Below are 144,179 nucleotides of genomic sequence, written 5' to 3' on the forward strand. Positions count from 1 at the left end.
GGAGGACCAATTCCAATACCAAACAACCCAGATGACCTCCTTCTTCAAAGACCGGAATTCCCCCCCCCCATACGTGATCGATGATGCCATCCACTGCATCTCCTCCACTTCTCGCTGCTTCGCCCTTGAGCCCCGCCCCTCCAATCGCCACCAGGACAGAACCCCACTGGTCCTCACCTCCCACCCCACCAAACACCATATACAGCGTATCATCCATCGTCATTTCTGCCACCTCCAAACGGACCCCATCATCAGGTATATATTTCCCTCCCCTCCCCTATCAGTGTTCCGAAAATACCACTCCCTCCGGGACTCCCTCGTCAGGTCCACATCCCCCACCAACCCAACCTCCACTCCCGGCACCCTCCCCTGCAACCCCAAGAAATGTAAAACTTGCGCCCACACCTCCCCCCTTACTTCCTTCCATGGCCCAAGGGATACTTCCATATCCGCCACAAATTCACCTGCACCTCCACACACATCATTTATTGCATCCACTGCACCCAACGTGGCCTCCTCTATATTGGGGAGACAGGCCGCCTACTTGCAGAACGTTTCAGAGAACACCTGTGGGATACCCGGACCAACCAACCCAACCACACCGTGGCTCAACACTTCAACTCCCCCTACCACTCCACCAAGGACAGGCAGGTCTTTGGACTCCTCCATCGCCAGACCATAGCAACACGACGGTTGGAGGAAGAGCATCTCATCTTCCGCCTAGGAACCCTCCAACCAGAACGGATGAACTCAGATTTCTCCAGTTTCCTCATTTCCCCTCCCACCACCTTGTCTCAGTCAAATCTTTCGAACTCAGCACCGCCTTCCTAACCTGCAATCTTCTTCCTCACCACTCCACCCCCACACCCACTCCGGCCTATCACCCTCACCTTGACTTCCTTTCACCTATCGCATTTCCAACGCCCCGCCCCCAAGTCCCTCCTCCCTACCTTTTATCTTAGCCTGCTGGACACACTTTCCTCATTCCTAAAGAAGGGCTCATGCTCGAAACGTCGATTCTCCCGTTCCTTGGATGCTGCTTGACCTGCTGCGCTTTTCTAACAATACATTTTCAGCTCTGATCTCCAGCATCTGCAGTCCTCACATTCTCCCCGGTCAATTCTACCCAGCTTCTCCCTTATGCCTTTCCAGTTGCCTTTATTCAGCTGAAATACTGTTAACTCTGGCTCTATGTTCTCTGTCAAATTGCAGAATAGATTCAACCATGTTCTGATTACTGCTTCTGAAGTTTTCCTTCACCTTAAGCTCCCTTGTCTAGCCTGCGTCATTAAATCCAGTGTCATCTGTTCCCGAGTGGGCTCTACCACACGATGATCCAAAAAGCCATCCCATAGACATTCTACAAATTCCTTTTCTTGCGATTCACTACCAACTTGCATATTGAAATCCCCCATGATCACTGTAACTTTACCTTTTCTACAGATCTTTTCTATCTCCTGGTGTATCTTGTGCCCCAGCTCCTGACTACTCTTTGGAGGCCTGTGCAAGTCTCCAGCTGTGGTTGTCTTACCTTTGTGGTTCCTCAATTCTACCATGCAGATTCTACACCATCTGACCTTACTTCCTTTCTTATTGTTGATTTAATTTAATTTCTTATTGATAATGTAAACCCACTCCCTCTGTCTTTACCATTGGATATATGTCCTTGCATATCCGGATCCCCTTTCATCCACTTCTCTGTGATGCCCATCACATCATACCTACCAATTTCAGTCTATGCCACAAGCTCATTTACCCTATTCCTTATACTTCATGCATTCAGATATAACCCTTCAATCTTGTATTAACTGTCCCTCTTCTCATTGCCATTTGTTTGTCCAGTGTGATTGAAGTTTGATTGCTTCTCTTTCCATACACTCTGTCCTATTTGCGTCTATGCTGGAGATTTTAAAAACCACTCCTGAACTCTGTGCTCTTCTCTGCTCTTTTCTAATTAAACTCTATAACCGACCCCCCACCCCACACACACACACACTCGTAATCAGTTTAAAGATCTGTCTACCTCCTTGGTTAGGATTTACGCAGACTCTGGTCCAAGCACGGTTCAGACGAAGGATGTCCAATCGGAACATGTCCTTTCTTCCTCAGTAATAAAATGTGTTTAAAGTTTGTGAGAAGATTTGTAGCTCGGGTGCTTTTTGTTCTGGTTCTGTTCGCCGAGCTGGGAATTCGTGTTGCAGACGTTTCGTCCCCTGTCTAGGTGACATCCTCAGTGCTTGGGAGCCTCCTGTGAAGCGCTTCTGTGATCTTTCCTCCGGCATTTATAGTGGTTTGAAGAAGAACACCTATGCAATGTATTCGCCAAAAACGGATACCCACACAATTTCATCAACAGATGCCTAAGGGAAAGACAACGGATAGAGGACATGCTACAACCCAAAGAACTAGCCACGTTACCATACATCAAGAGCATTTCCGAACTGACAGCCAGACTACTGCGACCACTAGGACTCATAACAGCACACAAACCAACAGCCACTCTCTTTCAACAGCTCACCAGAACAAAGGACCCGATACCCAGCATGAGCAAACCAATGTAGCATACAAAGTCCCATGCAAGGACTGCACAAAACACCACATAGGACGAACAGGAAAACAGCTAATGATCCGCATCCATGAACACCAACTAGCAACGAAACGACACGACCAGCTATCCTTAGTAGCCACACACGCAGATGGCAAGCAACACGAATTCGACTGGGACAACACTACCATTATAGGGCAAGCCAAACAGAGAACAGCCAGAGAATTCCTCGAGGCATGGCACTCATCCAAAGATTCAATCAATAAGCACATTGACCTGGACCCAATATAACGACCACTGTAACGGACATCTGGAGGTACAGAAGCTTGAAAACACTTGAGCAGCTGGTTCAGGAACAGCTTCTTCCTGACTGTTATTAGACTGATGAGTGTACTCTCTAATCTCAGATAATGCTGATCTTGTTCCTGTTGATCTCGCCTCACCCACGCCCTGTGCAGCGTAACCTGCATGGCTCTCAAACATATTTTATAGCCATTGTTCTGTACATCATTGTTTACGATGCTTTCCCTGTATATCTTGGTGCAGGGCAAAGTAAATCCTCACCTCCCTTCCCCCAGTTCCTCCAGTGCTCACTCCCAGCTGTCTCTGGTCCTCACCCCCAGAACCTCCCATTCCCCACCCCTAGCACAATGTGACCCCATCCCCAGCTCCATGTGTGCTTTGTATCTTACTATTTCTCTCACACTGTCTGTTTCCGTGCTTTCCTTTTCTCTGTCTTCTATTTCTTTCCCAGAACTTACTATCTCCCCTTCACCCTGTTCTTGTGACTGTTTCTTGTTTTGCTTCCTTTCTCTGTTTTACTGACTGTCCTTCTGTTTGCCTCGTTGTGTTTTCGCTCTCTCCTTCTACGTGTCAGTCTCTTTCTCCCTCGTTTTGATGGTGATGGCTTCTCTATTCTTTTGAAGCATGTGATGGCTCTTTGCTTGGATGTTGGCAATACAATAAACTCAATTATGTTTTGGTATCTTAGATATAATTTAAATTTATTGGTTACATTTCAATTGTTGTCAAAACAAAAACCAGAATGTAGATATCCATTTAACAACCAATTGTTACATCTAAATATTTTGGAACAGCCTTCTCCCAGTGCTCTGCACACTGGCAACTGAAAGCATTCGATTCACGTGCATTATAGTCTGACGGAAACTGCTCTTCCCAGAACCATAAGAAACTACAGAGGATTTGTGCACAGCCCATACTATCATGGAGGACAACCTTCCATCCATTTATACTTCTCATTGTCAGTGAAAGGCTGGCAACATCGAATATCTCTCCAAAACTGGTAATGATCTCCCACAACCTCTTCCAAAAGGGAGGAGATACAGAGACTTAAAAACATGGACTAGTATGCTCAGGAACACCTTCTTCCCTACCGTAATTCGACTGATGAATTGACATCTCTAACTTTTCAAATGATGTTAATCTTACTAAAGTCGCTCTTGCTTTGCACAGCTCCTGTGCAGCTGTCACCTTGTGTGCCTCACTCTGTCTAAGTGCCCTGTGAGGCTCAAGGTCTTCTCAAGAGCGATCAAAAACAGTGAAATAATGCTGGCCCAGCCAGTGATACCTATATCCCATTAATAAATATAAGAACATGACAATACTCAGGGAACACAGAGAGGTGGGATCAAATCGCTTTAAATATGATCTTAGATAGATAGAGATTTCCCTCGGTGTCTGAAAGTGAAGTGTTCCTACAAAGCCTTTCATAAGCTGTTTCGGCATAAAGTGAAGTAGCATTAATTTATGTGCGAAAAATTTACTTTTCTTGTTAAAAGTGAAAATCCTTTTCGGATTTCTTTTGGTTAGCAAAAACAGGACGTAATGGAGGTTTTTTCGGAAAGGGAAGTGGCAAAAAGCGAATTTTTGAAAAGCGGGGTATACATGTACCGGCATGGGCGTGATATTCAGGAAGATGGGAAAAGTTAAAAATAAATGAGGTGATTCTCACATTTTATTTCCATCCCAGCGAATCATCATTCCCTTTGTTTGCTCTTTTTCTTCTATCTCTCTCTTCCTCTATCGATTCACCTCACTCCTCCTGCCCTTCAAAGCAGACTTCCCTGTCACCAGCATTGTTCACACTATTTTCCAGCTGCTTTCTGTTCAGAAAAGCTTCCCAGCACTTTCTGATCTTTTATTTGCATTATTTATGCAATTTCAGATCTCCAGCATCTTTATTTGGTTTAACCTTCAAATTTGTTATTCCATGGGAAGTCGGCATCTCTGCCAATGGCAGCATTTGTTAATCATCACTAATTGCCCTGGCCGTGAGGCAATTCCACAAACCAATATAAAGTGAATCACATTGATATGGGTCTGAAGTCACACTTAACCCAGACCGGGGAGTAACATTAGATTTCTTTACCAAAGGTCATCAGTGTAACAGGAAAGATTTCAGACAAAATGTGGGTCTTCAGGTTGTTTTTCATGAAATTCACTTTTATTCCAATTCTTATAATTTGTATTTAAGTACTGCCATCAGCTGTAGTAGGACTTAAAACAAATCGCTTGAAACAATGTCTTTCGTTTAATAAGCTTTGCTCCTGAAGTACATCCAGCGACATTCAGACTCTGATACATTGTCCTAATTATAAAGTAACGTCCGAGACAAGAACAATTTTGCGATTGAAATACTTGTAGCTGGAAAAGTGACCAGAAGAGAGCTTGAAACATAAAGCCTGAATTTTACCAACGTGCAGACAATGGTTTGTTCAGCCACAGCACTGACGCAGAGATGGAGACTGGGGATTTTGTGAGCTGGTAGTGGACAGGGTTCGTGACAGAGAGAACACGAGGCATAAATCAGTTCAGGGCAAAAAGGGATCTCGAGGTTGTGCACAGTTTTGTTCTCAGATGTTTGTGAGGGAGTGGTCTGTAATTCAGATGAATGGAAACTGCAATTGAACTTGAAGATAAAGGTTTCTTTCATGGGCAAATACAGATAACAGAAATTTCAATGAAGTTCAAAATTGTTTCTGGGATTAATGAATGGACCGAAGTAGAGAACTCCAACAATAGTGAGAATAGGTTATGATTTGGAAATGCTGGTGTTGGACCGGGGTGTACAATGTTAAAAATCACACAACGCCATGTTTATAGTCCAACAGGTTTAATTGGAAGCACACTAGCTTTCGGAGCATCGCTCCTCCACCATAGGTTAGTAACACACTCTCCACCCCGCCCAATCAGCACCACTAATATCCGATAAGGTAGAAATTTCCAGCAGAGGAAAATGTTGAAAAGACCCAAGGAAAGTCTCCTCTCCATTGGTTTAATTATCCAGTCCATTATTCTCAGATTCAGATCTGTCCTCTCCACGTCTGTGCAGCTGCTGAGCTCTGTTACTGTTGGAGCTGATGCATCGGCTCCTAGGCTGGGATAGCGCACTTAGTGAAGATCCTCACCAATAGGAGAGGGAAACCCTCCAGTGACACAGTTACAATGCAGGGAAACTGACATCAATCACAGTTACTGAGTAAACAGCTCTAGCTTTCAATACAGCACATTCAGTTCACAATATATCTGGACTGGACTGGATGCTGACATCGCTGGCTATTGGTCGCATCTCCCATCACTAATTCCCCTAGGGAAGTCAGTTGTGAGGGAGAATGATGGACGTTTTCTTATCGCAGTCTAGATGACTCTGCCCTGTTGTAGGCTTGCAATGCTGTCACCATCGTACCCCGAATCTCTGCCCCTCCACAAAAAAAGAAACACAATCAGGATGTTGTTACTGTGCTGATCTCTCCTTCACGGGAACATACCCCAGCCAACATACTGTCACTGGGCACAATTGCCCTGAACATAGACAGGAAGTTTGGACTTCTCTGAATGGTCCTCTCACTGCTCTAATAAAGAAACTTTGGACTTTCCAGATAGAATATGTTTCAGTAATTAATTTATACAAATTGATAAACATCTTAATGCAGTTCTATTTGCTGTAAAGCAATAAGTCTTCACTTTTTTCCCCTCAATCCGAAACCAAAAGTGAACTTATTCATTAAGACTTATGAATTAATAAGTCAGGTTTAGCTAGTAGATAGGGCGGAATGGGGGTAGTGGCTGTGGAGACTGCATGGGGAGTACAATGATATTCCCCAGTTATTATCTCTCTTAACGTCAGATAGAATTAAATATAGTTCACTACAAGGAAAGAGCCAACGTTTGGGAGATGCGATGCTGAATGACAATGTGAACTGAACAGGATAATTTTAAATGTGATAAAGTGAACTATATTTTATATACACACCATTTAATCATTGGGAATACAGATTAACTAATGTCACCACAACTGAAGCATTAACTTTGATGTCTCTTCACAGATACAGCCAGACCTGCTGAGCTCTCCCTCCAACGTCTGTTTTTGTTTGAGATTGATCATGTTGTTCATATCTGGCAGGATGCTTACAATTAAAAACAGATGCTAATAATAAAATGTACAGGGCTACGGGGACATACAAGAGAATAATAGTAGAAATATCGCTCATTCCAAACTGGAAGAGACAATGGGCTGAGTTTTCACCACCTTTGCTGGAATAATTCGATGTTATGCATTGAAAGCTTTTGGAGATTGGGGAGAAAAGGATGTTCAATGAAGGACAAATTTGTTCCATCATCAATAATCTATCCCGATTATTTCATGAAGTTCAGCTGCCTCTAAAATGTATTTTCAAACAAAATAGGTTTCCTGAGATTTATAGAATTTTCAGAATTGTTTTTACTTCCTGTCTTAAAGATGAAACAGATTTCGGCTGTAATTCAGGTGTCACAGAAACACACCAACTCTAATAGAAACATGAAAGGACCACATTGTCCAAATATTACCAAGGTCAACATGTAGACCTGTCAGGAAACATGAAATATAGAGGTAATGGAAACATGAAATGCAAACAGAAAATGCTGGAGAAACGAAAAAGGTGAGGAAGTGTCTGCAGAGAGCAACAGAATTAACACATGTCCTATGATGTGACACTGTTCTGAAAAGTCCGATTAGAATCAAAGGGAATTTTTTGTTTGCATCTCTGCTCAGATGTTGCCAGAGCAACTGAGTTTCACTCCAGCTCTTTTGATTTCTTTCTTCTTTCTGAACTGTGACGAAGTGTCTGATCAGAATGATAGCAGCAAAGCTGTTATCTCAGTTGAATCTCGAGTAATTTGTTATGGACATTAAATGAGAAATTACAAAGTTTCTATGTTTGACAGGGCTCGAAATATCGATGACGTATTGGATTGTGAGACATTGCGATGAAAATGTTGAAACAAAACAGAAGTTGCTGTAAACGCTCAGCAGGTCTGGCAGCATCTATGTAAAGAAATCAGAGTCAGGTCCAGTGCCCCTTCCTCAGAACTGATAGTAACACGGAAAATGTTGGTTTATATGCAGAAGAGACCGGATAACTCTTAATGGAGACTGTTAGTACTGTACAATAGGGTGTGAGTAATGGAAGGCTATGTGACAACTCGGACTGGTGTATGGGTAGGGGGCGAGGACATTGGGGAGTTCAGACCCGAAAATTACTGAACTTGATTTTGAGTCTAAAGGGCTGCAGAGACGGCACATGGAAAATGAGGTGTCGTTCTTACAGCTTGCGTTGAATTTGCCTGGAACACTGCGGCAAGCCTGACACAGAGATTTGATCAGGGAACAGGATGGGCTGTTAAACTGGCAGGCAACTGAAAGCTCAGAGTCATTTGCAGCGGTCCAACTTGGGTGTTCTGTGAAGCGGTCACCCAGTCTCCCCTTCATTTCCCCAATGTAGAGGAGACCACATTGTGAGCAGTGCATGTAGTAGACCGGATTGTGGGAATTGTTGGTAAGGTGCTGCTTCACTTGGAAGGTATAGTTGGGCCCTTTGATACTGATGAGGAGGGAGGTAAATGGGAATGAGTCACACCTCCGGCATGGGAAAGTGAAGTGGACCTGTGGTGGGAGTGAATAAAGAGTAGACCAGTGTGTCCTGGAGGGAGTAATCCCTCTAGAAAGTGGACAGGGGAGGAGAGGTGAATATGTACAGGTGGGGACATCTAGCTGGAGGTGGGGGAAATGTGGGCTGATGATCCTCTACATGTGAATGCTGCTGGGATAGTAGGCAAGGACAAGGGAAACTCCGTTACGAGAGGGAAGGGGAGGGGTAGGCTAGAAGTGCAGGAGATGGGTCAGACTCAGTTGAGGACCCTGTTGACAACAGCGATGTGGAATCCCTTGATGGAGGAACAAGGTGGACATTTCAAAGGCTTCCTTGTTGAATGTAGTATCATCAGAAGCAATGGGGTGGAGACGGAGGAACTGGGGGAATGGAATTGAGTCTATGCAGGAAACCAGGTGTGAGGATGTATACTCCAGGAAAATATGGGAATCGGTGGGTTAATACTGGATATCAGTGGCTTGTCTATCCCCAGAAATGTTGAAGAAAGGAAGTAAGGAGCCAGAGATCGACCAGGTGAAAGTGATGGAGAGTTTCAAATTCCAAGCGAAATCGGTGAACTTTTCCAATTCTGGACAAGAGTGAGATGCAGCAGTGATGATATCATCTATGTATCGGACAAGGATTTGTGGATGGGTGCTGGAGTAGAACTGGAACAGGGAACGGTTGATGTCCCCCAGGAAGAAACAGGCATAACTGAGGCCCAAGTGTGTATCCGTGCACTTCATCTGTGTGGCAGGAGCAGGCTGAAGCAATGGGTCTGCCCGGGCAGTTCTGTTTGTGAATTTTTGAGAGGAGATAGAAGCGAGCTCTGCTATCAGAGGATCATCAGCTCGGGGGCAGTTAGGGGCGGGGGGTGGGGCGAGTGGGGCAGAAATCTCCAGATGAAATGTGGTCAGTTATCATAGATGATACAATGGCCTGATGTGCCATGGTAGGGTCATGGTCCAGGGGGAGATTAGAGGAGGTACCTGAGAGTGGGTGTTCAACCTTTGCAATGTCGAGGTCAGTCCACCAGACTACAGCAGCACCACCCTTGTCGGCACAGGCTGAATAACACAGTCAGGGTTGGACCTAAGCACATGGAGTGTAGGCTGTTCGGACATTGATAGTATGGATTTGGTGAGAGGAGTGCAGAGAAATTAAGGCAACCAATGTCATGTTGAGATTTCTCAATGAACCGATTTAGTTCAGATAAAGGCCAGAGGGAAGGGTCCAGGTGGAGGGAGAGTGTTGCAGCTGGGGTATATGGGACAGGGAGAGGAATCTTGCCAAAAGAAATGGGCACTGAGGAGAAGACAGCAGAAGAGCTCAACTAAATGTCATGCCTAAAATTCATTAAAGTGGGGGCACAGAGAGGTAAAGTTCAGACATTTGATTAGTACAGAACATTCAGCATCAGAGAGTGGAAGTTAAGGAGGGATGGTGAATAAACGGCAGGAGGTGGAGTTGGGGAAGGGCCTGGAGTCAGTGGGCAGGTATGGGAGGGGAGGAAGTTTCCAGAGGGTCAAGGGCATCTCTACCTTGTTGCAAATTGTGTGCCCAGTACATCTGTTTGGCACGACGAATGAGCCAGTGAATAAATTAGAATTGTGGAGTGGTGCAGTCTTTAGACAATATAATGCGACTCTGCTGGACAGAGAAAACGTTGATCTCAGTGGTACGGATATCGCACGATCAGACCTCAGAAAGTTGCTAATTGAAAATAATTGGGAAGGTAATCTTATTGTAACGTCTTGATTTCACTGGAGTGACACTCAAGCAGCAAGTTTTATTTTTCGGAGACTTTCGACCAAACTGTGAAAACATAATTTGTCTTGATGTTATTAACAAGAAAAATGTATCCATGGTTTTGGACGGCACTAGCAAGGGCAGAGTTTATTTGTCATTCCCAATAGCTCTGGGGAAAGTGTCATTGTTCAGTGAGGAAATTACCAGCGCAGAATTTCCTGCGATTGCCAGTGACCACAGTTTACGCAGGATCTCTGATGTCACGTGAGTCAAATACTACTTTAATGCAACGCAGGTTACTCTGGTCTCACCTCAACTGACATTGGAAGATCAGTTAAATAAATAAAGAACAAAAGGCCAGTACACAGCCTGTTTGAACAATGTGCTCACTCTACTCGCAATGTTTAAGGTAAAACTGATGCATGGATTTCTTACTGTGAGGAGAGGTTATTTCTATTTGTGATGAGGCTATTTGGTGAAGCGCTGTGACAGAGAGACAGAAAGACACTCCACTCTGTACCATGGGGAACAAAACCACCCTAATCACGGTGCATCGGACAGTGACAGAAACACACTATTGTCTGTTCCTATTGGACATTGATCATCTCAATCTCATCATTCACTGATGATCAATAGCAGCACAGAAGCCAGCGGCTCCCATCATCCCAGTTGGAAAGCAAAAAGGGGAAGGAATGGCCAGAGAAAGTGGGAGTAACTGGGGAATTGGGGCAACTTACAGAGGGTTGGCAGAAGAAGAGTGTGAGGGGAGATCATCAGTGGAAGAGTATGTAGCAGCAGAAGGTATGTGCAAGGGAAGTAGGAGTGTAAGAAAAGAGTAGGACGGAGGAGGAAGAAAGGCAGATGAAGTTTTAGTGACAGGGAAGAGCTTGCTTTTGAGGTAGTGAGATTGGATGAGAAACCATCACTGTACAAGAAAATCGGGATCTGGATTCCATTCAAAATTAAGAAAGGATTTCTTGTACTTTCTCTTCTATCACTTGATCCTTGTTCAGGTTGGACATGTACTATATATTTCTACATCTCCATCAAGTGCAGACGACATGCTTCTTTCTCCCCTACGTGGTGTTTCAATATTTTTGATTTTTTTACGGTATATATTTGCTTCCAATTAAAGGTGGATATGAGAATATGATTTGATCTTCTGCAGTTTGCCCATAATATAGAATTTATTTGAATATGTATCCTCATCACAACTCGCTGATTAAAACAAACAATAATGAGTGCATGTCCATCCTGCAGATGAAAAATTTCTTCAGCTCTAGCTATTGCAGGGAATGTTACAAAGAACAATGCCACACAAAATGCTAATGTTCCACCGCAAGATACCAAACCCTAGTTTACCCTAAATTATTTACAATGTTTATAAACAAAATATGCAGAGGGGCAGAGTGTAAAAGGTGTATTCAACTCTGTGTCGAAAATGCTATTTGTGGATCCCTCATAAAATGTGTTAACTACATCACTCATAAATACACCAAAATAGGAAAAGCAAGAGACTGGAATTTTCCAATCATCTTCTGAATAACATCTGAAGAAGAGGAAGGAAATTACAGTTTGTTTGTGATATTCAGAAATGACGATTGTGAGAATGTGGAAGGTGGGGAGCAGTGAAATGATGATCAATGTTGTGGATGACACAAAGATGGGCGGGGTGGATCACAGTCAGGAGGAAAGGGTTAGGCTATAGGAGGATATAAACAGATTATTCAGATAGTCAGATCAATGGCCTGATTAAATTTAACACCGATAATTTGGAAGATGCAAGTCAGAAGTAACAAGACAAGTGAGTACTCAAAAGTGAGTATGAAAGAGGAGGGCTAAATTTGCTCGTTTTTTCTTTGCAGCAGGGAAGGTTGAGGAGGGAATATGTTACAGGTGTACAAGAACAAATAGGGTATGGAGAGAATGAACAGACAGCAGCTGTTTTCCTTAGTCAAAGGAACAAAAACAAAGGGACATACTTTTAAAGTGAACGTCAGGGGATTGATAGAAGATTTGTGGAATGTGTTTCGAACTGAGAGGATGGTATGAATCTGGAATGCGTTGTCTAGATGGGTGGTTGAGGCAGGTAACCTCACAAACGTTTAAAATGTCTTTGGATATGCACTTGCTGGCACAGACGTGATAGGCCTGTTTTTCACTGCATGATTCTTTGCAGTGGCAGCCATGAGCATCTGGTATATTCTGAAAAAAAATAACAATGGCAGTTGCTGCTTTGTTCCTTTGACTGTACTCAGTAAGTGACTATATTACAAACCAGCATCATTTCATACAACTTCTGCACTCACTCAACCAAAGGCAGCCCAACCATCTCTTTGACCATCCAGTATAATTCGTATGCTCAGTGCACGCATTGTCCCACAACACCACTGACACTATTCTAGCTGCATGCACCCATTATTAAAGCTACAGCCATAACATGAAGACAGCTTTTCCTCCATTATAATACAGACCTCTAGCAATAACGATGTTATTTATCTGAAGCATAATAAATTGTTTCCCCGGTATTCACTTTCACAAGCAGCAAGTTTTCCCGTGTTTTGCTGCCAGTTGTTTATCATGGAATTCCCCACCCCAATCTCTTTCCTCTTTAACATTTTCTTGTGCACTGTCACCCTGATATCACGCACCTCACTCCCTCACATTCCCCACACTCTCCATCCTTATTTGTTAATCTCTGAAAAACATGCACCTCATCTCGATAATTTATTCCAATTCACAACTCGCTGTTTTGATTCCTACTCTCGGTATGGTCATTAGACTGGCCGTGCCTGGTGTTCTATTCACCTCGACCTTCTGATCAGTTCCTGATCTGCTGCTTTGGTTCTCACTCTCCTGGTTTATATAAATCCATCTGAGTTGCACTAGCATACCTCCCGACAAGGACGTTGGAGCTCGTCCAGTTAAGATACAATCTGTCTTTTTTGTACAGATCCCCACCTGTCCTGGAAGAGATCTCAATGATCCAACAATCTGGAACTCTCACCCCTGACCTAGATTTTTAACATGTTAAGCTGTATTGTCTTCCTCATCCTTCCCTATTTTCCACATGGCACGGGGAGTAATCCAGAGATTACAGAGGATTGTTTCTCTCTCTCTCTCTGTCTCTCTCACGTTCTCTCGCTCTCTCCCTCCCTCTCCCTCTCTCCCTCTCTCTCTCTCGCACCCCCCACACACACATTCAGAAGACAGACAGACAGACACAACATTACTTTGCAGATGAAGACAAATAACCCTAAAATAATCGGAATAATAATGGGAATGAACGATTTAGTTAAAGGGAGGATGAGAGAAATTGCGCTTCTTCTGGATGTCAGTTTGCTCGCTGAGCTGGAGAGTTCATTTTCAGATGCTTCATCACTGTACGAGGGAACATTATCAGTGAGCCTCTGGTGAAGTGCTGGTATTATGTCCCACTTGCTATTTGTGTGTTTAGGTTTCCTTGAGTCAGTGATGTAATTTCCAGTATTGGTGATTTGATGTCCGGTTCTTTTTTCTCAGAGAGTATTAGATGGAATCAAAATCGATGTGTTTGTTGATAGAGTTCAGGTTGGAATGCTCTGCTTCGAAGAATTCTCGTGCGTGTCTCTGCTTGGCTTGTCCTAGATGGATGTGCAGACGCAGTCGAAATGGTGTACTTTCTCATCTGTATGTAAGTATACTAGTGATAGTGTCTTTTTTCTGGATAGCTTTTGTTCATGTATCCAGATGGCCAGTTTTCTGCCTGTTTTCCGATGTAGTGCTTGTTACAGTCCTTGCAAGGCTTATTTTTCCTGGAGGAGATCAGACAAATATGTGAACTTATTGCCGTGCTCAAACGTATGAAAAGATTTAAAACAGGAATACTCCGTTTCCGTTAGTTGGCATTAGAGCATCATGGAGTTCTAATTTCAACATTATCAGCAAAAGTGCCAGGAGTGAGATAAAGAAAATCATCTTTATTGAGAAAGTTGTAAGGATTTGAAATGGACTGCCTGGGAGAGTTGTGGATGAGCCAGACCTCAGTGATAGGCAAGTTGTTGGAGGGAATCCTGAAGGACAGGATGTACATGTATTTGGAAAAGCAAGGACTGATGCGGGATAGTAAACATGGCTTGGGAAACCATGTCCCACGAACTTGACTGAGTTTTTTGAAGAAGTAACAAAGAAGATTGATGAGGGAAGAACAGTAGATGTGATCGATATGGACTTCAGTAAGAGGTTCGACAAGGTTCCCCATGGTAGACTGGTTATCTCTCATGGAATACAGGGAGAAGTAGCCATTTGGGTACGGAACTGGCTCAAAGGTAGAAGACAGAGGGTAGTGATGGAGGGTTGTTTTTCAGATTGGAGAACTCTGGCAGTGGAGTGCCACAAGGATCGGTGCTGGGCCATCTACTTTTTGTCATTTACATAAATGATTTGGATGCGAGCATACGAGGTACAGTTAGTAAGTTTGCAGAGGACAGCAAAGTTGAAGGTGTATTGGACAGCGAAGAGGGTTTCCTCAGATTACAACAGGACCTGGACCAGATAGGCCAATGGGCTGTGAAGTGGCAGATGGACTTTAATTCAGATAAATGTGAGGTGTTGCATTTTGGGAAAGCAAATCTTAGCAGGACATGTACACTTAATGGTAAGGTCCTAGGGAGTGTTGTTGAACAAAGAGACCTTGGAGTGGAGGTTCACAGCTCCTTGAAAGTGGAGTCGCAGGTAGATAGGATAGTGAAGAATGCGTTTGGTATGCTTTCCTTTATTGGTCAGAGTAATGATTACAGAAGTTGGGAGGTCATGTTGCGGCTTTACAGGATATTGGTGAGGTCACTCTTAGAATGTTGCGTGCAATTCTGGTCTCTTTCCTATTGGAAAGATGTTGTGAAACTTGAAAGAGTTCACAAAAGATTTACAAGGATGTTGCCATGGTTGGAGTATCTGAGCTACAGGGAGAGGCTGGGGCTGTTTTCCCTGGAACGTCGGAGGCTGAGGAGTAACCTTTTAGAGATTTACAAAATTATGAGGGACATGGATAGGTTAATTAGACAAAGTCTTTTCTCTTGGTTCAGGAAGTCCAGAACTAGGGGACATAGATTTAGGGTGAGTGAGGAAAGATATAAAAGAGAACTAAGGGACAACATTTTCACACAAATGGAATGGAATGAGATGCCAGAGGATGTGGTGGAAGCTGGTACAATTGCAACATTTAAGAGCCATTTGGATGGGTATATGAATAGAAAGAGGTTGAAGGGATATGGGCCGGGTGTTGGCAAGTGGGACCAGATTGGGTTGGGATAACTTGTCGGCATGGACAGGTTGGACCGAATGGTCTGTTTCCATGCTGTACCTCTCTATGACTTTAACTGGGTATGTATTTGGAAATGTGAATTGAACAGGCTGCAGAATTAGGGCTGGCCAATGAGAGGGGCTTGGGATACATTCCTGGAGCTGACGCACACACAGTGGCCAATGGCCTCCTCCTGTACTTACAAGTTTTGCACTCTATTATGTGTCTGATGTGAATAAAAGTCAGTATCCGATTATTTCCCATTGTAAATGCTTGCAAATATCTGATTATTTAGTGCAGCATAAGGATTTAAAATGCAAGTATTGCAAAGCCAGCATCATTTTATAGTCTAATTATTGCTCAGAACATGAATATTTTAAATGTTGTATTACAATTACTAAAACAAATCTGTCATTGCTTTGGCACAAACCTCTTTGAAAAGGTCTGACTTTTCACTCACACGATAATATGTCCATCACTTTTGATAACTGTCCACATTTCATATTAAATAACATTCTTTCTAAAAATTAAAAGTTTTCAAATTATTGTTCACTAAAATTTGATAGCACAGATCATTTATTTAGTTTAATATTCACAGTGTATGTTGAATTATAGCTATTTCTAATTCGCTGGCAAATAGCTGAAGCTTGTACATTTCAGTGAGAAATTGAACTGATTGATTATATATAAATATATAAGAACACTAATTCTATTTGATTGTCCAATCGTTTGCTCACCCTGAACATGTAATCATTCAGAAGCCAACCACTTTCAAAATGTTGGAATCACCATGAATTCTGACATTGTGTACGTAATTCTGATCGCCAAAAAAGTTACATCCATGTTGTTTGTTCGATACAAAATAAAATGTGCATTCTTTATTTCTGTGTTAGAAAATCTGGACAGAGATTATATTTTTGTTCCATAAATATAGAATCAACCTAATTCGTTTCAGAGATTATAGTTCAGTCGAATAATCATAGTTGATATCTTATTTTTGCGCAATTCATGAAACATAGCAAACATCTGATTAATACATGGGTCACCCAACAGATTGTATCTGAAGAAAACAGCAGCAAATGACAAATCAAGAATTACGTTAATAACTGAACTTGGCGGAGCCTGCGTGGTGTTGGACACAAAACAGATTGCACTGGCATTCAGGTAAATGTAACAATGAACAACATAACTGGAAGTGTTGGGCTAACGCCCCTCCCCAGCTTCCGAATCTCACTCAGATCACTCCCTCACACATTCAACAATTGAAAAGAATCCAGAGGCTGGGTGAAACATAAAACACAGAACAGTACAGCATAGTGCAGACGCCTTCGAGCCTTGACGACCTGTTGTATATTTATCCTACTTGCAGATTAGATTAACTGACATACCCTTCATTGTACTATCATTCATGTGCCTATCCAATTGTCACTTAAATATCCGAAATGCAGCTGACTCCACTAACGCTGCTGGCAGTGCATTCCAAGCACCCACTACTCCCTTTGTAAAGAAACTACATCTGACCTCTCCTCAAACCTTTTTCCATTCATTTTAAACGTATGCCCGCACGAGGTAGCCATTTCCACCCTGCGAGAAAGTTTCTGGCGACCAATTCTGCCTGTATTTCTCATCATCTTATACACCTCTATGAAGTCAGCTCCCATTCTTTATTGCTCCAAAGGGGAAGCCCTAGCGCCATCAACACTTCTTTGTAAGACATGCCTTCCAGTCTAGGCAGCATCCTGGTAAATCTCCCCGGCACCCTCTCCAAAGCCTCAACATTTTTGCAGTAATGAGGCGACTAGAACTGAACACAATATTCTAAATGTAGTCCCACCAGAGAATTTTGGCACTGCAGCATAACCTTGAGGTTCTTAAACTCAATCCCTGGCTAATGAATACACCATACCTCTTAATAACCTGATCAGCTTGGATGAAACATTGAGCGTTCTATGATATGGACCACACGATCCCTATGGTTCTCCAGTCTGCCAATAATCCTGCTTTTAAACATGTATTCTGCATTCGAATTCGAACTTTAAAAATTAATCGCTTTACACTTATCCAAGTTGAACTCCATCTTCCATTTACCAGCCCAGTTCTGCATCCTGTCAATGTCCAATTACAACCTACGACAGCCCTCCACACTATCCATAACGCCAACATTTTTATTACATTGTAAAACTTACTAAAGCACCCTTTCACTTTATCATCCAAGTCATTTGTTAAAATCACAAAGAACAGCAGTCCCAGAACCTATTCCTGAAGAATGCCACTGGTCACCAAGCTCCAGGTTGAATACTTTCCATGTTCTACCACCATCAGTCTTCTACAGGTCAGACAATTTTGTATCCACACACACAGATTTCCCTGTTTCCCTTTACCCCATGCCTCCTTACTTTCTGAATGAGCCGATCTTACAGTAATTTATCAAACACCTTGCTAAAACCCATGTACATCACATCCACTGCTCTACCTTCATCAATGTGTTTGATCCCATCCTGAAAGAATTCAATGAGTTGTGTGAGGCATGATTGCCCCTCAAAACGCCATGCTGACTATCTCTAATCAAACTATCATTTTCCAAGTAATCATAAATTCTGTCTCTCAGAATCCTCTCCAATACTTTTCCCAATACAGGAGTAAAACTGTAGGATTATCCGTATTGACATTCCTGAACAAGGGAATAACTTTTTCTACCCTCCAATCATCAGGCAATACTTCAGTGGGCAGTTGGGATGCAAGGATCATCGACAAGGGCGCAACAAACTCTTACCTCACTTCCTCTGGTAACCTCGGGTGCTTCCTGTCTGGTCCAGGGAACTTATCTATCCTCATGTTTGTACTTCAATCAGTCTGTCCTTCACCTAACTTTGTCTACTCTCCGTCCAAACAACTGATTGGTTGCTTTCCATTTCAGGGCTATTTACAGCGCTGCCCTCTTGAGCAAGTACAGTTCCAAATGTCCCATGAATCATGGCATGGAAAAAAAATGTGAATACACAATTGTCTTCCTGATGAACGGCCTGTGCTCAAAGTTTTCACTCTCTTGCTCATCGGATGCTGCCTGACTTGTTGCGCTTTACCAGCACCATACTTTTCGACTCTGATCTCCAGCATCTGCAGTCCTCACTTTTGACATTACTGAGGACTGACCCCTCTGCACACTGAGCAGGGAATTAAACTACAGGAATTCGTTGCATTTGGATCTGAGTGTTCAGTTCTTAGTTGATGGAAAGGCAGCTTGATAACAAACAGTAAATGACTGAAGAACTGCGAGGTACAGAGTATTCCAGGTGCTATCTTCCAGGATGGATGTCATTTACCTTAATGCTGGGAATATTATCGGACCGAGAGATGTGATAAGGGAATGAGGTGACATGGGGGAGTGTGACATTTTTGCCATCACAGAGATGTGTTTGAGGGAGCTCAGGGCTGACAACTCAATATTATGGGGTACAAGAACTATGGGAGCACACAAGAGGGGTAAAAGAGAAGATGGTGCTGCCTTATTAATTATGGAGTTAATCACTGCAGTTAGCTCAGATCATATATTGGAAGGGTATTCAAATGACGCTTTGTGGGTTGAGGTTAGGAGCAAAACAATGACAGACACATTGCTGGGGATACATCTTCGATTCCCAGATAAAAGAAAATACAGCAGCAGATGCATAAAAAATTCACCGACGTGTGTAAAAAACAATAATGGGATCATTATGTTCAGACATTTCAATTCCAAACGTTCATTAGGGCAGTGATTTTTTTTTTAAGGAGGGGAAAGATGACTTGACATTATTCCTGAGAGCTCCTTATATCAACATGTAGCAGATACAACAATGCACGGAACAGTGCCGGGCCTCACTGTGGGGAACGAAGCCAGTCAGGTGCTGCAGGCAGGATTGGGAGAGCATTACATGACCAGTGACCGTGACCCAAAGACCAAAAGAAAAAGGTTTGAAAAATAAAAATAATTTAGATGAGGGAGGCAGAATTTATCAAAACGAAGACAGGGTCTGGCCACAGTACAGTTACTTCTGGGTGAAACTGTAACATAACAGCGTGTAGGTGGGGGTGGTGGGGATCACTGCTCACAATGGAATTGATGAAAGTGCCACTGCAACATGTTACTTCAAAGATGAAATGTAGGAAAACAAGCCCGGAGAACTTTGGATATCTACAAATATTAAAAATGGAATTAAAAATGAAAGAGATGCTTAAAACAGGCAGAAAGTGAACAGGTCAATGAAGGTCCAAGAAAAGTAGAGAACGTGTAGGGCTAAACTCAAGAAAGTAAGTAGAAGAGCAAACAGGGGGTGGGGGTGGAGCGGTGATAAAATATTAGTGGACAATATTTTCAAGAATCCAAAGACATTTTATCGATTTATTAAGGGTAAGGGGGAACAAGAGAAAGAATAGGGAGTATTAGGATCCGAGGAGGCAACTTGTGCATAGAGCCAGAGAATATGTCAAAGGCGTACTACATATTGGTCTTCACTTTTGGAGGAGCGGTTACTGTATTCAATGTCTGTTCCGCACAGTGTGACCTTAAGCAAACTGACACAGAAGCTGAGGAAGAATTGCAAGTTGAAATATGATAAAAAATGGGCAAATCCCTTTATCCAGATGAACTGTATCTTGGAACATTGTGGAAGATGAGAGAGCCTCTTAAACCTTGCGTTGTTTTTTTTGTTTTGCCTCTGGCTACAAAGGTGGTATGATCGAACATGACAACATCTAATGTTGGTTCAACTTCCACACAGAATGCTCGAAAAAAATGCCATGGGATTAAAGACCACCAAGTCTCACATCAGTGGGAGGGAAACAATTGTAGAAAATTGAGATAGCTGTTGAGGAATGATCACTAAATATCTTCAAGGCTGAGATGGACAGACTTTTAAACAAGGGTTACAGGGAAAATGCAGGAAAAATGAAATTGAAGGTTATCAGAATAAATGTACCCTAATTGAAAGGAAAACCAGAGTCAGCGAGCGGATGGGCATCATGTCTCTCGTATATCTAATGGTAAACCTTTTCTAAAAGCCTGTATTCACTGGAACAACATCTCTCCCTGCAGAATAGGACACAGTTTGGAAAGCAATCAATAGATCCAAAGAATTCATAAATGCAGTACTAACAGACAGAAAAAAAACCAGAGGACTGTGACAAAATGGACTGGCTGTCGGGGTGAATATTTGTGTCAGCGCAGTCACCATTACTAGGAGGAAGACCTCAGCAATACACCCTCCAAGTCCAAGTATGGGCCGGGTGTGAAGGAGTGCTTAAGTCCCAAAGAATACACCACTGCAGTGTCTCCCTCCTGCCCTAACCAAAACTAAATATGGAGTGGTCTATTGACGTGCTGTTAGTAGCACAGTACGTAGCAATGCTTAAGTTCCAGAGGCTTCAGTGAGCAACAGCTCAGCAAAAGGTACAGGTAAGCTCAGGTAAAGTCTTTAAATGCTAGTTTGACAACAGTCGACATGGCAATTGCACGTTCCTCCTGAAGGATGTGGGAGCTCAGGGAGATTTCCACTGTCCCTGATGACTATACGTGTTGGCAGTGCACCCAGCTGCAGCTCCTGGGAGACCGTGTTCGGGACCTGGAGTTGGCTGCTCTCCGGATGATCCAGATACAGAGCACTTCAGAGATAAGAGCTTCAGTGAGGTGGTCACACCCAAGTTCCTCCCATAGCCATGTTTCTTTAGTGACTGTCATATCCCAGTCCCATGTAAAGATCCACGTCCTGAGTTCATCAGCCTTACCTATCAGCCGTGTTGCTTTTAAATAAATGCAATTTAATCCAACAGGCGTTACTTGTTTCCTGTCGTGTTCCAGGCAGAGTAGCTGGACTACAACCAGAATGGCGAAGGGAGTAGGCAGAGAGTGCAGGAATCCCCTGTGGCCATTCCTCTCGAAAACAAGTATGCCATTTTGAATACTGATTTTGTGGTGCTGGGGGATAGTTGTCAGGAAATGACTGTTCAGGGGAAAGCAGCAGTAGCCAGCTTAGTTGCATTCCGACTGATTCTGGGGAGCAATGGGAAAGGATAAAGGTAAACAGGGTCTTAGACTTAGGAGATACTATGACTTCAATTGGCAAACCAGGCTGGTGTGTTGCCTCTCAGGTGTCAGGGTCCAGAATGTCTGAGTGTCTGCTGAACGTTCTCATGGCGGGGGGAGGTATGGAAGGTGGATCTGGGGAGCTGGGGTCAGTTGCTAGAAGTCATTGTGCACGTTGGCGCAAATGACAAAGGTAGACATAGGAATGTGGTCCTACAGAGTGATTACTGAGAGCTCGAAGAAAAGTTAAAAACCAGCACCCTTGACACTGGTAATCAACTGATAGATTGTAGTGTCATGAACTAGTGAACGTTAGAATAGGAGGATATGACAGATAAATATGTGACTAAACAATTGGTGCGGGGGGAATCATATTTCTAGATCGTTCAGAGCTTTTCTGTGACAGAGTTGACCTGTTCAAGAGGGACTGGTGGCACATGCACTGGACGGGGGACTAATTTCTTCGCAGCAAGTTTTGCTCGTGCTTCAAGGGAGTGTTTAAATGAGATTGGCAGGAGGTGGTATCCTCAAGAGCAGGGAGGCAAGTGTGAGGGTGGAAGGAGATACAGTATTCAGAAATAGTACGTTGAAGAGACAGATCAGGCTGGAACGCGATAGGGAGCAAGGAATGCTTTTTGATTAAATTGCATTTATTTCAATGCGAAAGGGCTGACAGATAAGGCAAATGAATTCAGGGTGTGGATAGCAAGTCGGCGCTGGATAGTCTATCTCTGACAGAAACATGGCTGAGGGATGGATAGGACTGACAGCTTAATGTACCAGGGTTAAATCCATTAGAAGGGACAGAGATGTTGAAAGAGGGAGGGGAGTTGCATTTCTAATCAAGGGGAGTATCACAGCAGTGATCAGAGATAAAATAACTGATGAATCATACAGTGAGGCTTTGTGGGTTGAACTAAGAAATAAGAAGCGGATGGTTACATTATTGGGGTGGTACTATAGACCCCCTAATACTCAACAGGAATTACAGGAACAAAAATATCTAGAGAGATTAGGGAGACTTGCAGGAACATTCGGGTTGTCATAATCGGGGTTTTAATTTTTATAACACAGACTGGAACTGCCAGAGCATTGAGGGATTTAATTGGATGGAATCAATTAAATGAATCAGGAAAGTTTCCTCAATCAGTATATAGAGAGTCCTAATCGGGAGGGGGCAAAATTTGACTTACTATTACGAAATATGTCAGTACAGGTGAGTGTGGTGACAGTAGATGTGGACTTTGGGACCAGTAACCATAGTTCTGTTAATTTTAAAATAGTTATTGAGAGTGAAAAAAAAATTGGTCTACAGATTTAATTCTAAATTGGGGCAAGGTTAATTTTGATGGACTGAGACAGGAGTTTGCAGTGGATGATTGGAGTAGTCTGTTTGTAAGCAAAGGGGCCTCCAGAAAGTGGGAGTTTAAGATCTATATGTTCCTGTGAGGGTGAAAGGACAGTTGACAGGAATAAGGAACCCTGGATAGCAAGAAATGTTTAGGCTTTGCCCAAACCAAATGTGGAGGCGTGGCTCAGGTAGAGGCAGCTTAGATCACGGAAATCCCTGGAGGTGAACAAGGGATGTCGGTGTTTACTGAAGAAGGAAATCAGGAGGGCGAAAAGGGGGTATGAGATAACCTTGACTGAGAAGATCAGGGTGAATCCAAAGAGGCACTTTAAGTATATTAAAGGAAAAACATTAACTAGAGAGAGAATAGGACCCCTCAAAGACCAAAGTGGACATGTATGTGTAGTACCATAAGAGATAGGCAATGTTCAAAATAAATATTTCTCCTCTATATTTACAGTGGAGAAAGACATGAATACATGGGAATTTGGGGAAATTAGTGGTGATATCTTAGGCGCAGTTCATATCACAGTAGAGGAGGTAATGGTTGTACTAGAATCTTTGAAGTTGGAGAAATCTCATGGTCCTTACCATGTATATCCAAGAACACTGCAAGGGGCTAAAGAAGAATTTACGGGGGCCCTGGCTGATAATTCTGATCATCAGTTACCACAGGTGATGTCCCAGAAGACTAAAGGATAGCAAATGTTGTGCCCTTATTCAAGAAGGACTGCAAAATAAAGCCTGAGAAATACAGACCAGTCAGTTTAACATCTGTGGTAGATAAAATGCTTGAGAAGATTCTGAGGGATAAGATGTACATGCATTCGGAAAACAGCGTTTGATTAGGAATAGTAAGCATAGCTTTTTGAGTGGAAGTTTGAGTGGAATTTGTTAAAGTTCTTTGATGAGGTGACCAGGAGGTTTGACTAGGCTGGGCCACACCAAAGGTGTGGTGCTGGAAAAGCACAGCAGGTCAGGCAGCATTCGAGGGGCAGGCAAATCCGCATTTTGGACATAAGCCTGTCATCAGGAATGTCCAAGGCATCGATACTCCTGCTTCTTGGATGCTGCCTGACCAGCTGCGCATTTCTAGTACCACACTTTGTAACTCTGATCTCCAACATCTGCAGTGCTCACTTTCTCCAAGGGTGGGAGACCAGGTCTATAGGGATTTCAGTTACACCAGAACAGGATGAGGCTTTTCAGCCCCTGGAGTATGATATACAGTTACAGGAAGAGGCCAATCAGCCCTCAAGTCAATAGAACTAGACCCAGTTTAAATCATGCAGCAACAGCATCAGAACATTCAGCAACTTGAAGTCAGTAACACAGGAAATGGAAGAGGCAACAAAGTGACTGGACGATGGAGTACACTGCAATAACACCAGGCTATATAGCCGGTCAAGCCTGCTCTTCCCTTCAATAAGGTCAGGGCTGATTTCTCCCGGCATTAATTTCTCTTCCGTGCCCAATTCTTTGTAGCCCACAACTCTCTGATGTGTCAAGATCCATTAACACCATTCTGCTCCTCTAAACATTTCAGAGATGTAGCTGTCTGGGATAGAAAGGCCCGAACATTCACTACCCTCTGAGAGAAGGAAACAGTCCCCGCAGATTTACCTTGACCTTTGATAGGATCAAAAGTTGTGAGCACAGTATCAGAGTGACTGACCCTGACATCACGGCAGGGCGTGACTGACAAAGGTGTCAAGGAGACTGAATAACATTGAACCTCATGGGAATCAGTTGTAAATGCCCAAGTGGTTGGGTCATTTAGGACACCATGCGGCTGGTGCAAATCAATCCTTTCAGTCTCTATATATCTATGTGGGCGATCCTCAGGGAGGGAGAATTGAGATAGGAGGTGATTGGGAGGTCAGATCAGCCCTTACAGGCCCAGCTCAGATGCTCAGCAAAGCATTCCCCTTAGTTTACATTTGGTCTCCCTGAAATAGAGAAGAACACATCAGGAGCAACAGATACAGTAAAGTAGGTTGGCTCCCATCACCTGTCACATCATCCACAATGACCAATCCCTTCGCTAATTTTGATTCGTGCCACAATCCCCGCCAATCCCCACTGGCAACTGACCCTGCAGATGAAAACAATGCATCACCTGCTGGCACACCACCTCCCTCAGCTCATCCAAGGCCCCAAACAGTCCTTCGACGTGAAACAGAGGCCACCTGCCTCTCCATCAACCTAGTTTACTGCATCAGGTGCACCTGATGTGGTCTTTACTACATCTGGGGAGAGAAACGTAAACTAAGGGCTCAATTCACCGAGTCTCACAGCCGGGCCCACAGCGGCCGACCTGAGCTCCCAGTCACTACCCATTTCAATTCCCCTTCCCAATTCCTTTCCAACATGACCATTCTTGGCCTCCTCTGTTGCCACAGTGAGTCAGACTGCAAATTGGATGAACAACATCTTACCTTCTGCCTGGTTAGCCTACAACCTGGGGACTCAATATTGAGTTCTCCAATTTGAAATACCCTTCCCAGCCATGGCCCTACTCCCTTTCCAACCCCGCCTTCTCCCTTCCATTCCACCAATGACCCCGCCTTCTAGCTCCCAACTGGATTCATCCCTCCCATCGACCAAGCAAGTTGCACTCACCACTTGTGTCTACTTATCTCCTACCTCACCATCCTGCTCCTCTCCCCACCCCAACCACTCCCTTCACTCTTTATCTGCAGTTCCCCCTACCCCCACTCGCAGTCCTGAAGAACGGGTATATTTGAAATGTTGACTTCTCCACCTCCTGATGTTGCCTGGCTTGCTGTTTCTTCCAGCCTCCTGTTTGTCTCTTATTACACAGGAAGATAAGGAATCTTGTCAGCATAACACGCAGGTAAGCAGCTACCACGGGTCACCCAATAATGGACCTCTTCCCTGGGACGAGGAAGAGGACATTCAGCCACCCGAGACGTTGACACACGAACAGAAGAGGCCATTCCGCCCCTCCAAACTGTTACACTGAAATGGAGGATGTCATTGATGCTGCAACACTACAAACTAATGAAGCAGAGAATGCATGGACATACTGCTCCATGTAGTGCCTCCTGGCTCCATTGCTAATGTTTCACGCGTGTTACATTAACATGACTTGCTGATGGTCAGAAGGCACGGCGGATGGTTTGTGGCACATCTCAAGGAGGCATCTTCCATCTCCGAGAAGACAAGGCTAGTCTTCTGTATGGAGGTCAGAGGCTTTTGAGAATGACCAACCCTGTCAGAGTGTGTCTGCTGAGACGTTTGTGAACAACATGATGCTCAGTGCAGAGTCTCACTCCATCCGTGTATTGAGACGGAGAGAGGTTGTTCAGAACCTGGAGCTGTCTCTCAATAAACATGGGGCTCCATGGAGACATGTAAACTATCACAGAGTCATAGAGTTCAACAGGCCCTTTAGCCCAAACTGGTCCATTCAGACTAACATGTCCATCCATGCTAACTCCATTTTCCTGTACTTGGCCCATTACCTTCTTAACATTCCCTATCATATATTTGTCTAAATGTGAAAACATTTCTTGCGAGAAACATATAATATTTCACGATATCAATGTTAAGTTTTGAAAATAATGAATGTTGGTCCAGAACGATCAAGTTTTATTGCAATCACTATTTTATTATTTTGTCGCATTACAGATTAAACACTCATTTCCTTCACACTCTCATCGTGGTACCTTCATCGCAGGGATTAGTCTGGTGTATCGCCTTCAGTCAGTCTCATTGCAGCAAGGAGGTCATTCCTCGTAAAGGAGAGAAAATCTGTTCACAGCGCCCTAAGTACTGTCTCAATATCACTTTACAACTTCAGTAAGGTGTCTTCACACTTATACTTCTATCAATTTTCATTGAAGGACACCACACATTTACTGGGCTGATTACTTACTGCTCCGTATGAATTCTGTCAGTGGCTCATGGCCAAGGACATCCACCTCCTTTTCACCAAGAACACTTCCCATCATCTCGCCTTCTCATAAATACAAACTGGGAAGGATGGTATGCTTTGCCAAATAATTTTATTGCCTTGCAAAACATTATGCTTAAGCACAGCCACGCCAACAGCAACACCACTATTGCCATTGGAGATGGTTGGAGATGCAGAGGAGGTGATGGCCTAGCTATATTATCTCTGGAATATTAACCCAGGGACCCAGGTGATGACCCAGACCCCTGATTCGAATCCCACCATCGCAAATGTTGGAATTTGGATTCAATAAAATATTAGGAGATTGAGAATCAAATGAAACAATGAAAGCATTGTGTTTGTCCTACCTGGCACATTGATGCACTTCAGGGAAGGAAATCTACCATCTTCTCCCGGTCGGACTTACATGTGACTCCAGACCCACCGCACTGTGGTTAACACACAGTTGTAGTTTGAAATGGCCCAGCCAGCCGCTCAGTTATATCACTCACTACAAATTCTCAAATAAATGAAACCGGGCGGACCTCAGCACTGACTACTTACAGCTCACAGACTGCAGTGTGTCAGGAAGGCATCTTACCAACACCTTCTCAAGGACAATGAGGAAAGGGAATTATATACTGGCCCAGCATGCCATTACTGAATAAAAGAAGATGATCACACTCAAGGAAGAGAGACAAAGGGACATAACTCACTTTAAACCGGGACTTTGATGTACGTTTTACATGGGCATGAATTTCCGTAATATGGAAACAGACGATTTGATTAGATTACTTACAATTTTGAAACTGGCCCTTCGGCCCAACAAATTCCCACCGACCCCCAACCCACCCATACCCCTTACCTAACACTACGGGCAATTAAGCATGGCCAATTCACCTGACCTGCACATCTTTTGGACTGTGGGAGGAAACCGCAGCACCCGGAGGAAACCCGCACAGGCAGACGGGGAACATGCAACCTCCACACAGTCAGTCACCTGAGGCGGTGAATTGAACCCCGGTCTCTGGCGCTATGAGGCAGTAGTGCTAACCACTGTGCCACTGTGCCACCATGCCGCCCACGAAAGAAGGAAATTAAATAAGATTAGTCTGGACTTTTATTTGCATTCCAGCTGATCATCAGCAATCCCTCTGTTTGTTTCTTTCTCCCTACCTCTCTCTTTCTCTATCTATTCAACTCACTCCTTCTCCCTTTCACAACAGCCATCCCTGTCATCAACATCAAACACACTATTTCCCAGCTACATTCAGTTCTGGTGGATGGTGATTGGACGCGAAACGTCACTTCTATTTTTCTCTCGACCTGAGGCTGCTTAATCTGTTCAGTTTCTCTGGCACTTACTCGTTCCTTTTGTTTCTGATCAGTAGCAGCATTCTTATTTTCACTCTACCTTTCATTGAATGTCTGCATCACTGACAGGGCAGCATTTGTGGACCTCACTAAATGCCTTTTAGTGTGAGGCCATTCCTTAAGGTATTGGGTCTGACGTCAGTCTTAATGCAGATCAGGCAATAATGCGAGATTTCTTCACCAAAGGACAACAGTGAAATAGATAAACTTATTGACAAAGTGCTGCTGGTATTATATTAGTAAAATTCACTTTTATTTCCAGTTCCTGTCATTTGAATTTAAGTTCTGTCATCATCTGTGATAGGATTTGAAGCAGTGTCCATATGAATTACGTGGCCAGCGACATTACTACTCTGACACAGTGTCCCTGTCATGAATTTGTTTTACAGACAAGAACAAGGTTTTGATGGAAACATTTGGAACGGAAAGAGCGATTAGAAGAGAACAGGAAACATAAAGTCTGACTTTTACCAAGGTATACGTAATGGTTTATTTAGCACCCGCACTGACGTCAATATGGGGTCTGGCGATACGATGGAGCTGATAGTGGGTAGTTTTTGTGATGGAGAGAATACCAAGACATAAGTCAATTCGGGGAAAATAGGTACTTCGGGATTGTGAACAGTCTTGTTGTCAGTTGTTTCTAAGGGCGGTGGTGTGGGCGGTTCTGACATTTGTGGGTAATGAATGGATTTGCATTTGAAACTGAAGACAATAGTTTGAATATTTACTAAATATAGATAACAGAAATAGCACTGAAGTTCACCATGGGATTAACAAATCGATAGTGATGGGGAGACTTACCAGGAACACCAACAATAGCGAGCATGGGATAGTAACCAGCCTGAATAATCTGCAGTACACCTAATATCCGATATGGTAATATGTACCAATACCAGGAAAGATACATAAGGCCTGAAGATAAACTCCTGTCCATTGTTGCAGCATTCCAGTCTATTTTCCTTATATTCTGAACCATTGGTGCGACATTCCAGTCTGCTGTTCTCAGATTCTGGTCCATTGTTGGCATGTTCCAGTCTGACGCTCTCAGATTCTGATCCACTGTTGAAACATTCCAGTCTACTGTTCTCAGATTCTGGCCCATTGTTGGAACAATGTCCCTGTCGCTGCAACTACTGATCCTTGTCAGTGTTGCTGGTGATGCATCTGCAGCAACAATGGGGTAAAGCATTGGAAGAAGTCCAGAACAAATAGAAGAGTAAAACCATCCAGTGACATAATTAGGATCCATGGAGACTGACATTAATCACAGTCACTGAACAAACAGATCCAGATAACTCCTTTTGAAATGTGACTTTCAGTTCAAAATAACAACTGGATTGAACTGAATGTTGACATCGCTGGTTAATTGTCACAACTCCCATCACCAATTGCTCTCGTGAAGTTAGTTGTGAGGGAGAATTATGAACGTTTTCTTATCGCAGGCTAGATGATTCTGCTGTATTATTCATTTACAATACTGTAACCACCTGAACGCTCCACCATGACCATCCACAAAAAAAATCACAATCTAGATGTGGTTTCCATGCTGGTCTCTCCTCGACGAGAACAGGCGCCAAGCAACAGGTTCTCAGTGGATATATTTGCCCTGACCATACACAGAAAGTGTGGATCTGTCTGGACATTCCACTCGTGACAATGCTGAATCGTCAACACAGAACATGATTGAGCACTGTTGTATGTAAACTAACAAACACCTTAATACATTATATTGGCTTCAAAGCAGTGAGACTTACAGTTTTGGAATTCAGTCCAAAGAGAAATGTGTCATGTTCTCACAAAGCCAGTCCTTTGACAGGGTTATGTTGTCCTTGATTTTTTAAAGAGGGTCTACACGACCCAAGATTTCAATGTGTGAGAATTTCGAATGGTTCGTTGGGGTCCTTTTCTTTATACCTAACAGATAATGCCTCATCCAGAAGCCTTTCAACTCTTTAAAAAGTAGCCTGTATAATAAAGAGAACCTGTCCAGCTCCCTGGCTGGACAGTTTGGATCAGTTCGGGGGTTTGTTGAGTCAGGGTCACTGGACGTTCTCTGCCTCCTTCTGCCCTTCTGACATTATAACCTGTAAACAGTTGTGTCAATTTTACCCTTGGTGCTAAGGGGTTCTGTTTATTGGGATTGTTGCAAGTATATTGGAACAGCATCCTTAAATTGGGATAGCCTATCAGATTCGCATAAGATACGTTATTTATATATTCTATTTTCAGTTTCTTATATTACATTTGGTAATTTGGCAAATAAATGTCATTTGTTTAAAACCCGGCAGTCTGGCCAGCTCATTCACTCTGGGAATATCAGCTATACACTAATGTTCAAAAAACAGCAAATTTACGGTCCAGGCTGCCTGCTTAAAATGTTTTGAGGGGTCGAGTCTGGTCCATAACAGATTAGGGGGCCTTTGCGGAATTTAGAAAGCGAGTGGCAGGTGTCATTGTCTTTTATTTCGTGTGTTGATTTGGTGAGTAAACAGAGCGTCAGATAACGGTTCCTGCAGGAACCAAGCTAGTTTTGGAGTTGGAGAAAATGACCTTGGGGGTGTTACAAAATGCACACAAGTCCAAGCCGCAGGAATTAGTAGACAAAGGGAGTTGAAGCTACCTCCTAATATAAGGAAAGATGAGATGATTACAGCACTAGCTCAGCATTCTAATTTGCTGCAAACTCCATCATGATCTGTGGAGATGACTAAACTTAATCGCAAATGTAGCAGCTTGAGTTAGAAGCAGAGATGAAGCAATTTGAGCTACGACTAAAATCTGGAAAGGAAGAAAGATAACGAATAGGTTTAACAGAGGAAAGAGAAAAAAATAATAAATAGCTTCAGCAGGAGAGAAAGAAAAAGAGGGAGCATTTGAGCTTCAGAGATGGACACTTAGAATGGGAAGTCAGCGTTAAAAGATGAGGATGAAGGCTGAAGGTAAGCTTAGCGAGGAACAGACTGAGGATAGGCAATCTCATTGTAGTCCAAAGCCTGGTGAGAAACGTGTTTCAGTATATTCACAGCTTGCCTAAATTTGATGAGTAAGAAAGTGGCTAAAGAATTTCAGTGGCCAGTGACCATGTAGGATTTGTTCACCCAAAAAAAACTTGTAGGCAGTGCTAGTGAGGTTTGCGCAACACTATCAGAGGAGGTATCTGGGGAGTATGAGGTGGGGAAAATGTACATTTGAGCGTGTGCCAAAAGTCTGCAGACAACGTTTCAGGAATTTAAGGAAGGATCCTGGTAGAACCCATATTGAGGTTGAAAAGATCAAACAAAGTAATTTTGATAGATGGATATGAGTTTTAAAAAGAGAGCAAACATACGATGCTCTGAGAGAGACAATTACTTTGAAGGAGTTTAAGCATTCACATAGTGCACACTCATTTGGAAGATCATAGAATTATAAAGCCAAAACTGGCAGCTGAAGTGGCTGATGATTATGACTAGTGATTACGATTATAAAACTTTTTTTGGCTTCCAGAACCAATTTCAGTCCATGATGGATAGTAATTGTGCCAAAGAGAAATCCCCACGTAGAAAGGCAGATATAGATCTCGGTGAAGCACTTACCATAGGGTAAAAAGGAAATACATGAAGGAGGCAAAGAAGATAAAAAGCTCTGGTGTTTTCATTGCAACAAATTAGGACAAATGAAATCACTGTTTTGGTGGGTTCAGAAAAAAAAAACACAGATGCAGCAAAAAAGATAAGTCTGGGAGTTTTGTTGGAGTGGTAACAGAAAGCACAGTGGAAGCTAGGAAGCTGCATCAGAGTGTACAAGCTGATTGGAGGTTTGTTAAGGAGGAAGTGCCAGATCTGCTTAGAAAATATACCTGCAAAGGGAAATTTTACTCACATAGGGCAGGTAGAGAGGGTGCAATATTAAGAGACACAGGATCCTCTGTGAAAAGATAGGAGATATGTACTCCTGAAGAACTATTTCCAGGAAATGTACTGCTAGAGGGAATTCACCATGAGACAAAAGGTGCAAAAGTATGTAAAGTGTGCATAGCGTGTCCAGATAAGTGTGGGGAAATTGTGGCAGGGGTACTGGACAAACTCTCAGCTCCAGGAATAAAATTTGTCCTTGCAGAAAATATACCTGATTCAGTGGTTGGATTACTGCCACTCTCGTTGTAAAGCCAGTGGATATGCAGACAACTGAATCAATGTAGGAATCATATCCTGGAAACATTCCTGATTATGGGTAATGAAGTCCCAATATCACCAGTTGAAACAGAAAATATCAAAAACGTAAAGATAAGGAAGCTTAAGTGGCATGAGCAGATACTTTGTTCCATCAGAAAGTTGAGAAAAAACAGGAGCAAATAGGTGATCGTGTAACTATTTTTTGCTCAGTTTAACTAACTGAGTCACAGCAGAAAGATAAAAGTTTAAAGCAGTTGCATCGAAAGCATATACGTTAGGAATTTTGAATGTATCCCTGAGTGTTATTACCTTAAGTATGATGTCCAAATGAGGAAATGGAGACGAACTATTTTCAAGGAGTTGAGAAATGGGAAGAGATTCATCAAATCATATTGCCAATGGGTTACAGAAAGGAGGTGATGCGAATGGTGTATAAGTTACCACCTGGAAGTCAGTTAGGAGTTATGAAACAAACAGACTGAATACAGAAACACTTTACTGGCCTGGACCGCAACAGCATGCAGTTGAATTTTGCCAGACGCGTCATACATGTCATGTAATTGGAAAAACTCAAGCAATAATAAAATCTGCACCTTTCTTAACTATTCCGGCATTTGAGGAACCTTTTACAGGAGTCTTAATTGATTGGCTAGGTTCCCGAACGCAAACAAAAAAGTGGCCATCAGTATTTGTTAACACTAATGGATGCATCGACTAGATTTCCAGAGGCCATCCCAAGGTGCAGTATCACAGATAAAAGAATTGGAAAGGAATTACTCTTTTATAAAAAAAAATGATACGGACTACCAATGAAGATACAGTGGGATCAAGGTTCAAACTTTACATCTAATTTATCACGATAATGTTTTAGGATTAAGCAATTCAAATCTACTGCATACCATTCAAAATTGCAAGAAGCGCTAAAAATGTGACATTAAACATTAAAGACCATGTTGAGGGTTTATAATCCAGGGATTATCCAGATGATTAAGGTTAGGGAATTCCATTTGCACTTTTTGTGATCAGGAATGCCCAAAATTAACAGAGCAAATTCATTCCATTGGAATTATGTTTTGGGCATTAAGTGAGAGGACCATTAAAATTGATTAAGGAGAAAATAGCAAATCAGAGTTCAAAGGCCACACATTTGGACTAGGTCTCAAAACTTAAGGGACGATTAATAGCGCTGGGGAGTTGGCTAGACAGCATTTAAAAGTATTGCAATATGCAATAAAATAGGAAGCGGACGGGAAATGCTTTTAAAAAGTGCAATTTTGCGATCGGGGATAAGGTATTACTATTTCTTCCAGTTGTAGGTGAACCTTGAATAGCAAGGTTTATTAGACCTTACCAAATACAACGGATATTGAGTGAGGGTAACTACTTTATAGAGACTGCAGAAAGAAAGAAATCTCCCAGCGTATGTCATTTGAATATGCTCAAAAGGTACTTTGACAGGTAAGGAAAGCCAGAGAATAAGGTGTTAATGATTACGGCACAGAAGAAAATAAACAATTTCAGAAGATTCTGAATCGGACATTACTTAAATTAAAGTGGACAATGAGGTAGTTGTCTAAAATTGGGATAAATGATTGAGTTACCTTTCTGAGAAAAATCGAAATAACCAGAAAGAGTTATTACTATCACATGGGGAGATATGCAGATATGAACTTGGAAGTACTCACCTAATTGTGTATAATGTAGCTATAAGAGTTGCTGTTACAATTAACCAACATCCGTACAGGCATAATCCTCTAAAATTGGCACAGGTTCAGAAAGAGATTGAATACATGCTCTAAGATGACATAATCAACATGTGTTACAGTGAATGGAAATCACCCATAGTCATGGTGCCAAAGGCAAATGGTACCCACGATTATGCGTGGACTAACGTAACGTCAATGCAGTTAAAAACATTGATGCATACCCAGTTCCACGGTTGGAAGACTGTGTTGAAAATGTGGGACAAGCAACTTACATTTGGTATGAAAAATGTGCCACATTTCAGGGACTAACCAATAATTTGCCGGATTATCCAACCTGTGGTTTACATTTATGACCTTGTGATTTTTAGTGACTCATGGAAGGAACAATTATATCATCTATCACACTTGTTTGATGGACTTCGGAAGGCAGGCTTGGTGGTAAACCGAGCAAAAAGTGAATTTTCCAAAGCAAAAGTCACCTTCCTTTGCCATGCTATTGGACATAGATAAACGGCACCATGCGATTTAAAAGTGAAGGTGATTGGGGAATTTCCCATACTGTTGACAAAAGAAACAATTTCTGGGACGAAGTGGATTTTTTCGAATGTTTGTGCCTCATTTTCGCAGTGTGACTGCTTCACTCACTGAATTGCTAAAGAAAGGCAAGAAGTTTCAGTGGACAGAGGACTGTCAGAAGGCATTTGACAGAATTTGAATTATGTGTTAACCACTGCCTCACGATCAGACACACCGGAATATGCAAAACAATTCAAGGTGGATTTAAATGCGAATGATGTGGATTTCGGTGCTGGGCTCCTGCAGGAAGACGACAAGCAGACACAAAGACTTATTGGGTATTTCTCCAAGAAGTTGAATGTTCATTAGTAGAAACATTCAACAGTTGAGAAAGAGACTGTGAGCTTTGTGTTTGCACGACAACATTTCAGTGTTTACGTTACCAGCAACATATCAGAGACAACCATTTGCACTGATCATAACCCAATGAAGGCTTTTTGGAGAAATTTAAGGACAAAAATGCGAGACTGTTTAGCTCAGACCTGTTGTTAAAGCCATTCAACTTGAAAATTGTGCACGTGGAGATCTTGAACACATGAATATGAATGCATTGTTGAGACTTGAGGGACAAATGGAGGCACGCAGTGATGGAAGTACCACACACTGAATCTGGATGTAGTTGTGCCTGTTCGCATGTTGATTGTAAACAAATGTATATGCGCATTTTAGAGTATGAACCACTATTTCTGGTGGTTTTGAAATCTGAAGCCACCTTTGGATATTGAAGATTCGGTTTTATATTGGGGGAGTTGTCACACAGGGGGTCTCTTTATAAGGTTATGTTGTCCTTGATTTTTTTTCAGAGAGGTTCTAAACCTTCCAATGTTCCAACATGTCTCAATATTGAATGCTTCATTGGGGTCCTTTGTTTGTAACCTAACCGATAATGCATCGGACAGAGGGCTTTCAAGCCTTAAAAATAAACTGGTGCAAACAAGGGGATGTGGCCAGCTCTCCAGCTGCACAGGTCAGCTCAGTTCGAGAGTTAGTTGAGTCAGGTTCAGTGTTGAAACTAGACGCTCTCCCCCTCCTTCAGCCCTCTGACTTTGTAACCTATAAGCTTTTTTGGGTAATTTTTACGCTTTATGCTCAGGGGTTTGTTTATTAGGATTATTGCAAGTAATTTGGATCAGCATCATTAATTGGTCTTAGCCTGTTAGTTTTGGAGAGGATGTATTATTCAGGTACGTTATTTTCGGTTCGTTGTATTTAATTCCTTATTTTTGCAAATACATTCTGTTTGTTTAAAAGTCGGCAGTCAGACCAACTAATTCACTCTGGGAATATCCACTGTACACTTACCTTCAACAAATGGCAACATTACGGACTGGGCTACGTGCTTAAGAATGTTTTGAGTGGTCGGGCCTGGTCCTTCACAATGTACAATAACCTTGTCTATTAAAAGTCATGAATTAATGAGTAAGGGATGGAATGAATATGATATTGGCTATGAGACAGAAAGGGCTGCGGCCAGTGGCTGAGGAGACCTGAAGGGAGTGCAGCAATATCTCCCAGTCACTAGCATTCAGCCATCACTGTTTCTGACAAATGGAATGAAATGCAATGCAGAGCAAGATAACAGATAACCCCTGGTATATGGAATGTTGAACAACAATGCGAATGGAATAGGGCTATTTTAAATGTGAAGCACATAGTTATATTTTATATATCGACTGTTTAATCACAGGTTATACGGGTTGTTAAGATTGTTTACATCTGGACGGGATAGTCAGAAATAAAAACAGACAGAGATAACAAAATGTATTTCGTTATAGTGAGTTACAGCAGAGTAAGAGTGAGAATACAGCTCATACTGAGCTGGTACAGAGATGATGGGCTGCAGGACAACCACCTTTATTGTACTTATTCAGAGAAATATATTGAAAATGTTCAGAAACTGAGGAGAAAAGTTTAGTCATAAAACGCACAGAAAATATCATAATTAATGAACTATTCCTATTTTTGCATCAAGTGTAGCGGTCTCTAAAAGGCCTTTTCAATCAAAATCACTTTGATGAGATCCACGCATTTATTTTCAGAACTTACAGAAGAAACAGACTCCAGTGCAATATATGTGTCATTGGCACAAGTGATGGGAACAGGAATGGAGCATATTGCCCAAATATAATCGGGTTCAACATCCAGAGCAATCAAGAAAAAGGAAAATATTAAAGATAGTGGAAATCTGAAATACAAATGCAATATGAAGGAGGAATGCAACAGATGATGCAGAATCTGAGCAGAGAAACAGAGTTAACATATCGAGTCTTATATGAACCTATTCTGAACAAGTTATGTTAGACTCAAAAAGAATTAATTCCATTTTTCTCTGCTTCGATACTGCCAAAGCTGTGGGGTTTCTCTTCAGAACTTTCAATTGGTGCCATGACAGGAGACAGAGAGTAATGGGGGGTGGTTGCTTTTCCGACTGAAGGCTTATGCCCAGCAGTGTTCCACAGAGGTTGGTTCTGGGTTTTCATTGTCTGTCATTTATGTAAATTATTTGAGAATATCGAAGGCATGGTTCGTAAGTTTGTGGATGACACCAAAACTGGTGGCATCGTGGACAGTGAAGAAGGTTTTCTAAGAATACAAAAGGATCTTGAGCAAATGGCTCAAGAGATTGACAAATAGCAGATAAAGCCCCACACCCTTTATATTGACTAAAAGATAAAATTGAGTAAAGTTGTCTATATCTAAAGTAAGGTTTTCTTTGATTCTTGAATAAAAGCTCAATAACTGTAGTTGTCCATTGTTCCTTAATTTTACCAGCATTACCCTTCACTCTAACAGGGACATAATGACTCTCAATTCCCGACGTCACACTGTTGAATGCCTCCCACTTGTCAGACATCGTTTTACCTGCTAACAGTCTACTCCAATTAAACTTGTTCTATGCCATTAAAATGTATGGTACTCCAATTAAAGCGAACATTAATGAAAGGTTTATTATTTTCCATAACCATTATGAAACTAATAGAGTTATGATTGCAAAACCCAAAACATTCCCTCACGTTTACTTCAGTCACTTGCCCTGCCTATTGCACAAAAGAAGGCCTAGTTTACCTCTTTCTCTGTTAGAATCATCCGCATATTGATGAAGAAAATTTTCATGAACACATTTGACAAATTCTTCACCATCCAATTCGTTAACACTGTGGTAGTCCCAATCAATATTTAGAAAATTAAAACCCCCCATTATTACAACCTTATTACGCTTAAATATATCCGAGATCGCCCTACACGTTTGTTTCTCGATTTCTTTCTTGTTGTTGGAGAGCATATGGTACAATACAATCAAAGTGCTCTTTCCTTTCTTATTTTTTCATTCAACGAATGTATTTTCACTGGACGATTTGTCACAAATAAGCATTTAGTGCAATCTGTTCAAAGTGAACTTTATTTTCTTATTTTTAATACTATATGCATATATTAACTGGGTATTTTTTTCAGAAATATCTTCCCCAGTTACAGCAATAATTTGTTCCTTAATCAAAAATGGCAGCCCTCCCCTTCCCTGCCCCCTGCATGTCTGTTTCCATCATTTCTATGACCCTTCACACCTGGAACATTGAATTGCCCTTCATGAACATCATTCCAGCGAAAGTGAGGACTGCAGATGCTGGACATTAGAGTGGAGAGTGTGATGGTGGAAAAGCATAGCAGGTCAGGCAGCATCCGAGGAGGAGGAAAATCGATGTTTCAAGCAAAAGCCTTTCATCAGCCCATTCCTGATGAGGGGTTTTTGCCTAAAACGTTGACTTTCCTGCTCCACACATGTTGCTTGGCCTACTGTGCTTTCCCAGAACTACACTCTCGACTTGAACATCTCTCAACCAATTATCTGTACTACTTATGATGTCCCAATCCCATGTTCTTAAACATGCCTTGAGTTCCTCAGCCTTTCCTGTAAGACCCCTTACATTGAAATAAATGCAATTTCGTGCTTCAGAATTACTATACACTCTTGACTCTCTCGTTTTCATTTTCTAATTGACATGTGCTCCTCACATTCATAAACTACTCTAACCATCCTGCCATTTGTACTGCTACTTGGAATATCCCCTTGCCGTCTCTATGAATATAAAGTTTCCCTACATAGAATGAGCAAATCTCCCTGCTAAGATATTCTTTGTTTTCCAGTTTAGATTTGACCAATCTTTTCTGAACAGATTCAAATAGATTGAAATTTCCCAAAAATCTAAATCCCTCAATAGCAGCATAGCTCTTCAGCCGTTGATTTTTCTCCTTTAACCCTTTGTTGCTTCCCAGTTGAATATGGCATTGGGAGTAAACAAGAAAGTATTGCTTTAACGATTTTATTTTTGATACTCTACCTCACGTCTTAAGTTCACTCTGTACTATTTTAATCTTTCCCTAAAAAATGCCATTCCTGCCATTATCTACAATAATGTTTGGCTATTCAATCTCACCTTTAACAACGTGCTTGAAATGTTTCAAAACGTTCTTAATCCTCGCACAGGGAAAGCAAAAAACCCTCCTAAATTAATGGTCACTGCCCCAGACTCTCCTGTTGATGCCTCGATAGAAAAGTCCACAGAAGCAATAATTCTACTAACTCTTCTCAAACGCTGCTGAACATAAGAATCATTCCAATTGTCCAATATTGATTCCTGTTCCATTTTCCTCAGAGAGACAATTCCCTTCAGCTGTTCTAAAAGCAGGGAAGCATTTTGATAGAGGAATAGCCACCGGAGACATTTGGACTACCTTCTTATCTTTTCTGTCAGACACCCAGCTATCTAACTGATTTGTTGGACAACATTGTTTTCTAAATCTTCTAGCCATCTCTCTCTGTACCTTATATGTGACCTTAATTACATTATGCATAAAGGCAGGATTGTTTTTGACAACTTATATCGATGTTACCTTTCATTACCTACAGACAATAACGTTTAAAAAAATGGAAATTTAATTGAATCTTTATCCTCATTACTCGAATTCTTTTAAACAAACTTGTTAATCTGTGTTAATCGTACAGACGGAAAGTTCCTTCAGCTCTGACTATTGCGGGAATGATACAAAGAATATTACCCAGGTCCACGTAAAACCCAAATGTTGCAGGGAAAGCCACTGAAACCTAATCCAATATTAATTACATACAAGCCTTATGAACAAATCATAGAGAAGGGCATAATATAAAAGGCGAATGTCCAAAATAAAATTCGTGGCTCCCTCATAAAAAACCTCAAATGCATTACACTGTAAATTCACAAAAATAGGAATAACAAGAGAACGGGAAGAAAATCAAGGCTAAGTAGTGAACTTCATAAATGATGATGATGAGAGTGGGAGGGATGGAGTTTGGGGGGAATGATAAATAACGTTGTGGATGACACAATGATGAGCTGATGGTTCACAGTGAGGAGGAAGGTGTGAGGTTACAGGACGGTCTAAACCAACTATTCAGGTGGACAGATCAATCGCTGATGAAAAATGTAACACATATATATGTGATACATTTCTGAAGTATTAAGACAAGAGAGTACTCAAACTGAAGACAGGCTTGATTTATTTGATTTTACTTTTAAGCAAAGAAGGTTGAGAGTTGCTCCTGGTGGCGGTGTTAAACAGCATGAGGGGTATGCACAGGGTGATCAGACGGCAGCCTTTCCCCTTACTCGTAGGCTCAATAAAAAGGAGACACACTTATAAAGTGAAAGTGGTCTCACCATTAATCTGTAAACTGTTGAAAAACTTTCCTATTTCTAAATGTATTTGGTTTTAAAATATTTCAAGATTTATATTGTATTCTGAAAAATGTGATATTGAAGCAGAGGTTTGTTTTGTGATCCAGATTCCCCATTCCTCGTGCCTCTGTTTCGCAATCTGTTCATTGAAATAATACAATTTTTCCATTCAACTCTCCAACATGCTCAAACACAGACTCAGTTTCTCAACTATGATCCAAAGACCAATATTTGCCCGTTCCCCTGACCTCGTTAAAGACTTATATCTTCTTCACATCTTCCTTTTCTAATCTTTTCAAAGTTTGTATTCTTTTATAATAGTTCAAAATATTTTTCGTAAGATATACAGTATGACACTTTCCAACAGTGTTGATAATGTAATATCTTTACTCAATATGTAAATATAAAGTTGCAACAATGCTAAAGTGTTTTTCACTCACATCCCAGACTGAAGTTGCAGCAAATAGTCATTGACATCTCAAAAGAATTGCCAAGTATTTACTTCTGATCGGAATGGTAATTTGTGTCTTTATTATGAAATGGACATGCTAATTATGGACTGCAACATTTTGATGTGGTTTACTCCAGACAATTAAACATCAGGAATAAAGCGCAGAGATAGGCCAGCTGGTTGCCAAGGCCTGCTGTGGGAATCAACAAAACCTTACTGTTGTCTTTTCTCCAGATTGATGTCTTGTTCCTGACACACAGAGCAACCCACACCTCCCTTGACCAAAACCCACGAGTCATTCACCCCAGCCACCAACCATAAATAAAATTTAAAGAACTGCAGATGGAGCAACACAAGAACATAGAAATTAGGAGTGACGGAAGGAAATTCAACTTTGTACTTAACCACATTAAACACCATCTGCCAGATTTAACAATCTGCCACAATTTTTACTTTTCATCTGTAAACTCTTTATTTCCGTATTACAGCCTGTTTGCCATCTCGTTTAGTACCATCTGTGAATTTAGTTGCTCCACTCTGTCTCTCCTTCCAAGTCATTTGGATTGATTGTAAACAGTTGAGGTCTGAGAACTGAAACCTGCTGCACCTCAGTAGTTTTAGTTCGGCAAAGAAAGACCAGTTATCCCGATGCTCTGTGTTCTGTCAGTAAGCCAATCTTTTTTCCAATTCAATATTCTACCCTTAACCCCCCGGGACCTAACCTGCTAGATCAGTCCTTTATGCAGCACCTTGTCAAATCCCTTCTGAAGTTTAGATGGACAGCAGTTGCTGTATCCCAATTATCCACATTGTTTGTTATGTTCTCAAAGAACACCAGCAGGTATATCAAGCACAACCTGCCCATCATGAAACCGTGCTGACAGTGGTGAACTGATCTTTGTTTTTCCAAATGTTCAGTTATTTCCTACGTTATGGTTGACTGAAGAAACTTCCTCACTACAGAGTTAAAACTCACTTGTCTAAAGTTTGTCATTTTTTCCTATCTCTTGTTTTGAATACGAGCGTCACATTATTAATTTTCCAATAGTTCCGCACAGTTCCAGAATCAAAGGATTTTTTGAATATCGTAACTAACACATTAGGTACCTCGGCTGTTACCGCCTTTAATATAAGAGACTGCAGGCCAAGAGCCTGACCTCCCTCTAATCCCATCAATGTATTTAATACCTTTTTCCCTCAGCATCGTACTTCCAGCACAATCCTTTGCAGTTGTTGTAAGTTTTGGGAAGAAATTATCTTCCACTGTGAAAGCAAGAAGTGTTGGCTTTACCTCTGCCCCTTCTGAGTTCCCCATTACTACCCCACCGTTTTCATTCTCTAAAAGTCCAACAACTGCGTTCAGCTTTCTTTGACTTTTTGCCTACACAGAGAAGTATTCTTTATCAATTCTTATGTTTTTAACTCATTTTCCTTCGTAGCCATTTTGATTTTATTTTTAACGAAAGTTTGCGAACAATTAAAGCGTTTTTCTTTATTCCATTCATGGGAAGATGGCGTCGCTGGTTAGACAGCACTCATTGTCCTTCCCTAATTGCCCAGAGGGCAGTTAAGCAACAAGCAAATTTGTGTGGGTTTGAAGTCACATGCAGATCAGATCAGGTAAGGATGGTGGCTTCCAGTCCAAGAGGACATTCGTGAAACATATGGATAATTCAAACAATAAGCAATAGATTCACTATTATCAATACACTCTTAATTCTAGGTTCATATTGAATTTAAACTCCACCATCTGCAATGGCGGCATTTGAACGTGAGTCCTCAGAACATTGTCTGAAGCAGCAGTCGGTGATCATGCCACCAGGCCATCACCTTTATGTTAGTATCGACTTCCTTGTTAAGACATGGATCACTTTTCACCTTTTTAAAATTCCTCTTCCACTCAGGATTACACTTTAACTAAGGAGTTTGGACTATCTCCCGAAGTAGGTTGCCACTGTTCTTCAAATGTGCCGACCTTTTATGTTTTTTGCCAAGTCCATTCAGGCCAAGCCCTTCCTCATGCCAGTAAAATTATCATTGTCCAACACTAAACCTCACATCTGTGACTCTTTCTTCACTGTTTCAGTCTGAATGTAAAACTGCATCATTTTGTGGTCACTCTTTCTGAGGTGATCCTGCACTACAGTATGACTTATCACTCCTTCTTCATTATATTATAGCAAAGCCAGTTCTCTGTTTGGTTCCTCGAGGTGTTACTCGAAGAAATAATCCCTCATACATTCGATGAATCATTTTTTGAAGCTCCCCTTGCCAATTGATTAAGCTAGTCAAATTTAGGAGACTCTAACCCAACCACACCCAGAGGACTCTAACCCCAATTCCTGTACTGCTGACAGAAAGTTTAACCATTTGTGATTTGGTTTGAATGCACATTTGTTTGTTGGTGACTGAGTGGTTGTGCTTTATTCCCTGGAGCTTGAGATCCGAGACTGTTTTGAATCTGATTTCTATTATGAAAATTTAACATGATTTATTTTAAAGTTAAGGATATTACAGTGATTACGAAATAAAATGTTAACTCCTGTTCTTTTACAGGTCATGGCTGCCTCACTATCAGTTTCTAACTAATCTCTTTTATGCTTATATATCAGTGATGTGTGGAGGGCAATTGACGTTTCAGTTCAACATTTGATTGTAATTTTAAAAATCCAATGGTTCATATCTGTGTCCTTGGAGCCGGCCATTATTCATGCATTAGATGTTTTTTTTAAACTAGAATAGACAAATCCTTTTAAGACACCTCCGATTATTTCACGACCTATGGTATTGCAGTTGAGCAATGACTGGTTAAGACTACTTAAGAAAACTAATTTTAGGATTAAATTAAGGGAATAAAACCGGGTAATTATAGTGGATTTCAAAGTTGGGAGCTCTATGCATTTTACATTTAAAGTATTAAATACTGAATAAATGAATTTATAATATATAAATATATATTATGAGTAAGGTTCCAAAATGTATAGTTAGGGACAGGCTTTAAAGTTAGACAAGCATAAATTGATGAATTGGTATTTGAAGTTATAGGGAGCAAACAAACATCTGGCAACGTAACATGAGAAGCAGAAACAAAAGGCAAAAACAATGGTAGCCCACGGTTGATGAGTTAATAAAAAAAAAGTCAAAACTAAAAGGAGAAAGAAACTGGAATGGTGGTGGGCAGCATGTTGAAAATAAAGGGAGGAGATGTTAAGGTGTTTGGTGGACAGGGACGGGGATCGAGGTGGAAATCCCGACAGGTGGGATGTTATTACTGTGGAAAAGCAGGTCACTTTAAGCAGGAGTGTCCGGATCTGAAAAGGGAAGAGAGGGTGATATTGCTTATGAATTTCGATGAAGAATATGGGTGTCAAGGGTTCCTGCCCCCTGGGGCCCACCAGGAACACTTGATAAAGTTAAAGGTGCGACTTTATAATAAGGACGTCGTTTTCCTAGTCGATATGGGACAGCAAGGTCATCCTTAAATTTTAAGCCCAAGGGAGGAGGAACGAAAGAGTTAATTGGAAATGGCGACAGTTTTGTGATGAGAGGCACAAAGAATCAGTTTTGCGTTCATGACAAAATACTGCCACAAAATTGGGGTTTGAATTAACTGCAAATGGTGCTATGAAATCTGGCGAGGTTCTTCAAAATGAATGTGCTCGAGCAAAGAAATTACAGAAACAGAATGAGAAGTCACAAGTGACTGGTAAACAAACAGAACTGCGCAATTGCAGTTTTTTAAAAAATGTTTTGGTCACTTGTTGCATTTCCAACTTGAATTACAGATAATAATTATTTTATTTATATAATATACATAATTATTAATTAATATTTATAATAAATTGATTGTGCTAGCCTGAATCAATATTAATTGGCAGGATCCCATCACACATTCTCAGTAACCTGTCATATAGATTCACGGTTAATTTGAAAATGACTGCATTAATTGATTGTTAATTAAAGAATGGAAAACTACATTACTGGCCGATGAGGTAACTGACGAAGCTGCCCTGAACCCACGAGAAGCAATGATCTATTCGCTAATAACTACTGTCGCAGGTCCTTGGAAAGTACCAATATTCACTGAAAGAGAGGAAAAAGAATTGAAAGATTTAAGGGGTGTAAAAACAGCTGAGGGACATTGGATGTTACCTGATGGAAGGGAAATGTCAAACAAAATGATGATGCGAGAAATGATGGCTGTCTGACATCAGGGGATCCACTGGTGAGTGCAAGCAATATGTGATTTATTCTGAAGGAAATATGGATACAATGGGATACATACGATAGCAAAACAGATACTTGAAGAATGCATAACACGTAAAAAAGTAAACAAGAAAGTGTTAAGGAGACAAGTCCCAGGAGGGAGAGAACCTGGGCTGAGACCATTCCAGAGCATCCAAGTAGATTATACCGAATTACCCCGAGTGGGAAGACTGAGATATATGTTGATAATAGTCGATCATTTATCCGCATGGGTGGAGGCATATCCTCTGGCCACTGCCAAACCAAAAAACTAAAGATTTGTTCTTAAATACGTATATACTGGGTTTGTCCTCCTCTTTGTCTTTCCTCAGGAAACAGGATTTATTGGCACAGACTCCGCCCCTTGAATTCGCTGTTCATCCAATTCGATCGAGAGATACTGTCTTAGTAAATTCATGGACAGAGACTAGATTGCAACCAGACTGGAAAGGGCCATACCAGGCTCTTTTGACTACCGAAATGGCGATAAGGACGGGAGAGAAAGTCTGGACTCAATACACTTGGATCAAAGGGCCAGTGGAATCTCCAATTGAGGAAGACATCTGGACAGCCGAATCAACGCAAGAACCGCTAAACCCAAGCTAAAGAGACTTTGAGTAACTGATTATACAGTGGCGACGCGAGCGAAGGATTGTATATTAAGTCTTTTGGTGCTTCAGCATGATTTTTGAGAATGCTGGGGAAGCTTCGAGTTATGATACTCGCTCTCTTAGTATTGGGATTTTGTCAAACATCATTTTCATATGGGTTATTAATGGTTCCTGAGTCTGATAATCCACAAGTAATAGACGCCGATGCATGTAGCTTAGATAATTGTGGGGATGTAGATAATCAAAGACAGTGCCACAGCTCAGAGAGACATCATAAGTCCTATGGAGATGGCCTTGGGGATGATACTTGGTATAATGGTCTTGTCACAGTACACCGGGCCCCCTTCCGACCAGCTTTCTATTGTCCCGATAAAGACTGTATCTCAATATATATCCAACAATAAAGAAAACCACATGGCACGGAGGAAATCACGGGAGGGGGGTGTGGCACATATCAGATACAATTAAATGAATCATGTGGGGTAGAAATGACATCAAACGGGAATGACTTCTTTGGCTGTTGTTTTTGATTTAGTGTAGGAAAGGGAAAACGGGTAGAACTACTGGATAATGAGATACAACCTTACACCCCTCCTGATGACCGTAAAGTAGTTAAAATTATAGAGGTAAAGGACTTGAAACAGACCATCGAAATAGAAACTGGGTACAGGAATGCAAATGCCTGGGTTGAATGGGTGAAGTATACTTAAAAAGTCTGAATGAGTGCAATTGCTATGTATGTGCCTCCGGTAGACCAGTGGCTCAGGTGGTTCCCATTCTGCTTCAGTGGAAGCGAGACAGGAAGGGCATGAAATGTATGATAGCCCTGCATCAGGGTAAGACTGCGTGGAATGATAGGAACTGCACCTCCCTATCTCTGATGGTCCCTTCACTGGAGATGAAAGACTTAAAAGCCTACCCCCGCCCCCCGCCAATTCTTCAGCCGCAGTCGGAAATCACACATCGTATGTGCATAGATGAGGTACAAATTGGTCTTGAGATTTGGGGAAGCTGAAATTGTGTACAGAGATTAATAATTTCACCGATACAGACAAGGGAGGGAACTAGTCAGCACTAAAGGTTCTCCGAGCGGATCTGTGGTGTTACTGTGGAGACCCACCCTCCCTCCGGATTGGAGAGGGATAAGTGCAATTGTACAATTGGCAATTCCATGTAGCCTGGCATTTGAGAAGGAAAAGATACTAGGGTAAAAGAGAAGGAGGAAGTGAGGACTGCAGATGCTGGAGATCAGAGCTGAAAATATGTTGCTGGAAAAGCGCAGCAGGTCAGGCAGCATCCAAGGAGCAGAAGAATCGACGTTTCGGGCATAAGCCCTTCTTCAGGAATGAGGGCTTATGCCCGAAACGTCGATTCTCCTGTTCATTGGATGCTGCCTGACCTGCTGCGCTTTTCCAGCAACCCATTTTCAGCGAAAAGAGGAGTAAGAGATCACTGTTAGATTCTTCTTTCGATGACAGGATTTATCTCAATTCTATAGGAGTCCCGGGGGGGAGGGGGGTACCTGATTTTCAAGGCTCGCAACCAGATTGCAGTAGGCTTAGAGTCAACTCTCTTTTGGTGGGTAACAGTTAACAAAAATGTAGATTGTACAATTTACATTTTCTATTTTCAACAGCGATTTATAAATTATACAAGAGATGTTGTTAAAGGAATATCAGAACAGCTTGATGCGACAAGTAGGATGGCATGGGGAAACAGAATGGCCCTTGATATGATTCTAGTTGAAAAGGTGTGTGTGTGATGTTAGGAGGAAGCTGTTGTACCTTCATTGCTAATAACACTGCACCTGATGGTTCAATTAACCGGGCCTTAAGAGGATTGACTACCTTAGCAGAGGAACTGGCTGATAGTTCAGGAGAAGACACATCTCTCACGGGATGGCTTGAATCATGGTTTGGAAAACGGAAGGGGGTGGTGGTTTCCATCCATTCGTCCCTGATAGTCGTAGCCGGGGTATTCGTAACTATTGGCTGTTGCGCTGTATACAAGGACTCGCCTAAAGACTGATTGAGACAGTCTTAATGAAACAGATGCCCCTAAAAGTGAATCAGGCAGAAGGTCGTTTTTCTATTAAATAATGAGGGGATGAGTGAGACCAAGATGGATGAAGTCTCATGAATGATTCTTGTGATTTTGGGGGGCGATGCTCAAAGGAAAAATTATAGAAACAACAATTGCATGTAAAAACAAAAAAGGGGAATTGTGAGGAGTAATTATAAATGTTGTTATCTGCAACGATCACAAGGCTGAATCATGAAAGTGGAATAGGGGTGCAGATTAAGCGAGATATGCTTGTATAAACAGTTATAAGCATCTGTTTCGAGCTTCTGCAAAAACAGAAAAGACACAATAACGAGTTCATAAGGCTCAGTATGGGCAAAGAATGGAAGGAAATGTTGCTTTAGCGAAGAAGGAAGCAGATGGCAGTCAAGGAGGATATATAACAATAGACCACAGAGGGATGTGGTGAAACAGCCAAGCAGGACATGCATTTTTGTCACGAACAAGGCTAGATGAAGCAAGAGATAAACAGCCATGTTTAGAGAAGTGGGAGATGTAATCAGGGGAGAAGGAATGGAATAAACGGGGGAGGAGTAAAAGAGGAATGAATTGTATAAGAAGTTGCGAACTTGTTAAACTCGGTGTGCCTACTTATAGGCACCACTCTTGCAAGAGTATAATGAACGATACTGTTGCTTCAGATCTTGAATCGGACTGAAATTATTGAAGTCAGTGGGTTCTATTTCCCACACAACCATGGAGATCCTGCTTTTAAACTCAGGCCTCGCTTCCTAAACATTCTTTGCTGGACATTTCATGACTCTTACGGATGTCATTCGTATCAATGTGTACCATGACAGCTGGCTGTTCACCCTCCCCCTTCAGTATGCCCTGAACATGCTCGGAGACATCCCTGATCCTCGCATCAATCGCCCTTTGTATGAAGAATTCATAGAATCATAGAATGACTGGGGTGGGAAAACAGGCCATTTCACACAGCACGTCCACGCTGATCCTCTGAAGTGTAACGCACTCTGACCCATTCCTCTACTCCGTTACTCTGCATTTGCCCCTGACTAATACACCTAACTGGTACATAACTGAACATTATTGGCAAGAAGTAAACAATTTAGACCCATTCTGTTACTCTATGTTGAATCTGCTTTCTCACAACAGATACTTCCAGAAATACTGAGCATTTCCAGCAACTTCGGGTTTCGTCACCAAAGATATGTGCATATTGATAAAAACATACCCCACACAGACTTGAAGCAAAGCTGAATTTAAACGTTCAGGAGAAAACTAAATATTTGGTCATTCAATGATCCCAGTAAATTTTAATTGAATTACTCATGTGCTGTTCGTGAACGTCATTTGTTCACTTTCCCAATCCTGAACAAAGGAGATTTTTGCATTTTTTTAATGTCAGAAAGCTCGAAAAAGTTGCACATTTACTTCTTCATATGGGAATGAGATTGCTTCTCATTCTTTCATCTCAGTTCAATTATAGAGGATTATTCACAAAACAGACACAATGTATTACTTTTTCGAAGAATACCAGTAACATTGTGGGAAATTGGCATCATAACGGGAATGAAGGATTTAGACAACCGAAGGATGAGAGAAAACGGGAATTCTTTTGATGAGAAAAGACTATTCTGCGAAATTAGGTGATCAAATTTATGGAAAACTATGTAGGGCTGACAAACGATATTGTTATGAAGGTGTAGAGGTTCTGAAAAAGTTAAAATGTAACATTTGTCTGTGAAACAAATCGTGAGTCTGAGTTGATATGGTACAAAAACAAATTCAAATTCGGCCAGTCAGTTTAACTATGCCCCAACACTCTGAAATCCATGGAGTTTGAAATATAATCTAATTGATGACAACAAAGTCAATGAAATAATCCAATGTTTTGAGGTGTAAAACCAGACAATGTGAACATTTAGGGAGAGAACTGCCAAGGGCATCCACAAAGATAGACTGCTAGGTGAAGAGCTTTCTGAAAGCTACCTGTCTGTAAGACGTTTGCACAGCCGAACATCGAAGCCAACAGAGATAAAAATCTACAGAGAAAAATCGACAATGGAAAATTGACAAAGCTGACTGGTTTTGAAATGTGATCATATTTTAAAATCTTAATCATGGTGTTTTGTTTTATCAGACCAGAATTGGAGAGGGGGAAGGAAAAGATAGTTTTAACGAAATGAGTTCTAAATAGTTGTTCATTTTAATACTCTCTGTTGAACTTAAATAACAAAATTGTTAATTTTACTTTAAATAGTGACCTCTGTAAATGAATATTTGCCTCTCGAAATTTAACAGATTCCAGCATGAGGTGCACTTTTTTCTCTGTGGCTGGTTCAGATTAGGAGAGGGGTTTCCCCTGTGTCATTACCAGTTTGAGTCCTTTTATCTGCGATTTGAACAAGTTTAGACAGATCCAGTCTGAGATTTGGGCAGAGTTAAATGGGTTTGGGGTTTGAAAATGCACAGTAGATTTAAATATTTACAGGTTATTATCCGAGAGCTTTAAATAACAAGTCGGTGAGACGCTTTGTTTAATTTCGGTGACTTGTGGTTGGTTAAATTTAAAGTGAGAGAAATGGCTCTTTAAAAATGTTAAAGAGGTTCTGGCATTTGAAGATGATTCTCACTTTTGCCCATTGCATTGAGAAGGAAAAATAAAGGCCAAACGTTTAGAATTAGCAAAGAATTTAGATTTGGGTTTAACCAAGAACAAGAGTAAAGCTGAAATTGTTAGGAAAGTAGTCAAACACTAAGGTGTGTCAGAGAAACAGACAAGTGCAGGAGATTGAGAAAAAAAACTTAAATTACAATTGATGAAAATGCAGTTTAAAGATAAACAAAGGGAGAGAGAAAGAGAGAGAAGAAAGAGAAAGCAAGAGGGAAGAGAGGGAGAGTAATAAAAAAGAGAGGAGAAAGTTCACCGTCACACAAAGACATACCTCCCACTGTACAGTAACCATCACGGCCCGACATACCTCCCACTGTGTATTAATCATCACGGCCCGACATATTTCCCACTGTACAGTAACCATCACACCCCGACATACCTCCCACCGCACAGTAACCATCAGGGCGTGACATACCTCCCACTGTACAGTAACCATCACGGCCCGACATACCTCCCACTGTACAGTAACCACCACGGCCAGACATAACTCCCACTGTACCGTAACTAACACGCCCCAAAACATACCTCCCACTGTACAGTAACCATCACGGCCCGACATACCTCCCACTGTACAGTAACCATCACACCCCGACATAACTCCTACTGTACAGTAACCATCACGGTCCGACAAACCTCCCACTGTACAGTAACCATCACGGCCCGACAAACCTCCCACTGTACAGTAACCATCACACCCCGACACACCTCCCACTGTACATTAACCATCACACCCGGACATACCTCCCACTGCACAGTAACCATGACGGCGTGACATACCTCCCACTGTACAGTAACCATCATGGCGCGACATACCTCCCACTGTACAGTAACCATCACGGCCCGACATACCTCCCACTGTACAGTAACCACCACGGCACGACATACCTCCCACTGTACCGTAACCAACACGCCCCAAAACATACCTCCCACTGTACAGCAAACATCACGGCACAACATACCTCCCACTGTACAGTGACCATCACGGCCTGACATACCTCCCACTGTACAGTCACGATCACACCCCGACATACCTCCCACTGTACAGTAACCATCACACCCCGACATACCTCCCACTGTACAGTATCGATCACACCCCGACATACCTCCCACTGTACAGTAACCATCACACCCCGACATACCTCCCACTGTACAGCAACCATTACACCGCGACAAACCTCCCACTGTACAGTAACCAACACACCCCGACATACCTCCCACTGTACAGTAACCATCACGGCCCGACATACCTCCCACTGCACAGTAACCATCACGGCGTGACATACCTCCTACTGTACAGTAACCATCATGGCGCGACATACCTCCCACTGTACAGTAAACATCACGGAACGACATACCTCCCAATGTACAGTGACCATCACGGCCCGACATACCTCCCACTGTACAGCAACCATTACACCGCGACAAACCTCCCACTGTACAGTAACCATAACACCCCGACATACCTCCTACTGTACAGTAACCATCACGATCCAGACATACCTCCCACTGTACAGTAACCATCACGGCTCGACATAGCTCCCACTGTACAGTAACCATCACACCCCGACACACCTCCCACTGTACATTAACCATCACACCCGGACATACCTCCCACTGCACAGGAAGCATCACGGCGTGACATACCTCCCACTGTACAGTAACCATCCTGGCGCGACATACCTCCCACTGTACAGTGAACATCACGGCACGACATACCTCCCACTGTACCGTAACCAACACGCCCCAAAACATACCTCCCACTGTACAGTAAACATCACGGCACAACATACCTCCCACTGTACAGTGACGATCACGGCCCGACATACCTCCCACTGTACAGTAACGATCACACCCCGACATACCTCCCACTGTACAGTAACCATCACACCCCGACATACCTCCCACTGTACAGCAACCATTACACCGCGACAAACCTCCCACTGTACAGTAACCAACACACCCCGACATACCTCCCACTGTACAGCAACCATTACACCGCGACAAACCTCCCACTGTACAGTAACCATAACACCCCGACATACCTCCTACTGTACAGTAACCATCACGATCCAGACATACCTCCCACTGTACAGTAACCATCACGGCTCGACATAGCTCCCACTGTACAGTAACCATCACACCCCGACACACCTCCCACTGTACATTAACCATCACACCCGGACATACCTCCCACTGCACAGGAAGCATCACGGCGTGACATACCTCCCACTGTACAGTAACCATCATGGCGCGACATACCTCCCACTGTACAGTAAACATCACGGCACGACATACCTCCCACTGTACCGTAACCAACACGCACCAAATCATACCTCCCACTGTACAGTAAACATCACGGCACAACATACCTCCCATTGTACAGTAACCATCACGGACCGACATACCTCCCACTGTACAGGAACCATCACACCCCGACATACCTCCCACTGTACAGTAACCATCACGGTCCGACATACGTCCCACTGAGCAGTAACCATTACACCGCGACAAACCTCCCACTGTACAGTAACCATTACGGCCCGACATACCTCCCACTGTACAGTAACCATCACGGCCCGACACTCTTCCCACTGTACAGTAAACATCACACCCCGACATACCTCCCACTGTTCAGTAAAAGTCACGGCCCGACATACCTCCCACTGTACAGTAACCATCACACCCCGACATACCTCCCACTGTACAGTAAACATCATGGCCTGACATACCTCCCACTGTACAGTAACCAACACGGCCCGACATACCTCCCACTGTATAGTAACCAACACGGCCCGACATACGTCCTACTGTACAGTAACCATCACACCCCGACATACATCCCACTGTACAGTAACCAACACGGCCCGACATACCTCCCACTGTACAGTAACCATCACGGCCTGAGATACCTCGCACTATTCAGTAAACATCACACCCCGACATACCTCCCACTGTACAGTAACCATCACGGCCTGAGATACCTCGCACTATTCAGTAAACATCACACCCCGACATACCTCCCACTGTACAGTAAACATCACGGCACGACATACCTCCCACTGTACCGTAACCAACACGCCCCAAAACATACCTCCCACTGTACAGTAAACATCACCGCACAACATACCTCCCACTGTACAGTGACGATCACGGCCCGACATACCTCCCACTGTACAGTAACGATCACACCCCGACATACCTCCCACTGTACAGTAACCATCACACCCCGACATACCTCCCACTGTACAGCAACCATTACACCGCGACAAACCTCCCACTGTACAGTAACCAACACACCCCGACATACCTCCCACTGTACAGTAACCATCACGGCCCGACATACCTCCCACTGTACAGTAACCATAACACCCCGACATACCTCCTACTGTACAGTAACCTTCACGATCCAGACATACCTCCCACTGTACCGTAACCATCACGGCTCGACATAGCTCCCACTGTACAGTAACCATCACGGCACGACATACCTCCCACTGTACAGTAACCATCATGGCCCGACATACCTCCCACTGTACCGTAACCAACACGCACCAAATCATACCTCCCACTGTACAGTAAACATCACGGCACAACATACCTCCCATTGTACAGTAACCATCACGGACCGACATACCTCCCACTGTACAGGAACCATCACACCCCGACATACCTCCCACTGTACAGTAACCATCACGGTCCGACATACGTCCCACTGAGCAGTAACCATTACACCGCGACAAACCTCCCACTGTACAGTAACCATTACGGCCCGACATACCTCCCACTGTACAGTAACCATCACGGCCCGACACTCTTCCCACTGTACAGTAAACATCACACCCCGACATACCTCCCACTGTTCAGTAAAAGTCACGGCCCGACATACCTCCCACTGTACAGTAACCATCACACCCCGACATACCTCCCACTGTACAGTAAACATCATGGCCTGACATACCTCCCACTGTACAGTAACCAACACGGCCCGACATACCTCCCACTGTATAGTAACCAACACGGCCCGACATACGTCCTACTGTACAGTAACCATCACACCCCGACATACATCCCACTGTACAGTAACCAACACGGCCCGACATACCTCCCACTGTACAGTAACCATCACGGCCTGAGATACCTCGCACTATTCAGTAAACATCACACCCCGACATACCTCCCACTGTACAGTAACCATCACGGCCTGAGATACCTCGCACTATTCAGTAAACATCACACCCCGACATACCTCCCACTGTACAGTAAACATCACGGCACGACATACCTCCCACTGTACCGTAACCAACACGCCCCAAAACATACCTCCCACTGCACAGTAAACATCACGGCACAACATACCTCCCACTGTACAGTGACGATCACGGCCCGACATACCTCCCACTGTACAGTAACGATCACACCCCGACATACCTCCCACTGTACAGTAACCATCACACCCCGACATACCTCCCACTGTACAGCAACCATTACACCGCGACAAACCTCCCACTGTACAGTAACCAACACACCCCGACATACCTCCCACAGTACAGTAACCATCACGGCCCGACATACCTCCCACTGTACAGTAACCATAACACCCCGACATACCTCCTACTGTACAGTAACCTTCACGATCCAGACATACCTCCCACTGTACAGTAACCATCACGGCTCGACATAGCTCCCACTGTACAGTAACCATCACGGCACGACATACCTCCCACTGTACAGTAACCATCATGGCCCGACATACCTCCCACTGTACCGTAACCAACACGCACCAAATCATACCTCCCACTGTACAGTAAACATCACGGCACAACATACCTCCCATTGTACAGTAACCATCACGGACCGACATACCTCCCACTGTACAGGAACCATCACACCCCGACATACCTCCCACTGTACAGTAACCATCACGGTCCGACATACGTCCCACTGAGCAGTAACCATTACACCGCGACAAACCTCCCACTGTACAGTAACCATTACGGCCCGACATACCTCCCACTGTACAGTAACCATCACGGCCCGACACTCTTCCCACTGTACAGTAAACATCACACCCCGACATACCTCCCACTGTTCAGTAAAAGTCACGGCCCGACATACCTCCCACTGTACAGTAACCATCACACCCCGACATACCTCCCACTGTACAGTAAACATCATGGCCTGACATACCTCCCACTGTACAGTAACCAACACGGCCCGACATACCTCCCACTGTATAGTAACCAACACGGCCCGACATACGTCCTACTGTACAGTAACCATCTCACCCCGACATACATCCCACTGTACAGTAACCAACACGGCCCGACATACCTCCCACTGTAAAGTAACCATCACGGCCTGAGATACCTCGCACTATTCAGTAAACATCACACCCCGACATACCTCCCACTGTACAGTAATGATCACACCCCGACATACCTCCTACTGTACAGTAACCATCACACCCCGACATACCTCCTACTGTACAGTAACCATCACACCCCGACATACCTCCCACTGTATAGCAACTATCACGGCCCGACATAGCTCCCACTCTACAGTAACCATCACACCCCGATATGCCTCCCACTGTACAGTAACCATCACGGCGCGACATTCCTCCCACTGTACAGTAACCACCACGGACCGACAAACTTCCCATTGTACAATAACTATCACACCCCGATATATCTCCTACTGTATAGTAACCATCATGGCCCGACAAACCTCCCACTGTACAATAACCATCACACCTCGACATACCTCCCACTGTTCAGTAAACGTTACGGCCCGACATACCTCCCACTGTACATTAACCGTCACACCCCGACATACCTCCCACTGTACAGTAACCATCACGGCACGACATACCTCCCACTGTACAGTAACCATCACACCCGGACATACCTCCCACTGTACAGTAACCATCACACCCCGACATACCTCCACACCCCGACATACCTCCCACTGAACAGCAACCATCCCGGCCCGACATAGCTCCCACTGTTCAGTAACCATCATGGCCCGACATAACTCCCAATGTAAAGTAACCATCACACTCCGACATACCTCCCACTGTACAGTAACCATCACTGCCCGATATATCTCCCACTGTACAGTAACCAACACGGCGAGACATTTCTCCCACTGTACAGAAACCAACACGGACCGACAAACCTCCCATTGTACAGTAACCATCACGGCCCGACATACCTCCCAATGTACAGTAACCATCACGGCGCGACATTCCTCCCACTGTACAGAAACCAACACGGACCGACATACCCCCCACTGTACAGTAACCACCACACACCGACATACCTCCCACTGTACAGTAACCATCACGGCCCCGACATACCTCCCACTGTACAGTAACCATCACGGCCCGACATACCTCCCACTGTACAGTAACCATCACGGCCCGACATACCTCCCACTGTACAGTAACCATCACGGCCCGACATACCTCCCACTGTACAGTAACCATCACGGCCCGACATACCCCCCACTGTACAGTAACCATCACACCCCGACATACCTCCCACTTTACAGTAACCATCACGGCGCGACATTCCACCCACTGTACAGAAACCAACACGGACCGACAAACCTCCCACTGTACAGTAACCATCACGGCCCGACATACCCCCCACTGCACAGTAACCATCACATCCCGACATACCTCCCACTGTACACTAACCATCACAGCCCGACATGCCTCCCACTGTACAGAAACCATCACACCCCGACATACCTCCACTGTACAGTAACCATCACAGCCAGACATACCTCCCACTGTACAGTAACCATCACAGCCCGACATACCTCCCACTGTACAGTAACCATCACACCCCGACAGACGTGCCCCTGTTCAGTAACCATCACACCCCGACATCCCTCCCACTGTACAGTAACCAGCACGGCCCGACATACCTCCCACTGTACAATAACCATCACACCCGGACATACCCCCCACTGTACACTAACCATCACGGCCCGGCATACCTCCCACTGTACAGTAACCAACACGGCCCAACATACATCCCACTTTACATTAACCGTCACACAACGACATACCTCCCACTGTACAGTAAACATTACACACCGACATGCCTCCAACTGTACAGTAACCATCACGGCGTGACATTCCTCCCACTGTACAGTAACAATCATGGCGCGACATACCTCCCACTGCACAGTAAACATCACACCCCGACATACCACCCACTGTACAGTAACCATCACGGCCCGACATACCTTCCACTGTACAGTATCAACACGGCCCGACATACCTCCCACTGTACAGTAACTACCACGGCCAGACATACCTCCCACTGTACCGTAAACAACACGCCCCAAAACATACCTCCCACTGCACAGTAACCATCACGGCCCGACATACCTGCCACTGTTCAGTAACCGTCACGGCCCGACATACCTCCCACTGTACAATAACCATCACACCCCGACAAACCTCACACTGTACAGTAACCATCATGGCCCGACATACCTCCCACTGTACAGTAACCATCACACCACGACAAACCTCCCACTGTATAGTAACCATCATGGCCCGACATACCTCCCACTGTACAGTAAACAACACGGCGTGACATGTCGCCCATTGTACAGTAACCATCATGGCGCGACATACCTCCCATTGTACAGTAAACATCACGGCACGACATACCTCCGACTGTACAGTAACCAACATGGCCCGACATAACTCCCACTGTACCGTAAACAACAAGCTCCAAAACATACCTCCCAATGTACAGTAAACATCACGGCACGACATACCTCCCTCTGTACAGTAACCAACACGGCCCGACATACCTCCCAATGTACAGTAACCGTCACACCCCGACATACCTCCCACTGTTCAGTAACCGTCACGGCCCGACATACCTCCCACTGTACAGTAACCATGACACCCCGACATACCTCAAACTGTTCAGTAAGCATCACGGCCCGACATATCTCCCACTGTACAGTGACCATATCACCCCGACACACCTCCCACTGTACATTAACCCTCACACCCCGGCATACCTCCAATGTACATTAACCGTCACACCCCGACATACCTCCCACTGGACAGTAAACATCACAGCACGACATACTTCCCACTGTACAGTAACCATCACGGCGCGACATTCCTCCCACTGTACAGTAAACATCACAGCACGACATACTTCCCACTGTACAGTAACCATCACGGCGCGACATTCCTCCCACTGTACAGTAAGCATCATGGCCCGACATACCTCCCACTGTACAGTAACCATTACACCCCGACATACCTCCCACTGTACAGTAACCATCATGGCGTGACATACCTCCCACTGTAAAGTAACCATCATACCCCGACATACCTCCCACTGTACAGTAACCATCACAGCCCGATATACCTCCCAAAATACAGTAACCATCACGGCGCGACATTCCTCCCACTGTACAGTAACCACCATGGACCGACAAACCTCCCATTGTACAGTAACTATCACGGCCCGACTTACCTCCCACTATACTGTAATCATCACGGCTCGACATACCTCCCACTGTACAATAACCATCACAGCCCGACATACCTCCCACTGTATAGTAACCATCACGGCCGGACATACCTCCCACTGTACAGTAACCATCACACCTCGACATACCTCCCACTGTTCAGTAAGCGTCACGGCCCAACATACCTCCCACAGTACAGTAACCATCACACCCCGACATACCTCCCACTGTACAGTAACCATCACGGCCGGACATAACTCCCACTGGACATTACCCAAAAAGGCCCGACATACCTCCCACTGTACAGAAATCAACATGGCCCGACATACCTCCCACTGTACAGTAACCATCACGGCCCGACATATCTCCCACTGTACCGTGACCATCACACCCCGACATACCTCCCACTGTACATTCACCGTCACACCCCGACATACCTCCCACTGTACAGTAACCATCAGGGCCCGACATACCTCCCACTGTACAGTAACCATCAGGGCCCGACATACCTCCCACTGTACAGTAACCATCACGGCGCGACATACCTCCCACTGTACAGTAAACATCACGGTCCGACATACCTCCCACTGTACAGTAACAATCACACCCTGACATACCTCCCACTGTACAGTAACCATCACAGCCCGACATACCTCCCACTGTACAGTAACCATCACGGCCCGACATGCCTCCCACTATACAGTAACCATCACACACCGACATACCTCCCACTGAACAGCAACCGTCACGGCCCGACATACCTCCCACTGTACAATAACCATTACACCCCGACATACCTCCCACTTACAGTAACCATCAAGGCGCGACATTCCTCCCACTGTACAGAAACCATCACGGCCCGACATACCTCCCACTGTACAGCAACCATTACACCGCGACAAACCTACCACTGTACAGTTACCAACACACCCCGACATACCTCCCACTGTACAGTAACCATCATGGCCCGACATACCGCCCTCTTCACAGTAACCATCACACCCCGACATACCTCCTACTGTACAGTAACCATCACGATCCCGACATACCTCCCACTGTACAGTAACCATCACGGCCCGACATACCTCCCACTGTACAGTAACCACCACGGCCCGACATACCTCCCACTGTACAGTAACCACCACGGCCCGACATACCTCCCACTGTACAGTAACCAACACGGCCCGACATACCTCCTACTTATACAGTAACCAACACGGCCCGACATATCTCCCACTGTACAGTGACGATCACAACCCGACATACATCCCACTGTACATTAACCGTCACACCCGGACATACCTCCCACTGCACAGTAACCATCACGGCGCGACATACCTCCCACTGTACAGTAAACATCACGGCACGACATACCTCCCACTGTACAGTAACCATCATGGCCCGACATACCTCCCACTGTACCGTAACCAACACGCACCAAATCATACCTCCCACTGTATAGTAAACATCACGGCCCGACATACCTCCTACTGTACAGTAACCAACACGGCCCGACATACCTCCTACTTATACAGTAACCATCACGGGCCGACATATCTCCCACTGTACAGTAACCATCACGGCCCGACATACCTCCCACTGTACAGTAACCATCACACCCCGACATACCTCCTACCGTACAGTAACCATCACACCCCGACATTCCTCCCACTGTACAGCAACAATTACACCGCGACAAACCTCCTACTGTACAGTAATCATTACGGCCCGACATACCTCCAACTGTACAGTAACCATCACGGCCCGACATTCTTCCCACTGTACAGTAACCTCATGGCGTGACATACCTCCCACTATAAAGTAACCATCACACCCGGACATACCTCCCACTGTACAGTAACTTTCACAGCCCGATATACCTCCCTCTGTACAGTAACCATCACACCCCAACATACCTCCCACTGTACAGTAATCATCACACCCCGACATACCTCCCACTGTACAGAAACCATCACACCCCGACATTCCTCCCACTGTACAGCAACCATTACACCGCGACAAACCTCCCACTGTACAGTAACCATTACGGCCCGACATACCTCCCACTGTACAGTAACCATCACGGCCCGACATTATTCCCACTGTACAGTAACCTCATGGCGTGACATACCTCCCACTATAAAGTAACCATCACACCCGGACATACCTCCCACTGTACAGTAACCATCACAGCCCGATATACCTCCCTCTGTACAGTAAACATCACACCCCGACATACCTCCCACTGTTCAGTAACCGTCACGGCCCGACATACCTCGCACTGTACAGTAACCATCACACCCCGACATACCTCTCACTGTACAGTAACCATCATGGACTGACATACCTCCCACTGTACAGTCACCAACACGGCCCGGCATGCCTCCCACTGTATAGTAACCAACACGGCCCGACATACGTCCCAAAGTACAGTAACCATCACACCCCGACATACCAACCACTGTACATTAACAGTCACACCCCGACATACCTCCCACTGTACAGTAACCATCACGGCGTGACATACCTCCCACTGTACAGTAACCATCACGGCCCGACATACCTCGCACTGTACAGTAACCATCACACCCCGACATACCTCCCACTGTACAGTAACGATCACACCCCGACATACCCCCTACTGTACAATAACCATCACACCCCGACATACCTCCCACTGTATCGCAACTATCACGGCCCGACATAGCTCCCACTGTACAGTAACCATCACGGCCCGGCATTCCTCCCACTGTACAGTAACCATCATGGCGTTACATACCTCCCACTGTAAAGTAACCATCACACCCCGATATACCTCCCACTGTACAGTAACCATCAAGGCGCGACATTCCTCCCACTGTACAGTAACCACCACACCCCGACATACCTCCCACTGTACAGTAACCAACACGGACCGACAAACATCCCATTGTACAGTAACTATCACGGCTCGACTTAACTCCCACTATACCGTAATCATCACGGCCCAACATACCTCCCACTGTACAATAACCATCACACCCCGACATATCTCCCACTGTATAGTAACCATCACGGCCGGACATACCTCCCACTGTACAGTAACCATCATGGCCCGACAAACCTCCCACTGTACAGTAACCATCACACCTCGACATACCTCCCACTGTTCAGTAACCGTCACGGCCCGACATACCTCCCACTGTACAGTAACCATCACGGCCCGACATACCTCCCACTGTACATTAACCGTCACACCCCGACATACCTCACACTGTACAGTAACCATCACGGCCCGACATACCTCCCACGGTACAGTAACCATCACACCCCGACATACCTCCCACTGTAAAGTAACCATCACACCCCGACATAGCTCCCACTGTACAGTAACCATCACGGCCCGACATACCTCCCAATGTAAAGTTACCATCACACCCCGACATACCTCCCACTGTACAGTAACCATCATGGCCCGATATATCTCCCACTGTACATTAACCATCACGGCCCGACATACCTCCCATTGTAAAGTAACCATCACACCCCGACATACCTCCCACTGTACAGTAACCATCATGGCCCGATATATCTCCCAATGTACATTAACCATCACGGCCCGACATACCTCCCACTGTACAGTAACCATCACGGCACCGACATACCTCCCACTGTACAGTAACCATCACACCCGACAGACGTGCCCCTGTTCAGTAACCATCACACCCCGACGTACCTCCCACTGTACAGTAACCATCACAGCCCGATATGCCTCCCACTGTACAGTAACCATCACACCCCGACAGACGTGCCCCTGTTCAGTAACCATCACACCCCGACATACCTCCCAATGTTCAGTAACCATCACGTCCCGACATACATCCCACTGTACAGTAACCATCACGGCCCGACTTACCTCTCACTGTACAGTAACCATCACACCCCGACATCCCTCCCACTGTACAGTAACCGTCACGGCCCGACATACCTCCCACTGTACAGTAACCATCACACCCCGACATCCCTCCCACTGTACAGTTACCATCACACCCCGACATACATCCCACTGTACAGTAACCATCACGGCCCGACATACCTCCCACTGTACAGTAACCATCACACCCCGACATACCTCCCACTGTACACTAACCATCACAGCCCGACATGCCTCCCACTGTACAGTAACCATCATACCCCGACATACATCCCACTGTACAGTAGCCATCACGGCCCGACATACCTCCCACTGTACAGTACCCATCACACCCCGACATACCTCCCACTGTACAATAACCATCACGGCCCGACATACCTCCCACTGTACAGTAACCAACACGGCCCGACATACCTCCCACTGTACAGTAACTACCACGGCCCGACATACCTCCCACTGTACAGTAACTACCACGGCCCGACATACCTCACACTGTACAATAACCATCACACCCCGACAAACCTCCCACTGTACAGTAACCATCATGGCCCGACATACCTCCCACTGTACAGTAACCATCAGGGCCCGACATACCTCCCACTGTACAGTAACCATCACACACCGACATACCTCCCACTGAACATTAACCGTCACACCCCGACATACCTCCCACTGTATAGTAAACATCACGGGCCGACATACCTCCCACTGTACAGTAACCATCACGGCGTGACATACCGCCCATTGTACAGTAACCATCATGGCGCGACATACCTCCCACTGTACAGTAAACATCACGGCACGACATACCACCGACTGTACAGTAACCATCATGGCCCGACATACCTCCCTCTGTACAGTAACCAACACGGCCCGACATACCTCCCACTGTACAGTAACCATCACGGCCCGACATACCCCCCACTGTACAGTAACCATCACGGCCCCGACATTCCTGCCACTGTACAGTAACCAACACGGACCCACAAACCTCCCATTGTACAGTAACTATCACGGCCCGACTTACCTCCCACTGTACAGTAACCATCACGGCCCGACATACCTCCCACTGTACAATAACCATCACAGCCCGACATACCTCACACTGTACACTTACCATTGCACCCCGACATACCTCCCAATGTACAGTAACAATCATGGCGTGACATACCTCCCACTGTAAAGTAACCATCACACCCCGACATACCACCCACTGTACAGTAACCATCACAGCCCGATATACCTCCCACTGTACAGTAACCATCACGGCGCGACATTCCTCCCACTGCACAGTAACCAACACGGACCGACATACCTCCCACTGTACAGTAACCATCACATCCTGACATACCTCCCACTGTACAGTAACCATTACACCCCGACATACCTCCCACTGTACAGTAACCATCATGGCGTGACATACCTCCCACTGTAAAGTAACCATCACACCCCGACATACCTCCCACTGTACAGTAACAATCACGGCCCGACATATCTCCCACTGTACCGTGACCATCACACCCCGACATACCTCCCACTGTACATTAACCGTCACACCCCGACATACCTCCCACTGTACAGTAACCATCAGGGCCCGACATACCTCCCACTGTACAGTAACCATCAGGGCCCGACATACCTCCCACTGTAGAGTAACCATCACGGCGCGACATACCTCCCACTGTACAGTAACCATCACGGCCCGACATACCTCCCACTGTACAGCAACCATCACAGCCCGACATACCTCCCACTGTACAGTAACCATCACGGCCCGACATACCTCCCACTGTACAGTAGCCATCACACCCCGACATACCTCCCACTGAACAACAACCATCACGGCCCGACATACATCCCACTGTACAGTAACCATCACGGCCCGACATGCCTCCCATTGTAAAGTAACCATCACACCCCGAAATACCTCCCACTTACAGTAACCATCACGGCGCGACATTCCTCCCACTGTACAGAAACCAACACGGACCGACAAACCTCCCATTGTACAGTAACCATCACGGCCCGACTTACCTCCCACTGTACAGTAACCATCACGGCCCGACATACCTCCCACTGTACAGTAAACATCACACCCCGACAGACGTGCCCCTGTTCAGTAACCATCACACCCCGACATACCTCCCAAAGTATAGTAACCATCACGGCCCGACATAACTCCCACTGTACAGTAACCATCATCGCCCGACATAGCTCCCACTGTACAGGAACCATCACGGCCTGACATACCTCCAACTGTATAGTAACCACCACGGCCAGACATACCTCCCACTGTACAGTAACCAACACGGCCCGACATACCTCCCACTGTACATTAACCGTCACACAACGACATACCTCCCACTGTACAGTAACCATCACACCCCGACATACCTCCCACTGTACAGTAACCATCACGGCCCGACATACCTCCCACTGTACAGTAACAATCATGGCGCGACATACCTCCCACTGCACAGTAAACATCACGGCCCGACATACCTCCCACTGTACAGTAACCATCACGGCCCGACATACCTTCCACTGTACAGTATCAACACGGCCCGACATACTTTCCACTGTACAGTAACTTCCACGGCCAAACATACCTCCCAGTGTACCGTAAACAACACGCCCCAAAACATACCTCCCACTGCACAGTAACCATCACGGCCCGACATACCTCCCACTGTACAATAACCATCACGGCCCGACATATCTCCCACTGTACAGTGACCATCACACACCGTCATACCTCCCACTGAACATTAACCGTCACACCCCGACATACCTCCCATTGTACAGTAACCATCACGGCACGACATACCTCCCACTGTACCGTAAACAACAGGCCCCAAAACATAACTCCCACTGTACAGTGAACATCACGGGACAACATACCTCCCACTGTACAGTAAAAATCACGGCGCGACATACCTCCGACTGTACAGTAACCATCATGGCCCGACATACCTCCCACTGTACCGTAAACAACAGACCCCAAAACATACCTCCCACTGTACAGTAAACATCACGGCACGACATACCTCCCACTGTACAGTAAACATCACGGTGCGACATACCTCCCACTGTACAGTAAACATCACGGCACGACATACCTCCGACTGTACAGTAACCATCATGGCCCGACATATCTCCCACTGTACCGTAAACAACAGGTCCCAAAACATACCTCCCACTGTACAGTAAACATCACGGCACGACATACCTCCCTCTGTATAGTAACCAACACGGCGCGACATTCCTCCCACTGCACAGTAACCAACACGGACCGACAAATCTCCCATTGTACAGTAACCATCACGGCCCGACATACTTCCCACTGTACAATAACCATCACAGCCCGACATATCTCCCACTGTATAGTAACCATCACGGCCGAACATACCTCCCACTGTACAGTAACCATCTTGGCGTGACATACCTCCCACTGTAAAGTAACCATCACACCCCGACATACCTCCCACTGTACAGTTACCATCACGGCCCGACCTATCTCCCACTGTACCGTGACCATCACACCCCGACATACCTCCCACTGTACATTAACCGTCACACCCCGACATACCTCCCACTGTACAGTAACCATCAGGGCCCGACATACCTCCCACTGTACAGTAAACATCACACCCCGAAAGACGTGCCCCTGTTCAGTAACCATCACACCCCGACATACCTCCCAAAGTATAGTAACCATCACGGCCCAACATACCTCCCACTGTACAGTAACCATCATCGCCCGACATACCTCCCACTGTACAGGAACCATCACGGCCAGACATACCTCCCACTGTATAGTAACCACCACGGCCCGACATACCTCCCACGGTACATTAACCGTCACACAACGACATACCTCCCACTGTACAGTAACCATCACGGCCCGACATACCTCCCACTGTACAGTAACAATCATGGCGCGACATACCTCCCACTGCACAGTAAACATCACGGCCCGACATACCTCCCACTGTACAGTAACCATCACGGCCCGACATACCTTCCACTGTACAGTAACTACCACGGCCAGACACACCTCCCAGTGTACCGTAAACAACACGCCCCAAAACTTACCTCCCACTGCACAGTAACCATCACGGCCCGACATACCTCCCACTGTACAATAACCATCACACCCCGACAAACCTCCCACTGTACAGTAACCATCACGGCCCGACATATCTCCCACTGTACAGTGACCATCACACACCGACATACCTCCCACTGAACATTAACCGTCACACCCCGACATACCTCCCATTGTACAGTAACCATCACGGCACGACATACCTCCCACTGTACCGTAAACAACAGGCCCCAAAACATACCTCCCACTGTACAGTAAACATCACGGCACGACATACCTCCCACTGTACAGTAAACATCACGGCGCGACATACCTCCGACTGTACAGTAACCATCATGGCCCGACAGACCTCCCACTGTACCGTAAACAACAGGCCCCAAAACATACCTCCCACTGTACAGTAACCATCACGGCACGACATACCTCCCACTGTACAGTAAACATCACGGTGCGACATACCTCCCACTGTACAGTAAACATTTCGGCACGACATACCTCAGACTGTACAGTAACCATCACGGCCCGACATACCTCCCACTGTACCGTAAACAACAGGTCCCAAAACATACCTCCCACTGTACAGTAAACATCACGGCACGACATACCTCCCTCTGTACAGTAACAAACACGGCCCGACATACCTCCCACTGTACAGTAACCGTCACACCCCGACATACTTCCCACTGTTCAGTAACTGTCACGGCCCCACATACCTCCCACTGTACAGTAACCATGACAACCCGACATACCTCCCACTGTACAGTAACCATCATGGCCCGAGATACCACCCACTATACAGTAACCAACACGGCCTGACATACCTCCCACTGTACAAAAACCAACACGGACTGACATACCTCAAACTGTTCAGTAACCATCACGGCCCGACATATCTCCCACTGTACAGTGACCATCACACCCCGACACACCTCCCACTGTGCATCAACCCTCACACCCCGACATACCTCCTACTGTACAGTAACCATCACACCCCGACACACCTCCCACTGTATAGCAACTATCACGGCCCGACATAGCTCCCACTGTACAGTAACCATCACGGCCCGACATTCCTCCCACTGTACAGTAACCATCACGTCCGGACATTCCTCCCACTGTACAGTAACTATCACACCCCGACATACCTCCCACTGTACAGTAACCATTACACCCCGACATAACTCCCATTGTACAGTAAGCATCACGGCCCGACATACCTCCTACAGTAAAGTAACCATCACAGCCCGACATACCTCCCACTGTACAGTAACCATCACGGCCTGAGATACCTCGCACTATTCAGTAAACATCACACCCCGACATACCTCCCACTGTACAGTAATGATCACACCCCGACATACCTCCTACTGTACAGTAACCATCACACCCCGACATACCTCCTACTGTACAGTAACCATCACACCCCGACATACCTCCCACTGTATAGCAACTATCACGGCCCGACATAGCTCCCACTCTACAGTAACCATCACACCCCGATATGCCTCCCACTGTACAGTAACCATCACGGCGCGACATTCCTCCCACTGTACAGTAACCACCACGGACCGACAAACTTCCCATTGTACAATAACTATCACACCCCGATATATCTCCTACTGTATAGTAACCATCATGGCCCGACAAACCTCCCACTGTACAATAACCATCACACCTCGACATACCTCCCACTGTTCAGTAAACGTTACGGCCCGACATACCTCCCACTGTACATTAACCGTCACACCCCGACATACCTCCCACTGTACAGTAACCATCACGGCACGACATACCTCCCACTGTACAGTAACCATCACACCCGGACATACCTCCCACTGTACAGTAACCATCACACCCCGACATACCTCCACACCCCGACATACCTCCCACTGAACAGCAACCATCCCGGCCCGACATAGCTCCCACTGTTCAGTAACCATCATGGCCCGACATAACTCCCAATGTAAAGTAACCATCACACTCCGACATACCTCCCACTGTACAGTAACCATCACTGCCCGATATATCTCCCACTGTACAGTAACCAACACGGCGAGACATTTCTCCCACTGTACAGAAACCAACACGGACCGACAAACCTCCCATTGTACAGTAACCATCACGGCCCGACATACCTCCCAATGTACAGTAACCATCACGGCCCGACATACCTCCCACTGTACAGTAACCATCACGGCCCGACATACCTCCCACTGTACAGTAACCATCACGGCCCGACAAACCTCCCATTGTACAGTAACCATCACGGCCCGACATACCTCCCACTGTACAGTAACCATCACGGCCCGACATACCTCCCACTGTACAGTAACCATCACGGCCCGACATACCTACCACTGTACAGTAACCATCACGGCCCGACATACCTCCCACTGTACAGTAACCATCACGGCCCGACATACCTCCCACTGTACAGTAACCATCACGGCCCGACATACCTCCCACTGTACAATAACCATCACGGCCCCGACATACCTCCCACTGTACAGTAACCATCACGGCCCGACATACCCCCCACTGTACAGTAACCATCACACCCCGACATACCTCCCACTTTACAGTAACCATCACGGCGCGACATTCCACCCACTGTACAGAAACCAACACGGACCGACAAACCTCCCACTGTACAGTAACCATCACGGCGCGACATTCCACCCACTGTACAGAAACCAACACGGACCGACAAACCTCCCACTGTACAGTAACCATCACGGCCCGACATACCCCCCACTGCACAGTAACCATCACATCCCGACATACCTCCCACTGTACACTAACCATCACAGCCCGACATGCCTCCCACTGTACAGAAACCATCACACCCCGACATACCTCCACTGTACAGTAACCATCACAGCCAGACATACCTCCCACTGTACAGTAACCATCACAGCCCGACATACCTCCCACTGTACAGTAACCATCACACCCCGACAGACGTGCCCCTGTTCAGTAACCATCACACCCCGACATCCCTCCCACTGTACAGTAACCAGCACGGCCCGACATACCTCCCACTGTACAATAAGCATCACACCCGGACATACCCCCCACTGTACACTAACCATCACGGCCCGGCATACCTCCCACTGTACAGTAACCAACACGGCCCAACATACATCCCACTTTACATTAACCGTCACACAACGACATACCTCCCACTGTACAGTAAACATTACACACCGACATGCCTCCAACTGTACAGTAACCATCACGGCGTGACATTCCTCCCACTGTACAGTAACAATCATGGCGCGACATACCTCCCACTGCACAGTAAACATCACACCCCGACATACCACCCACTGTACAGTAACCATCACGGCCCGACATACCTTCCACTGTACAGTATCAACACGGCCCGACATACCTCCCACTGTACAGTAACTACCACGGCCAGACATACCTCCCACTGTACCGTAAACAACACGCCCCAAAACATACCTCCCACTGCACAGTAACCATCACGGCCCGACATACCTGCCACTGTTCAGTAACCGTCACGGCCCGACATACCTCCCACTGTACAATAACCATCACACCCCGACAAACCTCACACTGTACAGTAACCATCATGGCCCGACATACCTCCCACTGTACAGTAACCATCACACCACGACAAACCTCCCACTGTATAGTAACCATCATGGCCCGACATACCTCCCACTGTACAGTAAACAACAAGGCGTGACATGTCGCCCATTGTACAGTAACCATCATGGCGCGACATACCTCCCATTGTACAGTAAACATCACGGCACGACATACCTCCGACTGTACAGTAACCAACATGGCCCGACATAACTCCCACTGTACCGTAAACAACAAGCTCCAAAACATACCTCCCAATGTACAGTAAACATCACGGCACGACATACCTCCCTCTGTACAGTAACCAACACGGCCCGACATACCTCCCAATGTACAGTAACCGTCACACCCCGACATACCTCCCACTGTTCAGTAACCGTCACGGCCCGACATACCTCCCACTGTACAGTAACCATGACACCCCGACATACCTCAAACTGTTCAGTAAGCATCACGGCCCGACATATCTCCCACTGTACAGTGACCATATCACCCCGACACACCTCCCACTGTACATTAACCCTCACACCCCGGCATACCTCCAATGTACATTAACCGTCACACCCCGACATACCTCCCACTGGACAGTAAACATCACAGCACGACATACTTCCCACTGTACAGTAACCATCACGGCGCGACATTCCTCCCACTGTACAGTAAACATCACAGCACGACATACTTCCCACTGTACAGTAACCATCACGGCGCGACATTCCTCCCACTGTACAGTAAGCATCATGGCCCGACATACCTCCCACTGTACAGTAACCATTACACCCCGACATACCTCCCACTGTACAGTAACCATCATGGCGTGACATACCTCCCACTGTAAAGTAACCATCATACCCCGACATACCTCCCACTGTACAGTAACCATCACAGCCCGATATACCTCCCAAAATACAGTAACCATCACGGCGCGACATTCCTCCCACTGTACAGTAACCACCATGGACCGACAAACCTCCCATTGTACAGTAACTATCACGGCCCGACTTACCTCCCACTATACTGTAATCATCACGGCTCGACATACCTCCCACTGTACAATAACCATCACAGCCCGACATACCTCCCACTGTATAGTAACCATCACGGCCGGACATACCTCCCACTGTACAGTAACCATCACACCTCGACATACCTCCCACTGTTCAGTAAGCGTCACGGCCCAACATACCTCCCACAGTACAGTAACCATCACACCCCGACATACCTCCCACTGTACAGTAACCATCACGGCCGGACATAACTCCCACTGGACATTACCCAAAAAGGCCCGACATACCTCCCACTGTACAGAAATCAACATGGCCCGACATACCTCCCACTGTACAGTAACCATCACGGCCCGACATATCTCCCACTGTACCGTGACCATCACACCCCGACATACCTCCCACTGTACATTCACCGTCACACCCCGACATACCTCCCACTGTACAGTAACCATCAGGGCCCGACATACCTCCCACTGTACAGTAACCATCAGGGCCCGACATACCTCCCACTGTACAGTAACCATCACGGCGCGACATACCTCCCACTGTACAGTAAACATCACGGTCCGACATACCTCCCACTGTACAGTAACAATCACACCCTGACATACCTCCCACTGTACAGTAACCATCACAGCCCGACATACCTCCCACTGTACAGTAACCATCACGGCCCGACATGCCTCCCACTATACAGTAACCATCACACACCGACATACCTCCCACTGAACAGCAACCGTCACGGCCCGACATACCTCCCACTGTACAATAACCATTACACCCCGACATACCTCCCACTTACAGTAACCATCAAGGCGCGACATTCCTCCCACTGTACAGAAACCATCACGGCCCGACATACCTCCCACTGTACAGCAACCATTACACCGCGACAAACCTACCACTGTACAGTTACCAACACACCCCGACATACCTCCCACTGTACAGTAACCATCATGGCCCGACATACCGCCCTCTTCACAGTAACCATCACACCCCGACATACCTCCTACTGTACAGTAACCATCACGATCCCGACATACCTCCCACTGTACAGTAACCATCACGGCCCGACATACCTCCCACTGTACAGTAACCACCACGGCCCGACATACCTCCCACTGTACAGTAACCACCACGGCCCGACATACCTCCCACTGTACAGTAACCAACACGGCCCGACATACCTCCTACTTATACAGTAACCAACACGGCCCGACATATCTCCCACTGTACAGTGACGATCACAACCCGACATACATCCCACTGTACATTAACCGTCACACCCGGACATACCTCCCACTGCACAGTAACCATCACGGCGCGACATACCTCCCACTGTACAGTAAACATCACGGCACGACATACCTCCCACTGTACAGTAACCATCATGGCCCGACATACCTCCCACTGTACCGTAACCAACACGCACCAAATCATACCTCCCACTGTATAGTAAACATCACGGCCCGACATACCTCCTACTGTACAGTAACCAACACGGCCCGACATACCTCCTACTTATACAGTAACCATCACGGGCCGACATATCTCCCACTGTACAGTAACCATCACGGCCCGACATACCTCCCACTGTACAGTAACCATCACACCCCGACATACCTCCTACCGTACAGTAACCATCACACCCCGACATTCCTCCCACTGTACAGCAACAATTACACCGCGACAAACCTCCTACTGTACAGTAATCATTACGGCCCGACATACCTCCAACTGTACAGTAACCATCACGGCCCGACATTCTTCCCACTGTACAGTAACCTCATGGCGTGACATACCTCCCACTATAAAGTAACCATCACACCCGGACATACCTCCCACTGTACAGTAACTTTCACAGCCCGATATACCTCCCTCTGTACAGTAACCATCACACCCCAACATACCTCCCACTGTACAGTAATCATCACACCCCGACATACCTCCCACTGTACAGAAACCATCACACCCCGACATTCCTCCCACTGTACAGCAACCATTACACCGCGACAAACCTCCCACTGTACAGTAACCATTACGGCCCGACATACCTCCCACTGTACAGTAACCATCACGGCCCGACATTATTCCCACTGTACAGTAACCTCATGGCGTGACATACCTCCCACTATAAAGTAACCATCACACCCGGACATACCTCCCACTGTACAGTAACCATCACAGCCCGATATACCTCCCTCTGTACAGTAAACATCACACCCCGACATACCTCCCACTGTTCAGTAACCGTCACGGCCCGACATACCTCGCACTGTACAGTAACCATCACACCCCGACATACCTCTCACTGTACAGTAACCATCATGGACTGACATACCTCCCACTGTACAGTCACCAACACGGCCCGGCATGCCTCCCACTGTATAGTAACCAACACGGCCCGACATACGTCCCAAAGTACAGTAACCATCACACCCCGACATACCAACCACTGTACATTAACAGTCACACCCCGACATACCTCCCACTGTACAGTAACCATCACGGCGTGACATACCTCCCACTGTACAGTAACCATCACGGCCCGACATACCTCGCACTGTACAGTAACCATCACACCCCGACATACCTCCCACTGTACAGTAACGATCACACCCCGACATACCCCCTACTGTACAATAACCATCACACCCCGACATACCTCCCACTGTATCGCAACTATCACGGCCCGACATAGCTCCCACTGTACAGTAACCATCACGGCCCGGCATTCCTCCCACTGTACAGTAACCATCATGGCGTTACATACCTCCCACTGTAAAGTAACCATCACACCCCGATATACCTCCCACTGTACAGTAACCATCAAGGCGCGACATTCCTCCCACTGTACAGTAACCACCACACCCCGACATACCTCCCACTGTACAGTAACCAACACGGACCGACAAACATCCCATTGTACAGTAACTATCACGGCTCGACTTAACTCCCACTATACCGTAATCATCACGGCCCAACATACCTCCCACTGTACAATAACCATCACACCCCGACATATCTCCCACTGTATAGTAACCATCACGGCCGGACATACCTCCCACTGTACAGTAACCATCATGGCCCGACAAACCTCCCACTGTACAGTAACCATCACACCTCGACATACCTCCCACTGTTCAGTAACCGTCACGGCCCGACATACCTCCCACTGTACAGTAACCATCACGGCCCGACATACCTCCCACTGTACATTAACCGTCACACCCCGACATACCTCACACTGTACAGTAACCATCACGGCCCGACATACCTCCCACGGTACAGTAACCATCACACCCCGACATACCTCCCACTGTAAAGTAACCATCACACCCCGACATAGCTCCCACTGTACAGTAACCATCACGGCCCGACATACCTCCCAATGTAAAGTTACCATCACACCCCGACATACCTCCCACTGTACAGTAACCATCATGGCCCGATATATCTCCCACTGTACATTAACCATCACGGCCCGACATACCTCCCATTGTAAAGTAACCATCACACCCCGACATACCTCCCACTGTACAGTAACCATCATGGCCCGATATATCTCCCAATGTACATTAACCATCACGGCCCGACATACCTCCCACTGTACAGTAACCATCACGGCACCGACATACCTCCCACTGTACAGTAACCATCACACCCGACAGACGTGCCCCTGTTCAGTAACCATCACACCCCGACGTACCTCCCACTGTACAGTAACCATCACAGCCCGATATGCCTCCCACTGTACAGTAACCATCACACCCCGACAGACGTGCCCCTGTTCAGTAACCATCACACCCCGACATACCTCCCAATGTTCAGTAACCATCACGTCCCGACATACATCCCACTGTACAGTAACCATCACGGCCCGACTTACCTCTCACTGTACAGTAACCATCACACCCCGACATCCCTCCCACTGTACAGTAACCGTCACGGCCCGACATACCTCCCACTGTACAGTAACCATCACACCCCGACATCCCTCCCACTGTACAGTTACCATCACACCCCGACATACATCCCACTGTACAGTAACCATCACGGCCCGACATACCTCCCACTGTACAGTAACCATCACACCCCGACATACCTCCCACTGTACACTAACCATCACAGCCCGACATGCCTCCCACTGTACAGTAACCATCATACCCCGACATACATCCCACTGTACAGTAGCCATCACGGCCCGACATACCTCCCACTGTACAGTACCCATCACACCCCGACATACCTCCCACTGTACAATAACCATCACGGCCCGACATACCTCCCACTGTACAGTAACCAACACGGCCCGACATACCTCCCACTGTACAGTAACTACCACGGCCCGACATACCTCCCACTGTACAGTAACTACCACGGCCCGACATACCTCACACTGTACAATAACCATCACACCCCGACAAACCTCCCACTGTACAGTAACCATCATGGCCCGACATACCTCCCACTGTACAGTAACCATCAGGGCCCGACATACCTCCCACTGTACAGTAACCATCACACACCGACATACCTCCCACTGAACATTAACCGTCACACCCCGACATACCTCCCACTGTATAGTAAACATCACGGGCCGACATACCTCCCACTGTACAGTAACCATCACGGCGTGACATACCGCCCATTGTACAGTAACCATCATGGCGCGACATACCTCCCACTGTACAGTAAACATCACGGCACGACATACCACCGACTGTACAGTAACCATCATGGCCCGACATACCTCCCTCTGTACAGTAACCAACACGGCCCGACATACCTCCCACTGTACAGTAACCGTCACACCCCGACATACCTCCCACTGTACAGTAACCATCACGGCCCCGACATTCCTGCCACTGTACAGTAACCATCACACCCCGACATACCTCCCACTGTACACTAACCATCACAGCCCGACATGCCTCCCACTGTACAGTAACCATCACACCCCGACATACCTCCCACTGTACACTAACCATCACAGCCCGACATGCCTCCCACTGTACAGTAACCATCATACCCCGACATACATCCCACTGTACAGTAGCCATCACGGCCCGACATACCTCCCACTGTACAGTACCCATCACACCCCGACATACCTCCCACTGTACAATAACCATCACGGCCCGACATACCTCCCACTGTACAGTAACCAACACGGCCCGACATACCTCCCACTGTACAGTAACTACCACGGCCCGACATACCTCCCACTGTACAGTAACTACCACGGCCCGACATACCTCACACTGTACAATAACCATCACACCCCGACAAACCTCCCACTGTACAGTAACCATCATGGCCCGACATACCTCCCACTGTACAGTAACCATCAGGGCCCGACATACCTCCCACTGTACAGTAACCATCACACACCGACATACCTCCCACTGAACATTAACCGTCACACCCCGACATACCTCCCACTGTATAGTAAACATCACGGGCCGACATACCTCCCACTGTACAGTAACCATCACGGCGTGACATACCGCCCATTGTACAGTAACCATCATGGCGCGACATACCTCCCACTGTACAGTAAACATCACGGCACGACATACCACCGACTGTACAGTAACCATCATGGCCCGACATACCTCCCTCTGTACAGTAACCAACACGGCCCGACATACCTCCCACTGTACAGTAACCATCACGGCCCGACATACCCCCCACTGTACAGTAACCATCACGGCCCCGACATTCCTGCCACTGTACAGTAACCAACACGGACCCACAAACCTCCCATTGTACAGTAACTATCACGGCCCGACTTACCTCCCACTGTACAGTAACCATCACGGCCCGACATACCTCCCACTGTACAATAACCATCACAGCCCGACATACCTCACACTGTACACTTACCATTGCACCCCGACATACCTCCCAATGTACAGTAACAATCATGGCGTGACATACCTCCCACTGTAAAGTAACCATCACACCCCGACATACCACCCACTGTACAGTAACCATCACAGCCCGATATACCTCCCACTGTACAGTAACCATCACGGCGCGACATTCCTCCCACTGCACAGTAACCAACACGGACCGACATACCTCCCACTGTACAGTAACCATCACATCCTGACATACCTCCCACTGTACAGTAACCATTACACCCCGACATACCTCCCACTGTACAGTAACCATCATGGCGTGACATACCTCCCACTGTAAAGTAACCATCACACCCCGACATACCTCCCACTGTACAGTAACAATCACGGCCCGACATATCTCCCACTGTACCGTGACCATCACACCCCGACATACCTCCCACTGTACATTAACCGTCACACCCCGACATACCTCCCACTGTACAGTAACCATCAGGGCCCGACATACCTCCCACTGTACAGTAACCATCAGGGCCCGACATACCTCCCACTGTAGAGTAACCATCACGGCGCGACATACCTCCCACTGTACAGTAACCATCACGGCCCGACATACCTCCCACTGTACAGCAACCATCACAGCCCGACATACCTCCCACTGTACAGTAACCATCACGGCCCGACATACCTCCCACTGTACAGTAGCCATCACACCCCGACATACCTCCCACTGAACAACAACCATCACGGCCCGACATACATCCCACTGTACAGTAACCATCACGGCCCGACATGCCTCCCATTGTAAAGTAACCATCACACCCCGAAATACCTCCCACTTACAGTAACCATCACGGCGCGACATTCCTCCCACTGTACAGAAACCAACACGGACCGACAAACCTCCCATTGTACAGTAACCATCACGGCCCGACTTACCTCCCACTGTACAGTAACCATCACGGCCCGACATACCTCCCACTGTACAGTAAACATCACACCCCGACAGACGTGCCCCTGTTCAGTAACCATCACACCCCGACATACCTCCCAAAGTATAGTAACCATCACGGCCCGACATAACTCCCACTGTACAGTAACCATCATCGCCCGACATAGCTCCCACTGTACAGGAACCATCACGGCCTGACATACCTCCAACTGTATAGTAACCACCACGGCCAGACATACCTCCCACTGTACAGTAACCAACACGGCCCGACATACCTCCCACTGTACATTAACCGTCACACAACGACATACCTCCCACTGTACAGTAACCATCACACCCCGACATACCTCCCACTGTACAGTAACCATCACGGCCCGACATACCTCCCACTGTACAGTAACAATCATGGCGCGACATACCTCCCACTGCACAGTAAACATCACGGCCCGACATACCTCCCACTGTACAGTAACCATCACGGCCCGACATACCTTCCACTGTACAGTATCAACACGGCCCGACATACTTTCCACTGTACAGTAACTTCCACGGCCAAACATACCTCCCAGTGTACCGTAAACAACACGCCCCAAAACATACCTCCCACTGCACAGTAACCATCACGGCCCGACATACCTCCCACTGTACAATAACCATCACGGCCCGACATATCTCCCACTGTACAGTGACCATCACACACCGTCATACCTCCCACTGAACATTAACCGTCACACCCCGACATACCTCCCATTGTACAGTAACCATCACGGCACGACATACCTCCCACTGTACCGTAAACAACAGGCCCCAAAACATAACTCCCACTGTACAGTGAACATCACGGGACAACATACCTCCCACTGTACAGTAAAAATCACGGCGCGACATACCTCCGACTGTACAGTAACCATCATGGCCCGACATACCTCCCACTGTACCGTAAACAACAGACCCCAAAACATACCTCCCACTGTACAGTAAACATCACGGCACGACATACCTCCCACTGTACAGTAAACATCACGGTGCGACATACCTCCCACTGTACAGTAAACATCACGGCACGACATACCTCCGACTGTACAGTAACCATCATGGCCCGACATATCTCCCACTGTACCGTAAACAACAGGTCCCAAAACATACCTCCCACTGTACAGTAAACATCACGGCACGACATACCTCCCTCTGTATAGTAACCAACACGGCGCGACATTCCTCCCACTGCACAGTAACCAACACGGACCGACAAATCTCCCATTGTACAGTAACCATCACGGCCCGACATACTTCCCACTGTACAATAACCATCACAGCCCGACATATCTCCCACTGTATAGTAACCATCACGGCCGAACATACCTCCCACTGTACAGTAACCATCACAGCCCGACATACCTCCCACTGAACAGTAACCATTACACCCCAACATACCTCCCACTGTACAGTAACCATCTTGGCGTGACATACCTCCCACTGTAAAGTAACCATCACACCCCGACATACCTCCCACTGTACAGTTACCATCACGGCCCGACCTATCTCCCACTGTACCGTGACCATCACACCCCGACATACCTCCCACTGTACATTAACCGTCACACCCCGACATACCTCCCACTGTACAGTAACCATCAGGGCCCGACATACCTCCCACTGTACAGTAAACATCACACCCCGAAAGACGTGCCCCTGTTCAGTAACCATCACACCCCGACATACCTCCCAAAGTATAGTAACCATCACGGCCCAACATACCTCCCACTGTACAGTAACCATCATCGCCCGACATACCTCCCACTGTACAGGAACCATCACGGCCAGACATACCTCCCACTGTATAGTAACCACCACGGCCCGACATACCTCCCACGGTACATTAACCGTCACACAACGACATACCTCCCACTGTACAGTAACCATCACGGCCCGACATACCTCCCACTGTACAGTAACAATCATGGCGCGACATACCTCCCACTGCACAGTAAACATCACGGCCCGACATACCTCCCACTGTACAGTAACCATCACGGCCCGACATACCTTCCACTGTACAGTAACTACCACGGCCAGACACACCTCCCAGTGTACCGTAAACAACACGCCCCAAAACTTACCTCCCACTGCACAGTAACCATCACGGCCCGACATACCTCCCACTGTACAATAACCATCACACCCCGACAAACCTCCCACTGTACAGTAACCATCACGGCCCGACATATCTCCCACTGTACAGTGACCATCACACACCGACATACCTCCCACTGAACATTAACCGTCACACCCCGACATACCTCCCATTGTACAGTAACCATCACGGCACGACATACCTCCCACTGTACCGTAAACAACAGGCCCCAAAACATACCTCCCACTGTACAGTAAACATCACGGCACGACATACCTCCCACTGTACAGTAAACATCACGGCGCGACATACCTCCGACTGTACAGTAACCATCATGGCCCGACAGACCTCCCACTGTACCGTAAACAACAGGCCCCAAAACATACCTCCCACTGTACAGTAACCATCACGGCACGACATACCTCCCACTGTACAGTAAACATCACGGTGCGACATACCTCCCACTGTACAGTAAACATTTCGGCACGACATACCTCAGACTGTACAGTAACCATCACGGCCCGACATACCTCCCACTGTACCGTAAACAACAGGTCCCAAAACATACCTCCCACTGTACAGTAAACATCACGGCACGACATACCTCCCTCTGTACAGTAACAAACACGGCCCGACATACCTCCCACTGTACAGTAACCGTCACACCCCGACATACTTCCCACTGTTCAGTAACTGTCACGGCCCCACATACCTCCCACTGTACAGTAACCATGACAACCCGACATACCTCCCACTGTACAGTAACCATCATGGCCCGAGATACCACCCACTATACAGTAACCAACACGGCCTGACATACCTCCCACTGTACAGAAACCAACACGGACTGACATACCTCAAACTGTTCAGTAACCATCACGGCCCGACATATCTCCCACTGTACAGTGACCATCACACCCCGACACACCTCCCACTGTGCATCAACCCTCACACCCCGACATACCTCCTACTGTACAGTAACCATCACACCCCGACACACCTCCCACTGTATAGCAACTATCACGGCCCGACATAGCTCCCACTGTACAGTAACCATCACGGCCCGACATTCCTCCCACTGTACAGTAACCATCACGTCCGGACATTCCTCCCACTGTACAGTAACTATCACACCCCGACATACCTCCCACTGTACAGTAACCATTACACCCCGACATAACTCCCATTGTACAGTAAGCATCACGGCCCGACATACCTCCTACAGTAAAGTAACCATCACAGCCCGACATACCTCCCACTGTACAGTAACCATCACGGCCCGACTTACCTCCCACTGTACAATCACGATCACAGCCCGACATACCTCCCACTGTACAGTAATCACCACAGCCCGACATACCTCCCACAGTACAGTAACCATCACGGGGTGACATACCACACACTGGACAGGAACCATCACGGCCTGACATACCTCCCACTGTACAGTAAACATCACGGCCCGACATTCCTCCCACTGTACAGTAACCATCACACCCCGACATACCTCCCACTGTACAGTAATCACCACGGCCAGACATACCTCCCACTGTACAGTAAACATCACGGCCCGACATACCTCCCACTGTACAATAACCATCACAGCCCGACATATCTCCCAATGTATAGTAACCATCACGGCCGGACATACCTCCCACTGTACAGTAACCATCACAGCCCGACATACCTCCCACTGTACAGTAACCATCACACCCCGACTTACCTCCCACTGTACAGTAACCATCACGGCCCGACATATCTCCCACTGTACCGTGACCATCACAACCCGACATACCTCCCACTGTACATTAACCGTCACACCCCGACATACCTCCCACTGTACAGTAACCATCAGGGCCCGACATACCTCCCACTGTACAGTAACCATCCGGGCCCGACATACCTCCCACTGTACAGTAACCATCACGGCGCGACATACCTCCCACTGTACAGTAAACATCACGGCCCGACATACCTCCCACTGTACAGTAACCATCACAGCGCGACATACCTCCCACTGTACAGTAACCATCACGGCCCGACATACCTCCCACTGTACAGTAACCATCACACCCCGACATACCTCCCACTGAACAGCAACCATCACGGCCCGACATACATCCCACTGTACAGTAACCATCACGGCCCGACATACCTCCCAATGTAAAGTAACCATCACACCCCGACATACCTCCCACTTACAGTAACCATCACGGCGCGACATTCCTCCCACTGTACAGAAACCAACACGGACCGACATACCTCCCACTGTACAGTAACCATCACGGCCCGACATACCTCCCACTGTACAGTAACCATCACACCCCGACATACATCCCACTGAACAGCAACCATCACGGCCCGACATACATCCCACTGTACAGTAACCATCACGGCCCGACATACCTCCCAATGTAAAGTAACCATCACACCCCGACATACCTCCCACTTACAGTAACCATCACGGCGCGACATTCCTCCCACTGTACAGAAACCAACACGGACCGACAAACCTCCCATTGTACAGTAACCATCACGGCGCGACATTCCTCCCACTGTACAGAAACCAACACGGACCGACAAACCTCCCATTGTACAGTAACCATCACGGCCCGACATACCTACCAATGTAAAGTAACCATCACACCCCGACATACCTCCCAAAGTATAGTAACCATCACGGCCCGACATACCTCCCACTGTACAGTAACCATCATGGCGCGACATTCCTCCCACTGTACAGGAACCATCACGGCCTGACGTACCTCCCACTGTATAGTAACCAACACGCCCCGACATACCTCCCACTGTACATTAACCGTCACACAACGATATACCTCCCACTGTACAGTAACCATCACGGCCCGACATACCTCCCACTGTACAGTAACAATCATGGCGCGACATACCTCCCACTGCACAGTAAACATCACGGCCCGACATACCTCCCACTGTACAGTAACCATCACGGCCCGACATACCTTCCACTGTACAGTAAACATCACGGCGCGACATACCTCCCACTGCACAGTAAACATCACGGCCCGACATACCTCCCACTGTACAGTAACCATCACGGCCCGACATACCTTCCACTGTACAGTAACCATCACGGCGCGACATACCTCCCACTGTACAGTAACCATCATGGCCCGACAGACCTCCCACTGTACCGTAAACAACAGGCCCCAAAACATACCTCCCACTGTACAGTAAACATCACGGCACGACATACCTCCCACTGTACAGTAAACATCACGGTGCGACATACCTCCCACTGTACAGTAAACATCACGGCAAGACATACCTCCCACTGTACAGTAACCATCACGGCCCGACATATCTCCCACTGTACAGTGACCATCACACCCCGACACACCTCCCACTGTGCATCAACCCTCACACCCCGACATACCTCCTACTGTACAGTAACCATCACACCCCGACACACCTCCCACTGTATAGCAACTATCACGGCCCGACATTCCTCCCACTGTACAGTAACCATCACGTCCGGACATTCCTCCCACTGTACAGTAGCTATCACACCCCGACATACCTCCCACTGCACAGTAACCATTACACACCGACATAACTCCCATTGTACAGTAAGCATCACGGCCCGACATACCTCCTACAGTAAAGTAACCATCACAGCCCGACATACCTCCCACTGTACAGTAACCATCACGGCCCGACTTACCTCCCACTGTACAATCACCATCACAGCCCGACATACCTCCCACTGTACAGTAATCATCACAGCCCGACATACCTCCCACTGTACAGTAACCATCACACCCCGACATACCTCCCACTGTACAGTAACCATCTCACCCCGACATACTTCCCACTGTACCGTAACCATCATGACCTGGCATAGCTCCCACTGTACAGTAACCATCACGGCCCGACATTCCTCCCACTGTACAGTAAGCATCATGGCCCGACATACCTCCCACTGTACAGTAACCATTACACCCCGACATACCTCCCGCTGTACAGTTGCCAACACACCCCGACATACCTCCTACTGTACAGTAACCATCACACCCCGACACACCTCCCACTGTATAGCAACTATCACGGCCCGACATAGCTCCCACTGTACAGTAACCATCACGGCCCGACATTCCTCCCACTGTACATTAACCATCACGTCCGGACATTCCTCCCACTGTACAGTAACCATCACACCCCGACATACCTCCCACTGTACAGTAACCATCACGGTCCGACATACCTCCCACTGTACAGTAACCATTACACCCCGACAGACCTCACACTGTACAGTAACCAACACACCCCGACATACCTCCTACTGTACAGTAACCATCACAACCCGACACACCTCCCACTGTATAGCAACTATCACGGCCCGACAAAGCTCCCACTGTACAGTAACCATCACGGCCCGACATTCCTCCCACTGTACAGTAACCACACGTCCGGACATTCCTCCCACTGTACAGTAACCATCACAACCCGACGTACCTCCCACTGTACAGTAACCATTACACCCCGACATAACTCCCATTGTACAGTTACCATCACGGCCCGATATACCTCCTACAGTAAAGTAACCATCACAGCCCGACATACCTCCCACTGTACAGTAACCATCACGGCCCGACTTACCTCCCACTGTACAATCACCATCACAGCCCGACATACCTCCCACTGTACAGTAACCATCACAGCCCGACATACCTCCCACTGTACAGTAACCATCACGGGGTGACATACCTCCCACTGTACAGGAACCATCACGGCCTGACATACCTCCCACTGTCCAGTAACCATCACGGCCCGACATACCTCCCACTGTACAGTAAACATCACGGCCCGACATTCCTCCCACTGTACAGTAACCATCACACACCGACATACCTCCCACCGTACAGTAATCACCACGGCCAGACATACCTCCCACTGTACCGTAACCAACACGGCCCGACATACCTCCCACTGTACAGTAAACATCACGGCCCGACATACCTCCCACTGTACAGTAATCACCACGGTCAGACAAACCCCCCACTGTAGAGTAACCATCACTCCCCGACATACCTCCCACTGTACAGTAACCATCACGGCCCGATAAACCTCCCACTGTACAGTTACCATCATGGCCCGACATACCTCCCACTGTACAGTAACCAACACGGCCCGACTTAACTCCTACTGTACAGTAACCAACACGGCACGACATACCTCCCACTGTACAGTAACCATCACGGACAGACATACCTCCCTCTGTACCTTAACCAACACGCCCCAAAACATACCTCGCACTGTAAAGTAACCATCACGGCGTGACATACCTCGCACTGTACAGTAAACATCTCGGCCCGACATACCTCGCACTGTACAGTAACCATCACAGCCCGACATACCTCCCACTGTACAGTAACCATTACAGCCCGACATAACTCCCACTGTACAGTAACCATCACGGGGTGACATACCTTCCACTGTACAGTAACCATCACGGCGTGACATTCCTCCCACTGGACAGTAACCATCACACCCCGACAGACCTGCCCCTGTGCAGTAACCATCACGGCCCGTCAAACCTCCCACTGTACACTAACCGTCACACACCGACATACCTCACACTGTACAGTAACCATCACACCCCGACATACCTCCCACTGTTCAGTAACCGTCACGGCCCGACATATCTCCCACTGTTTAGCAACCATCATGAACCGACATAACTCCCACTGTACAGTAACCAACACGGCCCGACTTACCGTCCACTGTACAGTAACCAACACGGCCCGACATACCTCCCACTGTACAGTAACCAACACGGCCCGATATAACTCCCACTGTAGAGTAACCATCCCGGGCCGACATATCTCCCACTGTACAGTGACCATCACGGCCCTACATAACTCCCACTGTACAGTGACCATCACACCCCGACATACCTCCCACTGTACAGTAACCATCGCGGTGTGACATACCTTCGACTGTACAGAAACTATCACGGAGCGACATACATCCCACTGTACAGTAACCATCACACCCCGACATACCCCCCACTGTACAGTAACCATCACACCCCGACATACCTCCCACTGTACAGTAACCATCACACCCCGACATATCTCCCACTGTGCAGTAACCATCACACCACGACAGACCTGCCCCTGTGCAGTAACCATCACACCCCGACATACCTCCCACTGTACAGTAACCATCACAGCCCGACATACCTCCCACTGTACAGTAACCATCACGGCCCGACGTAACTCCCACTGTACAGGAGTCATCACGGCCTGACATACCACCCACTGTACGGTAACCATCACGGCCCGACATACCACACGCAGTACAGTAAGCATCACGGCCGACATACCTCCCACTGTACAGTAACCGATGCACACCGACATACCTCCCACTGTACAGTGACCATCATGGCCCGACATACCTCCCACTGTACACTAACCAACACGGACCGACATACCTACCACTGTACAGTAACCATCGCGGCGCGACATACCTCCCACTGTACAGTAACCATCACACCCCGACATACCTTCCACTGTACAGTAACCATCATGGCCCGACATACCTCCCACTGTACAGTAACCATCACAGCCTGACATACCTCCCACTGTACAGTAACCATCATGGCCCGACATACCTCCCACTGTGCAGTAACCATCATGGCCCGACATTCCTCCCACTGTACAGTAACCATCACACCCCGACATACATCCCACTGTACAGTAACGATCACACCCCGACTTACCTCCCACTCTACATTAACCGTCACACCCGACATACCTCCCACTGTACAGTAAACATCACGGCCCGACATACCTCGCACTGTACAGTAACCATCACACCCCGACATACCTCCCACTGTACAGTAACGATCACAGCCCGACTTACCTCCCACTCTACATGAACCGTCACACCCGACATACCTCCCACTGTACAGTAAACATCACGGCCCGACATACCTCCCACTGTACAGTAACGATCACACCCCGACATACCTCCCACTGTACAGTAACGATCACAACCCTAAATCCCCCCCACTGTACAGCAACAATCACGGCCCGACATACCTCCCACTGTACAGTAACCATCACGGCCCGACATACCTCCCACTGTACAGTAAACATCACGGCCCGACATACTTCGCACTGTACAGTAACCATCAAACCCTGACATACCTCCCACTGTACAGTAACCATCACACCCCGACATACCTCACACTGTACATAACGATCACACCCCGACATACCTCCCACTGTACAGTAACCATCACACCCCGACATACCCCCCACTGTACAGCAACCATCACGGCCCGACATACCTCCCACTGTACAGTAACCAAAACGGCCCGACATAACTCCCACTGTACAGTGACCATCACGGCCCTACATAACTCCCACTGCACAGTGACCATTACACCCCGACATACCTTCCACTGTACATTAACCGTCACACCCCGACATACCTCCCACTGTACAGTAACCATCACACCCCGACAGACCTGCCCCTGTGCAGAAACCATCACACCCCGACATACCTCCAACTGTACAGCGACCATCACACACCGACATACCTCCCACTGTACTGTAACCATCACAGCCCGACATACCTCCCACTGTACAGGAGTCATCACGGCATGACATACCACCCACTGTACATTAACCATAACGGCCCGACATACCTCCCACTGTACAGTAACCATCACACCCCGACATAACCCCCACTGAACAGTAACCATCACGGCCCAACATACCTCCCACTGTACAGTAACCATAACGGCCCGACTTACCTCCCACTGTACAGTAACCATCACACACCGACATACCTCCCACTGTACAGTAACCATTACACCCCGACATACCTCCCACTGTACAGTAACCATCACTGCCCGACATACCTCCCACTGTACAGTAACCACACACCCCGACATACCTCCCACTGTACAGTAACCATCACGGCCCGACATTCCTCACACTATACAGTAACCATCACGGCCGGACATTCCTCCCACTGTACAGTAACCATCACACCCCGACAGACCTCCCACTGTACTGTAACCATCACACCCCCAAATCCCTCCCACTGAACAGTAACCATCACACCCCGACAGACCTGCCACTGTACAGTAAACATCAAACCCCGACATCCCTCCCACTGTACAGTAACCATCACGGACCGAAATACCTCCCACTGTACAGGAACCATCACGGCCTGACATACCTCCCACTGTATAGTAACCATCACGGTCCGACATACCTCACGCTGGATAGTAACCATCACGGGGTGACATGCCTTCCACTGTAAAGTAACCATCACACCCCGACATACCTCCCACTGTACAGTAACTGTCACGGACCGTCATGCCTCCCACTGTACAGTAACCATCACAGGCGGACATCCCTCCCACTGTACAGTAACCATCACGGCCCGATATACCTCCCACTATACAGTAACCATCAGGGCCCAACATACCTCCCACTATACAGTAACCATCACAGGCGGACATCCCTCCCACTGTACAGTAATCATCACGGCCCGACATACCTCCCACTGTACAGTAACCAACACGGCCCAACATATCTCACGTTGTACGGTAACCATCACGGCCGACATACCTCCCACAGTACAGTAACCGTCACACCCGACATACCTCCCACTGTACAGTAACCACCACGGCCCGACATACCTCCCACTGTACAGTAACGATCACACACCGACTTACCTCCCACTCTACATTAACCGTCACACTCGACCTAGCTCCCACTGTACAGTAAACATCTCGGCCCGACATACCTCGCACTGTACAGTAACCATCACAGCCCGACATACCTCCCACTGTACAGTAACAATTACAGCCCGACATAACTCCCACTGTACAGTAACCATCACGGGGTGACATACCTTCCACTGTACAGTAACCGTCACGGCGTGACATACCTCCCACTGTACAGTAACCATCACACCCCGACAGACCTGCCCCTGTGCAGTAACCATCACACCCGGACATTCCTCCCACTGTACAGTAACCATCACGGCGTGACATTCCTCCCACTGGACAGTAACCATCACGGCCCGACATACCTCCCACTGTACAGTAACCATAACGGCCCGTCAAACCTCCAACTGTACACTAACCGTCACACCCCGACATACCTCACACTGTACAGTAACCATCCCACCCCGACATACTTCCCACTGTTCAGTAACCGTCACGGCCCGACATATCTCCCACTGTTTAGCAACCATCATGAACCGACATAACTCCCACTGTACAGTAACCAACACGGCCCGACTTAACTCCCACTGAACGGTAACCAACACGGCCTGACATACCTCCCACTGTACAGTAACCAAAACGGCCCGACATACCTCCCACTGTACAGTAACCATCCCGGCCCGACATATCTCCCACTGTACAGTGACCATCACGGCCCTACATAACTCCCACTGTACAGTGACCATCACACCCCGACATACCTCCGACTGTACATTAACCGTCACACCCCGACATACCTCCTACTGTACAGTAACCATCGCGGTGTGACATACCTTCCACTGGACAGTAACCATCACGGAGCGACATACATCCCACTGCACAGTAACCATCACACCCCGACATGCCCCCCACTGTACAGTAATCATCACACCCCGAATTACCTCCCACTGTACAGTAACCATCACACAACGACAGACCTGCCCCTGTGCAGTAACGATCACACCCCGACATACCTCCCACTGTACAGTAACCAACACAGCCCGACATACCTCCCACTGTACAGTAACCATCACGGCCCGACATACCTCCCACTGTACAGGAGTCATCACGGCCTGACATACCACACACTGTACAGTAACCGATGCACCCCGACATACCTACCACTGTTCAGTAACCGTCACGGCCCGACATACCTCCCACTGTACAGTAACCATCACACCCCGACATACCTCCCACTGTACAGTAACCATCATGGCCCGACATACCTCCCACTGTACAGTAACCATCACAGCCTGACATACCTCCCACTGTACAGTAACCATCATGGCCCGACATACCTCCCACTGTGCAGTAACCATCATGGCCCGACATTCCTCCCACTGTACAGTAAACATCACACCCCGACATACCTCCCACTGTACAGTAATGATCACACCCCGACTTACCTCCCACTCTACATTAACCGTCACACCCGACATACCTCCCACTGTACAGTAAACATCACGGCCCGACATACCTCGCACTGTACAGTAACCATCACACCCCGACATACCTCCCACTGTACAGTAACGATCACACCCCGACTTACCTCCCACTCTACATTAACCGTCACACCCGACATACCTCCCGCTGTACAGTAAACATCACGGCCCGACATACCTCCCACTGTACAGTAACGATCACACCCCGACATACCCCCCACTGTACAGCAACCATCACGGCCCGACATACCTCCCACTGTACAGTAATCATCACGGCCCGACATACCTCCCAATGTACAGTAAACATCACGGCCCGACATACCTCGCACTCTACAGTAACCATCACACCCTGACATACCTCCCTCTGTACAGTAACCATCACACCCCGACATACCTCACACTGTACAGTAACGATCACACCCCGACATACCTCCCACTGTACAGTAACCATCACACCCTGACATACCTCCCTCTGTACAGTAACCATCATGGCCCAACATACCTCCCACTGTACAGTAACCAAAACGGCCCGACATACCTCCCACTGTACAGTAACCATCACGGCCCGACATTCCTCACACTATAGAGTAACCATCACGGCCGGACATTCCTCCCACTGTACAGTAACCATCACACCCCGACAGACCTGCCCATGTGCAGTTACCATCACACCCCGACATCCCTCCCACTGTACTGTAACCATCACACCCCCAAATCCCTCCCACTGTACAGTAACCATCACGGACCGAAATACCTCCCACTGTACAGGAACCATCACGGCCTGACATACCTCCCACTGTATAGTAACCATCACGGTCCGACATACCTCACGCTGGATAGTAACCATCACGGGGTGACATGCCTTCCACTGTAAAGTAACCATCACACCCCGACATACCTCCCACTGTACAGTAACTGTCACGGACCGTCATGCCTCCCACTGTACAGTAACCATCACGGGGTGACATGCCTTCCACTGTAAAGTAACCATCACACCCCGACATACCTCCCACTGTACAGTAACTGTCACGGACCGTCATGCCTCCCACTGTACAGTAACCATCACAGGCGGACATCCCTCCCACTGTACAGTAACCATCACGGCCCGATATACCTCCCACTATACAGTAACCATCAGGGCCCAACATACCTCCCACTGTACAGTAACCATCACAGGCGGACATCCCTCCCACTGTACAGTAATCATCACGGCCCGACATACCTCCCACAGTACAGTAACCAACACGGCCCAACATATCTCACGCTGAACAGTAACCATCACGGCCCGACATACCTCCAACTGTACAGTAACCATCACGGCCGACGTACCTCCCACTGTACAGTAACCGTCACACCCGACATACCTCCCATTGTACAGTAACCACCACGGCCCGACATACCTCCCACTGTACAGTAACCATCACGGCACGACATACCTCCCACTGTACAGTAACGATCACACCCCGACATACCTCCCACATTACAGGGACCATCACGGCCCGACATCCCTCCAACTAGACATTAACCGTCAAACCCGACATACCTCCCACTGTACAGTAACCATCAAAGCCCGACATACCTCCCACTGTACAGTAACCATCAAAGCCCGACATACCTCCCACTGTACAGTAAACATTACTGCCCGACATACCTCCCACTGTACAGTAACCAACACGGCCCGACATACCTCCCACATTGCAGTAACCATCACGGCCCGACATATCTCCCACTGTACAGTGACCATCACACCACGACGTACCTCCCACTGTACATTAACCGTCACACCCCGACATACCTCCCACTGTACAGTAACCATCACGGTGTGACATACCTTCCACTGTACAGTAACGATCACGGCACGACATACCTCCCACTGTACAGTAATCATCACGGTGTGACATACCTTCCACTGTACAGTAACGATCACGGCACGACATACCTCCCACTGTACAGTAATCATCACGGTCCGTCAAACCTCCCATTGTACACTAACCGTCACACCCCGACATACCTCCCACTGTACAGTAACGATCACACCCCGACATACCTCCCACTGTACAGTAACCATCACTGCCGGACATACCTCCCACTGTACAGTAACCATCACAGCCCGACATACCTCCCAGTGTACAGTAACCATCACGGGGTGACATATCTTCCAATGTACAGTAACCATCACGGAGCGACATACCTCCCACTGTACAGTAACCATCACGGCCCGACATACCTCCCACTGTAGAGTAACTGTCACGGACTGTCATACCTCCAACTGTACAGTAACCATCACGGCCCGACAAACCTCCCACTGTCCAGTAACCATCACACCCCGACAGACCTGCCCCTGTGCAGTAACCATCACACCCCTACATACCTGCCACTGTACAGTAACCATCAGGGACCGACATACCTCCCACTGTACAGTAACCAACACGGCCCGACATACCTCACGCTGTACAGTCACCATCACGGCCCGACATACCTCCAACTGTATAGTAACCATCACGGCCGACATACCTCCCACTGTACAGTAACCGTCACACCCCGACATACCTGCCACTGTACAGTAACCGTCAAGGCTCGACATACCTCCCACTGTACAGTAACCATCACACCCCGACATAACCCCCACTGTACAGTAACCATCACACCCAGACATACCTCCCATTGTACAGTAACCATCACACCCGACATACCTCCCACTGTACAGTAACCATCACACACCGACATACCTCCCACTGTACTGTAACCATTACACCCCGACATACCTCCCACTGTACAGTAACGATCACACACCGACTTACCTCCCACTCTACATTAACGGTCACACTCGATATAGCTCCCACTGTACAGTAACCATCACGGCCCGACATTCCTCACACTGTACAGTAACCATCACGGCCGGTCATTCCTCCCACTGTACAGTAACTAGCACGTCCCGACATACCTCCCACTGTACAGTAACCATCACGGCCCGACATATCTCCCACTGTACAGTGACCATCACACCACGACATACCTCCCACTGTACATTCACCGTCACACCCCGACATACCTCCCACTGTACAGTACCCATCACGGCCTGACATACCTCCCACTGTATAGTGACCATCACGGTCCGACATACCTCACGCTGGATAGTAACCATCACGGGGTGACATGCCTTCCACTGTAAAGTAACCATCACACCCCGACATACCTCCCACTGTACAGTAACTGTCACGGACCGTCATGCCTCCCACTGTAGAGTAACCATCACAGGCGGATATCCCTCCCACTGTACAGTAACCATCAGGGCGCAACATACCTCCCACTGTACAGTAACCATCACAGGCGGACATCCCTCCCACTGTACAGTAACCATCACGGCCCGACATACCTCCCACTGTACAGTAACCAACACGGCCCGACATATCTCACGCTGTACAGTAACCATCACGGCCCGACATACCTCCAACTGTACAGTAACCATCACGGCCGACATACCTCCCACTGTACAGTAACTGTCACACCCGACATACCTTCCACTGTACAGTCACCAACACGGCCCGGCATACCTCCCACTGTACAGTAACCATCACGGCACGACATAACTCCCACTGTACAGTAACGATCACACCCCGACATACCTCCCACATTACAGGGACCATCACGGCCCGACATACCTCCAACTGTACATTAACCGTCACACCCGATATAATTCCCACTGTACAGTAAACATCTCGGCCCGACATACCTCGCACTGTACAGTAACCATCACAGCCCGACATACCTCCCACTGTACAGTAAACATTACTGCCCGACATACCTCCCACTATACAGTAACTAACACGGCCCGACATACCTCCCACTGTACAGTAACCATCACGGCCCGACATTTCTCCCACTGTACAGTGACCATCACACCACGACATACCTCCCACTGTACATTAACCGTCACACCCCGTCATACCTCCCACAGTACAGTACCCATCACGGTGTGACATACCTTCCACTGTACAGTAACCATCACGGCACGACATACCTCCCACTGTACAGTAATCATCACGGCCCGTCAAACCTCCCATTGTACACTAACCGTCACACCCCGTCATACCTCCCACTGTAGAGTAACCATCACGGCCCGACTAACCTCCCACTGTACAGTAACGATCACACCCCGACAGACCTGCCCCTGTGCAGTAACCATCACACCCCTACATACCTCACGCTGTACAGTCACCATCACGGCCCGACATACCTCCAACTGTATAGTAACCATCACGGCCGACATACCTCCTACTGTACAGTAACCGTCACACCCCGACATACCTCCCACTGTTCAGTAACCGTCAAGGCCCGACATACCTCCCACTGTACAGTAACCATCACACCCCCACATACCTCCCACTGTACAGTAACCATCATGGCCCGACATACCTCCCACTGTACAGTAACCATCACAGCCTGACATACCACACACTGTACAGTAACCGATGCACCCCGACATACCTACCACTGTTCAGTAACCGTCACGGCCCGACATACCTCCCACTGTACAGTAACCATCACACCCCGACATACCTCCCACTGTACAGTAACCATCATGGCCCGACATACCTCCCACTGTACAGTAACCATCACAGCCTGACATACCTCCCACTGTACAGTAACCATCATGGCCCGACATACCTCCCACTGTGCAGTAACCATCATGGCCCGACATTCCTCCCACTGTACATTAAACATCACACCCCGACATACCTCCCACTGTACAGTAATGATCACACCCCGACTTACCTCCCACTCTACATTAACCGTCACACCCGACATACCTCCCACTGTACAGTAAACATCACGGCCCGACATACCTCGCACTGTACAGTAACCATCACACCCCGACATACCTCCCACTGTACAGTAACGATCACACCCCGACTTACCTCCCACTCTACATTAACCGTCACACCCGACATACCTCCCGCTGTACAGTAAACATCACGGCCCGACATACCTCCCACTGTATAGTAACGATCACACCCCGACATACCCCCCACTGTACAGCAACCATCACGGCCCGACATACCTCCCACTGTACAGTAATCATCACGGCCCGACATACCTCCCAATGTACAGTAAACATCACGGCCCGACATACCTCGCACTCTACAGTAACCATCACACCCTGACATACCTCCCTCTGTACAGTAACCATCACACCCCGACATACCTCACACTGTACAGTAACGATCACACCCCGACATACCTCCCACTGTACAGTAACCATCACACCCTGACATACCTCCCTCTGTACAGTAACCATCACGGCCCAACATACCTCCCACTGTACAGTAACCAAAACGGCCCGACATACCTCCCACTGTACAGTAACCATCACGGCCCGACATTCCTCACACTATAGAGTAACCATCACGGCTGGACATTCCTCCCACTGTACAGTAACCATCACACCCCGACAGACCTGCCCATGTGCAGTTACCATCACACCCCGACATCCCTCCCACTGTACTGTAACCATCACACCCCCAAATCCCTCCCACTGTACAGTAACCATCACGGACCGAAATACCTCCCACTGTACAGGAACCATCACGGCCTGACATACCTCCCACTGTATAGTAACCATCACAGTCCGACATACCTCACGCTGGATAGTAACCATCACGGGGTGACATGCCTTCCACTGTAAAGTAACCATCACACCCCGACATACCTCCCACTGTACAGTAACTGTCACGGACCGTCATGCCTCCCACTGTACAGTAACCATCACGGGGTGACATGCCTTCCACTGTAAAGTAACCATCACACCCCGACATACCTCCCACTGTACAGTAACTGTCACGGACCGTCATGCCTCCCACTGTACAGTAACCATCACAGGCGGACATCCCTCCCACTGTACAGTAACCATCACGGCCCGATATACCTCCCACTATACAGTAACCATCAGGGCCCAACATACCTCCCACTGTACAGTAACCATCACAGGCGGACATCCCTCCCACTGTACAGTAATCATCACGGCCCGACATACCTCCCACAGTACAGTAACCAACACGGCCCAACATATCTCACGCTGAACAGTAACCATCACGGCCCGACATACCTCCAACTGTACAGTAACCATCACGGCCGACATACCTCCCACTGTACAGTAACCGTCACACCCGACATACCTCCCACTGTACAGTAACCACCACGGCCCGACATACCTCCCACTGTACAGTAACCATCACGGCACGACATACCTCCCACTGTACAGTAACGATCACACCCCGACATACCTCCCACATTACAGGGACCATCACGGCCCGACATACCTCCAACTGTACATTAACCGTCACACCCGATATAATTCCCACTGTACAGTAAACATCTCGGCCCGACATACCTCGCACTGTACAGTAACCATCACAGCCCGACATACCTCCCACTGTACAGTAAACATTACTGCCCGACATACCTCCCACTATACAGTAACTAACACGGCCCGACATACCTCCCACTGTACAGTAACCATCACGGCCCGACATTTCTCCCACTGTACAGTGACCATCACACCACGACATACCTCCCACTGTACATTAACCGTCACACCCCGTCATACCTCCCACTGTACAGTACCCATCACGGTGTGACATACCTTCCACTGTACAGTAACCATCACGGCACGACATACCTCCCACTGTACAGTAATCATCACGGCCCGTCAAACCTCCCATTGTACACTAACCGTCACACCCCGTCATACCTCCCACTGTAGAGTAACCATCACGGCCCGACTAACCTCCCACTGTACAGTAACGATCACACCCCGACAGACCTGCCCCTGTGCAGTAACCATCACACCCCTACATACCTCACGCTGTACAGTCACCATCACGGCCCGACATACCTCCAACTGTATAGTAACCATCACGGCCGACATACCTCCTACTGTACAGTAACCGTCACACCCCGACATACCTCCCACTGTTCAGTAACCGTCAAGGCCCGACATACCTCCCACTGTACAGTAACCATCACACCCCCACATACCTCCCACTGTACAGTAACCATCATGGCCCGACATACCTCCCACTGTACAGTAACCATCACAGCCTGACATACCACACACTGTACAGTAACCGATGCACCCCGACATACCTACCACTGTTCAGTAACCGTCACGGCCCGACATACCTCCCACTGTACAGTAACCATCACACCCCGACATACCTCCCACTGTACAGTAACCATCATGGCCCGACATACCTCCCACTGTACAGTAACCATCACAGCCTGACATACCTCCCACTGTACAGTAACCATCATGGCCCGACATACCTCCCACTGTGCAGTAACCATCATGGCCCGACATTCCTCCCACTGTACATTAAACATCACACCCCGACATACCTCCCACTGTACAGTAATGATCACACCCCGACTTACCTCCCACTCTACATTAACCGTCACACCCGACATACCTCCCACTGTACAGTAAACATCACGGCCCGACATACCTCGCACTGTACAGTAACCATCACACCCCGACATACCTCCCACTGTACAGTAACGATCACACCCCGACTTACCTCCCACTCTACATTAACCGTCACACCCGACATACCTCCCGCTGTACAGTAAACATCACGGCCCGACATACCTCCCACTGTACAGTAACGATCACACCCCGACATACCCCCCACTGTACAGCAACCATCACGGCCCGACATACCTCCCACTGTACAGTAACCAAAACGGCCCGACATACCTCGCACTCTACAGTAACCATCACACCCTGACATACCTCCCTCTGTACAGTAACCATCACACCCCGACATACCTCACACTGTACAGTAACGATCACACCCCGACATACCTCCCACTGTACAGTAACCATCACACCCTGACATACCTCCCTCTGTACAGTAACCATCACGGCCCAACATACCTCCCACTGTACAGTAACCAAAACGGCCCGACATACCTCCCACTGTACAGTAACCATCACGGCCCGACATTCCTCACACTATAGAGTAACCATCACGGCCGGACATTCCTCCCACTGTACAGTAACCATCACACCCCGACAGACCTGCCAATGTGCAGTTACCATCACACCCCGACATCCCTCCCACTGTACTGTAACCATCACACCCCCAAATCCCTCCCACTGTACAGTAACCATCACGGACCGAAATACCTCCCACTGTACAGGAACCATCACGGCCTGACATACCTCCCACTGTATAGTAACCATCACAGTCCGACATACCTCACGCTGGATAGTAACCATCACGGGGTGACATGCCTTCCACTGTAAAGTAACCATCACACCCCGACATACCTCCCACTGTACAGTAACTGTCACGGACCGTCATGCCTCCCACTGTACAGTAACCATCACGGGGTGACATGCCTTCCACTGTAAAGTAACCATCACACCCCGACATACCTCCCACTGTACAGTAACTGTCACGGACCGTCATGCCTCCCACTGTACAGTAACCATCACAGGCGGACATCCCTCCCACTGTACAGTAACCATCACGGCCCGATATACCTCCCACTATACAGTAACCATCAGGGCCCAACATACCTCCCACTGTACAGTAACCATCACAGGCGGACATCCCTCCCACTGTACAGTAATCATCACGGCCCGACATACCTCCCACAGTACAGTAACCAACACGGCCCAACATATCTCACGCTGAACAGTAACCATCACGGCCCGACATACCTCCAACTGTACAGTAACCATCACGGCCGACATACCTCCCACTGTACAGTAACCGTCACACCCGACATACCTCCCACTGTACAGTAACCACCACGGCCCGACATACCTCCCACTGTACAGTAACCATCACGGCACGACATACCTCCCACTGTACAGTAACGATCACACCCCGACATACCTCCCACATTACAGGGACCATCACGGCCCGACATCCCTCCAACTAGACATTAACCGTCAAACCCGACATACCTCCCACTGTACAGTAAACATCTCGGCCCGACATACCTCGCACTGTACAGTAACCATCAAAGCCCGACATACCTCCCACTGTACAGTAAACATTACTGCCCGACATACCTCCCACTGTACAGTAACCAACACGGCCCGACATACCTCCCACATTGCAGTAACCATCACGGCCCGACATATCTCCCACTGTACAGTGACCATCACACCACGACGTACCTCCCACTGTACATTAACCGTCACACCCCGACATACCTCCCACTGTACAGTAACCATCACGGTGTGACATACCTTCCACTGTACAGTAACGATCACGGCACGACATACCTCCCACTGTACAGTAATCATCACGGTGTGACATACCTTCCACTGTACAGTAACGATCACGGCACGACATACCTCCCACTGTACAGTAATCATCACGGTCCGTCAAACCTCCCATTGTACACTAACCGTCACACCCCGACATACCTCCCACTGTACAGTAACGATCACACCCCGACATACCTCCCACGGTACAGTAACCATCACTGCCGGACATACCTCCCACTGTACAGTAACCATCACAGCCCGACATACCTCCCACTGTACAGTAACCATCACGGGGTGACATATCTTCCAATGTACAGTAACCATCACGGAGCGACATACCTCCCACTGTACAGTAACCATCACGGCCCGACATACCTCCCACTGTAGAGTAACTGTCACGGACTGTCATACTTCCCACTGTACAGTAACCATCACGGCCCGACAAACCTCCCACTGTCCAGTAACCATCACACCCCGACAGACCTGCCCCTGTGCAGTAACCATCACACCCCTACATACCTGCCACTGCACAGTAACCATCAGGGACCGACATACCTCCCACTGTACAGTAACCAACACGGCCCGACATACCTCACGCTGTACAGTCACCATCACGGCCCGACATACCTCCAACTGTATAGTAACCATCACACCCCGACATACCTCCCACTGTACAGTAACCATCACGGTCCGACATACCTCCCACTGTACAGTAACCATTACACCCCGACAGACCTCACACTGTACAGTAACCAACACACCCCGACATACCTCCTACTGTACAGTAACCATCACAACCCGACACACCTCCCACTGTATAGCAACTATCACGGCCCGACAAAGCTCCCACTGTACAGTAACCATCACGGCCCGACATTCCTCCCACTGTACAGTAACCACACGTCCGGACATTCCTCCCACTGTACAGTAACCATCACACCCCGACGTACCTCCCACTGTACAGTAACCATTACACCCCGACATAACTCCCATTGTACAGTTACCATCACGGCCCGATATACCTCCTACAGTAAAGTAACCATCACAGCCCGACATACCTCCCACTGTACAGTAACCATCACGGCCCGACTTACCTCCCACTGTACAATCACCATCACAGCCCGACATACCTCCCACTGTACAGTAACCATCACAGCCCGACATACCTCCCACTGTACAGTAACCGTCACGGGGTGACATACCTCCCACTGTACAGGAACCATCACGGCCTGACATACCTCCCACTGTCCAGTAACCATCACGGCCCGACATACCTCCCACTGTACAGTAAACATCACGGCCCGACATTCCTCCCACTGTACAGTAACCATCACACACCGACATACCTCCCACGGTACAGTAATCACCACGGCCAGACATACCTCCCACTGTACCGTAACCAACACGGCCCGACATACCTCCCACTGTACAGTAAACATCACGGCCCGACATACCTCCCACTGTACAGTAATCACCACGGTCAGACAAACCCCCCACTGTAGAGTAACCATCACTCCCCGACATACCTCCCACTGTACAGTAACCATCACGGCCCGATAAACCTCCCACTGTACAGTTACCATCATGGCCCGACATACCTCCCACTGTACAGTAACCAACACGGCCCGACTTAACTCCTACTGTACAGTAACCAACACGGCACGACATACCTCCCACTGTACAGTAACCATCACGGACAGACATACCTCCCTCTGTACCTTAACCAAGACGCCCCAAAACATACCTCGCACTGTAAAGTAACCATCACGGCGTGACATACCTCGCACTGTACAGTAAACATCTCGGCCCGACATACCTCGCACTGTACAGTAACCATCACAGCCCGACATACCTCCCACTGTACAGTAACCATTACAGCCCGACATAACTCCCACTGTACAGTAACCATCACGGGGTGACATACCTTCCACTGTACAGTAACCATCACGGCGTGACATTCCTCCCACTGGACAGTAACCATCACACCCCGACAGACCTGCCCCTGTGCAGTAACCATCACGGCCCGTCAAACCTCCCACTGTACACTAACCGTCACACCCCGACATACCTCACACTGTACAGTAACCATCACACCCCGACATACCTCCCACTGTTCAGTAACCGTCACGGCCCGACATATCTCCCACTGTTTAGCAACCATCATGAACCGACATAACTCCCACTGTACAGTAACCAACACGGCCCGACTTACCGCCCACTGTACAGTAACCAACACGGCCCGACATACCTCCGACTGTACAGTAACCAACACGGCCCGATATAACTCCCACTGTAGAGTAACCATCCCGGGCCGACATATCTCCCACTGTACAGTGACCATCACGGCTCTACATAACTCCCACTGTACAGTGACCATCACACCCCGACATACCTCCCACTGTACAGTAACCATCGCGGTGTGACATACCTTCGACTGTACAGAAACTATCACGGAGCGACATACATCCCACTGTACAGTAACCATCACACCCCGACATACCCCCCACTGTACAGTAACCATCACACCCCGACATACCTCCCACTGTACAGTAACCATCACACCCCGACATATCTCCCACTGTGCAGTAACCATCACACCACGACAGACCTGCCCCTGTGCAGTAACCATCACACCCCGACATACCTCCCACTGTACAGTAACCATCACAGCCCGACATACCTCCCACTGTACAGTAACCATCACGGCCCGACGTAACTCCCACTGTACAGGAGTCATCACGGCCTGACATACCACCCACTGTACGGTAACCATCACGGCCCGACATACCACACGCTGTACAGTAAGCATCACGGCCGACATACCTCCCACTGTACAGTAACCGATGCACACCGACATACCTCCCACTGTTCAGTAACCGTCACGGCCCGACATACCTCCCACTGTACAGTAACCATCACACCCCGACATACCTCCCACTGTACAGTGACCATCATGGCCCGACATACCTCCCACTGTACACTAACCAACACGGACCGACATACCTACCACTGTACAGTAACCATCGCGGCGCGACATACCTCCCACTGTACAGTAACCATCACACCCCGACATACCTTCCACTGTACAGTAACCATCATGGCCCGACATACCTCCCACTGTACAGTAACCATCACAGCCTGACATACCTCCCACTGTACAGTAACCATCATGGCCCGACATACCTCCCACTGTGCAGTAACCATCATGGCCCGACATTCCTCCCACTGTACAGTAACCATCACACCCCGACATACCTCCCACTGTACAGTAACCATCACACCCCGACTTACCTCCCACTCTACATTTACCGTCACACCCGACATACCTCCCACTGTACAGTAAACATCACGGCCCGACATACCTCGCACTGTACAGTAACCATCACACCCCGACATACCTCCCACTGTACAGTAACGATCACAGCCCGACTTACCTCCCACTCTACATTAACCGTCACACCCGACATACCTCCCACTGTACAGTAAACATCACGGCCCGACATACCTCCCACTGTACAGTAACGATCACACCCCGACATACCTCCCACTGTACAGTAACGATCACAACCCTAAATCCCCCCCACTGTACAGCAACAATCACGGCCCGACATACCTCCCACTGTACAGTAACCATCACGGCCCGACATACCTCCCACTGTACAGTAAACATCACGGCCCGACATACTTCGCACTGTACAGTAACCATCAAACCCTGACATACCTCCCACTGTACAGTAACCATCACACCCCGACATACCTCACACTGTACATAACGATCACACCCCGACATACCTCCCACTGTACAGTAACCATCACACCCCGACATACCCCCCACTGTACAGCAACCATCACGGCCCGACATACCTCCCACTGTACAGTAACCAAAACGGCCCGACATAACTCCCACTGTACAGTGACCATCACGGCCCTACATAACTCCCACTGCACAGTGACCATTACACCCCGACATACCTCCCACTGTACATTAACCGTCACACCCCGACATACCTCCCACTGTACAGTAACCATCACACCCCGACAGACCTGCCCCTGTGCAGTAACCATCACACCCCGACATACCTCCAACTGTACAGCGACCATCACACACCGACATACCTCCCACTGTACTGTAACCATCACAGCCCGACATACCTCCCACTGTACAGGAGTCATCACGGCATGACATACCACCCACTGTACATTAACCATAACGGCCCGACATACCTCCCACTGTACAGTAACCATCACACCCCGACATAACCCCCACTGAACAGTAACCATCACGGCCCAACATACCTCCCACTGTACAGTAACCATAACGGCCCGACTTACCTCCCACTGTACAGTAACCATCACACACCGACATACCTCCCACTGTACAGTAACCATTACACCCCGACATACCTCCCACTGTACAGTAACCATCACTGCCCGACATACCTCCCACTGTACAGTAACCACACACCCCGACATACCTCCCACTGTACAGTAACCATCACGGCCCGACATGCCTCACACTATACAGTAACCATCACGGCCGGACATTCCTCCCACTGTACAGTAACCATCACACCCCGACAGACCTGCCCATGTGCAGTGACCATCACACCCCGACATCCCTCCCACTGTACTGTAACCATCACACCCCCAAATCCCTCCCACTGAACAGTAACCATCACACCCCGACAGACCTGCCACTGTACAGTAAACATCAAACCCCGACATCCCTCCCACTGTACAGTAACCATCACGGACCGAAATACCTCCCACTGTACAGGAACCATCACGGCCTGACATACCTCCCACTGTATAGTAACCATCACGGTCCGACATACCTCACGCTGGATAGTAACCATCACGGGGTGACATGCCTTCCACTGTAAAGTAACCATCACACCCCGACATACCTCCCACTGTACAGTAACTGTCACGGACCGTCATGCCTCCCACTGTACAGTAACCATCACAGGCGGACATCCCTCCCACTGTACAGTAACCATCACGGCCCGATATACCTCCCACTATACAGTAACCATCAGGGCCCAACATACCTCCCACTGTACAGTAACCATCACAGGCGGACATCCCTCCCACTGTACAGTAATCATCACGGCCCGACATACCTCCCACTGTACAGTAACCAACACGGCCCAACATATCTCACGTTGTACGGTAACCATCACGGCCGACATACCTCCCACTGTACAGTAACCGTCACACCCGACATACCTCCCACTGTACAGTAACCACCACGGCCCGACATACCTCCCACTGTACAGTAACGATCACACACCGACTTACCTCCCACTCTACATTAACCGTCACACTCGACCTAGCTCCCACTGTACAGTAAACATCTCGGCCCGACATACCTCGCACTGTACAGTAACCATCACAGCCCGACATACCTCCCACTGTACAGTAACAATTACAGCCCGACATAACTCCCACTGTACAGTAACCATCACGGGGTGACATACCTTCCACTGTACAGTAACCGTCACGGCGTGACATACCTCCCACTGTACAGTAACCATCACACCCCGACATACCTCCCACTGTACAGTAACCATCACACCCGGACATTCCTCCCACTGTACAGTAACCATCACGGCGTGACATTCCTCCCACTGGACAGTAACCATCACGACCCGACATACCTCCCACTGTACAGTAACCATCACGGCCCGTCAAACCTCCAACTGTACACTAACCGTCACACCCCGACATACCTCACACTGTACAGTAACCATCCCACCCCGACATACTTCCCACTGTTCAGTAACCGTCACGGCCCGACATATCTCCCACTGTTTAGCAACCATCATGAACCGACATAACTCCCACTGTACAGTAACCAACACGGCCCGACTTAACTCCCACTGAACAGTAACCAACACGGCCTGACATACCTCCCACTGTACAGTAACCAAAACGGCCCGACATACCTCCCACTGTACAGTAACCATCCCGGCCCGACATATCTCCCACTGTACAGTGACCATCACGGCCCTACATAACTCCCACTGTACAGTGACCATCACACCCCGACATACCTCCGACTGTACATTAACCGTCACTCCCCGACATACCTCCTACTGTACAGTAACCATCGCGGTGTGACATACCTTCCACTGGACAGTAACCATCACGGAGCGACATACATCCCACTGCACAGTAACCATCACACCCCGACATGCCCCCCACTGTACAGTAATCATCACACCCCGACATACCTCCCACTGTACAGTAACCATCACACCCCGACATACCTCCCACTGTACAGTAACCATCACACAACGACAGACCTGCCCCTGTGCAGTAACGATCACACCCCGACATACCTCCCACTGTACAGTAACCAACACAGCCCGACATACCTCCCACTGTACAGTAACCATCACGGCCCGACATACCTCCCACTGTACAGGAGTCATCACGGCCTGACATACCATACACTGTACAGTAACCGATGCACCCCGACATACCTACCACTGTTCAGTAACCGTCACGGCCCGACATACCTCCCACTGTACAGTAACCATCACACCCCGACATACCTCCCACTGTACAGTAACCATCATGGCCCGACATACCTCCCACTGTACAGTAACCATCACAGCCTGACATACCTCCCACTGTACAGTAACCATCATGGCCCGACATACCTCCCACTGTGCAGTAACCATCATGGCCCGACATTCCTCCCACTGTACAGTAAACATCACACCCCGACATACCTCCCACTGTACAGTAATGATCACACCCCGACTTACCTCCCACTCTACATTAACCGTCACACCCGACATACCTCCCACTGTACAGTAAACATCACGGCCCGACATACCTCGCACTGTACAGTAACCATCACACCCCGACATACCTCCCACTGTACAGTAACGATCACACCCCGACTTACCTCCCACTCTACATTAACCGTCACACCCGACATACCTCCCGCTGTACAGTAAACATCACGGCCCGACATACCTCCCACTGTACAGTAACGATCACACCCCGACATACCCCCCACTGTACAGCAACCATCACGGCCCGACATACCTCCCACTGTACAGTAATCATCACGGCCCGACATACCTCCCAATGTACAGTAAACATCACGGCCCGACATACCTTGCACTCTACAGTAACCATCACACCCTGACATACCTCCCTCTGTACAGTAACCATCACACCCCGACATACCTCACACTGTACAGTAACGATCACACCCCGACATACCTCCCACTGTACAGTAACCATCACACCCTGACATACCTCCCTCTGTACAGTAACCATCACGGCCCAACATACCTCCCACTGTACAGTAACCAAAACGGCCCGACATACCTCCCACTGTACAGTAACCATCACGGCCCGACATTCCTCACACTATAGAGTAACCATCACGGCCGGACATTCCTCCCACTGTACAGTAACCATCACACCCCGACAGACCTGCCCATGTGCAGTTACCATCACACCCCGACATCCCTCCCACTGTACTGTAACCATCACACCCCCAAATCCCTCCCACTGAACAGTAACCATCACACCCCGACAGACCTGCCACTGTACAGTAAACACCAAACCCCGACATCCCTCCCACTGTACAGTAACCATCACGGACCGAAATACCTCCCACTGTACAGGAACCATCACGGCCTGACATACCTCCCACTGTATAGTAACCATCACGGTCCGACATACCTCACGCTGGATAGTAACCATCACGGGGTGACATGCCTTCCACTGTAAAGTAACCATCACACCCCGACATACCTCCCACTGTACAGTAACTGTCACGGACCGTCATGCCTCCCACTGTACAGTAACCATCACGGGGTGACATGCCTTCCACTGTAAAGTAACCATCACACCCCGACATACCTCCCACTGTACAGTAACTGTCACGGACCGTCATGCCTCCCACTGTACAGTAACCATCACAGGCGGACATCCCTCCCACTGTACAGTAACCATCACGGCCCGATATACCTCCCACTATACAGTAACCATCAGGGCCCAACATACCTCCCACTGTACAGTAACCATCACAGGCGGACATCCCTCCCACTGTACAGTAATCATCACGGCCCGACATACCTCCCACAGTACAGTAACCAACACGGCCCAACATATCTCACGCTGAACAGTAACCATCACGGCCCGACATACCTCCAACTGTACAGTAACCATCACGGCCGACATACCTCCCACTGTACAGTAACCGTCACACCCGACATACCTCCCACTGTACAGTAACCACCACGGCCCGACATACCTCCCACTGTACAGTAACCATCACGGCACGACATACCTCCCACTGTACAGTAACGATCACACCCCGACATACCTCCCACATTACAGGGACCATCACGGCCCGACATCCCTCCAACTAGACATTAACCGTCAAACCCGACATACCTCCCACTGTACAGTAAACATCTCGGCCCGACATACCTCGCACTGTACAGTAACCATCAAAGCCCGACATACCTCCCACTGTACAGTAAACATTACTGCCCGACATACCTCCCACTGTACAGTAACCAACACGGCCCGACATACCTCCCACATTGCAGTAACCATCACGGCCCGACATATCTCCCACTGTACAGTGACCATCACACCACGACGTACCTCCCACTGTACATTAACCGTCACACCCCGACATACCTCCCACTGTACAGTAACCATCACGGTGTGACATACCTTCCACTGTACAGTAACGATCACGGCACGACATACCTCCCACTGTACAGTAATCATCACGGTGTGACATACCTTCCACTGTACAGTAACGATCACGGCACGACATACCTCCCACTGTACAGTAATCATCACGGTCCGTCAAACCTCCCATTGTACACTAACCGTCACACCCCGACATACCTCCCACTGTACAGTAACGATCACACCCCGACATACCTCCCACTGTACAGTAACCATCACTGCCGGACATACCTCCCACTGTACAGTAACCATCACAGCCCGACATACCTCCCACTGTACAGTAACCATCACGGGGTGACATATCTTCCAATGTACAGTAACCATCACGGAGCGACATACCTCCCACTGTACAGTAACCATCACGGCCCGACATACCTCCCACTGTAGAGTAACTGTCACGGACTGTCATACCTCCCACTGTACAGTAACCATCACGGCCCGACAAACCTCCCACTGTCCAGTAACCATCACACCCCGACAGACCTGCCCCTGTGCAGTAACCATCACACCCCTACATACCTGCCACTGTACAGTAACCATCAGGGACCGACATACCTCCCACTGTACAGTAACCAACACGGCCCAACATACCTCACGCTGTACAGTCACCATCACGGACAGACATACCTCCAACTGTATAGTAACCATCACGGCCGACATACCTCCCACTGTATAGTAACCGTCACACCCCGACATACCTGCCACTGTACAGTAACCGTCAAGGCTCGACATACCTCCCACTGTACAGTAACCATCACACCCCGACATAACCCCCACTGTACAGTAACCATCACACCCAGACATACCTCCCATTGTACAGTAACCATCACACCCGACATACCTCCCACTGTACAGTAACCATCACACACCGACATACCTCCCACTGTACTGTAACCATTACACCCCGACATACCTCCCACTGTACAGTAACGATCACACACCGACTTACCTCCCACTCTACATTAACGGTCACACTCGATATAGCTCCCACTGTACAGTAACCATCACGGCCCGACATTCCTCACACTGTACAGTAACCATCACGGCCGGTCATTCCTCCCACTGCACAGTAACTAGCACGTCCCGACATACCTCCCACTGTACAGTAACCATCACGGCCCGACATATCTCCCACTGTACAGTGACCATCACACCACGACATACCTCCCACTGTACATTCACCGTCACACCCCGACATACCTCCCACTGTACAGTACCCATCACGGCCTGACATACCTCCCACTGTATAGTGACCATCACGGTCCGACATACCTCACGCTGGATAGTAACCATCACGGGGTGACATGCCTTACACTGTAAAGTAACCATCACACCCCGACATACCTCCCACTGTACAGTAACTGTCACGGACCGTCATGCCTCCCACTGTAGAGTAACCATCACAGGCGGATATCCCTCCCACTGTACAGTAACCATCAGGGCGCAACATACCTCCCACTGTACAGTAACCATCACAGGCGGACATCCCTCCCACTGTACAGTAACCATCACGGCCCGACATACCTCCCACTGTACAGTAACCAACACGGCCCGACATATCTCACGCTGTACAGTAACCATCACGGCCCGACATACCTCCAACTGTACAGTAACCATCACGGCCGACATACCTCCCACTGTACAGTAACTGTCACACCCGACATACCTTCCACTGTACAGTCACCAACACGGCCCGGCATACCTCCCACTGTACAGTAACCATCACGGCACGACATAACTCCCACTGTACAGTAACGATCACACCCCGACATACCTCCCACATTACAGGGACCATCACGGCCCGACATACCTCCAACTGTACATTAACCGTCACACCCGATATAATTCCCACTGTACAGTAAACATCTCGGCCCGAAATACCTCGCACTGTACAGTAACCATCACAGCCCGACATACCTCCCACTGTACAGTAAACATTACTGCCCGACATACCTCCCACTATACAGTAACTAACACGGCCCGACATACCTCCCACTGTACAGTAACCATCACGGCCCGACATTTCTCCCACTGTACAGTGACCATCACACCACGACATACCTCCCACTGTACATTAACCGTCACACCCCGTCATACCTCCCACTGTACAGTACCCATCACGGTGTGACATACCTTCCACTGTACAGTAACCATCACGGCACGACATACCTCCCACTGTACAGTAACGATCACACCCCGACAGACCTGCCCCTGTGCAGTAACCATCACACCCCTACATACCTCACGCTGTACAGTCACCATCACGGCCCGACATACCGCCAACTGTATAGTAACCATCACGGCCGACATACCTCCTACTGTACAGTAACCGTCACACCCCGACATACCTCCCACTGTTCAGTAACCGTCAAGGCCCGACATACCTCCCACTGTACAGTAACCATCACACCCCGACATACCTCCCACTGTACAGTAACCATCATGGCCCGACATACCTCCCACTGTACAGTAACCATCACAGCCTGACATACCACACACTGTACAGTAACCGATGCACCCCGACATACCTACCACTGTTCAGTAACCGTCACGGCCCGACATACCTCCCACTGTACAGTAACCATCACACCCCGACATACCTCCCACTGTACAGTAACCATCATGGCCCGACATACCTCCCACTGTACAGTAACCATCACAGCCTGACATACCTCCCACTGTACAGTAACCATCATGGCCCGACATACCTCCCACTGTGCAGTAACCATCATGGCCCGACATTCCTCCCACTGTACAGTAAACATCACACCCCGACATACCTCCCACTGTACAGTAATGATCACACCCCGACTTACCTCCCACTCTACATTAACCGTCACACCCGACATACCTCCCACTGTACAGTAAACATCACGGCCCGACATACCTCGCACTGTACAGTAACCATCACACCCCGACATACCTCCCACTGTACAGTAACGATCACACCCCGACTTACCTCCCACTCTACATTAACCGTCACACCCGACATACCTCCCGCTGTACAGTAAACATCACGGCCCGACATACCTCCCACTGTACAGTAACGATCACACCCCGACATACCCCCCACTGTACAGCAACCATCACGGCCCGACATACCTCCCACTGTACAGTAATCATCACGGCCCGACATACCTCCCAATGTACAGTAAACATCACGGCCCGACATACCTCGCACTCTACAGTAACCATCACACCCTGACATACCTCCCTCTGTACAGTAACCATCACACCCCGACATACCTCACACTGTACAGTAACGATCACACCCCGAGATACCTCCCACTGTACAGTAACCATCACACCCTGACATACCTCCCTCTGTACAGTAACCATCACGGCCCAACATACCTCCCACTGTACAGTAACCAAAACGGCCCGACATACCTCCCACTGTACAGTAACCATCACGGCCCGACATTCCTCACACTATAGAGTAACCATCACGGCCGGACATTCCTCCCACTGTACAGTAACCATCACACCCCGACAGACCTGCCCATGTGCAGTTACCATCACACCCCGACATCCCTCCCACTGTACTGTAACCATCACACCCCCAAATCCCTCCCACTGTACAGTAACCATCACGGACCGAAATACCTCCCACTGTACAGGAACCATCACGGCCTGACATACCTCCCACTGTATAGTAACCATCACGGTCCGACATACCTCACGCTGGATAGTAACCATCACGGGGTGACATGCCTTCCACTGTAAAGTAACCATCACACCCCGACATACCTCCCACTGTACAGTAACTGTCACGGACCGTCATGCCTCCCACTGTACAGTAACCATCACGGGGTGACATGCCTTCCACTGTAAAGTAACCATCACACCCCGACATACCTCCCACTGTACAGTAACTGTCACGGACCGTCATGCCTCCCACTGTACAGTAACCATCACAGGCGGACATCCCTCCCACTGTACAGTAACCATCACGGCCCGATATACCTCCCACTATACAGTAACCATCAGGGCCCAACATACCTCCCACTGTACAGTAACCATCACAGGCGGACATCCCTCCCACTGTACAGTAATCATCACGGCCCGACATACCTCCCACAGTACAGTAACCAACACGGCCCAACATATCTCACGCTGAACAGTAACCATCACGGCCCGACATACCTCCAACTGTACAGTAACCATCACGGCCGACATACCTCCCACTGTACAGTAACCGTCACACCCGACATACCTCCCACTGTACAGTAACCACCACGGCCCGACATACCTCCCACTGTACAGTAACCATCACGGCACGACATACCTCCCACTGTACAGTAACGATCACACCCCGACATACCTCCCACATTACAGGGACCATCAAGGCCCGACATCCCTCCAACTAGACATTAACCGTCAAACCCGACATACCTCCCACTGTACAGTAAACATCTCGGCCCGACATACCTCGCACTGTACAGTAACCATCAAAGCCCGACATACCTCCCACTGTACAGTAAACATTACTGCCCGACATACCTCCCACTGTACAGTAACCAACACGGCCCGACATACCTCCCACATTGCAGTAACCATCACGGCCCGACATATCTCCCACTGTACAGTGACCATCACACCACGACGTACCTCCCACTGTACATTAACCGTCACACCCCGACATACCTCCCACTGTACAGTAACCATCACGGTGTGACATACCTTCCACTGTACAGTAACGATCACGGCACGACATACCTCCCACTGTACAGTAATCATCACGGTGTGACATACCTTCCACTGTACAGTAACGATCACGGCACGACATACCTCCCACTGTACAGTAATCATCACGGTCCGTCAAACCTCCCATTGTACACTAACCGTCACACCCCGACATACCTCCCACTGTACAGTAACGATCACACCCCGACATACCTCCCACGGTACAGTAACCATCACTGCCGGACATACCTCCCACTGTACAGTAACCATCACAGCCCGACATACCTCCCAGTGTACAGTAACCATCACGGGGTGACATATCTTCCAATGTACAGTAACCATCACGGAGCGACATACCTCCCACTGTACAGTAACCATCACGGCCCGACATACCTCCCACTGTAGAGTAACTGTCACGGACTGTCATACCTCACGCTGTACAGTCACCATCACGGCCCGACATACCTCCAACTGTATAGTAACCATCACGGCCGACATACCTCCCACTGTACAGTAACCGTCACACCCCGACATACCTCCCACTGTACAGTAACCGTCAAGGCTCGACATACCTCCCACTGTACAGTAACCATCACACCCCGACATAACCCCCACTGTACAGTAACCATCACACCCAGACATACCTCCCATTGTACAGTAACCATCACACCCGACATACCTCCCACTGTACAGTAACCATCACACACCGACATACCTCCCACTGTACTGTAACCATTACACCCCGACATACCTCCCACTGTACAGTAACGATCACACACCGACTTACCTCCCACTCTACATTAACGGTCACACTCGATATAGCTCCCACTGTACAGTAACCATCACGGCCCGACATTCCTCACACTGTACAGTAACCATCACGGCCGGTCATTCCTCCCACTGTACAGTAACTAGCACGTCCCGACATACCTCCCACTGTACAGTAACCATCACGGCCCGACATATCTCCCACTGTACAGTGACCATCACACCACGACATACCTCCCACTGTACATTCACCGTCACACCCCGACATACCTCCCACTGTACAGTACCCATCACGGCCGGACATACCTCCCACTGTATAGTGACCATCACGGTCCGACATACCTCACGCTGGATAGTAACCATCACGGGGTGACATGCCTTCCACTGTAAAGTAACCATCACACCCCGACATACCTCCCACTGTACAGTAACTGTCACGGACCGTCATGCCTCCCACTGTAGAGTAACCATCACAGGCGGATATCCCTCCCACTGTACAGTAACTATCAGGGCGCAACATACCTCCCACTGTACAGTAACCATCACAGGCGGACATCCCTCCCACTGTACAGTAACCATCACGGCCCGACATACCTCCCACTGTACAGTAACCAACACGGCCCGACATATCTCACGCTGTACAGTAACCATCACGGCCCGACATACCTCCAACTGTACAGTAACTGTCACACCCGACATACCTTCCACTGTACAGTCACCAACACGGCCCGGCATACCTCCCACTGTACAGTAACCATCACGGCACGACATACCTCCCACTGTACAGTAACTGTCACACCCGACATACCTTCCACTGTACAGTCACCAACACGGCCCGGCATACCTCCCACTGTACAGTAACCATCACGGCACGACATAACTCCCACTGTACAGTAACGATCACACCCCGACATACCTCCCACATTACAGGGACCATCACGGCCCGACATACCTCCAACTGTACATTAACCGTCACACCCGATATAATTCCCACTGTACAGTAAACATCTCGGCCCGACATACCTCGCACTGTACAGTAACCATCACAGCCCGACATACCTCCCACTGTACAGTAAACATTACTGCCCGACATACCTCCCACTATACAGTAACTAACACGGCCCGACATACCTCCCACTGTACAGTAACCATCACGGCCCGACATTTCTCCCACTGTACAGTGACCATCACACCACGACATACCTCCCACTGTACATTAACCGTCACACCCCGTCATACCTCCCACTGTACAGTACCCATCACGGTGTGACATACCTTCCACTGTACAGTAGCCATCACGGCACGACATACCTCCCACTGTACAGTAATCATCACGGCCCGTCAAACCTCCCATTGTACACTAACCGTCACACCCCGTCATACCTCCCACTGTAGAGTAACCATCACGGCCCGACTAACCTCCCACTGTACAGTAACGATCACACCCCGACAGACCTGCCCCTGTGCAGTAACCATCACACCCCTACATACCTCACGCTGTACAGTCACCATCACGGTCCGACATACCTCCAACTGTATAGTAACCATCACGGCCCGACGTACCCCCCACTGTACAGTAACCGTCACACCCCGACATACCTCCCACTGTTCAGTAACCGTCAAGGCCCGACATACCTCCCACTGTACAGTAACCATCACACCCCGACATAACCCCCATTGTACAGTAACCATCACACCCCGACATACCTCCCATTGTACAGTAACCATCACACCCGACATACCTCCCACTGTACAGTAACCATCATGGCCGGACATACCTCCCACTGTACAGTAACGATCACACACCGACTTACCTCCCACTCTACATTAACCGTCACACTCGACCTAGCTCCCACTGTACAGTAAACATCTCGGCCCGACATACCTCGCAATGTACAGTAACCATCACAGCCCGACATACCTCCCACTGTTCAGTAACCGTGAAGGCCCGACATATCTCCCACTGTTTAGCAACCATCATGAACCGACATAACTCCCACTGTACAGTAACCAACACGGCCCGACTTAACTCCCACTGAACAGTAACCAACACGGCCTGACATACCTCCCACTGTACAGTAACCATCACACCCCGACAGACCTGCCCCTGTGCAGTAACCATCACACCCGGACATTCCTCCCACTGTACAGTAACCATCACGGCGTGACATTCCTCCCACTGGACAGTAACCATCACGGCCCGACATACCTCCCACTGTACAGTAAGCATCACGGCCCGTCAAACCTCCCACTGTACACTAACCGTCACACCCCGACATACCTCCCACTGTACAGTAACCATCCCACCCCGACATACCTCCCACTGTTCAGTAACCGTCACGGCCCGACATATCTCCCACTGTTTAGCAACCATCATGAACCGACATAACTCCCACTGTACAGTAACCAACACGGCCCGACTTAACTCCCACTGAACAGTAACCAACACGGCCTGACATACCTCCCACTGTACAGTAACCAAAACGGCCCGACATACCTCCCACTGTACAGTAACCATCCCGGCCCGACATATCTCCCACTGTACAGTGACCATCACGGCCCTACATAACTCCCACTGTACAGTGACCATCACACCCCGACATACCTCATACTGTACATTAACCGTCACACCCCGACATACCTCCTACTGTACAGTAACCATCGCGGTGTGACATACCTTCCACTGGACAGTAACCATCACGGAGCGACATACATCCCACTGCACAGTAACCATCACACCCCGACATGCCCCCAACTGTACAGTAACCATCACACCCCGACATACCACCCACTGTACAGTAACCATCACACACCGACAGACCTGCCCCTGTGCAGTAACGATCACACCCCGACATACCTCCCACTGTACAGTAACCAACACAGCCCGACATACCTCCCACTGTACAGTAACCATCACGGCCCGACATACCTCCCACTGTACAGGAGTCATCACGGCCTGACATACCACCCACTGTACAGTAACCATCACACCCCGACATACCACCCACTGTACAGTAACCATCACACCCCGACATACCTCCCACTGTACAGTAACCATCACACACCGACAGACCTGCCCCTGTGCAGTAACGATCACACCCCGACATACCTACCACTGTACAGTAACCATCATGGCCCGACATACCTCCCACTGTACACTAACCAACAAGGACCGACATACCTACCACTGTACAGTAACCATCATGGCCCGACATACCTCCCACTGTGCAGTAACCATCATGGCCCGACATTCCTCCCACTGTACAGTAAACATCACACCCCGACATACCTCCCACTGTACAGTAACCATCATGGCCCGACATACCTCCCACTGTACAGTAACCATCACACCCCGACATACCTCCCACTGTACAGTAATGATCATACCCCGACTTACCTCCCACTCTACATTAACCGTCACACCCGACATACCTCCCACTGTACAGTAAACATCACGGCCCGACATACCTCGCACTGTACAGTAACCACACCCCGACATACCTCCCACTGTACAGTAACGATCACACCCAGACTTACCTCCCACTCTACATTAACCGTCACACCCGACATACCTCCCGCTGTACAGTAAACATCATGGCCCGACATACCTCCCACTGTACAGTAACGATCACACCCCGACCTACCTCCCACTGTACAGCAACCATCAAGGCCCGACATACCTCCCACTGTACAGTAAACATCACGGCCCGACATACCTCCCACTGTACAGTGACCATCACGGCCCTAAATAACTACCACTGCACAGTGACCATTACACCCCGACATACCTCCCACTGTACAGTAACCATCGCGGTGTGACATACATTCCACTATACAGTAACCATCACGGAGCGACATACATCCCACTGTACAGTAACCATCACACCCCGACTTTCCCCCCACTGCACAGTAACCATCACACCCCGACATACCTCCCACTGCACAGTAACCATCACACCCCGACATACCTCCCACTGTACAGTAACCATCACACCCCGACATACCTCCCACTGTACAGTAACGATCACACCCCGACTTACCTCCCACTCTACATTAACCGTCACACCCGACATACCTCCCGCTGTACAGTAAACATCACGGCCCGACATACCTCCCACTGTACAGTAACGATCACACCCCGACCTACCTCCCACTGTACAGCAACCATCAAGGCCCGACATACCTCCCACTGTTCAGTAAACATCACGGCCCGACATACCTCGCACTGTACAGTAACCATCACACCCTGACATACCTCCCTCTGTGCAGTAACCATCACACCCCGACATACCTCACACTGTACAGTAACGATCACACCCCGACATACCTCCCACTGTACAGTAACCATCACACCCCGACATACCCCCCAATGTACAGCAACCATCACGGCCCAACATTCCTTCCACTGTACAGTAACCAAAACGGGCCGACATACCTCCCACTGTACAGTGACCATCACGGCCCTATATAACTACCACTGCACAGTGACCATGACACTCCGACATACCTCCCACTGTACATTAACCGTCACACCCCGACATACCTCCCACTGTACAGTAACCATCGCGGTGTGACATACATTCCACTATACAGTAACCATCACGGAGCGACATACATCCCACTGTACAGTAACCATCACACCCCGACATTCCCCCCACTGCACAGTAAACATCACACCCCGACATACCTTCCACTGTACAGTAACCATCACGGAGCGACATACATCCCACTGTACAGTAACCATCACACCCGACATACCTCCCACTGTACAGTAACCATCATGGCTGGACATACCTCCCACTGTACAGTAACGATCACACACCGACTTACCTCCCACTCTACATTAACCGTCACACTCGACCTAGCTCCCACTGTACAGTAAACATCTCGTCCCGACATACCTCGCACTGTACAGTAACCATCACATCCCGACATACCTCCCACTGTACAGTAACAATTACAGCCCGACCTAACTCCCACTGTACAGTAACCATCACGGGGTGACATACCTTCCACTGTACAGTAACCGTCACGGCGTGACATACCTCCCACTGTACAGTAACCATCACACCCCGACAGACCTGCCCCTGTGCAGTAACCATCACACCCGGACATTCCTCCCACTGTACAGTAACCATCACGGCGTGACATTCCTCCCACTGGACAGTAACCATCACGGCCCGACATACCTCCCACTATACAGTAACCATCACGGCCCGTCAAACCTCCCACTGTACACTAACCGTCACACCCCGACATACCTCCCACTGTTCAGTAACCGTCACGGCCCGACATATCTCCCACTGTTTAGCAACCATCATGAACCGACATAACTCCCACTGTACAGTAACCAACACGGCCCGACTTAACTCCCACTGAACAGTAACCAACACGGCCTGACATACCTCCCACTGTACAGTAACCAAAACGGCCCGACATATCTCCCACTGTACAGTAACCATCCCGGCCCGACATATCTCCCACTGTACAGTGACCATCACGGCCCTACATAACTCCCACTGTACAGTGACCATCACACCCCGACATACCTCCGACTGTACATTAACCGTCACACCCCGACATACCTCCTACTGTACAGTAACCATCGCGGTGTGACATACCTTCCACTGGACAGTAACCATCACGGAGCGACATACATCCCACTGCACAGTAACCATCACACCCCGACATGCCCCCCCACTGTACAGTAACCATCACACCCCGACATACCTCCCACTGTACAGTAACCATCACACCCCGACATGCCTCCCACTGTACAGTAACCATCACACAACGACAGACCTGCCCCTGTGCAGTAACGATCACACCCCGACATACCTCCCTCTGTACAGTAACCATCACACCCCGACATACCTCACACTGTACAGTAACGATCACACCCCGACATACCTCCCACTGTACAGTAACCATCACACCCCGACATAACCCCCAATGTACAGCAACCATCACGGCCCAACATTCCTCCCACTGTACAGTAACCAAAACGGCCCGACATACCTCCCACTGTACAGTGACCATCACGGCCCTAAATAACTACCACTGCACAGTGACCATTACACCCCGACATACCTCCCACTGTACAGTAACCATCGCGGTGTGACATACATTCCACTATACAGTAACCATCACGGAGCGACATACATCCCACTGTACAGTAACCATCACACCCCGACTTTCCCCCCACTGCACAGTAACCATCACACCCCGACATACCTCCCACTGCACAGTAACCATCACACCCCGACATACCTCCCACTGTACAGTAACCATCACACCCCGACATACCTCCCACTGTACAGTAACGATCACACCCCGACTTACCTCCCACTCTACATTAACCGTCACACCCGACATACCTCCCACTGTACAGTAAACATCACGGCCCGACATACCTCCCACTGTACAGCAACGATCACACCCCGACATACCTCCCACTGTACAGTAACGATCACACCCCGACCTACCCCCCACTGTACAGCAACCATCACGGCCCGACATACCTCCCACTGTACAGTAACCATCACGGCCCGACATACCTCCCACTGTACAGTAAACATCACGGACCGACATACCTCGCACTGTACAGTAACCATCACATCCCGTTATACCTCCCTCTGTACAGTAACCATCACACCCCGACATACCTCACACTGTACAGTAACGATCACTCCCCGACATACCTCCCACTGTACAGTAACCATCACAGCCCGACATACCCCCCCCCGGACAGCAACCATCACGGGGTGACATACCTTCCAATGTACAGTAACCATCACGGAGCGACATACCTCCCACTGTACAGTAACCATCACGGCCCGACATACCTCCCACTGTACAGTAACTGTCACGGACCGTCATACCTCCCACTGTACAGTAACCATCACGGCCCGACAAACCTCCCACTGTCCAGTAACCATCACACCCCGACAGACCTGCCCCTGTGCAGTAACCATCACACCCCTACATACCTGCCACTGTACAGTAACCATCAGGGACCGACATACCTCCCACTGTACAGTAACCAACACGGCCCGACATACCTCACACTGTACAGTCACCATCACGGCCCGACATACCTCCAACTGTATAGTAACCATCACGGCCGACATACCTCCCACTGTACAGTAACCGTCACACCCCGACATACCTCCCACTGTTCAGTAACCGTCAAGGCCCGACATACCTCCCACTGTACAGTAACCATCACACCCCGACATAACCCCCACTGTACAGTAACCATCACAGCACGACATACCTCCCATTGTACAGTAACCATCACACCCGACATACCTCCCACTGTACAGTAACCATCACACACCGACATACCTCCCACTGTACTGTAACCATTACACCCCGACATACCTCCCACTGTACAGTAACGATCACACACCGACTTACCTCCCACTCTACATTAACGGTCACACTCGACATAACTCCCACTGTACAGTAACCATCACGGCCCGACATTCCTCACACTGTACAGTAACCATCACGGCCGGTCATTCCTCCCACTGCACAGTAACTAGCACGTCCCGACATACCTCCCACTGTACAGTAACCATCACGGCCCGACATATCTCCCACTGTACAGTGACCATCACACCACGACATACCTCCCACTGTACATTCACCGTCACACCCCGACATACCTCCCACTGTACAGTACCCATCACGGCCTGACATACCTCCCACTGTATAGTGACCATCACGGTCCGACATACCTCACGCTGGATAGTAACCATCACGGGGTGACATGCCTTCCACTGTAAAGTAACCATCACACCCCGACATACCTCCCACTGTACAGTAACTGTCACGGACCGTCATGCCTCCCACGGTAGAGTAACCATCACAGGCGGATATCCCTCCCACTGTACAGTAACCATCACCGCCCGATATACCTCCCACTATAAAGTAACCATCAGGGCCCAACATACCTCCCACTGTACAGTAACCATCACAGGCGGATATCCCTCCCACTGTACAGTAACCATCACGGCCCGACATACCTCCCACTGTACAGTAACCAACACGGCCCGACATATCTCACGCTGTACAGTAACCATCACGACCCGACATACCTCCAACTGTACAGTAACCATCACGGCCGACATACCTCCCACTGTACAGTAACTGTCACACCCGACATACCTTCCACTGTACAGTCACCAACAAGGCCCGGCATACCTCCCACTGTACAGTAACCATCACGGCACGACATAACTCCCACCGTACAGTAATGATCACACCCCGACATACCTCCCACATTACAGGGACCATCACGGCCCGACATACCTCCAACTGTACATTAACCGTCACACCCGATATACCTCCCACTGTACAGTAAACATCTCGGCCCGACATACCTCGCACTGTACAGTAACCATCACAGCCCGACATACCTCCCACTGTACAGTAAACATTACTGCCCGACATACCTCCCACTATACAGTAACTAACACGGCCCGACATACCTCCCACTGTACAGTAACCATCACGTCCCGACATATCTCCCACTGTACAGTAACCATCACACCACGACATACCTCCCACTGTACATTAACCGTCACACCCCGTCATACCTCCCACTGTACAGTACCTATCACGGTGTGACATACCTTCCACTGTACAGTAACCATCACGGCACGACATACCTCCCACCGTACAGTAATCATCACGGCCCGTCAAACCTCCCATTGTACACTAACCGTCACACCCCGTCATACCTCCCACTGTAGAGTAACCATCACGGCCCGACTAACCTCCCACTGTACAGTAACGATCACACCCCGACAGACCTGCCCCTGTGCAGTAACCATCACACCCCTACATACCTGCCACTTTACAGTAACCATCAGGGACCGACATACCTCCCACTGTACAGTAACCAACATGGCCCGACATACCTCACGCTGTACAGTCACCATCACGGCCCGACATACCTCCAACTGTATAGTAACCATCACGGCCGACATACCTCCCACTGTACAGTAACCGTCACACCCCGACATACCTCCCACTGTTCAGTAACCGTCAAGGCCCGACATACCTCCCACTGTACAGTAACCATCACACCCCGACATAACCCCCACTGTACAGTAACCATCACACCCCGACATACCTCCCATTGTACAGTAACCATCACACCCGACATACCTCCCACTGTACAGTAACGATCACACACCGACTTACCTCCCACTCTACATTAACCGTCACACTCGACCTAGCTCCCACTGTACAGTAAACATCTCGGCCCGACATACCTCGCACTGTACAGTAACCATCACAGCCCGACATACCTCCCACTGTACAGTAACAATTACAGCCCGACATAACTCCCACTGTACAGTAACCATCACGGGGTGACATACCTCCCACTGTACAGTAACCATCACACCCCGACAGACCTGCCCCTGTGCAGTAACCATCACACCCGGACATTCCTCCCACAGTACAGTAACCATCACGGCGTGACATTCCTCCCACTGGACAGTAACCATCACGGCCCGAGATACCTCCCACTGTACAGTAACCATCACGGCCCGTCAAACCTCCCACTGTACACTAACCGTCACACCCCGACATACCTCCCACTGTACAGTAACCATCCCACCCCGACATACCTCCCACTGTTCAGTAACCGTCACGGCCCGACATATCTCCCACTGTTTAGCAACCATCATGAACCGACATAACTCCCACTGTACAGTAACCAACACGGCCCGACTTAACTCCCACTGAACAGTAACCAACACGGCCTGACATACCTCCCACTGTACAGTAACCAAAACGGCCCGACATACCTCCCACTGTACAGTAACCATCCCGGCCCGACATATCTCCCACTGTACAGTAACGATCACACACCGACTTACCTCCCACTCTACATTAACCGTCACACTCGACCTAGCTCCCACTGTACAGTAAACATCTCGGCCCGACATACCTCGCACTGTACAGTAACCATCACAGCCCGACATACCTCCCACTGTACAGTAACAATTACAGCCCGACATAACTCCCACTGTACAGTAACCATCACGGGGTGACATACCTCCCACTGTACAGTAACCATCACACCCCGACAGACCTGCCCCTGTGCAGTAACCATCACACCCGGACATTCCTCCCACAGTACAGTAACCATCACGGCGTGACATTCCTCCCACTGGACAGTAACCATCACGGCCCGAGATACCTCCCACTGTACAGTAACCATCACGGCCCGTCAAACCTCCCACTGTACACTAACCGTCACACCCCGACATACCTCCCACTGTACAGTAACCATCCCACCCCGACATACCTCCCACTGTTCAGTAACCGTCACGGCCCGACATATCTCCCACTGTTTAGCAACCATCATGAACCGACATAACTCCCACTGTACAGTAACCAACACGGCCCGACTTAACTCCCACTGAACAGTAACCAACACGGCCTGACATACCTCCCACTGTACAGTAACCAAAACGGCCCGACATACCTCCCACTGTACAGTAACCATCCCGGCCCGACATATCTCCCACTGTACAGTGACCATCACGGCCCTACATAACTCCCACTGTACAGTGACCATCACACCCCGACATACCTCCGACTGTACATTAACCGTCACACCCCGACATACCTCCTACTGTACAGTAACCATCGCGGTGTGACATACCTTTCACTGGACAGTAACCATCACGGAGCGACATACATCCCACTGCACAGTAACCATCACACCCCGACATGCCCCCCACTGTACAGTAACCATCACACCCCGACATACCACCCACTGTACAGTAACCATCACACCCCGACATACCTCCCACTGTACAGTAACCATCACACAACGACAGACCTGCCCCTGTGCAGTAACGATCACACCCCGACATACCTCCCACTGTACAGTAACCAACACAGCCCGACATACCTCCCACTGTACAGTAACCATCACGGCCCGACATACCTCCCACTGTACAGGAGTCATCACGGCCTGACATACCACCCACTGTACAGTAACCATCACACCCCGACATACCACCCACTGTACAGTAACCATCACACCCCGACATACCTCCCACTGTACAGTAACCATCACACACCGACAGACCTGCCCCTGTGCAGTAACGATCACACCCCGAGATACCTACCACTGTTCAGTAACCGTCACGGCCCGACATACCTCCCACTGTACAGTAACCATCACACCCCGACATACCTCCCACTGTACAGTAACCATCATGGCCCGACATACCTCCCACTGTACACTAACCAAGAAGGACCGACATACCTACCACTGTACAGTAACCATCGCGGCGCGACATACCTCCCACTGTACAGTAACCATCATGGCCCGACATACCTCCCACTGTACAGTAACCATCACAGCCTGACATACCTCCCACTGTACAGTAACCATCATGGCCCGACATACCTCCCACTGTGCAGTAACCATCATGGCCCGACATTCCTCCCACTGTACAGTAAACATCACACCCCAACATACCTCCCACTGTACAGTAATGATCACACCCCGACTTACCTCCCACTCTACATTAACCGTCACACCCGACATACCTCCCACTGTACAGTAAACATCACGGCCCGACATACCTCGCACTGTACAGTAACCACACCCCGACATATCTCCCACTGTACAGTAACGATCACACCCCGACTTACCTCCCACTCTACATTAACCGTCACACCCGACATACCTCCCGCTGTACAGTAAACATCACGGCCCGACATACCTCCCACTGTACAGTAACGATCGCACCCCGACCTACCTCCCACTGTACAGTAACGATCACACCCCGACATACCCCCCACTGTACAGCAACCATCACGGCCCGACATACCTCCCACTGTACAGTAACCATCACGGCCCGACATACCTCCCAATGTACAGTAAACATCACGGCCCGACATACCTCGCACTGTACAGTAACCATCACTCCCTGACATACCTCCCTCTGTACAGTAACCATCACACCCCGACATAACCCCCACTGTACAGTAACCATCACACCCCGACATACCTCCCATTGTACAGTAACCATCACACCCGACATACCTCCCACTGTACAGTAACGATCACACACCGACTTACCTCCCACTCTACATTAACCGTCACACTCGACCTAGCTCCCACTGTACAGTAAACATCTCGGCCCGACATACCTCGCACTGTACAGTAACCATCACAGCCCGACATACCTCCCACTGTACAGTAACAATTACAGCCCGACATAACTCCCACTGTACAGTAACCATCACGGGGTGACATACCTCCCACTGTACAGTAACCATCACACCCCGACAGACCTGCCCCTGTGCAGTAACCATCACACCCGGACATTCCTCCCACAGTACAGTAACCATCACGGCGTGACATTCCTCCCACTGGACAGTAACCATCACGGCCCGAGATACCTCCCACTGTACAGTAACCATCACGGCCCGTCAAACCTCCCACTGTACACTAACCGTCACACCCCGACATACCTCCCACTGTACAGTAACCATCCCACCCCGACATACCTCCCACTGTTCAGTAACCGTCACGGCCCGACATATCTCCCACTGTTTAGCAACCATCATGAACCGACATAACTCCCACTGTACAGTAACCAACACGGCCCGACTTAACTACCACTGAACAGTAACCAACACGGCCTGACATACCTCCCACTGTACAGTAACCAAAACGGCCCGACATACCTCCCACTGTACAGTAACCATCCCGGCCCGACATATCTCCCACTGTACAGTGACCATCACGGCCCTACATAACTCCCACTGTACAGTGACCATCACACCCCGACATACCTCCGACTGTACATTAACCGTCACACCCCGACATACCTCCTACTGTACAGTAACCATCGCGGTGTGACATACCTTTCACTGGACAGTAACCATCACGGAGCGACATACATCCCACTGCACAGTAACCATCACACCCCGACATGCCCCCCACTGTACAGTAACCATCACACCCCGACATACCACCCACTGTACAGTAACCATCACACCCCGACATACCTCCCACTGTACAGTAACCATCACACAACGACAGACCTGCCCCTGTGCAGTAACGATCACACCCCGACATACCTCCCACTGTACAGTAACCAACACAGCCCGACATACCTCCCACTGTACAGTAACCATCACGGCCCGACATACCTCCCACTGTACAGGAGTCATCACGGCCTGACATACCACCCACTGTACAGTAACCATCACACCCCGACATACCACCCACTGTACAGTAACCATCACACCCCGACATACCTCCCACTGTACAGTAACCATCACACACCGACAGACCTGCCCCTGTGCAGTAACGATCACACCCCGAGATACCTACCACTGTTCAGTAACCGTCACGGCCCGACATACCTCCCACTGTACAGTAACCATCACACCCCGACATACCTCCCACTGTACAGTAACCATCATGGCCCGACATACCTCCCACTGTACACTAACCAAGAAGGACCGACATACCTACCACTGTACAGTAACCATCGCGGCGCGACATACCTCCCACTGTACAGTAACCATCATGGCCCGACATACCTCCCACTGTACAGTAACCATCACAGCCTGACATACCTCCCACTGTACAGTAACCATCATGGCCCGACATACCTCCCACTGTGCAGTAACCATCATGGCCCGACATTCCTCCCACTGTACAGTAAACATCACACCCCGACATACCTCCCACTGTACAGTAATGATCACACCCCGACTTACCTCCCACTCTACATTAACCGTCACACCCGACATACCTCCCACTGTACAGTAAACATCACGGCCCGACATACCTCGCACTGTACAGTAACCACACCCCGACATATCTCCCACTGTACAGTAACGATCACACCCCGACTTACCTCCCACTCTACATTAACCGTCACACCCGACATACCTCCCGCTGTATAGTAAACATCACGGCCCGACATACCTCCCACTGTACAGTAACGATCGCACCCCGACCTACCTCCCACTGTACAGTAACGATCACACCCCGACATACCCCCCACTGTACAGCAACCATCACGACCCGACATACCTCCCACTGTACAGTAACCATCACGGCCCGACATACCTCCCAATGTACAGTAAACATCACGGCCCGACATACCTCGCACTGTACAGTAACCATCACTCCCTGACATACCTCCCTCTGTACAGTAACCATCACACCCCGACATACCTCACACTGTACAGTAACGATCACACCCCGACATACCTCCCACTGTACAGTAACCATCACAGCCCGACATACCCCCCACTGTACAGCAACCATCACGGCCCGACATACCTCCCACTGCACAGTGACCATTACACCCCGACATACCTCCCACTGTACATGAACCGTCACACCCCGACATACCTCCCACTGTACAGTAACCATCGCGTTGTGACATACCTTCCACTGTACAGTAACCATCACGGAGCGACATACATCCCACTGTACAGTAACCATCACACCCCGACATTCCCCCCACTGCACAGTAACCATCACACCCCGACATAGCTCCCACTGTACAGTAACCATCACACCCCGACATACCTCCCACTGTACAGTAACCATCACACCCCGACAGACCTGCCCCGTGCAGTAACCATCACACCCCGACATACCTCCCACTGTACAGTAACCATCACAGCCCGACATACCTCCCACTGTACGGTAACCATCACGGCCTGACATACCTCCCACTCTACAGGAGACATCGCGGCATGACATACCACCCACTGTACAGTAACCATCACGGCCCGACATACCACACGCTGTACAGTAACCATCACACCCCGACATACCTCCCAGTGTACAGTAACCATCACGGCCCAACATACCTCCCACTGTACAGTAACCATCACGGCCCGACATACCTCCCACTGTACAGTAACCATCACACACCGACATACCTCCCACTGTACAGTAACCATCACGGCTCAACATACCTCCCACTGTACAGTAACCAACACGGCCCGACATACCTCACGCTGTACAGTAACCATCGTGGCCCGACATACCTCCAACTGTACAGTAACCATCGCAGCCAACATACCTCCCACTGTACAGTAACCGATGCACCCCGACATACCTCCCACTGTACAGTAACCATTACGGCAGAACATACCTCCGACTGTACAGTGACCAACACGGCCCGACATACCTCACGTTGTACAGTAACCATCATGGCCCGACATACCTCCCACTGTACAGTAACCATCATGGCCCGACATACCTCCCACTGTACAGTAACCAACACGGACCGACATACCTACCACTGTACAGTAACCATCATGGCGCGACATACCTCCCACTGTACAGTAACGATCACACCCCGACTTACCTCCCACTCTACATTAACCGTCACACCCGACATACCTCCCACTGTACAGTAAACATCACGGCCCGACATACCTCGCACTGTACAGTAACCATCACACCCTGACATACCTCCCACTGTACATTAACGATCAAACCTCGACATACCCCCCACTGTACAGCAACCATCACGGCCCGACATACCTCCCACTGTACAGTAACCATCACGGCCCGAAATACCTACCACTGTACAGTAAACATCACAGCCCGATATACCTCCCACTGTACAGTAACAATCAAGGCCCGACATACCTCCCACTGTACAGTAAACATCACGGCCCGACATACCTCGCACTGTACAGTTACCATCACGGACCGACATACGTCCCACTGTACAGTAACCATCAAGGCCCGACATACCTCCCACTGTACAGTAAACATCACGGCCCGACATACCTCGCACTGTACAGTAACCATCACGGACCGACATACCTCCCACTGTACAGTAACCATCACACACCGACATACCTCCCACTGTACAGTAACGATCACATCCCGACATACCTCGCACTGTACAGTAACCATCACACCCCGACATACCTCCCACTCTACAGTAACCATCACGGCCCGACATACCTCCCACTGTACATTAACCATCACGGCCAGACATACCTCCCACTGTACAGTAACCATCACGGCCCGACATACGTCCCACTGTACAGCAACCATCACGGCCCGACATACGTCCCACTGTACAGCAACCATCACGGCCCGACATTCCTCCCACTGTACAGTAACCATCACGGCCCGACATTCCTCCCACTGTACAGTAACCATCACACCCCGACATACCTCCCACTGTACAGCAACCATCACGGCCCGACATACCTCCCACTGTACAGTTACCATCACGGCCCGACATTCCTCCCACTGTACAGTAACCATCACGGCCCGACATACCTCCCATTGTACAGTAACCATCACAGCCCGACATACCTCCCACTGTATAGTAACCATCACGCCCGGACATACCTCCCACTGTACAGTAACCATCACGCCCGGACATACCTCCAACTGTGCAGTAACCATCACACCCCGACATACCTCCCACTGTACAGTTACTGTCACGGACCGTCATACCTCCCACTGTACAGTAACCATCACGGCCCGACATACCTCCCACTGCACAGTAACCATCACACCCCGACAGACCTGCCCCTGTGCAGTAACCATCACACCCCGACATACCTCCCACTGTACAGTAACCATGACAACACGACATCCCTCCCTCTGTACAGTAACCATCAGGGACCGACATACCTCCACTGTACAGGAACCATCACGGCCTGACATACCTCCCACTGAACAGTAACCATCACTGCCCGACATACCTCAAGCTGTACAGTAACCATCACATCCCGACATACCTCCCATTGTACAGTAAGCATCACGGCCTGACATACGTCCCTCTGTACAATAACCATCACGGACCGACATACCTCACAATATACAATAACCATCACAGCCCGATATACCTCCCACTGTACAGTATCCATCACGGCCCGAGGTTCCTCCCACTGTACAGTAACCATCACGGCCCGACATACCTCCCACTGTACAGTAACCATCACGGCACGACGTTCCTCCCACTGTACAGTAACCATCACTGTCCGACATACCTCCGACTGTACAGTAACCATCACACCCTGACATACCTCCCACTTTACAGTAACCATCACGGCCCGACATACCTCACACTGTACAGTAACCATCACAGCCCGAATTAACTCCCACTGTGCAGTTACCGTGACGGCCCGAAATACCTCCCACTGTACAATAACCATCACGGCCCAACATACTTCCCACTGTACAGTCACCATCACACCCCGACATACCTGCCATTGTGCAGTAACCATCACGGCCAGACATACCTCCCACCGTACCGTTACCAAAACGGCCCGACATACCTCCCGCTGTACAGTAACCATCACGGCCCGACATATCTCCCACTGTACAGCAACCATCACACCCCGACATACCTCCCACTGTACAGTAACCAACACGGCCCGACATACTTCCAACTGTACAGTAAACATCACGGCCCAACATACCTCCCACTGTACAGTTACCATCACGGCCCGATATATCTCCCACTGTACAGAGACCATCACGCCCCGACATAGCTCCCACTGTACATTAACCGTCACACAACGACATACATCCCACTGTACAGTAACCATCACGGCCCGACATACCTCCCACTGTACAGTAACCATCACGGCCCGACATACCTCCCACTGTACAGTAACTATCACACCCCGACATACCTCGCACTGTAAAGTAACCATCACACCCCGACATACCTGCCATTGTGCAGTAACCATCACGGCCAGACATACCTCCCACCGTACCGTTACCAAAACGGCCCGACATACCTCCCGCTGTACAGTAACCATCACGGCCCGACATATCTCCCACTGTACAGCAACCATCACACCCCGACATACCTCCCACTGTACAGTAACCAACACGGCCCGACATACTTCCAACTGTACAGTAAACATCACGGCCCAACATACCTCCCACTGTACAGTTACCATCACGGCCCGATATATCTCCCACTGTACAGAGACCATCACGCCCCGACATAGCTCCCACTGTACATTAACCGTCACACAACGACATACATCCCACTGTACAGTAACCATCACGGCCCGACATACCTCCCACTGTACAGTAACCATCACGGCCCGACATACCTCCCACTGTACAGTAACTATCACACCCCGACATACCTCGCACTGTAAAGTAACCATCACACCCCGACGTACCTCCCACTGTACAGTAACCATCACGGCCCGACATACCTCCCACTGTCCAGTAACCATCACGGCCCGACATACCTCCCACTGTACAGTAACCATCACGGCCCGACATACCTCCCAAAGTACAGCAACCATCACGGCCCGACATACGTCCCACTGTACAGCAACCATCACGGCCCGACATTCCTCCCACTGTACAGTAACCATCACGGCCCGACATTCCTCCCACTGTACAGTAACCATCACATCCCGACATACCTCCCACTGTACAGTAACCATCACACCCCGACATACCTCCCACTGTACAGCAACCATCACGGCCCGACATACCTCCCACTGTACAGTAACCATCACGGCCCGACATACCTCCCACTGTACAGTAACCATCACGGCCCGTCATACCTCCCAGTGTACAGCAACCATCACGTCCCGACGTACATCACACTGTACAGTTACTGTCACGGACCATCATACCTCCCACTGCACAGTAACCATCACGGCCCGACATACCTCCCACTGTACAGTAACCATCACACCCCGACATACCTCCCACAGTACAGTAACCGTCACACCCCGACAGACCTGCCCCTGTGCAGTAACCATCACACCCCGACATACCTCCCACTGTACAGTAACCATCACAACACGACATCCCTCCCACTGTACAGTGACCATCAGGGACCGACATACCTCCCACTTAACAGTAACCATCACGGCCCGACATACCTCACGATGTACAGTAACCATCACGGCCCGACATACCTCCCACTGTACAGTAACCATCACAACACGACATACCTCCCACTGTACAGGAACCATCACGGCCTGACATACCTCCCACTGAACAATAACCATCACGGCCCGACATACCTCACTCTGTACAGTATCCATCACATCCCGACATACCTCCCATTGTACAGTAAGCATCACGGCCTGACATACGTCCCACTGTACAATAACCATCACGGACCGACATACCTCACAATATACAATAACCATCACAGCCCGATATACCTCCCACTGTACAGTAACCATCACGGGCCTACATAACTACCACTGCACAGTGACCATTACACTCCGACATACCTCCCACTGTACATTAACCGTCACACCCCGACATACCTCCCACTGTACAGTAACCATCGCGGTGTGACATACATTCCACTATACAGTAACCATCACGGAGCGACATACATCCCACTGTACAGTAACCATCACACCCCGACATTCCCCCCACTGCACAGTAACCATCACAACCCGACATACCTCCCACTGCACAGTAACCATCACACCCCGACATACCTCCCACTGTACAGTAACCATCACACCCCGACATACCTCCCACTGTACAGTAACGATCACACCCCAACTTAACTCCCACTCTACATTAACCGAAACACCCGACATACCTCCCACTGTACAGTAAACATCACGGCCCGACATACCTCCCACTGTACAGTAACGATCACACCCCGACATACCTCCCACTGTACAGTAACGATCACACCCCGACCTACCCCCCACTGTACAGTAACCATCACGGCCCGACATACCTCCCACTGTACAGTAAACATCACGGCCCGACATACCTCGCACTGTACAGTAACCATCACATCCCGACATACCTCCCTCTGTACAGTAACCATCACACCCCGACATACCTCACACTGTACAGTAACGATCACACCCCGACATACCTCCCACTGTACAGTAACCATCACAGCCCGACATACCCCCCACTGTACAGCAACCATCACGGCCCGACATACCTCCCACTGCACAGTGACCATTACACCCCGACATACCTCCCACTGTACATGAACCGTCACACACCGACATACCTCCCACTGTACAGTAACCATCGCGGTGTGACATACCTTCCACTGTACAGTAACCATCACGGAGCGACATACATCCCACTGTACAGTAACCATCACAGCCCGACATACCTCCCACTGTACGGTAACCATCACGGCCTGACATACCTCCCACTCTACAGGAGACATCGCGGCATGACATACCACCCACTGTACAGTAACCATCACGGCCCGACATACCACACGCTGTACAGTAACCATCACACCCCGACATACCTCCCAGTGTACAGTAACCATCACGGCCCAACATACCTCCCACTGTACAGTAACCATCACGGCCCGACATACCTCCCACTGTACAGTAACCATCACACACCGACATACCTCCCACTGTACAGTAACCATCACGGCTCAACATACCTCCCACTGTACAGTAACCAACACGGCCCGACATACCTCACGCTGTACAGTAACCATCGTGGCCCGACATACCTCCAACTGTACAGTAACCATCGCAGCCAACATACCTCCCACTGTACAGTAACCGATGCACCCCGACATACCTCCCACTGTACAGTAACCATTACGGCAGAACATACCTCCGACTGTACAGTGACCAACACGGCCCGACATACCTCACGTTGTACAGTAACCATCATGGCCCGACATACCTCCCACTGTACAGTAACCATCATGGCCCGACATACCTCCCACTGTACAGTAACCAACACGGACCGACATACCTACCACTGTACAGTAACCATCATGGCGCGACATACCTCCCACTGTACAGTAACGATCACACCCCGACTTACCTCCCACTCTACATTAACCGTCACACCCGACATACCTCCCACTGTACAGTAAACATCACGGCCCGACATACCTCGCACTGTACAGTAACCATCACACCCTGACATACCTCCCACTGTACATTAACGATCAAACCTCGACATACCCCCCACTGTACAGCAACCATCACGGCCCGACATACCTCCCACTGTACAGTAACCATCACGGCCCGAAATACCTACCACTGTACAGTAAACATCACAGCCCGATATACCTTCCACTGTACAGTAACCATCACGGCCCGACATACCTCACACTGTACAGTAACGATCACACCCCGACAAACCTCCCACTGTACAGTAACAAACACACCACGACATACCCCCCACTGTACAGCAACCATCACGGCCCGACATACCTCGCACTGTACAGTTACCATCACGGACCGACATACGTCCCACTGTACAGTAACCATCAAGGCCCGACATACCTCCCACTGTACAGTAAACATCACGGCCCGACATACCTCGCACTGTACAGTAACCATCACGGACCGACATACCTCCCACTGTACAGTAACCATCACACACCGACATACCTCCCACTGTACAGTAACGATCACATCCCGACATACCTCGCACTGTACAGTAACCATCACACCCCGACATACCTCCCACTCTACAGTAACCATCACGGCCCGACATACCTCCCACTGTACATTAACCATCACGGCCAGACATACCTCCCACTGTACAGTAACCATCACGGCCCGACATACGTCCCACTGTACAGCAACCATCACGGCCCGACATACGTCCCACTGTACAGCAACCATCACGGCCCGACATTCCTCCCACTGTACAGTAACCATCACGGCCCGACATTCCTCCCACTGTACAGTAACCATCACACCCCGACATACCTCCCACTGTACAGCAACCATCACGGCCCGACATACCTCCCACTGTACAGTTACCATCACGGCCCGACATTCCTCCCACTGTACAGTAACCATCACGGCCCGACATACCTCCCATTGTACAGTAACCATCACAGCCCGACATACCTCCCACTGTATAGTAACCATCACGCCCGGACTTACCTCCCACTGTACAGTAACCATCACGCCCGGACATACCTCCAACTGTGCAGTAACCATCACACCCCGACATACCTCCCACTGTACAGTTACTGTCACGGACCGTCATACCTCCCACTGTACAGTAACCATCACGGCCCGACATATTTCCCACTGCACAGTAACCATCACACCCCGACAGACCTGCCCCTGTGCAGTAACCATCACACCCCGACATACCTCCCACTGTACAGTAACCATGACAACACGACATCCCTCCCTCTGTACAGTAACCATCACTGTCCGACATACCTCCGACTGTACAGTAACCATCACACCCTGACATACCTCCCACTTTACAGTAACCATCACGGCCCGACATACCTCACACTGTACAGTAACCATCACAGCCCGAGGTTCCTCCCACTGTACAGTAACCATCACGGCCCGACATACCTCCCACTGTACAGTAACCATCACGGCACGACGTTCCTCCCACTGTACAGTAACCATCACTGTCCGACATACCTCCGACTGTACAGTAACCATCACACCCTGACATACCTCCCACTTTACAGTAACCATCACGGCCCGACATACCTCACACTGTACAGTAACCATCACAGCCCGAATTAACTCCCACTGTGCAGTTACCGTGACGGCCCGAAATACCTCCCACTGTACAATAACCATCACGGCCCAACATACTTCCCACTGTACAGTCACCATCACACCCCGACATACCTGCCATTGTGCAGTAACCATCACGGCCAGACATACCTCCCACCGTACCGTTACCAAAACGGCCCGACATACCTCCCGCTGTACAGTAACCATCACGGCCCGACATATCTCCCACTGTACAGCAACCATCACACCCCGACATACCTCCCACTGTACAGTAACCAACACGGCCCGACATACTTCCAACTGTACAGTAAACATCACGGCCCAACATACCTCCCACTGTACAGTTACCATCACGGCCCGATATATCTCCCACTGTACAGAGACCATCACGCCCCGACATAGCTCCCACTGTACATTAACCGTCACACAACGACATACATCCCACTGTACAGTAACCATCACGGCCCGACATACCTCCCACTGTACAGTAACCATCACGGCCCGACATACCTCCCACTGTACAGTAACTATCACACCCCGACATACCTCGCACCTTAAAGTAACCATCACACCCCGACGTACCTCCCACTGTACAGTAACCATCACGGCCCGACATACCTCCCAATGTCCAGTAACCATCACGGCCCGACATACCTCCCACTGTACAGTAACCATCACGGCCCGACATACCTCCCAAAGTACAGCAACCATCACGGCCCGACATACGTCCCACTGTACAGCAACCATCACGGCCCGACATTCCTCCCACTGTACAGTAACCATCACGGCCCGACATTCCTCCCACTGTACAGTAACCATCACATCCCGACATACCTCCCACTGTACAGTAACCATCACACCCCGACATACCTCCCACTGTACAGCAACCATCACGGCCCGACATACCTCCCACTGTACAGTAACCATCACGGCCCGACATACCTCCCACTGTACAGTAACCATCACGGCCCGTCATACCTCCCAGTGTACAGCAACCATCACGTCCCGACGTACATCACACTGTACAGTTACTGTCACGGACCGTTATACCTCCCACTGCACAGTAACCATCACGGCCCGACATACCTCCCACTGTACAGTAACCATCACACCCCGACATACCTCCCACAGTACAGTAACCGTCACACCCCGACAGACCTGCCCATGTGCAGTAACCATCACACCCCGACATACCTCCCACTGTACAGTAACCATCACAACACGACATCCCTCCCACTGTACAGTAACCATCAGGGACCGACATACCTCCCACTTAACAGTAACCATCACGGCCCGACATACCTCACGATGTACAGTAACCATCACGGCCCGACATACCTCCCACTGTACAGTAACCATCACAACACGACATACCTCCCACTGTACAGGAACCATCACGGCCTGACATACCTCCCACTGAACAATAACCATCACGGCCCGACATACCTCACTCTGTACAGTATCCATCACATCCCGACATACCTCCCATTGTACAGTAAGCATCACGGCCTGACATACGTCCCACTGTACAATAACCATCACGGACCGACATACCTCACAATATACAATAACCATCACAGCCCGATATACCTCCCACTGTACAGTAACCATCACGGGCCTACATAACTACCACTGCACAGTGACCATTACACTCCGACATACCTCCCACTGTACATTAACCGTCACACCCCGACATACCTCCCACTGTACAGTAACCATCGCGGTGTGACATACATTCCACTATACAGTAACCATCACGGAGCGACATACATCCCACTGTACAGTAACCATCACACCCCGACATTCCCCCCACTGCACAGTAACCATCACAACCCGACATACCTCCCACTGCACAGTAACCATCACACCCCGACATACCTCCCACTGTACAGTAACCATCACACCCCGACATACCTCCCACTGTACAGTAACGATCACACTCCAACTTACCTCCCACTCTACATTAACCGAAACACCCGACATACCTCCCACTGTACAGTAAACATCACGGCCCGACATACCTCCCACTGTACAGTAACGATCACACCCCGACATACCTCCCACTGTACAGTAACGATCACACCCCGACCTACCCCCCACTGTACAGTAACCATCACGGCCCGACATACCTCCCACTGTACAGTAAACATCACGGCCCGACATACCTCGCACTGTACAGTAACCATCACATCCCGACATACCTCCCTCTGTACAGTAACCATCACACCCCGACATACCTCACACTGTACAGTAACGATCACAGCCCGACATACCCCCCACTGTACAGCAACCATCACGGCCCGACATACCTCCCACTGCACAGTGACCATTACACCCCGACATACCTCCCACTGTACATGAACCGTCACACACCGACATACCTCCCACTGTACAGTAACCATCGCGGTGTGACATACCTTCCACTGTACAGTAACCATCACGGAGCGACATACATCCCACTGTACAGTAACCATCACACCCCGACATTCCCCCCACTGCACAGTAACCATCACACCCCGACATAGCTCCCACTGTACAGTAACCATCACACCCCGACATACCTCCCACTGTACAGTAACCATCACAGCCCGACATACCTCCCACTGTACGGTAACCATCACGGCCTGACATACCTCCCACTCTACAGGAGACATCGCGGCATGACATACCACCCACTGTACAGTAACCATCACGGCCCGACATACCACACGCTGTACAGTAACCATCACACCCCGACATACCTCCCAGTGTACAGTAACCATCACGGCCCAACATACCTCCCACTGTACAGTAACCATCACGGCCCGACATACCTCCCACTGTACAGTAACCATCACACACCGACATACCTCCCACTGTACAGTAACCATCATGGCTCAACATACCTCCCACTGTACAGTAACCAACACGGCCCGACATACCTCACGCTGTACAGTAACCATCATGGCCCGACATACCTCCAACTGTACAGTAACCATCGCAGCCAACATACCTCCCACTGTACAGTAACCGATGCACCCCGACATACCTCCCATTGTACAGTAACCATTACGGCAGAACATACCTCCGACTGTACAGTGACCAACACGGCCCGACATACCTCACGCTGTACAGTAACCATCATGGCCCGACATACCTCCCACTGTACAGTAACCATCATGGCCCGACATACCTCCCACTGTACAGTAACCAACACGGACCGACATACCTACCACTGTACAGTAACCATCATGGCGCGACATACCTCCCACTGTACAGTAACGATCACACCCCGACTTACCTCCCACTCTACATTAACCGTCACACCCGACATACCTCCCACTGTACAGTAAACATCACGGCCCGACATACCTCGCACTGTACAGTAACCATCACACCCTGACATACCTCCCACTGTACATTAACGATCAAACCTCGACATACCCCCCACTGTACAGCAACCATCACGGCCCGACATACCTCCCACTGTACAGTAACCATCACGGCCCGACATACCTACCACTGTACAGTAAACATCACAGCCCGATATACCTTCCACTGTACAGTAACCATCACGGCCCGACATACCTCACACTGTACAGTAACGATCACACCCCGACAAACCTCCCACTGTACAGTAACAAACACACCACGACATACCTCCCACTGTACAGCAACCATCACGGCACGACACACCTCCCACTGTACAGTAACAATCAAGGCCCGACATACCTCCCACTGTACAGTAAACATCACGGCCCGACATACCTCGCACTGTACAGTTACCATCACGGACCGACATACGTCCCACTGTACAGTAACCATCAAGGCCCGACATACCTCCCACTGTACAGTAAACATCACGGCCCGACATACCTCGCACTGTACAGTAACCATCACGGACCGACATACCTCCCACTGTACAGTAACCATCACACACCGACATACCTCCCACTGTACAGTAACGATCACATCCCGACATACCTCGCACTGTACAGTAACCATCACACCCCGACATACCTCCCACTCTACAGTAACCATCACGGCCCGACATACCTCCCACTGTACATTAACCATCACGGCCAGACATACCTCCCACTGTACAGTAACCATCACGGCCCGACATACGTCCCACTGTACAGCAACCATCACGGCCCGACATACGTCCCACTGTACAGCAACCATCACGGCCCGACATTCCTCCCACTGTACAGTAACCATCACGGCCCGATATTCCTCCCACTGTACAGTAACCATCACACCCCGACATACCTCCCACTGTACAGCAACCATCACGGCCCGACATACCTCCCACTGTACAGTTACCATCACGGCCCGACATTCCTCCCACTGTACAGTAACCATCACGGCCCGACATACCTCCCATTGTACAGTAACCATCACAGCCCGACATACCTCCCACTGTATAGTAACCATCACGCCCGGACATACCTCCCACTGTACAGTAACCATCACGCCCGGACATACCTCCCACTGTGCAGTAACCATCACACCCCGACATACCTCCCACTGTACAGTTACTGTCACGGACCGTCATACCTCCCACTGTACAGTAACCATCACGGCCCGACATACCTCCCACTGCACAGTAACCATCACACCCCGACAGACCTGCCCCTGTGCAGTAACCATCACACCCCGACATACCTCCCACTGTACAGTAACCATGACAACACGACATCCCTCCCTCTGTACAGTAACCATCAGGGACCGACATACCTCCCACTGAACAGTAACCATCACGGACCGACATACCTCACAATATACAATAACCATCACAGCCCGATATACCTCCCACTGTACAGTATCCATCACGGCCCGAGGTTCCTCCCACTGTACAGTAACCATCACGGCCCGACATACCTCCCACTGTACAGTAACCATCACGGCACGACGTTCCTCCCACTGTACAGTAACCATCACTGTCCGACATACCTCCGACTGTACAGTAACCATCACACCCTGACATACCTCCCACTTTACAGTAACCATCACGGCCCGACATACCTCACACTGTACAGTAACCATCACAGCCCGAATTAACTCCCACTGTGCAGTTACCGTGACGGCCCGAAATACCTCCCACTGTACAATAACCATCACGGCCCAACATACTTCCCACTGTACAGTCACCATCACACCCCGACATACCTGCCATTGTGCAGTAACCATCACGGCCAGACATACCTCCCACCGTACCGTTACCAAAACGGCCCGACATACCTCCCGCTGTACAGTAACCATCACGGCCCGACATATCTCCCACTGTACAGCAACCATCACACCCCGACATACCTCCCACTGTACAGTAACCAACACGGCCCGACATACTTCCAACTGTACAGTAAACATCACGGCCCAACATACCTCCCACTGTACAGTTACCATCACGGCCCGATATATCTCCCACTGTACAGAGACCATCACGCCCCGACATAGCTCCCACTGTACATTAACCGTCACACAACGACATACATCCCACTGTACAGTAACCATCACGGCCCGACATACCTCCCACTGTACAGTAACCATCACGGCCCGACATACCTCCCACTGTACAGTAACTATCACACCCCGACATACCTCGCACCTTAAAGTAACCATCACACCCCGACGTACCTCCCACTGTACAGTAACCATCACGGCCCGACATACCTCCCAATGTCCAGTAACCATCACGGCCCGACATACCTCCCACTGTACAGTAACCATCACGGCCCGACATACCTCCCAAAGTACAGCAACCATCACGGCCCGACATACGTCCCACTGTACAGCAACCATCACGGCCCGACATTCCTCCCACTGTACAGTAACCATCACGGCCCGACATTCCTCCCACTGTACAGTAACCATCACATCCCGACATACCTCCCACTGTACAGTAACCATCACACCCCGACATACCTCCCACTGTACAGCAACCATCACGGCCCGACATACCTCCCACTGTACAGTAACCATCACGGCCCGACATACCTCCCACTGTACAGTAACCATCACGGCCCGTCATACCTCCCAGTGTACAGCAACCATCACGTCCCGACGTACATCACACTGTACAGTTACTGTCACGGACCGTTATACCTCCCACTGCACAGTAACCATCACGGCCCGACATACCTCCCACTGTACAGTAACCATCACACCCCGACATACCTCCCACAGTACAGTAACCGTCACACCCCGACAGACCTGCCCATGTGCAGTAACCATCACACCCCGACATACCTCCCACTGTACAGTAACCATCACAACACGACATCCCTCCCACTGTACAGTAACCATCAGGGACCGACATACCTCCCACTTAACAGTAACCATCACGGCCCGACATACCTCACGATGTACAGTAACCATCACGGCCCGACATACCTCCCACTGTACAGTAACCATCACAACACGACATACCTCCCACTGTACAGGAACCATCACGGCCTGACATACCTCCCACTGAACAATAACCATCACGGCCCGACATACCTCACTCTGTACAGTATCCATCACATCCCGACATACCTCCCATTGTACAGTAAGCATCACGGCCTGACATACGTCCCACTGTACAATAACCATCACGGACCGACATACCTCACAATATACAATAACCATCACAGCCCGATATACCTCCCACTGTACAGTAACCATCACGGCCCGACGTTCCTCCCACTGTACAGTAACCATCACGGCCCGACATACCTCCCACTGTACAGTAACCATCACGGCCCGACGTTCCTCCCACTGTACAGTAACCATCACGGCCCGACATACCCCCTACTGTACAGTACCCATCACGGCCCGACATACCTCCCACTGTACAGTAACCATCACGGCACGACGTTCCTCCCACTGTACAGTAACCATCACGGCCCGACATACCTCCCACTGTACAGTAACCATCACTGTCCGACATACCTCCCACTGTTCAGTAACAATCACATCCCGACATACCTCCCATGTACAGTAACCATCACGGCCCGACATACCTCACACTGTACAGTAACCATCACAGCCCGAATTAACTCCCACTGTGCAGTTACCGTGACGTCCCGAAATACCTCCCACTGTACAATAACCATCACGGCCCAACATACCTCCCACTGTACAGTCACCATCACACCCCGACATACCTGCCATTGTGCAGTAACCATCACGGCCAGACATACCTCCCACCGTACCGTTACCAAAACGGCCCGACATACCTCCCACTGTACAGTAACCATCACGGCCCGACATATCTCCCACTGTACATTAACCGTCACACAACAACATACCTCCCACTGTACAGTAACCATCACGGCCCGACATACCGCCCACTGTACAGTAACCATCACACCCCGACATACCTCCCACTGTACAGCAACCATCACGGCCCGACATACCTGCCACTGTACAGCAACCATCACACCCCGACATACCTCCCTCTGTACAGCGACCATCACGGCCCGACATACCTCCCACTGTACATTTACCATCACGTCCCGACGTATCTCC

The sequence above is a fragment of the Chiloscyllium punctatum genome, chromosome 17, assembly GCF_047496795.1.
Source record: "Chiloscyllium punctatum isolate Juve2018m chromosome 17, sChiPun1.3, whole genome shotgun sequence".
Taxonomy (NCBI): Eukaryota; Metazoa; Chordata; class Chondrichthyes; order Orectolobiformes; family Hemiscylliidae; genus Chiloscyllium; species Chiloscyllium punctatum.